Raw genomic sequence first — 144,179 nt, forward strand, 5'->3', positions numbered from 1 at the left:
ACATGGGACTCCTTCCCATGCACCTCAAAGCCCTTTGGTTGCTCAATGTAAACCTCCTCCTATATGAAGCCATTTAGAAATGCAGTCTTCACATCCATCTGGTGGATCTTCCAACCCATCTCTGCTGCTATCGATATAATGGAGCGGATCGAAGTATATCGAGCGACGGGAGCAAAGGTCTCCTCATAATCAACTCCCTCTACTTGGGAGAACCCTCTAGCCAAAAACCTCACTTTGAGATTCTCAATGCTACCATCTGCAGCATGCTTTACCTTGTAAAGCCATCTGGAAGTAACCACAGATTTGCCCTTAGGCCTCAACACCACCTCCCAAACATCACTCTTCATGATAGAAGAATACTCCTCGTGCATGGCCTCTCTCCAGACATGCTAGCTAGCTGCCTCCTCATAGCTAGAAGGCTCAGAGTAAAGGATGTTGGTAACCATTGCCATATAGCTACAAAACTTCTCAGGTGGTCTACTCTCTCTGACCGGCCTCTTAGGCTCAACAACATATGTGGCATCTCTCAAGGTGTCCTGAAGCCACTTGGGCTTCCTCTTCCCTGAGTGCACTTCTCCCATAGGAGAATGAAACTCCTCCTCCCCATCATCATCAGGAGCGTGAACTCCTGACTGTCGTCTGTTGCCCTCCTGCCTGCACCTGAACCTGTAGAAGCTGTGGTACCGTGTGAACTGTCCATCAGTGGGCTCCCTAGTGAGCTTCTCTGTGAACTGCTTTGCATGTTGCCAGGAGCATCGCCCCTCTGACTCGGTGAGCCACTGCTCACTGATGGAACTTACATCCTCATAGATGTACCTCCTGATCCCTACCCACTGGATCCCTGTGACTGACTCAACTGCTGCTGAGGGTCTGGCTGATCTAGATACTCTAATTCACGTGACCTCCTAAAGGCCCTATCCTCCTCAAACTTCACATCCCATCTGACAACAACTTTCCTCTGTGCAGGAATGTAAATCCGAAAGGCCTTTGAGGTCTCACTTTAGCCCACAAAGATACCCTTCTCTGGGGTGGGCTCTAGTTTGGTCCTCTTCTCGTTGGGTATGCAGGAGTATGTAATGCATCCAAAGATACGAAGATGACCAATATCAGGCTTCTTCCCAGAAAAAGCCTCCCGCGGAGTCATGTGCCCCAAGGCACGATGCAAACTCATGTTCTGCAAATAAAAAGTTGTGTTGCAGGCCTCTTCCCACAATAACAATGGCAACCCTTGATCATGTAAGATGGCTTTGGCAGCCCCTACGATGGATCTATTCTTCCTCTCTGCAACCCCATTCTGTTGGGGGTTGTAAGGAACAGTGAACTCCCTCCCAATCCCTGCCTCCACACAATAGTCAATAAACTCTCCAAGGGTGTACTCTCCCCCATTGTCTGACCTCAAGGACTTGATCTTCCGACCTGTCTGTGTCTCCACAAGAGCTCTAAACTCTTGAAACCGCTTGAAGACCTCACTCTTGGTCTTCAAGAAATAAATCCAAGTCCTCCTGGAGTGATCATCAATGAATAAAACATAATACTCATATCCAGTCAAGGAAACATGAGACATCCAACCGCTCACATCATAATGAATCAAATCAACTATCCCAGTTGCTCTGTTGTCACTGCTGGGAAAAGGGGATTTGGCAAAATTTCCCATCGCACATCCTCTGCAAGTATCAAAGTGATCAAAACTGAAATCTGGCACACCTGTAGTGATCTCCCGTAAGGTCCTCAAGGCTCCATGATACATATGCCCCATCCTCTGGCGCCAAATCTCACACAGCTCAGAACTGCTAGCTCTGTTGTCGGTACTACTGCTCAATGCCAAAAGGGACTAGAATGCAAACTTGTACACCTTTGCATGGCGTACACCTATCACTCTAGCTGAATCAGCTGGAGTGCCCCTGGGATACATCAACACCTGTCCTCCGCTGAACAGTACCTCATATCCTCTGTCCTCCAAAGCTGAGATGGATATGAGGTTCTTCCTCATCCCTGGCACATAAAGAACATTTGACACCTTCAAGGGAGGTTTGGACTCCCTCTGAAATGTCAGCGTCCCCACCACGACTACTCTAACAACTCTATCATCACCGAGTACTACCTCTATATCAGTGCCACTCTCTGAAAGCTCTGAGAAGTACTCATGGAATCCTGTCATGTAACGTGAAGCCCCATTGTCCACATACAAGATACCCAAAGATGCTCTGCTAATCGACGGAAAAGCATTCTCCCTCTAAACATGTGTGGTAGGTGATTCTACACTAGAGGACTCACACGCAGTGAACCCAAACTCCCGGTCAAAACAAACTGCAAAGTCCTCAACCTCTGCTGAAGCTGCCACGTTCTGGTTCTTCCCTTTCTTCTTCTTCTTCTCCGGACACACAACTACATAGTGTCCCATCTTTTGACAATCCCAACACTTCACCTTGGAATAGTCCTTCTTTGTGTCACCCTGTTTGCCTTTACCTTTGCCTTTGCCCCCACCATTGCTTGTGGAAGCCTGCTTCTTCCCTTTGCCTTTCTTGCCTCCTGCTGACAGTGCTACATCCTCATCCTGCTCAACTGGCTTGGCTACCCCAAGATGACCTTTCCTGATCTCTGTCTGAATGCAATCATCCCAAAACCTCTCCCATGTGGGAAGAGTCTCACGTGCACAAACCCCATCAGCAAAGTTCATCCATGAACGGGGGAGGCCATTCACTACAATCCGCACCAACTCAGTGGGTGGAATGTCCTCTCCAACGGCTGCCAACTCATCTCTCACATTAGTAATCTTTGTGAGATATCCAGCTGCACTATCATTTCCCATCTTAATGGTCTTCTGCTTCTCCTTCAAGACCATTTTTTGATTCTCATTGGTACTCTGGTAGAGATTGGACAATGTTGTCCACATCTCATGGGCATTTCTCGTTCCTCTCACATGAAGAATGCAATGGTCTTTGACTCCGTCTAGAATTAGTCTCTTACCCTTGTGTTATAGACATTTTTTTGCCTTACAGCTCTGAGCATGAAATGTCCATAAACCAAGGGATCCAAAGTCCCTAAAAGTGTTGTTCCTGCCCCTAAAGGAACAAGGTCAGCAAACTACAGCTTCTCCCAGAAGTTCTCCACCAGAAACTACTCAGAATCAGTCAAATCAGGATCATTTAAGTGGCTCCACTAGCTACCTGCGTTGCAAAGCACCCCAGTACACTAGCTAGGTGCATTGCAACGCACCTAAATGCACTACCAGGGTGCGCTGAGCGGTAAATGACAAGTGGCAGTATCATTTTGCGAGGTGGAGAAACAATGGAAGCTTCCAGAATCTTCTCCAATGACACTTGCCTCACTGAATTCGACCAAGGATGAGTAAGAGGCTCTCAGTCTCCAAGTGGAAGGCTCTCACTCTCCAAGTGGAAGCAAGAACTGACAGAGAGAAAGGACACTAGTCAGATGACAAGCTGACTCATCCTCTCTGCAAACATCTATATATGGATCCCTCATCCCAGAGATCCAAGAGGCTGGAATTTTGTACTTTGTAGAGAATTGTTGTTGGTTTGTGGATTGAGATTAGACTATTGGGTGATTTATGCTTTGTTGGAGGTGAAGAAGGGATTCCTTTGCTGGGAGGTTGATGCTGGATCAGGACTCATTTGGTTGTATCTCCTCCTGAACCTTTATTATTCTATCAATAAAACTATTTGAGTTTCTCCTACATACTTGTGTATCTTTGATGTATGTTGCATTAGTATGTTTAGCTTATAATCTGATCCTAATCTTTTTATGTATATGAAACTATGTCTTTGTGTAGTCTCTCTCTTCTTTGATCTTGCAGGTATTGTGCTGCTGGGAAAGTTTAGGAGCAAGGTTTTGGAAGCTATCAAAGAGAGGAGGAACTGGGCCAAAGGAACTAGCGGAAGACAACGGTTAGTTCATCCCTTCCTTCTTAGTTCATAGTTCATAAAGAAGAATACACAAATAGTTACTTTGTTTGTTGCTAAGGCATTGTCACACCTTAGGTGGATAGGGTCATCCTGAATAGGAACTTTTCCCCACAACAAAATTGCAACTCCACTGGGGAGCATGTCTAATTAGTTTATTTGTGTTTCTCTTGTTGTTTGTCTCATAAACTTGGAAGAAACAAATCGAACTGCATTTGCCATTATCAAATGCAAAGTAGACAGCTGCTACTTCAATCCAATCACTGGATTTTTTATGATTTGAAAAGTGGATTCACAAATGATCTGATTGCCCTTTGTGATAGCTCTTAGTCCTCCTTTAAATCATCCCTCTAATTGTACCTTACTGATTTCTTTTACTCGGCCAAAAAACATAGATTAAACTGCAAACCGTGACCTAGAACCCGGATAGAAGTCTCGTTTATGCCCAAGCGCAGGCTCTGTGAAGGGATTATGCATTTCAACGCAGGTCCCGAAGGGGCTACCTGCGCTGCAATTCAGTTTCTCTGTGCAACAGGTGCGCTGATCAGCCTTGCCCTGTGCAGCTGAGGTTCTTTGCTCCATTTTGTCCAGTTTTTATCTCTGATTTTTGCAGCCTGTGACCAGTGTGTGTACCTATCTGAAAACCCCTTTTCTCTGCCTTAATTCTGCCTCCTTTGTACAAAATAACTGTGAGTGTTTTTGTGTGTTTGTTGCATCATTTACAGTTTTCCATTGCAAAAGTGAAATAGTCATATTGTCGTCCTTTGATTCAGATCTGTCATGAGTATCGACTTTGGTCTTAGGAGAAAGTTTATTTGCTGTTGACAGTCGGTTATGCTTTTACTTTGCTTTTGGTTTGGATTTGTCACTTTCTAGTGTCGAAACAAGTGTTTATTTCGAAAATCGTAAAGTGTTGTAATCTTCTCTACATTTTGTTTTCGAAAAGAAGCTTGTTTGTCTTTTTCGCTTGAAAGCAAATTCAGATTTGTACATTAACTTTCTTTTTAGGCATCAATATTAAGAAAGTGAAAAACAAATACATGCACTTGTGCATTTTCATATTGATAGTTTGTATGGTTTGATTTAGGAAAAAGTGCATTTACAGTGTGCTCTTTGCTCTTTGAGAAAAGATGTTGTCTTTCTTTTCCCCTTGTAGCTAGGATTTTCATTGTCGAAAAGAGATAAAAGATTTGCTTATCATATTTAGATTGCATTTAGGAATTACATCTACATCTCGTGGTGAACCCAAAAGGCAAACTTCTACGAAAGATCAACTTAAAATACATTGAATGAATCTAACAATGCTTCGTAACTTAACGCACAACATAGAGGTCTAGGATAGAGACGTGTTTCGGCATCGTAAAGCCTGGTATCTTACCGTTGAGTGGTTGGGTGATTCCTCCACATGAAACGATAAGTATTAGTACGGATTGTGCTCCCACGTACCGTCGAGTATATATTGGAAGACACCTATAGGATTAAAACCTTTTATCCATAGGAAGCCGTGTCGGCCGCCCTACTGATCGCAATGCACCGAACACAACATTCAGGAAGATTGACTGCCGTACCGTAAAACGTATTCTGCAGTTTTGTGATTGGTTTGGTACACCCTCAACCTATATCTCCAGAGCAGTCCCTTTCGTTCCTTTTCAGACTCCTTAATGGAAAAGGTCCATCTGAGCACTTGTCACTTCATGCTCATTAAAAATCGAAGGAGACTAGAGTCATCTTTTGTTTTTTCTCGACTCTTAAAAACTGAAAAAACAAGTTGTGTCCAAAGCGTCTAAAAATTTATTTTAAACGGAATATTCATCACCCTTTTTCTATGTTGATCTTTCGGTTGAAATCCTAGTCCCTTCTCCTCTTGGGGAGATGTTGGTGCACCCCATATGGCCACATTGTCGCTTCCAGGACTGACAATTGGCTTGTCGGTCTGGCTCTTCTCAACCAATGTCGTTCAGAACACCACTATTCCTGAACAGTCGAATCGACAATTAGACGAATCTAGAGTTTCCCACCAACCTTCTACTTCCTCTAGTTGACTGGTAGAGGTCAACATCTTTTTTGGCGCCGTTGCCGGGGATAGAGTTTTTCTGTCCTTGGTGTTTCAACGACTTTTCATCATTCATCGCTCATCTTTTTATCATTCATTTGAGCCGACAACGCCAACATTTTTTGGCGCCGTTGCCGGGGACAGAGTTTTTCTGTTCCTGGAGTTTCATCGACATTCACCTTATCATCTTTCTCATCTCTCATTTTGAGCTGGCAAATTCAACCTTTTGGGTTATCATTTGGATCTTTTATTACTTTATTTTTCGCCATATCAGTAGCATCTCTTCGGCCTATTTTTTGTTTGGATGGCGACTCCACTTTCTCATTTTTTCCAGACAATAAGCTTTCCTCATATCAGCTTGTGGTTAATTTTTGGATCCTAGAATCAGATTCATTGTTCAAGTGGCGACTCCACTTCTCTCATCTCTTAATTTTCTTGAGCAGAAATCTCTTTCTATCATCCATTTGATCCTTCATTGTTCATCATGGATTATTCATTTAAACCATGTCATTTTACTGATAATCTCCATGATCTTCCGAAAGAGGCCGTTGGTAAATTATTTAAGTTCTCGGGTGGTGATTCGATCACTGTTGAACAGCATTTAAACAGGTTTACTTGTGTAATGATCTTATATTGTAGATTTCCTCAATATAATCATGAAGATTTCAAGATGCGTCTATTTGTCCATTCTTTAGAGGGTGATGCCTTGAATTGGTTTAATAATTTTCCTAATGATTTTTTCACTTCTTTACAAGACATTCTCAATGCTTTTAAAGATAGATATGGTTATCCAAACAGCTTGCCTTCTGCCTCTAAAATTGTGCAACAGAATGAAAGTAATTTGATAAGAGGTCCAGCTGAAAGATCCCAAGACGATTCATCATGTCAGAATGTGTCATCCACCGGAAATATTGCAGATCAAGTTCATGATAGTGAAAGATCAGGGACAAATGACAATGAAAGGGAAGAGCAAAAGCAAATTTTACGAGATCTAATGATGCTGGTGAGAAATATGGAAATCAATCAAACTAATTATGTCAATGATGTGAAAACTTTATGCACCCATCTGGAAAAACGTAACAGGGAGATTGAGGTCACGCAAAGTCACCATGCTAAAGAAATTGAGGCCATGAAAACTAAATATGAAACAGAAATTGGAAACATGCATAGCAGGTTGTCAGTCTTAGAGGAAAATATGGTGACCATGAAAGCTGATCATGATAGGGAAATTGACTCTATGCAAAACAAGTTATTCACTATGGATGAGGAAATGACTATCATGACATTCAATCATAACAATCAGTTGGCTGACATGCAAGCAAATCACAGAGAAGAAATAAATTCCATACAGCATTGCTTGATGAACATAAAGGAAGGAAATGTTAAAGTAATAAAAGACATGCACGAATACCATGCCAGACAAATCAGTGATATAAAGGTTGAACACTCTAGACAGATGGATGCCATTAGAATGCAGGTTCAAAGGTTTCAGCAATTGGAAAATGAGAGAAACCAGGGAACATCAACAGATCAGGAGCCTTCTCATTTGTTGCAACAAGATTCATCTTATTATTGGGAGGTTGTTGATTCGATTGAAAGATGGTTGATTGAGGGTGATCCAGACAGACTTAAGAATGATAAAGATCAGATGCAAGATAAAGAAAGACATAGCACACATATCTTACATACTTCATCTGATAGTTTTGAAACAGAAAGTACCAGGTCATCAGTAATTCAACCAGCCAGAAAGAAAAAGCGCAAGAGAAAGAAGATAAGACGAAGATTTGATACATCAGACGGCCGTGAGCAGCTTGATTTTCGGATAGGAAAGAGTCCTACCATATGCAAAATTGGACATGGCACGTCCGACAAGCAGCCCACAGATTTGCCTGAAAGCAGGCAAATGCTCAGTATGCACTATATTGAACACATCTGATGCCGTAGGGCATCCTTTGTATCGTATTTCTAACCCTACTCCTTCTTTTTCCGCATTTTCATTTCTTCTTTAGATAGTTAATAAATGAAGAGCTCATATCTTTCCTGTGCTTAATGTTATATGATGATTTTTGGACGGACGCTACTTATATTTTGCTTTGTGTTGTATGGATGCAGATTCTGGATTCTCACATTCCTACAAGCAGCAACGTGTCCCCAAGTAGAGCCAGATGTTGACCTCTACCAATCAACTACCCATGCAGTACACCCCCTTTTTCTTTGCAAGAAAAGGGCAGCACCTGATCAGCGTGTCCGTGCCATCCTGCAGTCATCAGCAGCTTGATCATTTTGATTGTAAACCCAGTCTGCATGTATGAATTATAAATAATCTTAGCAGACATGAGTCGTGTATGTGTATTGCCTAGGTGGACCTAACTTTCTAGTGGTAATCTACGTCCCGGAAGGTTTTTTGTCTCACCGATCCATGGATCGGCAGAGTTTTCCTTCAAACCTGACCCCAAAGCCGGGATGGATTTTGTCATTAGAACTTTAGGAGAATCCTAGTGTGTTGATCTGCTAGATTATAGTTGTGTCGCAAAACTGGGTGATTTATGAGGGTTTGTATTAGGTGGGTTTGTCCCCTTGAGATGTAAATTGTAAAAAGTCATCATGAAATGTGTCTTGAGGGTTGAAAATGTTTTAAATCCCCTCGTGAGTCCTAAGTCCTAGGTCCTAGGTGATGTTTCCAAAGGCTTAGTTCGATGATCCATTTAAAAAATGAAATAAAATAATAAAATAAATAAAAATTAAGAAATTTAAAAAAAGATTTAAAAAATAAAAAAATTTAAAAAATTTAAAAAAATAAAATAAATAATAAAAAATTTAAAAAATTTAAAAATTTAAAAAATAAAATAAAATAATAGATAATAAAAAATTTAAAAGTTTAATAAAAAATAATAAAAAATTTTAAAATTTTAAAAACGAAATAAATAAAAAATAATAATAAATTTAAAAATTTAATAAAAAATAATAAGAAATGAAATAAATGAAATAAATAAAAAATAATAAAAAATTTAAAAATTTAAGAATTTAAAAAATAATAATAAAATAATAAATAATAAGAAATTTTAAATTTAAAAAATAATAATAAAAAATTAATTGAATAAATCGACGGATGAGATCAAGAGATGTCTTGATCTTCATCAACGGTCGAGATCATTTCTACATGGATCAATCGAACTAGCCGTTGGAGCATTTCCTTTAAATAGGGTGCTAGGAGTCATTTTCAATTCATTCGATCTGTGAGTCAGATACTGAAGAAGCTCTCTTGTAAATCTGTTTCTGGTTAATAAAGGAAGACTTTGGGGTCCATATCTTGCTGGTGTTACTCTCTTGGAATGCTGTGAGATCATTTCATTTTTTGCATATGTTATTTTCAGCCATTAATAATAGCTTCTTATAGAGTATTGTGAGCACAAGTATCTTGTTCACTTGCTGGGGTTTGGGTGCTGTTAGGGTTTCTGAAGTAATGGCAGGTATCTCCATTACTGTTTGAGATCTAGCAGCATTTTTGCCCTCTTTGTTGACGGTTGTTTTGAGCTATGCAGAAAACATTTTCTGAAGGAATTTTGTGGGCGTTCGGGGAAGTTCTCGGCTGGACCAGCCAACTCCCGCAAGCATTTTTTGCTGAGCCCAGTTGGATTTGATCCTGGGTCTATCATTCGGTTTATTTATTTGATTTGCATGAGAAATTTTCTGAAGTTCTTCACAGTGACAAATATGAAATTTTCGTTTCGTTAAAATATTTCCGTTCTTATTGCTGAATCTGGTTGTTAATGGGCCAAATCTGTAAATTAATCAGTTGTCTTAGGGTTTCAATTTTCTCTGATCTAGGGTTTCAAATTTTTTGCTTTATGCAGTTTTTATCAGGGTTTAGGGTTTTTAGGTTTCATTTTATCACATAAAAAATTTTGGAAAATCATTTTTGCCAGTTTCAGTTGTTTTTCATGTTATATCTTAAGATCTGAATTTTTCAAGTCGAGATGCGAATATGATATCTAGTTAATGGTCTAGGATTCTCGTGGTGGTTTAAGGCATTTATCTCTTCGAAATTTTCAGTTGTTGAATATCGTTTTCATCATTCTAAGAGCATTGTGATTTAGCTGATGATAGATGGTTGCTGTCCATGGTCCATGTTCCTATATCATTTAACAAGTAATCGTTTCTACATTAATCTCCTAAGGCACTGGTCTGCTCAATTAATCAAATCATTTTAGTGCTTTTTATATCGTATCTCGTGTCTCCCAACCAACTGTTTGGCAGTTGGTCTTCATTATCTCACAGGGTCTACCCCCCTTAGCCACGGGAGACAGGCTTAAACAGAGGGATCGGGGATCAGAGTGACAGCCCCCGGTCTGAGCGTTGTCGTGCCAATCTGCGCGACAACACCTCTAATTCTTCTTCTCCTCCTTCCTCTTCGCTTGATGGGGCTGGCAAGGCAAAAAATCAAGTTCCTAAGGAGAATAAGGAAAAGAAAAAGAAAGAGAAGAAGAAGAAGGAGCCAAAGGCGCATGGGGGAAAACAAGTGTCGTCTAATGAAAATCCACACACTGCACTGACCAGGCCTAGATCGCCATGTGTCATTTGCAAGGGAGACCACTTTCACAGAGATTGTCCTTGCATCCCCTGGATACTAAGGGACCGGTCTCCCCATTTGCACAATTCGGTGTCGTCAACCTCTGGTGATCATGTTGAAAGCACACCGTCAACTAGCGAAAGTGAAGCCCCAGGACAAACAGGGAAAGCTAGATTTCCCTGCAAACTGTGCGAAGGTGATCACGCCATCCACCATTGTCCCTTCTTAGACGAAGCTAAAAGAGTTTTGGATGATCGTCCAGTTTCACCATTACGACCTCCTCCTGGATATAAAAAACTCTTGCCGAGTCCTTTATTAGTTGAGAATCCAGCTGGCCCGCTCAAGTGGTCAGCTGAAGCGCCTGTCATTGAAGATGAACCAACTGAGTCCATACCAGACGAAAGTCAAAAGGTCGAGGTGGCAGTTGACCCGGTATTGCCTTCAGAGGTTTTATCTTCGAATGATACAATCACTGAAGAAAACAAGGATGACACCATCCAAATTCTCTTCATCAACACAGACTCCGACGAAAAAGGGGGCAATTTACCCATTCCTTTACCGCAGGAAGGAAGTTCGTTAGAGCCATACCCGGCCGTCTATTCGGTCCCACCTCCAAGCAACCTAGTTGTCTCCTTCGACAGGAATCAACTAGGCAGACCCCGATTACCAGCAAGCATACCATTCTGAATTATCGTTCAAATATATAGAATGGTCATGGCTGGTACCATCATCGATGAGGGGGCTTCTGTGAGTATCCTTTCCTCTACGGCTTGGAAAGCGCTTGGTTCGCCATCGCTTTTGCCTGAAATGAGAAATCTGACAGGTTTTGATAAAGGAACCAGTCGACCTTTAGGGATTCTTCCGAATGTGCCCATAACATTGAGAAAGAAGACAGTTCAAATGAACGTCATGGTAGTTCAAGGACCCTTGGATTATAACCTACTCCTTGGACGAGACTATATTTATTTCATGGGAGCCATCGTCTCCACACTCTTTAGAGTAATGTGTTTTCCGCACGAAGGAAGACTGGTCAAGCTCGTGGAACAACTTTCATTTCCCGGATCACGCATAGCAAATAGTCATATACCATCCCTAAATGGTCTCTTCACGCAAGAAATGTCTCAACCCACGGTCCGTCCTCCCGATGAGCGCGAGTAATTCAGAGGGATATGACTGGAACCCAGGGGGCATGCGTCCTGGTCTGCTTCGGTAGGAAAAATTTAGGTATAGGGTAGGTTTCCGCGGGAGAATATGACTAGTCTGTACCCCGCCCATGCTGGAAGGGGGTTATTCTAGAAAAAGATTCTCTTGTCAAAGTTATGTGAGTTGGCGTGTCGGCACCGCTTACCTTTGTTTATCTCGGTAGACATCGCCAAAGAAGTGTTCTGTTTGCAACAGAACAATCTTTGGGTGACCTGAAAGAGGTAGGCCTTTCCTGATAGAACAAATGTTTTGTCTGCAAATTGAGGGGTAACCTTGAAATCATATTTTATACCTGGGGGCATGCAAACCTTTTGGAGTGAAAGCGAAGGGCGACTATCTATTTTTTAAAGTTTTAGGTCCTCCCTTTAAACCTGTAGGATAACCCTTTAAACTCGTAGGATTAGTCGTTTCCGAACTTGCATAAAGAAAGGATCCGGGGAAAAGCTTTGTAAGATGCAAGATCCATAAAAAATTGCATCTTACATGAGACATTCTTATCATATGACTGGATTATTTGGGCAGTTTTAGCACATAGTTCATGCTCGTTAAAAAATAAACATAAGAATCGAGAAGTTTTAGCACATAGTTCATGCTCGTTAAAAAATAAACATAAGAATTGAGCAGTTTTAGCACATAGTTCATGCTCGTTAAAAAATAAACATAAGAATCGAGCAGTTTTAGCACATAGTTCATGCTCGTTAAAAAATAAACATAAGATCGAGCAAGTGTTTCAATCCGCGTTTAAGATCGTTAAAAAATGAACTATCATCTGGTAAATAACCATCGTGAATGTAGCCTTATCAGCCATTAAAGCCTTGGTCGTGTTTGCACTGTCACCTCCACTTTTCCATTGGCCGATCATTCACCTCCATTTGATTGTTTACCCATTTTCAGGAACAGCTGCGAAGAGTGATTTCACTAGCCATCCTTGTGACACTGCCGTGATTGGAAAATTCCAAACCTTACCTGGAATCAGCTGCTACCCTGTTTATCACTCGTTCCTCAAAAGACGAGTCTTCTTTAAGCTATTATCATCTGACTCGTAAAATATGAAAAGATTGCCGAGTTTTGGCCTTCCAGCTCGTTAAAGCGATCGGAAGTGCTATCCCTCCTCTAGATTTTAATCTTTTTTGGACCTAAGGGATTATTGCACAAAAAGATCGAGCGCTTGTTTTGTTCGACTCGTTAAAACTATCAAAAATTCATCCCTTCTGCATTATTTTATACTTTTTCGGGCTTAAGGGATTAGATGATGAAAAAGGAGTTTCGGAGTTAACTTTACGTACCTTTTCAGACTCTCTAAAATTGAAAAGGACCGAGTTATCTTTGTCATTAGACTCGTTAAAAGCATTAATAGCGACAAACTTGTCTTTAGACGAGAACGAGTTTCACTATCGCTAGGCTCGTTAAAACATAGCGATGGGTTTACCCGAAGGGTAAATTATAGAACAAGCATATGTTATCCTCCTCAAGCTTGAAAAAAATAAAGAGGTACTGGTCAGCAATGACTGGGGAAAAATTGGGAACAACTCAAAGAATCTTTATTGGTAGCAAGTCGCTCTTGAACATGACACTTCTCCTCTGTACCAGAATCAGGTTGGGTTGTTTCATTCACCGGTCACATCACCATGGTCACGCCATACCATCCACATTTAGGGTAAATGCTACCAATCCATCACATAAGTGTCACTGATATGTTCAAGAGAAGTCATTCAGAAGGAGTCAACCGTGTCCCATCTACTACCATACATTATACTTCATTCTTTCCATGACCGCCATCCTGAACCATGTATCATCAGATTGTTTTCACCTCTATCAAAATCATTTGCTCCGTTCTGTGTCATTTATGTGGGATTCATGAAGGCCCTCCTTTGATGGATCACTTCTTGTCAACATCAGCTCATTATCCAAGAAGTTGATCTAGGAACACCCCCCTCAGTACTTTGAAGCTTGCATGCCTCAATGGCAAGTTTCTCACTTCTGGCGACAGGTATACATCAATGACCTTCGACCGAAAGATTGTGCGTGGTGTTCGACACCAAGTCCTTTATTCACACCACGTGAATTGTACTGCAGTACCTTGAGGGTCATCATCATTATCGGTGATGCCTCTCGTGCTTGTTAACAGTTTACATCATTGACTGGTAATCAAGCGATGTCTTTCCATGTTCGACTTCAACACATTTCTCACACGGATTGACTTGTACTTAGAGTGAAGATCGGACGAGATTGAAGACCCCGGATCTAGTTTCATCCATACGGGCTACGATATATATTCAGGAAAATAAAGACATTGAAATGTACAACATTACAACACAGATAATCATCCTACCAAAAGGATGATGGCTCTATCAGAATCATCAGTCTACCATCAGACGATTGTCTGTCCCATGTACATGTAAATGAATTTATAAAGCTGAGCATGGGAATGCCCGCTTCAGCTAGATCATGAAAAATAATATGAAGATAATGTATTGTATTGTATCTTATTACAGGTCTCCTCCCAGCATTGAAAGAACTTCAGATCCTCCTAATAAAGCATTTCACCCGATAAACGGCCTCATACTTTAGGGGGCAACTATTAAAGACATTTTTGTGCCTTACAGCTCTGAGCATGAAATGTCCATAAACCAAGGGATCCAAAGTCCCTAAAAGTGTTGTTCCTGCCACTAAAGGAACAAGGTCAGCAAACTACAGCTTCTCCCATAAGTTCTCCACCAGAAACTACTCAGAATCAGTCAAATCAGGATCATTTCAGTGGCTCCACTAGCTACCTGCGTTGCATAGCACCCCAGTACACTAGCTAGGTGCGTTGCAACGCACCTAAATGCACTACCAGGGTGCGCTGAGTGGGAAATGACAAGTGGCAGTATCAATTTGCGAGGTGGAGAAACAATGGAAGCTTCCAGAATCTTCTCCAATGACACTTGCCTCACTGAATTCGACCAAGGATGAGTAAGAGGCTCTCAGTCTCCAAGTGGAAGGCTCTCACTCTCCAAGCGGAAGCAAGAACTGACAGAGAGAAAGGACACTAGTTATATGACAAGCTGACTCATCCTCTCTGCAAACATATATATATGGATCCCTCATCCCAGAGATCCAAGAGGCTGGAATTTTGTACTTTGTAGAGAATTGTTGTTGGTTTGTGGATTGAGATTAGACTATTGGGTGATTTATGCTTTTTTGGAGGTGAAGAAGGGATTCCTTTGCTGGGAGGTTGATGCTGGATCGGGACTCATTTGGTTGTATCTCCTCCTGAACCTTTATTATTCTATCAATAAAACTATTTGAGTTTCTATCAATAAAACTATTTGAGTTTCAACTATTTGAGTTTCTCCTATTTGAGTAGGGATAGCCTTAATTTTTTTTTTTTAGGATGCATCATTGATTACAAAACTGTAGTGGCGATGGAGTGTACAGAAGCATTTGTAGAATCAGGTGGACTGTAGTAACACCTGAAGACAGGTCTCAGATTGTTGTGGGGAAAAATTCCTATGCAGGACGATCCTATCGACCTAAGGTGTGACAATGCCTTAGCAACAAAAGAGACAGCTATCCTAGTATTCTTCCTTTATGAATTGAGAAAGAAGAGAGATGGATGGACTTACTGGTGTCTTCCATTTGTCCCTCGATCCAGATCCTCTTCTCTTTGGGTGTTCACAACTACTTGCCTCCTCGCTCGCCCAAGAGAACAACTACTTGTCCTGCGAGATCACAAGAGAACAGCTACTTGCGACAAGAGAACAACTACTTGCGACAAGAGAAGAACACAACACAAAGACAGATATTCACATTCATAAATAGTTATGGATTAGCAATAAACTAAACATACTAATGCAATCATACATCAAGAATACATCAGCATATAGGAGAAACCAAGATAGCTTTATTGATAAATAACAAGGTTCAGGAAGAGATACAACCCAAAGGGCTCCAATCCAACACCTCCTTCCCAGCAAATGAAGTTCCTATCTTCACCCCCTTCAAAGCATTGAGCACCCAATGATTCAAATCTCAAACTAGCAGCAATTCTTTGCAATCACAACATTCCAGCCTCTAGATCTCATGGAGGAGAGATCCATATATAGATATTTGGAGAGAGGATGAGTAAGCTTGAGATATAACTAGTGTCCTCTCCCTTTGTCAGTTCTTGATTCCACTTGGAGGTTCTTGCTTCCACTTGGAGATTTGGAACCTCTTACTCATCACCAGTCGATTTCCCTGAGGCAAGTGTCATTTTGGAAGCTTCCTGGGTTTTGAAATCTTGAGGAATGAGCCTGCCACATGTCCACTCTCACTCAGCGCAGGTAGCCAGTGTTGCCTTTGACATTAAATGCAGGTAGCCAGTATTGCAGTTGACATTCAGCGCAGATGGTCAGTGGAGCCATTGACATGCTCCTGATTTGACTTGTTTTTGAGCAGTTTTTGGTGGAGAACTTCTATGAATTGCTGTAGTTTGTTAGCCTTGTTCCTCTAGGGGTAGGAACAACATGTTTAGGGAATTTGGATCCCTTATATTATGGACATTTCATGCTCAATGCTGTAAGGCACAAAAATGTCTATAACAGTTTCCCCCTAAAGTATGAGGCTGTTTATCAGGCGAAATGCTTTATCAGGGGGATCTGAAGTTCATTCATTGTTGGGAGGAGACCTGTAATACAATACAATACAATACATTATTTTGCATACTTCTTTCATGATCTAGCTGAGGTGGTCATTCCCATGCTCAGCTTTATAAATACATTTTTCTGTACATAGAACAGACAATCGTCTGATGGTAGACCGATGATTTTGATGAAATCATCATCCCTTTTTGTAGGATGATTATCTGCTGCAATGCTATACATGTCAATGTCTTTATTTCCTGAATATATATCACAGCCCGGATGGATGAAACTAGATCCGGGGTCTTCAATCTCGTTCGATCTTCACTCGATGTACAAGTCGATCCATGTGAGAATTTCCTGAAGTCGAACATGGAAAGGCATCGCTTGATTACCAGTCAATGATGTAAACTGTTAACAAGCACGAGAGGAATCACCGATAAGGATGATGACCCTCAAGGTACTGCAGTACAATTCACGTGGTGTGAATAAAGGACTTGGCATCGAACACCACGCAAAATATTTCGGTCGAAGGTCATTGATGTATACCTGTCGCCGGAAGTGAGAAACTTGCCATTGAGGCATGCAAGCTACAAAGTACTGAAGGGGTTGTTCCTAGATCGACTTCTTGGATAATGAGTTGATGTCGACAAGAAGCGATCCGTCAAAGGAGGGCCTTGATGTATCCCACATCATTGACACGGAATGGAGCTAATGATTTTAATGGAGGTGAAAACGATCTGTGACATATGATTCAGGGTGGCGGTCATGAAAGGATGAAGGATAATGTATGGCAGTGGATGGGACACGGTTGACTTTTCTGAACGACTTCTCTTGAACATATGGCGACACTGATGTGATGGATCAGTAGCATTACCCCAATATATGGATGGTATGGCGAGACCATGGTGATGTGACCGGTGAATGAAAGAACCCAACCCGATTGTGGTACGGAGGAAAAGTGTCATGTTCAAGAGCGACTTGCTACCATCAAAGTTTTCTTGTTTCTACCAATTTTTCCCCAGTCATTGCTGACCAGTACCTCTTTATTTTTGTCAAGCTTGAGGAGGATAACATATGCTTGTTCTATAACCTGCCCTTCGGGCAAGCCCATCGCTATGTTTTAACAAGCCTAGCGATAGGGAAACTCATTCTCGTCTAAAGACAAGTTTGTCGCTATTTAATGCTTTTAACTAGTCTAACGACAAAGATAACTCGGTCCTTTTCAATTTTAGAGAGTCTAAAAAGGTACATAAAGTTAACTCCAAATTTCCTTTTTCGTCATCTAATCCCTTAAGTCCGAAAAAGTATAAAACAATACAGAAGGGATGAATTTTCGATAGTTTTAACGAGCCAAACCAAACAAGCGCTCAATGTTTTTGTGCAATAATCCCTCAGGTCCAAAAAGATTAAAATCTAGAGGAGGGATAGCTCTTCCGGTCGTTTAATGAGCTGGTAGGCCAAAACTCGGCAATCTTTTCATATTTTACGAGTCAGTTGAAAAGAGATTAAAGAAGACTCGTCTTTTGAGGAACGAGTGACAAACAGGGCAACAGTAGATTCCAGGTACGGCTTGGAATATTCCAATCATGGCAGTGTCACAAGGATGGCTTAGTGAAATCACTCTTCGCAGCTGTTCCTCAAAATGGGTGAACAATCAAATGGAGGTGAATGATCGGCCAATGGAAAAGTGGAGGTGACGGTGCAAACACGACCAAGGCTTTAATGGCTGATGATTTTACTTTCGCAGTGGTTATTTACCGGGAAGTTCATTTTTTAACGAGCTTAAACACTGGTTGAAACACTTTCTCGATCTTATGTTTATTTTTTAACGAGCATGAACTATGTGCTAAAACTGCTCGGATCTTGCGTTTATTTTTTAACGAGCATGAACTGTGTGCTAAAACTGCTCGATTATACCAGTCATATGATAAGAATGTCTCCTGTAAGATTCCATTTTTTATGGAGCTTGCGCCTTACCAAAGCTATGCCCTGAATCCTTTCTTCATGCAAGTTTGGAAACGGCTAATCCTACGAGTTTAAAGGGTTAGACCTACAGGTTTAAAGGGAGGACCTAAAAATTTAAAAAATAAATAGTCGTCCCTTGCTTGTAATCCAAAAGGTTTGCATGCCCCCAGGTATAAAGTACGATTTCAAGGTTACCCCTCTACAAATAAAACAATTGTTTCATCAGGAAAGGCCACCTTTTTCTGGTTACCCAAAGATTGTCTCATTCGCGACAAACAAAACACTTCTTCGGCGATGTATACCGAAATAGACAAAGGTGAACAACATGGTCCTGCCAAACACATAACTTTTACAAAAGAATCTTATTCTAGAACAACCCCTCTTCCTAGACGGACGGGTTACGGACTAGTCATATTCTTCCGCGGAAACCTACTCTATACCCAAAGTTCTCTCTGCCCGAAGCAGACCAGGATGCATGCCCCCTGGGTTCCAGTTACATATTTCTGAATCACTCGCGCTCATTGGGAAGAAGAACTGGGGGTGGAGACATTTCTTGGGTGAACAGACCATTTAGGGTTGGTATTTGACTATTTGCGATGCGTGATCCCAGAAATGAAATTTGGTCTACGAGCTTGACCATTCTTCCTTCGTGTGGAAAACACATTACTCTAAAGAGTGAGGAGACGATGGCTCCCATGCAATACATATAGTCTCGTCCAAGGAGTAGGTTATAATCCAAGGGTCCTTGAATGACCATCACGTTCATTTGAACGGTCTTCCCTCTCAATGTAATAGGTACATTGGGGAGGATCCCTAAAGGTCGACTGGTTCCTTTATCGAAGCCTGATAGATTTCTCATCTCAGGCAAAAGCGCTGGCGAACCAAGCGCTTTCCAAGAAATAGAGGAAAGGATACTCACAGATGCCCCCTCATCAATGATGGTGCCAGCCATAAACATTCTGTATATTTGGACGATAATTTTGAATGGTATGCTTGCCGGCAACCGGGGTCTGCCTAGTTGGTTCCAGTCAAAGGACACAACCAGGTTGCTTGGTGGTGGGACCGAATAGACGGCCGGATATCGCTCTCACGAACTTCCTTCCTGTGATAAAGGAATGGGAGGGTTTCCCCCTTGTTCATCGAAGTCTGTGTTGGTGAAAAGAATCTAGATGGTGTCATCCTTCTTCTCTTCAGTGATGGAATCATTCGAAGATGAATCTTCTGAAGGAAATACCGGGTCAACTACCGTTTCAACCTTTTGACTTTCGTCAGGCATGGATTCAGTAGGTTCATTTTCAATGACCGACGCATCAGCTGACCACTTGAGCAGGCCAGCTGGATTTTCAACTAACGAAGGACTTGGCACGAGTTTTTTGTATCCAGAAGGAAGTCGTAACGGTGAAACCGAACGATCTTCCAAAACTCTTTTCGCCTCGTCTAAGAAGGGACAACAGTGGATGGCGTGATTGCCTTGACACAGTCTGTAGGGAGATCTAGCTCTCCCTCTTTGTCCTTCACTCTCGCTAGTTGACGGTAGACATTCAACATGGCTATCAGAGGTTGATGCTACCGGATTGTGTAATCGAGGGGACCAGTCCCTTAGTATCCGGGGAATACAGGGACAATCTCGATGGAAGTGGTCTCCTCTGCATATGACACATGGCGATTTAGGCCCGGTCAGTGCTGTGTGTGGATTTTTTCTAGATGACTCATGTTTGCCCCCAGTCGCTTTTGGCTCCTTCTTCTTCTTCTCTTTCTTCTTCTTCTCCTTCTTATCCTTAGGAACTTAGTTTTTAGCTTTACCAGTTCCCTCAAGCGAAGAGGAAGGGGGAGAGGAAGAGTTAGAGGAGGTAGAAGTCTGGTGGGTAACTTTAGACTCATCTAGCTGTCGATTCGACTGTTCAGGAATGGTGGTGTTCTGAACTACATTGGTTGAGAAGATCCAGACCGGCAGGCCAATTGTCAGTCCTGGAAGCAACAATGTGGCCATGTGGGGCGCACCAACATCTCCCCAAGACGAGAAGGGACTAGGATTTCCACCAAGGAGAACTCCTTGGTTGGTGTGCTACATTTTCTCAACCGAAAGATCAACGCAGGAATAGGAGGTGATTTTGTTCCGTTTAAAATAAATTTTTAACGACGCTTTAGACACAACTTGCTTTTTCAGTTTTAAAGAGTCGCGAAAAAGCTAAAGATGACTCTAGTCTCCTTCGATGTTTTAACGAGCCCGAAGTCACAAATGCTCAGATGGAATTTTTCTATTATAGAGTCTGAAAAAGGCCAAAAGGAATTGCTCTGGAGTTCTAGGTAGAGGGTGTGCCAAACTTTTCGCAAAACCGCAGAATACTTTTTAGGGTACGGGCGGTCAATCTTCTCGAATGCTGTGTTCAGTGCATTGCGAATTGTAGGGCGGCCGACACGGCTTCCTATGGATAAAGGCTTTATTCCTATAGGGGTCTCCTAATATATACACGACGGTACGTGGGAGCACAATCCGTACTGATACTTATCGCTTCACCATGGAGGAATCACCCAACCACTCAACGGTAAGATACCAGGTTTTACGACGCCGGAACACGTCTCTAGCCTAGACCTCTATGTTGTGCGTTATGTTACAAAGCGTTGTTAAGTTCATTCAGTTTATTTTAGGTTGATCTTATTTAGAAGTTTGCCTTTATGGATCACCACGAGATGTATGGTACAACTTCCTAAATGCAGTCTAAAGATGATAAGCAAGCTTTATATATCCTTTCAACATATGAAAATCCTAGCTACAAAGGGAAAAGAAAGACACCATCTTTTCTCAATGAGCAATCAGCACACTCTAATGCACTTTTCCTAAATCAAACATGCAAACTATCAAGATGCAATATGCACAATGAAGGTGTTTGTTTTCCGCTTTCTTAGTATTGATGCCTACAAAGGAAGCTTTTTGTACAACTTTGAATTTTCTTTTAAATGACAAATACAAACAAGTTCACTTTTTTGAAATGAGAGAGGGTAGAAGAGATTACAACACTTAATGATTTCTGAAATGAATACATGTTTTGACACTTAAAAGAGACAAACTCAAACCACAAACAAAAGCAAATGTATAATCAATCTGCAAACAACCAATGAACTCTCTCCTAAGATCACAATCAGATCTGAATCAAGGGATACAGGATGATTATCTCACTCTTGTAAAAGAAAACTATGAACGAAGCCACAAACACATAAAAACATTCATAGTCTTTTTGCACAAAAGCAGGTAGAATGCAAGCAGAGAAAAGGAGTTTTCAGATCAGTACCTATGCTGGTTAAAGGCTGCAAAAAACAGAGATCAAAACAGGGCAACAGAGAGCAGAGAACCCCAGCTGCACAAGGCCAAACTCGTTCAGCGCAACCTCAACACTGTTGTTTTCACAGTCAACGCAGGTATCCCTTTCGGGAACTGCGTTGAAATGCAGAATGCCTTCACAGCAGTTGTGCTGAAGGAGAAACTCTTGTTTCTCACTGGGTTCTGGGTCACAGATTGCTCAATAATCAACGGTTTCAGACCAAATCAGAAACACAAGCAAGGTACAATCAAATGGATGCTTTGAGGGGGGTACTAAGATCTATCACAAAGGATCATCAAATCACTTGTGAGTCTATTGTTCAGATCATAGACAAATCCAAAGACTGGATCAAGGCAGCAACTGTCTACTTTCCAATCTGAGAGAAACAGATGCAGTTTGATTGTTGTTGTTGAGTCTATGAAACAAACAATGATAGAGACACAAATAAAATGACTAAAACAAATCTCCCCAGCGGATTCGCCACTTTGTTATGGGGAAAAATGCCTATGCAGGACGATCCTATCCACCTAAGGTGTGACAGTGCCTTAGCAACAAAAGAGACAACTATCCTAGTATTCTTCCTTTATGAATTGAGAAAGAAGAGAGATGGATGGACTTACCGGTGTCTTTCGTTTGTCCCTCGATCCAAATCCTCTTCCCTTTGGGTGTTCACAGCTACTTGCCTCCTCGCTCACCCAAGAGAACAGCTACTTGTCCTGATAGATCACAAGAGAACAGCTACTTGCGACAAGAGAACATCTACTTGCGACAAGAGAAGAACACAACACAAAGATAGATATTCACATTCATAAATAGTTACGGATTAGCAATAAACTAAACATACTAATGCAATCATACATCAAGAATACATCAGCATATAGGAGAAACCAAGATAGCTTTATTGATAAATAACAAGGTTCAGGAAGAGATACAACCCAAAGGGCTCCAATCCAGCACCTCCTTCCCAGCAAATGAAATTCCTATCTTCACCCCCTTCAAAGCATTAAGCACCCAATGATTCAAATCTCAAACTAGCAGCAATTCTTTGCAATCACAACATTCCAGCCTCTAGATCTCATGGAGGAGAGATCCATATATAGATATTTGGAGAGAGGATGAGTCAGCTTGAGATCTGACTAGTGTCCTCTCCCTCTGTCAGTTCTTGATTCCACTTGGAGGTTCTTGCTTCCACTTGGAGATTTGGAACCTCTTACTCATCACCAGTCGAATTCCCTGAGGCAAGTGTCATTTTGGAAGCTTCCTGGGTTTTGACACCTTGAGGAATGAGCCTGCCACATGTCCACTCTCGCTCAGCGCAGGTAGCCAGTGTTGCCTTTGACATTCAACGCAGGTAGCCAGTGTTGCAGTTGACATTCAGCGCAGATGGTCAGTGGAGCCATTGACATGATCCTGATTTGACTTGTTTTTGAGTAGTTTTTGGTGGAGAACTTCTGTGAATTGTTGTAGTTTGTTAGCCTTGTTCCTCTAGGGGTAGGAAAAACATGTTTAGGGACTTTGGATCCCTTATATTATGGACATTTCATGCTTAATGTTGTAAAGCACAAAAATGTCTATAACACAGATGACTGATCATCTCTGAGCACAAAATAGGGTTGGCGTAGTTTCGTTGCGAACAGTCGCGCTATTTTTGAGCGGAAGAAAGGGTTCGCGCTGTTCATTAAGGAACAGTCGTGCCATTTGACGCTGTTTTGAGAGTGATAATTGTGCCAGCGCACCATAAATTTCCATTGGTGCAGAAAAGAAAGCCTTAATCGTGCCAATTTAGTGAGACACATCGATTTTGTTTTTGGCACGGGTATTTTGCCGTCGAGAAGTGCCAGCCTCTTTCTCTTTGGAAAATCTGCAATTTTTTTTGCAGATCGGCCTTGCCCAGTGGTGGCACTTTCAAATTCCTGATCTACTTGGTGGCAGCAGATCGGATTTGCCCGGTGGTGGCGCATTGGAGTTCCTGATCTACTCGGTGGCAGTAGATCAGACTTGCTCGGTGGTGGCGCTTTGAAAGTTCCTGATCTGTTTGGTGGTAGCAGATCGGATTTCCCCGGTGGTGGCGCATTGGAGTTCCTGATCTGTTCGGTCGTAGCAGATCGGATTTTCCCAGTGGTGGCACGTTGGAGTTCCTGATATGTTCAGTGGCAGTAGATCAGATTTTCTCGGTGGTGGCGCATTGTAGTTCCTGATCTGTTTGGTGGTAGCAGATCGGATTTCCCGGTGGTGGTGCATTGGAGTTCCTGATCTGTTCGGTGGCAGCAGATCGGACTTGCTCGGTGGTGGCTCACTGAAGACTTATTCATCAGAGGATCAGAAATTTTATCAGTCCAATATGAATAATAGTGATGAGTACTCTCTTAAGCCAGAAAAGACGTGGTCTATTATTAGGCCAATATATTATTTGCTCAGGGAGTAGCCGCTGCTATTTATTTTGATAGGAATCTCCATGGCATCGACTTTCTTTATCCTTCAGCCTGGTTTTTTTGCTTCTAATGTTAATGAAAATGGAAGGTTTGTGCCTGATGTTATAGACATTTTTGGTCACTGCATCCCCAAGCATAAAATGTCCATAAATCAAGGGCTCCTAAGTCCCTAAAAGTGTTGTTCTAACCCCTAAAGGAACAAGGTCAACTGATTACAACTTCTCCCAGAAGTTCTCCATGAAAAACCACTCAGAACTGGTCAAAACAGGATCATTTCACCTGCTCCATAGGCAAAGTGCATTGCATCTCACCTAAGTACACTCTATGGGTGCATTGCATTTCAAAAAGCCCTTCTATGGGGTGTGATGGGCGAGAAATGACAAATGGCAGTGTCGATCCGTGAGGTGGAGAGGCATGGAATCTTCCAGAAACTTCTCCTGTGACACTTGCCTCTCTGAATTAGACCAAGGATGAGTAAGAGATCATCAATCTCCAAGTGGAAGCAAGAACTATCAAAGGGAAGACACTAATCAAATCACAAGCTGACTCATCTCCCTTACAGATATCTATATATCGATCCCTCATCCCAGAGATCCAGAGGCTGGAATTTTGCATCTTGTAAGGAATTGTTGTTGGTTTCTTGAGACAACATCATAGTGTTGGGTGATCTAAGCTTTGTATGAGGTGAAGAAGGGCTTACTTGCTGAGAGGATGATGCAGGGTCAGAACAGCTAGCTGTAACTCCCTTGGCTCTTTCTTGATTATCAATAAAAGCTATTCAAGTTTTCCTCCATACTCTTGTGTCATTTATGTTTTATGCATTTGTATGGTCAATTTACATCTGATCCTAGAATGTTTATGATTATAGATCCATGTTCTTGTATAGTGTTATGCTACTATGATTCTACAGGTACTCTGTGAAGCTGGGCGTATAAGGAAACAAGTAGCAAAGGACTATCGGAAGAGAGAGGAATCGAACTAGGATCCAAGCGCAAGACAAAGGTTGGTCTCCTCTGTTCTTCTCTCATCTATCTTTCATAAAGGAAAAACAAAAGTAGCTTTACTTTGTTTGTTTCTAAGGTAGCTACCACACCTTAGTGGGATAAGTAGTTCTGCATAGACACTTTTCCCTGTAACAAAATGGCAACTCCGCTGGGGAGCGACTAGGTTGTTTGTTTATCTTCCTTGTTTATTTTTATAAACTTACAGATGGAGCCTGAAGTCGAGCCAGGTAGCTTTCGAACTGCATTTTCTATGCAAATGAAAAGTAGACAAATGTCGCTTTAGTCAAGCTCTGGGTTTTGTTTATGAATTAAAAAACTGATTTACAAACTCTTTGATTGCCCTTGTGGTAGCTCTAGTAATCTCCTTAGATCTACCCCTGATTGTTGATTTACTGATTACCATTTGCTCGACCAAAATCCCTGAACTAAACTGCAAACTGTGACCCGGAACCCAAGCAAAGTCTCGTCTCTGGCCCAACGCAAGCTCAGTTCTGTGAATCTGAAATTCAGCGCAATTCCCGAGTGTAGTAGGTGCATTGCATTTCAAGTTCACTTTGTTACAGGTGCGCTGATCAGACTAGGCATTGTTCCTCAGTTTTGGTTTCTGTGTTCATTCTTTTCAGTTCTGTTCATGAATTTTGTTGCCTGTAGTCAGTATATCTCTGTTTGAAACCCCTTTTCCTTGTTGTTATTCCGCCTCCATTGTGCAAAGAACTGTAAATGTTTTTGTGTATTTGTTGAGTCATTTTCAATTCTCCTTTGCAAAAAAGTGACGTAGTTGTACTGTCGTTTCTCGATTTGAAAGTGTCGTAAGTGTCGTTTTCAGTCGTAGAAGAGAGTCTGATTGCTCTTGATAGTCGATTACACTGTTACTATTGTATTTGATCTGAATTTGTAGTTCTTCTAGTGTCAAAAGAAAGTATTCATTTCCGAATCATAAAGTGTTGTGATTGTCTTCATTTTTATTTTAAAAAGAAACTTGTTAGTAATTGTCGCTTGAAAAGTAATTCAGATTTGCGCATTAGCTTTCTTTTTTATCATTCACATACTAAGAAAGCCGAAAACAAATACATGAAGGTGCATTTGCGTTTAGACTATTTGATTGATTTGATTTAGGACAGTACATATAGTGTGTGCTCTTTGCTCTTTGTGAAAGAATATTGTCTCTCTTTCCTTAGTAGCTAGGATTTTCATTGCACAAAGAAGATAAAAGATTGTTTATCATCTTAGATTGAATTTTAGGAATTGTACATCTACATCACGCAGTGAACCTGAAAGGAAAATTTCTTAAGCAAGATCAACTATAAAATAAATTTAATGAATCTAACAATGCTTTGGAACCTAATGCACAACATCTAGAAGTCTAGGCTAGAGACGTATTCCGGCGTCGTAAAGCCTAGTAACTGTTGTTCTCACTGATGGTTGGGTGATTCCTCCATTTTGAGACGATAAGTGCCAATACAGACTTGTGCTCCCACGTACCGTCAAGTATATTTTGGGAGACCACAATAGGCATAATCCTTTATCCATAGGAAGCCGTGTCTGCCGCCCTATCGATCGCAATGCACTAAACACAGCATTCGGGAAGATTGACTACTGTACCGTAAAAAATATTCTGCAGTTTTGCGATTGGTTTGGTAATCCCTCTACCTATATTTCCAGAGCAGTCCCTTTCGTTCCTTTTCAGACTCCTTAACAAAAAAGGTCCATCTAAGCACTTGTCACTTCAGGCCCATTAAAAATCGAAGGCAACTAGAGTCATCTTTTGTTTTTTATCGACTCTTAAAAATTGAAAAAACTGTAGGTTTTAACCCTGTACAGAAATTACCTGCATACGAATTCTTAAACAAAGAAAATAAACAATGCGAGAGCATAACCCATAAAACACATATGCACAGATATTTTTCCTCGGATCCCAAAACCGGGACTACCAGCTTGATTTTTCATTATGTTCCTTTCAATGTTACAATACATATTTATACATGCCGAAGCATCCAATACCATGGACCAAAAACCATCGCGTCCAATACCATGGACCGAAAACCATCGCGTCCAAAAAACATGTGCGAAAATCATGCAAAAAACCATAGGTGGGTCCGCCCAACCTAACATATGGTCCAAAACCAAAATTTTCCGGGGCGCTGCCCCGGACCACATAAAGTGGGGTTACAGGTGCCCTTCAAACCCCCTATTAACTACGTGGAAAGAACATAACACAACCCAACAATCTCCCACTTGTTGTTTTCTTTCCACAGGGGGCCACAGGAGAGCTTAGTCATTTTTTCAGCCCTGAGATTCCCATTGCTTCTCTACACCAAGAGAACTTCTCAGAGCTCACAGATTTTGTCAATGCATCTGCAATATTCTTCAAAGTGTCCACCTTTACCAGCAACACCTTTCTGTCTTCTATCATATCCCTCACAAAGTGATATTGAACATCAATGTGCTTTGTCTTTGAATGATAAGCAGGGTTCTTTGCCAAAAAAATTGCACTTTGGCTGTCACAGCCTATTCTTATAGCTCCCTGTACTAACCCCATACTTGAACACAATCTCTGCAACCAAACTTCTTCCTTGCTTGCATGAGTGGCTGCCATGTATTCTGCCTCTGTAGTTGATAGTGCCACTACAGATTGTTTCTTACTCATCCAACTGACTGCACCTCCAAATAGGTTAAACACATACCCACTTGTAGATCTTCTCTGATCCAGATCTCTAGCCCAGTTTGCATCAACAAAGCCATGAATATCCAACACTCTGTCCAATCCTGGTCTTCCTTGGTAGCACAAACCATAATCACTAGTGCCACGCAAATACCTGAAAAACCGCTTCACTGTTGTCTAGTGCTCCTTCCCAGGTTTTGACATAAACCTGCTCAATACTTCCACTGGATGTGCAATGTCTGGTCTAGTACAGACCATTGCATACATCAGGCTACCCACTGCACTTGCACATGGAACACGGGACATGTCCTCTTCCTCTTCTTGTGTCTTGGGACACTATTCTAGGAACCTTCACCGGTTTACTATCCTGCATATTAAACCTCCAGAGTATTGTCTCGACATACTTCCTCTGGTTTAACCAGAGCTTCCTCTTTGACCGATCTCTTTTAATTTCCATGCCCAAAATATAGTTTGCAGAACCAAGATCTTTCATGTCGAATTTGGAGGACAATTAGGTCTTCAAATCCTGGATAATTTCTTTGTCATTTACAACCAGCAACATATCATCCACATACAAGACCAGATAAATAATACGGTCACCAATTAATTTAAAATACACACAATGATCTACTTTGCTTCTCGTGAAGCCAAGTCGCCATATAAATGTATCAAATTTCTGATACCACATCCTTGGTGACTTTTTTAACCCATACAGAGACTTCTTTAACTTGCATACCAGTTCTTTCTTACCCTTCACCGCAAAGCCTTCAGGTTGCTTCATGTAGATTTCCTCTTCCAAATCCCCGTGAAGAAATGTTGTCTTCACATCCATCTGTTCTACCTCAAAATCAAAAGCAACAACAACAGATAAAAGTAATCTAATAGAAGTTACCTTGGCAACAGGAGATAAAATATCGCCAAAATCAATTCCCGACACCTGGGAATAACCTTTTGCTACCAACTGAGCTTTGTATTTCTCCACCTTTCCTTCCGCATTTGTCTTCTTCTTGAACACCCATTTGCTGCCAATGAGTTTCCTTCCAGCCGCAACTCCTCCAGATCCCAAGCCTCATTTTTGTGCAAAGATGCCATTTCATCGACCATGGCCTCTTTCCAGAGTTTTCCATCCTCTGAATCCACTGCTTCCTTCACTGTTATGGGATCATTATCAGTAATAGACAAAGAAAAATTTGAACTGAAAGAAGATGGACTATACCTTTCTGGCTACCTTCTTTCCTGAACTGATCTTCTCACAGCCGGAGTTTGTGGCTCTTCATCTTCTGATTTCTCCTCTGCTGCAGAGTCTGATTCTTCCTCCTTTGGCTCAAAATCTATCTTCTCAGGTTCCTTTGGTTGGACTTCACGTTGAATAACATCTTTTACCTCTCTGAACAACACATCTTGGCTGTACACAACCTTCCGTGTGACTAGGTTCCAAAGCTTATAACCCTTTAAACCATCCTTATACCCAATAAAGATGCACTTTTCAGATTTACTATCCAACTTAGTTCGTTTCTCCTTTGGAACATGTACATATGCATCACATCCAAATACCATCAGATGTGAAAGAGAGGGTTTCTTACCAATCCATACTTCTTGTGGAGTCTTATCCTCCAACGCTGATGAAGGTGACCTGTTGACCAGGTAACATGCAGTATCCACCACCTCTGCCCAGAATTCCTGTCCTAACCCAGCACCACTGAGCATGCTTCTTGCCCTTTCCATCAACGTCTTGTTCATTCTTTCTGTGACTCCATTTTGCTGAGGTGTATATGGAGTATTCTTCTGCCGTGCTATACCACACTTTTTATAGAATTCTTCAAATTCCTTGCTGCAAAATTCTCCACCATTATCTGTCCTCAACACCTTTATCTTCTTCTCTGTCTGATTTTCCACCAGAGCCTTAAATTATTTAAACCTGTCAAAGACTTCAGATTTCTTCTTAAGGAAATATATCCTTGTATTCCTTGAGAAGTCATCTATAAATGATACATAGTATACAGACTTACCCAGTGATGGAACCTTCACAGGTCCAAACACATCACTGTGCACAAGCTCTAATATATGTTTCGTCCTCTTACCACCAGAGGGGAAACTCACCCGATTTTGCTTCCCATACACACAATTTTCAAAGAAATCAAAATCCAAAGAGCTATCATTCATACCTTCTACCATACCTTTACCATGAAATATTCAAAGGCCCTTCTCTCCAATATGTCCAAGCCTTTGATGCCACAACATGGTGTTCTCTCCAGAGACCACTAGATTTTCTACTCCATTTTCAGGAACCATAGAACTATTGCACCCATCAACAACAGTGCTACCTTGCAGCTTGTACAGAGTTCCAATCCGAACTCCCCGCATCAATATCAGTGCTCCTCGAACCATCTTGCAGGTATCTTTCTCGAAAACCATCTTTACACCTGCGTCATCCAACTTGCTTACAGAAATCAGATTTCTGGCCAATGCAGGAATATGTAGAACACTCGGAAGTGTTCTAACCCTTCCACCTTTCAACTTCAACTTTACTTTTCCCCGACCAATGATTCTAGCCTTCCTATCATCTCCTAAGAAGACATGACCACCATCGTATTTCTCGTACTCGCAGAACCACTCTCTATGGGGATTGAAGTGAAAGGATGCACCTGAGTCAATAAACCATGCCTCATGATCTACATGTGTACTTGAAGAAGCCAAGTACACATCCCCACCTTCATCTGAGGTGGTTTTTGCCTCTACAGAAGGAGCATCATCAAATCCCTTTCCTTTATCAGGAGCTTTAGATTTACAATCCCTTCTGAAGTGCCCTTCCTTTCTGCATTTCCAGCACACCACCTTTGTAGGTTTTCCTGGAGATTTAGATCTCCCTATAGATTTAGATCTCCCACTCGATGACTTATTTTTGTTTCTATTCTGGGACGGTCCTCGTACAGACAAGGCATCACCATTTTGGTTGTCCATATTTTTCCATCTCATCTCCTCCATCAGCAAGGCTGAGACTATTTCATCAAACTGCAAAGCAGTTGCATTGCTACCTATTGCAATAACCAGACTATCCCACGAATCTGGTAGAGAACAAAACAGACTGATGCACTTATCTTCATCTAAAATTTTAATATCAATAGATAATAACTGACTTACCACAGTATTAAACGCATTTAGATGCTCTGTCACCGAGTCTCCATCTTTCATCCTCAGGTTATACAACTTTTTCCGCAGGAATAGTTTATTCACCAGAGACTTAGATTGGTACAAAGTCCCTAACTTGACTTACAAAGACTTTGCCATAGCTTCCCCTGATACATTCAACAATACTGAATCTGAGACACACAATCGTATTGTGCTCTTTTCCTTCTGATCCAACTTCTTCCATTCTTCATCGGTCACTCCCGATGGTTTAGTACGCGGATCTACCGTGATCCACTGATATTTATCCACCAACAGATCCTCCATCTTGAGTTTCCACAACTAAAAATTCTGACCATTGAACTTCTCAATCTCTATCTTTCCACTGCTCGCCATCTACTTTCACCACCAGACTCGATCTCCCAGATCTCCCACTGAACAAGGTCTACCACAGGCCTGAGCGAAACCCCTCAGCAACAAAGGCGTCCCCTTGAAGAAAAAACAGCTCTGATACCAAATGTAGGTTTTAACCCTGTACAGAAATTACCTGCATATGAATTCTTATACAAAGAAAATAAAGAATGCGAGAGCATAACCCATAAAACACATATGCACAGAGATTTTTCCCTGGATCCCAAAACCGGGACTACCAGCTTGACTTTTCGTTATGTTCCTTTCAATGTTACAATACATATTTATACATGTCGAAGCATCCAATACCATGGACCGAAAACCATCGCGTCCAATACGATGGACCGAAAACCATCGTGTCAAAAACAAATGTGCAAAAATCATGCACAAAACCATAGGTGGGTCCGCCCAACCTAACATATGGTCCAAAACCAAAATTTTCTGGGGCGCTACCCCGGACCCCATAAAGTGGGGTTACGTGTGCCCTTCAAACTCCCTATTAACTATGTGGAAATAATATAACACAACCCAACAAAAACAAGTTGTGTCAAAGCATCTAAAATTTATTTTAAACAGAATAATCATCACCCTTTCCTACGTTGATCTTAGGTTGAGAAAATGGAATCCACCAACCAAGGAATTACCCTTGGAGGAAATTCTAGTCCCTTCTCCTCTTGGGGGGATGTTGGTGCACCCCATATGGCCACATTGTCACTTCCAGGATTGAAAATTGGCTTGCCCGTATGGCTCTTCTCAACCTCTGTCGTTCAGAACACCGCAATTCCTGAACAATCGAGTCAGCAACTAGAGGAATCCAGAGTTACCCCCAACCCTCTACTTCCTCCAATTCTTCCTCTCCTCCTTCCTCTTTTCTTGATGGGGCAGGTAAAGCCAAAAATCAAGTATCTAAGAAGAAGAAGGAAAATAAGAAGAAAGAGAAGAAGAAGAAGGAGCCAAAAGCGAAAGGCAACAATCAAGCATCGTTTAGCGAAAATCCACACACTGCACCGACGAGGCCTAAATCGCCATGTTTCATTTGCAAAGGAGACCACTATCAAAGAGATTTTCCTTGCATCCCTCAGATCTTAACGGACTGGTCTCCTCGTTTGCACAACCCGGTGTCATCAACCTATGATGATCATGTTGAAAACACACCGTCGACTAGTGAAAGTGAAGCCCCAGGACAAAAAGGAAAATATAGATTTCCTTGTAAACTGTGCGAAGGTGATCATGCCGTCCACCATTGTCCCTTCTTAGACGAGGCTAAAAGAGTTTTGGACGATCATCCGGTTTCACCGTTACGACTTCCTCTTGGATATAAAAAACCCTTGCCGAGTCCGTCACTAGTTGAAAATCTGGCTGACCCGCCTAGGTGGTCAGCCGAAGCATCTATCATTGAAGACGAACCATCTGAACCCATACCAGACGAAATTTAAAAGGTCGAGGCAACAGTTGACCCGGTCTTGCCTTTAGAGGTTCCATCTTCAGATGATACATTCATCGAAGAGAACAAGGATGACACCGTCCAAATTATTTTTCTTAAGCACAGACTCCAATTAACATGGGGGAAATTTACCCATTCCTTTATTGTAGGAAATAAGTTCGTCAGAGTCGTACCCAACCATCCATTCGGTCCCACCTCCAAGCAACCTAGTTGTCTCCTTTGACTGGAATCAACTAGGCAGACCCCGTTTACCGGCTAGTGTACCATTCTGAATCATTGCTCAAGTATATAGAATGGTTATGGATGGTACCATCATAGATGAAGGGGCTTCTGTGAGTATCCTTTCCTCAACTTCTTGGAAAGTGCTTGGTTCACCATCGCTTTTGCCTGAGATGAGAAATCTAACAGGCTTTGACAAAGGAACCAGTCGACCATTATGGATCCTTCCCAATGTGCCCATAACATTGAGAGGGAAAATCGTTCATATGAACGTAATGGTATTCCAAGGACCCCTGGATTATAATCTACTCCTTGGATGAGACTATATTTATTGCATGGGAGCCATTGTCTGATCACTCTTTAGAGTAATGTGTTTTCCGCATGAAGGAAGAGTGGTCAAGCTCATAGACCAGCTTTCATTTCCTGGATCACACATAGCAAATACTCATATACCATTCCTAAATGGTCTTTTCACACAAGGAGTGTCTCATCAATCTCCAGTCCATCCGCCTGATGAGTGCGAGTGATTCGTGGGACATAACTGAAACCCAGGGGGCATGCACCCTGGTCTGCTTTGGTAGGAAAACTTCGGGTATAGGGTAGGTTTCCGCGAGAGATATATGACTGGTCTGTACTCCTGTCCGTGATTGGAAAAGGGGGTTAGACTGGAATAAGATTCCCTCGTCAAAGTTATGTGAGTGGATTGTCTCACCTTTGTCTATTTCGGTAGACATCACCGAAGAAGTGTTTTGTTTGCGGTATGAATAGAACAATATTTGGTAACCTAAAAGAGGTAGACCTTTCTTGATAAAACAAATTTTTTGTCGGTAGAATGAAAGGTGACTTTGAAGCTTTATTTTATACCTGGGGGCATGCAAACCTTTTGGCGTGCAAGCGAAGAGCGACTATTTATTTTTTAAATTTGTAGGTCCTCTAACCCTTTAAACTCGTAGGATTGGTCGTTTCCTAACTTGCATAAAGAAAGGATGTGGGGCAAAACTCAAAAGATTGTTGTTTTCATATATGAGACATCCTTATTTTACGACTGGATTAATCGAGCAGTTTTAACACATAGTTCAAGCTTGTTAAATAATAAACATAAGTCATGAGCAAATGTTTCTCCCCGCGTTTAAGCTCATTAAAAAATGAACTATTTCTCGATAAATAACCATCGTGAATGTAGTACTTCAGCCTTTAAAGCCTTGGTTGTGTTCTCATCATCACCTCCACTCTATATTGGTCGATCATTCACCTCCATTTGGTTGTTTACCCCTGTTTGAGGAACAGCTGCGAAGAGTGATCCCACTAGCCATCCTTGTAACACTATCGTGATTAGAAAATTCCAAACCTTACCTGGAAACAGCTGCTACCCAATTTTATCACCCGTTCCTCAAAAAATGAGTCTTCTTTAAGCTCTTTTCAACTGACTCGTAAAATATGAAAAGGTTGCTGAGCCATTGGCCTCTCCAGCTCGTTAAAGGGACTGAAAGTGTTGTCCCTCCTTTAGATTTTAATCTTTTTGGACTTGAGGGATTATTACACAAAAATATCGAGCACTTGTTTTGTTCGGCTCGTTAAAAGTATCGAAAATTCATCCCTTCTGTATTGTTTTATACTTTTTCGGACTTAAGGGATTAGATGAAGAAAAATGAATTTTTGAGTTTCCTTTACGTCCCTTTTCAGTCTCTCTAAAATTGAAAAGGACCGAGTTATCTTTGTCGTTAAACTCGTTAAAACCTAATAGCGACAAACTTGTCCATAGCAGACAAGAACGAGTTTCACTATCGCTAGGCTCGTTAAAACATAGCGATGGGTTTTCCCGAAGGGCAAATTATAGGACAAGCATATGTTATCCTCCTCAAGCTTGACAAAAATAAAGAGGTACTGGTCAGCAATGACTGGGGAAAAATTGGGAAGAAAACTTGAAGAAACTTTGTTGGTAGCAAGTCGCTCTTGAACATGACACTTTCACTCCGCATCCAAGTCGGGTTGGCTTGTTTCATTCACCGGTCATATCACCATGGTCCCATCACACCATCCACATTTGGGGTTAATGCTACCAATCCATCATGTCAGTGTCATCGATATGTTCAAGAGAAGTCATTCATATAATTCACCTGTGTCTCACCTGCTACAATACATTTACGCTCCATTCTTTCATGACCGCCACCCTGAACCTTATATCACTAGATCGTTTCACCTCCATTAAAATCATTTGCTCCGTTCCATGTCATTGATGTGGGATTCATTAAGGCCCTCCTATGATGGATCGCTTCTTGTCGACATCAGCTCATTATCCAAGAAGTCGATCTAGGAACACCCCATTCAGTACTTTGAAGCTTGCATGCCTCAATGGCAAGTTTCTCACTTTCGGCGACAAGTTTACATCAATGGCCTTCGACCGAAAGATTTTGCGTGGTGTTCGACGCCAAGTCCTTTATTCACACCACGTGAATTGTACTGCAATACCTTGAGGGTCATTATCATTATCGGTGATTCCTCTCGCGCCTGTTAACAGCTTACATCATTGGCTGGTAATCAGGCGATGTCTTTCCATGTTCGAATCCAGAACATCTCTCACATGGATAGACTTGTACTTCGAGTGAAGATCGAATGAGATTGAAGACCCCGAATATAGTTTCATCCATCCGGGCTGCGATATATATTCAAGGAAATAAAGACATCAAATGTACATTGTTGCTGCATAGATAATCATCTAATCAAAGGGATGATGTCTCTACTAGAATCATCAGTCTACACTCAGATGATTGTCTGTCCTATGTACATGAAAATGAATCTATAAAGCTGAGCATGGGAATGCTCGCCTTAGCTAGATCATGAAAAAATTATGAAGATAATGTATTGTATTGTATCTTATTACAGGTCTCCTCCCAGCTTGAAAGAACTTCGGATCCTCATAATAAAGCATTTCACCCGACATAAAAAAAGATTAACAACCTCATGCTTTAGGGGGCAACTGTTACAGACATTTTTTGGCACTGCAACCCCAAGCATAAAATTTCCATAAATCAAGGGCTCCTAAGTCCCTAAACGTGTTGTTCTAACCCCTAAAGGAACAAGGTCAACTGATTACAGCTTCTCCCAGAAGTTCTCCATGAAAAACCACTCAGAACTGGTCAAAACAGGATCATTTCACCTGCTCCATAGGCAAAGTGCATTGCATCTCACCTAAGTACACTCTGTGGGTGCGTTTCATTTCAAAAAGACCTTCTATGGGGTGTGATGGGTGAGAAATGACAAATGGAAGTGTCAATCCGCGAGGTGGAGAGGCATGGAATCTTCCAGAAACTTCTCCTGTGACACTTGCCTCTCTGAATTCGACCAAGGATGAGTAAGAGATCATTGATCTCCAAGTGGAAGCAAGAACTATCAGAGGGAAGACACTAATCAAATCACAAGCTGACTCATCTCCCTTACAGATATATATATATGGATCCCTCAACCCAGAGATCTAGAGGCTGGAATTTTGCATCTTGTAAGGAATTGTTGTTGGTTTCTTGAGACAACATCATAGTGTTGGGTGATCTAAGCTTTGTATGCGGTGAAGAAGGGCTTACTTGCTGAGAGGATGATGCTGGGTCAGAACAAGTTACAACTGGTTGTAACTCCCTTGGCTCTTTCTTGATTATCAATAAAAGCTATTCAATTTTTCCTCCATACTCTTGTGTCATTTATGTTTTATGCATTTGTATCGTCAATTTACATCTGATCCTAGATTGTTTATGATTATAGATCCATGTTCTTGTATAGTGTTATGCTAATCTGATTCTACAGGTACTCTGTGAAGTTGGGCGTATAAGGAAACAAGTAGCAAAGGACTATCGGAAGAGATAGGAATCGAACTAGGAGCCAAGCGCAAGATAAAGGTTGGTCTCCTCTATTCTTCTCTCATCTATCTTTCATAAAGGAAAAACGAAAGTAGATTTACTTTGTTTGTTTCTAAGGTAGCTACCACACCTTAGTGGGATAAGAAGTTTTGTATAGACACTTTTCCCTGTAACACCTGACAAACCTCATCGGGTTGTTTATGAGACACCTATTTCTCGTTTTTCTCAGTATCATTCGAGTTCGATGGTGAATTCGAGGGCTAAAGTGTCCCTAGGTTTGAAGAGAAAGTCGCTACGAGTTGTTGTGACAGGTGGATCTGGCTTTGTTGGCAGTCATCTACTTGACAGGCTCATGGCAAGAGGCGACAGTGTTATTGTTGTTGACAATTTCTTCACAGGAAGGAAGGAGAATGTTTTGCATCATTTTGGCAATCTGAGGTTTGAACGGATAAGGAATGAGGTTGTGGAACCCTTATTGTTGGAGGTTGATCAGATCTACCATTTGGCTTGCCCCGCTTCCCCTGTGCATTACAAACACAATCCTGTGAAGACTATCAAATCTAATGATGTGGGAATCTTAAACATATCCAGACTTTCCAAGCATGTTCGGGAAAATGTTGAGGTTCGGATTGCTCGAATTTTCAATACATACGGTCCGCAAATGTGTCGAGATGATGGTCGGGTTGCAAGTAATTTTGTTGCTCAGGTTTTGTGTAAGAATCCTTTGACAGTCTATGGAAATGGGAAACAGACACGGAGCTTCCAGTTCATTTCTGATCTAGTTGAAGGCCTTATGCGACTTATGGAGGGCGAACATGGGGAATTTACAATGTTAGAACTAGAACAGGTTGAAGAAGGAAAGGATGACTCTAACAGTGATTGGGACATTCCATTGCTAATGGAAGAAAACAGTAAGGAAGATGAAGAGCAGGAGTAGAAACAAGAAGAAGAAGTAACATGAAATGTAATAAATAATGCAAGCCCAGAAAAGGCTGAAATAAACAAATTTGAGGTAAGTCCCTACCAAGGCGATAAAGTAGGAATACTTGATTGCCTTCTAAATTGAAAGACTATGCATTAATGTCAAAGTTTTTAAACATTGTAGAACCTGCACATTATGAGGAAGCAAGTAAATCTGATGCATGGAGGGCTGCAATGTATGAGGAAATAGAATCAATAAAAAAAAACCATACTTGGGATTTGGTTGAATTCCCTAAAGGTAAAACCCCCATAGGATGCAAATGGCTGTATAAACCAAAAATAAATGTAGATGGGAGTATAGAGAAACTTAAATCTAGATTGGTAGCAAAGGGTTACTCACAGCAAGAGGGAATAGATTTCGATGACACCTTTGCTAATTTCCTTAGCAACAAAACACAAATGGTAGCTACACCAGCTAGATGTTAAGTCTACATTTCTAAATGGTGACTTGAAGGAAGAAATTTATTTAGTACAGCTTGAAGGTTTTGTGAAAAAGGGGCAGGAACATCTTGTGTGTAAATTGAAAAAGGTACTTTATGGTTTAAAACAGGCACCCAGGTTGTGGTATGAGAAAATTGACTTATTTTTTGTGCAGCATGGCTTTCATAGGAGCTTGAATGGTCCAAATCTGTATACCAAATTTAATAAATAGAGGCAAATTATTTTGATTTCTTTGTATGTAGATGATATGATCATAACAGGGAATGCTAACAATCTGATCAAAGAAATCAGATGTCACAAGTGTATGACATGGAAAAACTTTAGACAAACCTTTCTTACTCAAGGGAAGTATGCCAGAAGCTTGCTGGAAAGGCTCAGAATAGAGCAGTGTAGATCAGCAGCAACACCATTACAGCAGAACTTAAAGTTGAGTAGTGACGACGGTACTAAAGAGGTGGATGCAACCATGTACAGACAGCTAGTTGGTAGTTTGATATATCTGATTACAACTAGACCAGATTTGGCATATTCTGTTAATGTGTTGAGCCAGTTCATGTCAAAACCACTCGAAAGTCACTGGGTCGTAGCAAAAAGTGTGTTGAGGTATCTTAATGGTACTAGTAATTATGGCATTTTGTACACTGACACTTCTGATGTTATTCTAGCAGGTTTTTCAGATTCCGATTGGGCAGGTAACTTGGATGATCGAAGCTCTATCATAGGTTACACATTCAGCATTGGATCAGGGGTCATAACATGGAGCACCTAAAAGCAAAGCACTATAGCTCTGCTTCATCGAGAGAAACTAATGTCAAAAGAGATATGTGTTGAATATTGTAAAACTTGTGATAACATGGCTGATATTTTTACTAAGCCTCTTGGGCGTGTAAAGTTTGAATTGTTTAGAGGGATGCTAGGTGTTCAGGATAATCCTTTCTCCATTAAGGGGGGGAGTTGAAAATAACTAATATTATTTTGTATTAATGGAGAAATGGTTACACAAGTTGTAGCATATCTCCTTAGTTTAGGATTTGTTCCTAGACTTTAGGAGTTTGGTTGCAACTTCCTGATTTCTATAATGTACTTAATGATGTAATTGCTCATTTTGATGGAAGTAGAGTGTACAGAGACAGTTCTCTTTGTTTGAGTGCAGTCTCCAGGTGTAGTACTCACATGTGAGCTGTAACTCCTTCTTTTTCAATTCAAGTCTGATTTTTATCTCCATATCCATACATTCAACAACTGGAAAATAAATTTTGCTGAAAACACAAATTCTGGAAAAATTACAGAATGCTGGAAAATGCAGAAATATAAAAATCAGCACATATAAACAACCATTCAACACATTTAAACACAATGATTTTTGGTCAAGGTGACCCTAGAAAACCCCCCTACAACTCTTGGGGAAAACCAGTTCGAAATATTCTTTTATTTCTGGAAAATTCTTTTTACAGTAAGAGAAATATTCAACAAAAAATCAACAAGAAAACTTTTATAACTTATCTAAGCCTTGTTGAAACTCCGCCTTGCTGAAACTTTGTTGTACATGCTTGCTGAAACTCAACCTTGCTGAAACTCCGCCCTATTGAAACTCCACTATACAGACTTGCTAACACTCAGCCTTCCTGAAACTCCGTTGTACAGACTTGCTGAAACTCAGCCTTGGTGAAACTCCGCTGCTGAAACTCCGCTACTGAAACTCTGTTGTACGGACTTGCAGCCTCCTTCTCCTCACTGTCCAAAAATCTCCCTTGCTCTCTTGCTCTCCTTCTCTCAATCTGCTCATGAAAGAATGAATGACCTTTTCCTCCTTTTCCTCCCTTAATCTAACCCTTAGTGAATTTTGGGTAATCCCTAAATCCAATGGCTGAAATAGATTGAGATCTAGGGCTGAGATTAAATACTCATTTAAATCTCACTTTCTATTTTTTAATTCACCCCACTTTAATAAAGACCCACTTAGTCATTTATTTCTAAAGTCACTTCTCCTTTCTAATTTTACATTGACCTTATTAAAGTCACTTTAAAATTAGACTTTGGTAACTTTATCACTTAAAGTCACTTTTAAATTAGATTTGACTTTATAAAAATTATAAAGTCACTTTAGGAGAAAAATAAAATTCTTTTGGACACTTTTCCCTAGGCCAAAGATCAAAGCCTTAGGGAACCACCTGTCCTCCGGTACCAAATTTCAACATCTAGTAGAGGCAACCCCATTGCTTTCTCTGCTCATGCCAAAATGAGAAATAATGCAGTGTCTAAAGGTCATTTCCATGGAAAGCATGGATCTAAGGGTGTAAGGAAGTGCTGATAATTTGCTTACAATAAGTTTGGCCACTATGCGAGTGAGTGTCCAAATAGAAGAGACACATCACATGATGATGATCACAATCATTCCAAGGGAAACTTCAATAACAATGATTGAAGGAATGACATATACAATGGAAAAGGAAAAAGGAAAGAAAGACATCAAGGAAATGGCCGACCATCCAAGAAAGCAAGAAACTCCATGTATGAATAATCAAATGTTGTTTTTGATAAGAAAAAGGAGTATTATCTTATATTTACCCTCTCCACTACCTCTCCTCTGGAAACTTTGGAAAATTAGCATATTGATAGTGGTGCTTCAAGGCACTTCACTAGATACAAGGAAGATTTCTCTAATCTGATAGAGGAGGAAACAACCTTGGAGATTATTCTTGAAGATCATGCCACCTATCCCATAAAGGGTGTAGGGAATGTAACCCTTCAATTGAATCAAGGTAACACGATTCACTTAGAAGAAGTTCTATATGTTCCTGATCTCAAGAAGAACTTGGAGTCCATTTCGAAAATGGAACACAAAGGTTACAAGGTGGCATTCATCGAAGGAAAGTGATGTGTTTGGAAAATGGATTTTAAAGATTCTTTTACTCTTACGTTCAAGGTTGGCACTTTGTATCAAGTTGCAGGAATTCCATTGGGGACCATGTCATGTGACATATCTCTTTAATAGCACCAGAGGTCTGCCCATCTTCACTGTAAGGCCCTACCTGATGTGAGACAGATGGTGACATGGATGCCTGAGTTTAAAGAAGAGAATGCAGGTATATGTCCGAGATGTACCGAGGGAAAATCTATAAGTAATAGAAAGACCATAAATGTGGAAAAACCTGAGGGGTTTGAGGTTCATGACTAGGAATCTCATATTTGTAGGTTGAAGAAAGATCTCTATGGTTTAAAGCAAGCACCCTGGACTTGGTAAGAGAGGATTGATAGCTATCTGATGAAGCTGAGATTCAATAGGAGTGAAGCCAATCCAAACCTTTACTTTAACGTTGAAGATGATAAACCTTTCATACTATTACTTTATATGGATGACATCTTTCTGAAAGTTACATACCCTCTCATTTACAAGCGTAAGAGGAGTTGGATTCTGAATTTGAGCTGAATGACCTAGGACTAATGTACCACTTCCTAGGGTTGGAGGTCTCACAAAATCTAGAAGAATTTTTCCTATGTCAAGGAAAATATGCTGCAAAGATATTGGAAAGATTTGAGATGGTGGATTGAAAGCCTGTGACTACCTCAATGGGGCTTAACTTTAAGAAGTTATGAGGTAGTGATATCAGACTTGAATTGGGAAATGCTTCTGAGTATTGTCAACTCATAGGAGCACTGATTTTTCCGGTGAACTCTCGTTCGGATATATTTTTTGCAGTTAACACATTGAGCAAATAGATGGTTGAGCCTCATCACTCACATTAGATTGGTGCCAAGAAACTTCTGAGATATCTTCGGGGCACAATCACTCATTGATTGAGATATATTGTTGGATATGTGAGGTTGCATGGTTATTCTAGTGTTGATTGGGCTAGAAGTGTGGTGGATCCCAAGAGAACTTATGTGTGCTTTTTTTCTTTGGGTTCTACTTCGATATCCTCAATGAGCAAGAAGAAAAAATCACTTGCCTTGAGCACTGCTAAGGGAAAATATATAGCTACTAGTATGGCCTCCTGTGAAGCTATCTGATTGAGGAAGATCTTCAATGAGTTGTTTGGACATGTGTTGGATACCATCGTGATCTTCTGTGACAACCAAAGTGGGATCTGATTATTAGAGAATCTCGTGTTTCATGATCGCTCCAAGAATATAGATATCAGGTACCACTTTATCTGGGATATGGTACAATGAGGAGCAATAAGGCTCCATCACATTGGGACTGATGAGCAGGTTGCTGATATTTTGATGATGCCTTTGGGAAAGGTAAAATTCTTGACTTTCTGAGAATGACTAGGATTCGTGGAGAGACCCTTCTTGAGGGTCCTGTATGATATGGATATTGAGCTCTGGGAGCTCCAGGGGGCTTGGGGTACTTCTTGGAGTGTTGAACAACCGTAGGGTGAGTAGCTCAACCTTCCCCTAGCGGTTTTCTATGCAGGCAGGATGAGTGGTTCATCCTTATCCTATTGAGACACAATCATTGAGTGAGTGTTCCAGCATTCCCCTAATGATTTCTTGTGTACAAGGCAAGTGGTTCAACCTTCCCCTGGGATACCCCATGATGACATGTAGGCAATATGAGTGGTTCATCCTTCTCTTGCTAATACATACTACCCATGCAGTTTGGGACTCATGGAAAGTACCTCTCATTTGGCCAATGAGTAGGGAAATGAGGATAGGGACCATAGTACTTCCAATCAATGCATCGTGTAGTATCGCATTCTCTATGCTAGGATTACCGATATTGATCTGGGATCAATGGACTTGACTTTGGTCAGCAAGAGTGGTATGAGACACTCTCTTTATTTGGAACTAATTTCAGATTAGTAAGAGTTGTATGAGACACTCTCTTTATTTGGAACTGATTTCAGATCAGTAAGAGTGGTATGAGACACTCTCTTTCTCTGAAGCTCATTTCGAATCAGTAAGAGTGGTATGATACACTCTCTTTATTTGGAAATGATTTCGAATCAGTAAGAGTGGTATGAGAGACTCTCTTTATTTGGAACTAATTTCAGATCAATAAGGGTGGTATGAAACACGCTTTTCCATTAGGGACTGAATTTCGTTCAGTAGTGTTAAAATTGGCAAATAGGGCCAAACTTCATGTGGGTCATCTTATTTATGGTAGCTGATATTTTTCTTGGATCTCTCTCATTGAGAGGTGTAGGATTGATCTAACTACCATCCTATTTCAATAAGTATTCATTGAGATATGAATTTATTAGTGTTATGGGACAATTTGTCAAGGTTGGCCAACAACCAAATAAACCCCACTTGTGCTCAATGTTTTAGTATAAATAAAGGAGGACTTCAAGTCATTTAACACTCATCTCTTGTGATCTCACTCTCCAATTGTTTTGGGTTTTTTGTGGAAGAGGAGGTCTAGAGGAGATGCCTTCTACGCAGCCTAAAGAAGGGTAATCTAGGAGAGCCCTAGCTGCAGACTGTAAGAGATCTGGCCGCAGATCTAAGAGGCCCTAATCCATAGCTAAAGGGAGCCCTATTCTGTAGAAAAGGTAAGGCCCTAATTTGCAGCTAGAGGAAGCCCTATGGTGCCCTACCTAAGGCTGGTACAAAGACGCCCTAGCCGCAGCAAGATAGGATCAAGAAGAGGAGAGTTTGTGGGGTTGATTTGCGGACTATCTTAGGATTGTTTGAAGGCTATCAATACAAGTATAAGTTGTTGTTCAAGGGAAAAATTGCTGGGTAGTGAAGGCTGAAGAGCTAGAGGGACAAAAAATTGAAGAAGAAGGTGTGTTTGGGCATGCGTAGGTACTGTCTCATGACAGTGTAAGGCCGCAAGCCTTAGCACACACAAAGAGCTATGTAGAGCGTTGTTAAGGTGGACTAGACCCTCGGAAGGTAGCATGGACAAAGAGGAGGCTTCACTAGGAATGGTGCAAACCTTTGAGGGTTGGTTTGTGGACTGTCATAAGGGTTTAGGGCTGCAACATGTGCCCTAACTAGGGTTATCACAAATGCAGAAGAAGACATCAGTTCAACAGTGTTTTTTCGAGGTGTTAGATCCTAGTTTAGGAACAATACTACAATTGGTTGTTGTATTGAAAGGTCACCTAGATGTTGTCATTGTAGGTGACAGTAGGGCCATGTTTGGGTATGATGTGCTGGACATATTATGGGACAAAAGCAGTATGTACAACAACATGTATACGTACCACTGTTGCAATGGAAGGAGTGTGTACAACATCATGTATAGGTACAATTGTTGCAGTGGAAGCAACATGTACAACAGTATGTATAGGTACAACTGTTGTAGTGGAAGCATTATGTAAAACAATATGCATAGGTACAACTGTTGCATAGTGGAGGCAATATGTACAATAGCATGTATGGGTACAACTGTGAGTGGTGCAGCATAGTGCATCATGATGGGTACAACCATGACTAGTTACATTTTCATGACAGGAGCAACTTAGTGAATGGGTGCAGCATGATGACGAGATGCGTCACAATGGAGAATTAGTTGAAGCAGCTTGTCTTCAATTGATCTCATATATCATCTTCTTAGAGATGATCTATGCTCTTATCTAGATAAGTCAAAGTGTTGACTTCTATTGTAAATGTACTATCTCTCTCTCTCTCTCTCTCTCTCTCTCTCTCTCTCTCTCTCTCTCTTCTGAACCATTGAAGAACATATAAGAAGAATTGATCAAGGGTTTCCACACATTGGGGTTTGTCCCTGGCTAGCACCACATCTTGTGTCCTCTTGTCTTGGCTTGTCTTCTGTTATTTATGTGTATGTTCTATATGCAGTTTACTTTAATACTGATGTGATTGCTAATATGGAAAAGGTAGTGAGATAACTATGAAAATTGAAATAAATTTCTCTAAGCATAGAACATACCTAAAGTTAACATGGTATCAAAGTTGAGGTAAAGACAATGCCCAAGAAAGAGTGAAAGAGAAATCGCCGAAGACAGTTAGGAAAGGACAAAAGGATCAATGGGTTCCTCATCCCTCTTCAAATTCACCCAGGGTGAAATCGAAGCAGAGAATATTACCAAAATGGCACAACGGAATATGGCCTACCTAAAGATCTCTTCATTGGGAAGACTAGATCTCAGGGTGGAAGGAAAGGCAGATAACTAGTTTGGCCATTATGCAAAGGAGTGTCTAAATGGTAGGGACACATCACTTGATGATGATAACAATCATTCCAAGGACGTCTTCAATGGTCAGAGGAATGATAGGTAATGTAGGTCATCAAGGAAATGACTGACTCTTTAGAGAAAGCAAGGAACCCTAGGTATGAAGAATCAAATGTTATTTCTAATAAGATAAAGAAGCTCTATCTTGTATTGGACCTCTCCTTTAGATTCTTTGGGAATCTAGCTTATCGATTATAATGCTTCAAGGCACTTCATCAGATAGAAGGGTGCTCTCTCTAATTTGTTAGAGATGGAAACAATTGTGGCATTATACTTGGAGCCGATGCCACCTATCCTAGAAAGTGTGTAGGGAATTTTACCCCTTAACTAAATGAGGGTAACTCGATTCATTTATAGAAGATATTTTACGTACATGATCACAAGAAGAACTTGGTGTCCATTTTGACAATGGAATTCAAAGGTTACAGGGTGGCATTCATCGATGGAAAGGTGTGTGTTTGAAAATGAAATTTTCAAAGATGCTTTTACTCATGGGTTTAGGGTTGGAAATTTGTGTAAAGTTATTGGATGGTCCATTGGGAATCATGACATATCTCATCTATAACACTTGAGATCTACTTTATGAGGGCCTATCTGATGTGAGTCAGATGATGACTCGGATACTTGAATTCAAGAAGAGCATGAAGGTACATGTCTGAGATGTACCGAAGGAAAATATTACAAGGGGACCATTCCCGTAATGTAGCAGGTCCACAAGTTTGGAACAACCCGAGGGGTTTGAGATTCATGATTGGGAATCTCATGTATACAGGTGCAAGAAAGCCCTCTATGGCTTGAATTAGAACACCTCGAGCCTAATGTGAGAGGATTGATAGTTGTTTGATGAAGCTGAGATTCCCTAAAAGTGCAACCGATCCAAACCATTGTTTGAAGGTCGTGGATGATAGACCTCTCATACCGACACCTTTTGCGACATGACCTATTTTTGACAAGTGGAGATCCTCTCACTTGCAGAAGTAAGAGGGAGTTGGATTCTAGATATGGAATGGTAAACTACAAGCTTGTGACTACCTCGAGGATCTTAACTTTCAGAAGTTATATGGTGGTGATGCTAGACCAGATTTGGGAAATGACTCTAACTTTCATAAAATCATATGCATTGATGTTCTTGGTGAACTCCCGTCCATATATATGCTTTGTAGTTAGCATGGTGAGCTCATATTTGGTTGAGCCTCACTATATTGGTGCCAGGAATCTTCTGAGATATCTTCAGGGCACAATCTCTCAGATTGAGATACACTACCAGAAATATGAAGCTGCATGATTTTTCGAATGCTGACTAGGTAGGCAGTGTGGAGGATCACTAGAGAACTTCTCATTGTTGTTTCTCTCTGGATTCAGCTTCGATATCATGGATGAGCAGGAATCAGAAGTCAGTTGCTATAAGCACCTCCAAGACCGAATACATATCTACAAGTATGATCTCATGTGAAGATTCCTGGTTGTGGAAGCTCACTAGTGAGATGTTTGTACGCATGATGAACACCACTATGATTCTTTGTGACATCCAGGGGGGGATTTTATTATTGAGGAATCTCGTATTCGATGATTTCTCCAGTAGATAGACATCAGAAAATACCTTATCTGGGATATGGTAATTTGATGAGCGAGGAGGCTCCATTGCATGGAGACAGATGTACAGGTCACAGAAACTTTGCAAAAGCCCTGGGGAAAGGTCAAATATGTGATTTTCCCGAACAACTTGGATTTGTTGAGAGAGCTTTGAATAAGGGTCCTACATGTTGCATGCACTGAGCTCAGGGAGCTTTGGGGGGCTTGGGGTACTTCCTGGAGGGACATACGACCACAGGGCAACTCACCCTCCCCTGGTGGTGCGCTATGTACAAGGTGATAGGTTCAACCATTCCCTGTGATACCTCATGGTGACTATGGAACATGATGATTAGTTCTCCTATGGGTCAGGATGATTAGTTCTCCCATGGTAACTGTGGAACAGGATGATTAGTTTTCTTGTGGGTCGGGATGATTATTTCTCTCGTGGTGACTATGTTCCAGGATGATTAATTCTCCTGTGGGCCAGGATGATTAGGTATCTCGTGGCAACTATGGAATAGGATTATTAGTTCTCCTGTGGGCTGAGATGATTAGTTCTCCCATGGCAGTTGTGAGCCAAGATGATTAGTTATCCTGTGGTGACCAATGGATATGATGATTCATTCTCCTGTGGATAAGATGATTAGTTCTCCTATCAAGTTATCCTACTCATGAAGTATGGAACTCATGGGAAGTACCTCTCATCTGATCAGTGAGTAGGGAAATGGGGTTAGGGACCATAGTATTACTATCGATGGATGCATTATTGTATCTACCATACTCCCTATGCTAGGATGACCTCCATTGATCTGGGATCAACGAAACTCATTTGGGATCAGTATGAGTGGTTTGAGACACTCTCTTGTGGTATTGATATGGGATCAATAAAACTAACTTCAAGTTAGTAAGATGAAACTGACTCAAGGTCAGTAGAGAATGGTATGAGACGTTCTCGATCAATTCTTCTTCTTCATGGTTCAGCAGAGAAAATAAAAACTGAGAAGATCTTAGCATAGAAAAGCAGAGTAGAACTAAGCAGAGCAAAGTAGACATGAGTAGAGCTCAGTAGAGCAGAGCAGTGTAGGGCATTGATGGCAAAGATAGTACAGTAGGACATATGGATCAACGGATGGAGTTCTCCCTAGTTGAGAGGGAGTGTGAAAATTGGAACTAGGGCCAAACTCCATGTGGGTCATCTTATTTATGGAAACTGATATTTTTCTTGGATCTGTATCATCGAGAGGTGTAGGATTGATCTAAATATCATCCGATTCCGATAATTATTCATGGAGATATGAATTTATCAGTGTTATGGGACAATTCGTCAAGGTTGACCAACAACGAAATAAACCCCACTTGTGATTAATGTTTTAGTATAAGTAAATGAGGACTTCAAGTCATTTAACACTCATCCCTTATGATCTCACTCTCCAATTATTTTGGGTTTTTGTGGAAGAGGAGGTCTCGAGGAGATGCCTTCTACACAGCCCAAAGAATGCTCATTTAGGAGATCCTTAGTCGCAGACTTGTAGGAGACCTGATCGTAGATCTAAGAGGCCCTAATCTGCAGCTAAAGGGAGCCCTAATACGTAGAAAAGGGAAGGCTCTAATCTATAGCTAGATGAAGCCCTACACTACCCTACCTAAGGGTGGTATGAAGATGCCCTAGCTGCAGCAAGAGAGGATCAAGAAGAGGACAATTTGTTGGGTTGATTTTTGGACTGTCCTAGGACTGTTTGAGGGCTATCAATACAAGTCTGAGTTGCTATTCAAGGGTTGAGTTGCTAGGTAGTGAAGGTCGAAGAGCTAGAGGGACAAAAAACTGAAGAAGAAGGTGTGTTTGGGCATGCATAGGGACTGTATCATGAGAGTGCTAGGCCGCAAGCCTTAGCACACAGAAAGAGCTATGTAGAGGGTTGTTAAGTTGGACTAGCCCGTCAGAAGGCGGTGTGGACAAACAGGAGGCTTCACTATGAATGTTGCAAACTTTGAGGTTTGGTTTATGGGTTTTCATAAATATTTAGGGTTGCAGTATGTGCCCTAAGCAGGGTTGTCACAAATGCAGAAGAAAACATCAGTTGAACATTGTTTTGCAGGAGTGTTGGATCCTAGTTTAGGAACAATACTATAGTTTGTTGCTGTCCTGAAAGGTCACCTAGCTGTTGTTGTTGTAGGTGGCTGCAGGGCCATGTTTGGGTATGATATGCTAGACATATTATGAGACAAGAGAAGTATGTACAACAATATGTATAGGTACCACTGTTGCAGTGGAAGCAGTATGTACAACAACATGTATAGTTACAATTGTTGTAGCGGAAGCAGTATGTACAACAACATGTATAGGTACAACTGTTGCAGTGGAAGTAGTATGTACAAAAACATGTATAGGTACAAATGCTGCATAGAAGAGGCAATATGTACAGCCACATGTATGGGTACAACTGTGAGTGGTGCAGCATAGTGCATCATGACGGGTACAACCATGACTGGTTGCATTTCCGTGACAAGAGAAGCTCAGTGAAAGGGTGCAGCATGATGACGAGATGCAACACAATGGAGAATCAGTTGAAGCAGCTTGTCCTCAACTTATCTCAAGTATAATCTTCTTAGAGATTATTTATTCTCTTATCTAAATAAGTAAATGTACTCTCTCTCTCTCTCTCTCTCTCTCTCTCTCTCTCTCTGCTGAACTATTGAAGAACATATAAGAAGAATTGTTCAAGGGTTTCCCCACATTGGGGTTTTTCCCTAGCTAGCATCACATCTTGTGTCCTCTTATCTTGGCTTGTCTTCTGTGGTTTATGTTTATGTTCTATCTGTAGTTTACTTTAATGCTGATGTGATTTCTAATCTGGAAAATATATTAAGCTAACTATGAAAATTGAAATAAATTGCTTTAACCATAGAAAATACCTAAACTTAATAAGTACAGAATGGTATGATACATTCTCAATCACTTCTTCTTCTTCATAGTTTAGCAAAGAAGAGCAGAGCAATGCAAGGCACTGCATTGATGGCAGATATAGTATAGAATGGCAGATGGATTAGAAGATGGAGTTCTCCCTAGTTCAGAGGGAGTGTTATAATTGGAAACTAGGGCCAAAATCCTTGTGGTTCATCTTATTGATCGCAACTGATATTTTTCATGGATTCTTTTCTCCGAAAGGTGTAGTATTGATCTAAAGATCATCCAATTCCAACATGTATTGATGGATATATGAATTTATTTGTGTTATTAACAACTTGTCAAGGTCGACCAATAAAGAAATAACCCCCAACTCAACCTCAATGTTGCATTTAAATAGAGGAGACCTCAATTCATTTGAGACACTCATCTCTCTCATGATATCTCTCTCCACTCATTTGGGTTTGGTGGAAGGAGAGGTGAAGAGGGAATCATAGTCATAGGTAAATAGGAGCCTTAATCTACACTTAAAAAGCCTCTAATCCACTAAAAGAAGAACTCTAATCCAGAGTTAAGGTAGGCCCTAATCCATTGTTCAAAGAATCCCTAAATCCATAGTCATAAAGAAGCCTTATCCATTGTCACAAGAGATCCCTAGCCGCAGTCTAAAGAGAGCTATCCACATCAAATGAAGGCATTTAATCTGCATCAAGAAGGAGCCTAGATAGCTTGGAAATTGATAGCGTTGAATAAGATTGATCTAGTGCATGAGCCAAGGTCTATTTTAGCCTTAAAGAGAAGGTCAAAAAATTTATGTTTAGGCTAAGACTGAAAGTTGTGTTATTTTTCAAGGATCAAGATTGTAGGGTTGTGTGGGCAAGGAGTTAGCGTTGCCAAATTGGAGGTTTTTGTATTTGAAGACCCTAGGCCTAACTTGATGTTGGGATAGGTCGCAGGCCATAGCTAGTAGTAAAGACTATTCTAAGGGTTGAACAAGACTTGGAAAGTGTGGCAGTGGTAAAATCTCACCTTGGAGCACTGCAACCTTTGAAATCCTATACCATTGACTGTGTTGAGGGTAAGGGCGAAAGGTTGATGCCCTAACTCATGAAGGAGTGATAACTAGTGTAGCTACAACACAACAATGTTCTGGGAGGTATATTGGGTCAAGGTTTGACCATGTTTGGCTCAACTTAATGAGAATCATTTTGGTGCCATATGAATGATATTAAAAAGAAGATTTTGTTTTTCTTGACCAACATTGACTTCTCTGGTCAAGGCTTTATTGTTGTTGTCATAAAATCACAGATTTGTATATTTGTATTATCTCTATCTCTCTGCTGAATTATTGAAGAATATAAGAAGAATTGATCAAGGGCTTTACCACATTTGGATTTGTCCTTGGCTGGTGCCACATCTGGTGTCCTCTTGTATTGGCTTGTCTTCTATTATTTATGTTTATGTTCTATTTGGATTTTACTATCATGTTGATGTGATTGCTAAACTAGATATTAATATTGGGCTGATAAGAAAAATTAAAGTAAATTTCTCTCAATCATAGAACATACCTAAAATTAACAAGATGTGATAGCCTCCCGTGAGATACCTTGAGGTATGAACTTGATTATCTCATCTGTTTGGTTATCTAACATGATATTTTTACAATTTGTTTGAATGTTTGAATAATTGCATCATATTATTATGTGTCTATGAGATTTCTTGAACGCATGATCTTGTTTTAAGATGGTTGTAATAACACAATATGTGATGAGATAGTTGATATGTGTTGGGCACCAAATTGGCATATCTTTTCCTCCACTCCTCTTTTCATCCCTTTTGCATTCATTCGCATATATTTACTGTGTAAAACTATGAGTTAATTCCCCTTTATCGTCTCTTGGGATATTTAATTAATGAAGTAGAGTCATCAGGGTTTTACCTATGAGAACCACTAAAACATGTTATGATTGTAGATTATGGAGTGCAGGTATTGACCGCATGGCATATCACAGTAGTTCTGTGATTCACAGCAGTTGATCGACCATGACGAAACATCATAACTGATTTGTAGCTATTCTCAACCCGTTTTTGGATGATTCCTATTCTTTCTCTCTCGGTGCTAGTGTTGTGATGGAACTGATTTATATAATTGGGCATACAGTTGGCAGGTTTTGGGTAGAGATGTTATTCCCCTTTGTACTGTATAAAATATGGGTCATTCCTATATCAGGAGTTAGTCAGACCTTGCATTGTATTGTAACAACATTATTCAGATTAATAAGATACAAACCTTTTTGTTGATCTATGGTTCACTATGAGTAATGCAGCCCTAATCAGAGAGTTGGGCCTGCTCTTCTGATCAGGTGCTATGTGTTTCCTTGTTGTTAGTGTCAGTCTTTACAGCCTTCCTCCAGTGAGAAAACATGCTTTTACAAAGTGATTTTAAGGTGTCAAGGTCAAATTTTGTCATTTCAGTGAGTCTTCAAGAAAAATTTGGTCACTAGGCATTAGGTCTATGGTTTTCTTTTACTCCTGTCAAATTTGTCCAAATGTCAGTCCATGTAACCGTTCAGCTAAGTGTACATCATTCAGAGGATTTTCATCATCATGTCAAGTTCCACTGGGTCATCTTACACCTTGTTCATGCTTCAGTTGCACCTAGGCAAGGTTCATTTCCCTCTCCTAGGGTTTTGAAGGCAATTTCTCTTGGATGGTAAAATCATTATCAAAAATTGTATGCGGATGTTCATACACCTTCCCCTATCCTTATTGTACCTTATTAAACACTTCCCATCACTGAGATCCCCCAAATTCCTCATTTTCGCGCAAACCCTAGTTTCTTGCTACAAACCCTATTTTCTAGGCTAGGCCTGTGTTTTTCACTTTTGGATCCCTTCCCCTCACTCAATTTATGAGATTCCACTTTCCCCTACTTCCAAACATCCGTCCCTACTTCCCAAAATTCTCTTAAGAATTTAGAAGCCCCTTATCCCCTTCATTTCGCTTCATTTCGACAAATCCCTTATTCCACACATCAGGATAGGCTTTACTCAAATGATATTTCTGAGCAAGAAAAGATGAATTTGGGAAAATTGATAGATTGTTTTTTCCACAATAGGCCAAGGAAGAAAAATCTCCTTCACGTTTTACACAGGTGTCATGGTTTTAGAGAAATGTCAAAAATACCGTTGTCTCAGGAGAATTGATTGCACCTCTGAAGTGACCTTGGGAAAATCACGTTTTCTCCTATCTTGGTTGGCCAAATTACTTTTTTGATGAGTCAAATGATAACTACACACAAATATATTTCCAATGAGCTATCATGTGCTCAATTTGGAGTTGAGGAAGACCTTCAAACGTTGACTATAACAGCACTCTGACTTTAGGCAGCCTCATTTGGCACATTTTGACCAGTCTTGGGAGCTTTGATTTCTTACAGGGAAAATGAACTCCAAATTGAAAAATTCTAGTTGGGTTGAAAATTAGAATCAAATACATTTCCAACGAGCTATCCTACGACCAATTTGGACACCGGTAAGAACTCCAAAAGTCTCCCAAAAAAAGGCACTATGCATAGGGAAGGTGCGGCGCATTGGGCAGCAATATCCAGTGTAAATTTACATTGGCACGGCGCATAGGGAAGGTGCAGAGCATTGGGAAAAAAAGCCTAAAATTCACTCAAACAACTCTCCCAAATTGCAAACTTTGCTCAATATTCTTGTGTTCAAGTAAGTTAACGTTTCTCCCATGACCAATGAATGAGTTACCTTGGTGTTTATGGTGTTTTAGTGAGAAAATTTTCAAACCCTACCTCCTTGCAATTTTTCCTCAAAAAAAATTGCTTAGGGTTTGCAGTTTGAGATTTTTTTGTCAAGTCCACTTCATCCCTCCTTTATTTATTTTCCAATTTCATAAACCCATTCCCTAACCCCATACCCTAATTCTCATTAACCCTATATCCCTAATTCTCATTATCCCAAATCCTAGCTACATGTTCCTAAATCCTAATTGTTATCCCAAAATATAAAAAGTATCGCTAAAACCCTTCTATTCCCCAAATTCCAGTCAGAAACATTCCTAAAACCCCTTTTAACCTCTCCCTTCATAGTCCCACCTATCACTATTCCCCTTGGTTGCAAAGGTCAAGGCACACCATAAAATCACCTATTTTGCATCAAGACAGTTCAAGGAAGCTCCAAGACATTTCATCCACTAGTAGAGATGGCATATGATTTGTCATATGATCATGAGGAGGAGACCCACAGTGATTCACCAATTGAAGTACATGCACCCAGGAGGCCTCATAGAGGTGGAAAAAACATAAAGAAAAATTGCCAAGCTACCTAAAGAAGGAGGGTGGAGTTCACTTCGCTTGAGCAAGAAATCAACATTGATCGAGAGTCTTGGATCGAGAGAGTCAACATCCACTTGGAGAGACTGATATATAAGGCCGATAGATACAAGGCATTGTTGAGACACATGGCTTTTCACTATAGGGTGCGGAATATGGTTTACAAGGCACGAATAAGGAATCTAAAGGCAAAATCAAAGAAGGCAATAAGGAAGAAAAAGAGGCAAAAGGAGCTTGATCATCTTTAGATATTGGCCGAAGCCTCTTTAGCCTAGCATGACACTTAATGAAGAAGCGCCAGCCCAAATTTCAAGAAATTTGGGGCATTTTTGGCATTTTGACAAATTTTGGCACAAAAAACAGGGTTTTTCTCCCTATGTGCCGCGCCACGTGGCGCGTGCTTTTTCTAGGGAGCTCCAAATTCCAAAAAGTTTACATTTTTGGATTTTTCATGAAAAATCATGGTTTTTGGTGCATGGCCAAGAAATTTGGGCAAGTTTTGAGTCCCCACGAGGTCAAAAACACTCACAAAATGACCTTTCTTCGCCAATTTTGACACACAGGAAGCAGTCCTGGGAGATTGCAGTTTTGGAGGGGCAAATGACATCCAAATTGAACAATTCCCCTTGGGTTGGAAGTAGATAGGCAGGGATTTCCAACAAGCACACTTGGGCTCAATTTTGACTTCAGGAAGTGCCTAAAACTCAGCCTCAAAGTGGCACGACACATAGAGGATTTGGCGCGGCGCATAGAGGATTTTTTCTCAATTTTTCATCTTCCAGCTTAGAAATTTGGCCAGTTTGACTAGTTTTGATTTTTGATGTAATTGTTGATCTATATTGATGTAATTGGATAAACATGATGTAATTTTTGCACTTATTTACTTTTTCTAGAGGATTCATTCACTAAAAAGTGAAAATTTAATGAATGAATCAGTTTCCTACCTTATAGAGGCAAGTTGTTTTGATTGCCTAGATTTTAGTGCTTTGTTTAGAATTGGTTGAAACATCTCCTAGAATGATGAGATCGACCCCTAGAGGCAAGGGAATGGGTTGGGCTAGTCTATATCATGTAATTCCTAAGTCATTTTCAGGGTTGGACACTTGGGATTGCTAAGCACTTCATTGTACATTTCATTTCTGCAATTTTGGCAAAAGAAAGACCAGGGTTTTGAAACACTATTTGGGATCCATGTGGCTTTATGTTTTGATGGTGTTCTTCTTTGTGTAATTGTAAGTTCATTAGTGTTATGTGTATCATTTTCCTGTATCTTCTTCTGAATTTGAACAAATGAGTGATTAAGGTAGAATCCATTAACTGCTATGCTCTGCCTTTGAATTTGTTTAAATTTCCATGTTTTCATCTGTTTAAGGATAATTCTTGAAACTCTCTTGCTCTCCTTAGCTCCTCACCAGTCTGATCTATCCATTCATTCAATTTAAAGCATCAAAATTATTTCCTTCCTTGCCCCAATCAGAACTCTGCAGAAACTGTGCCTCATCCCCAAGCCCAATTTGCCTTTCCCTGTTTCCAACACAAAACCCTCAAAAACTCAAATCAAACCCTTGTACTTCATACCTAGCCTAAGATTAACTTTTATTTCAGTCATCTTGAGCCCCATTTCTTGTCTTTTTCTGAGATCAACCCGGAGAGAGCCCTCTCCCGTCTTCGTAGGGCTAGCTACAAGGCTGAGTGTGGTTTGATGTGGACCTAGAACCTTGCCTTTTCAACTTGAGGCAAATCTAGGCTATAACATAGTGGCAACTGAACTGGGGAAGAAAATGGTTTGCTTGTTGAAGTCATTTGTGTTATAAGCTACAGAAGGAGCCTAAAGTTATGCTAGGTAGCCTTCAAAATGCTTTTGCAATGCATCAACGAAAGTAGATAAATGCTACTTCAGTCAATCTCTGGTCTAGCTTGTGAACGTGACACTTGACTTGTGAATTACCCCCCAGTACATCAGATCATTCTAGACTTTGGGTGATGAGTCTAGAATTCGATAGGCTAAAATCATTCATCTGGCAACTTCATTCACTGAAAAATCCGGAAATCAATGCTTCATGGTGACTCCACTGTAGGAAGATCAGTAGCTTTAAGATTTTCAAGATGGAACGGGTTGCAAGAAGATACGCTCCCATGAGCCGTGATCACATTCTAGGTTTTCCAAATAAAATTCCCAAGGTATATTGGCAAAAGAATTTTCCTATGTTTAAAGATGATGATAGGAAGGATGCTGCCTTACATCTGGTTAGATTTCACATACATATTCTCAAGTTGAAGGTTGATTTTCCTAAAGATTACTTGATGAAGATATTCATGGCCACTCTGGAAGGTGAACCCGATCTTGGTATGAAAGTTTTCCGCCTGCTTGTATTTACTGTTTGAAGGATTTTCATGCTATGTTCTTTGAAAGGTATAAAGAATCTTATCCATCATTAAATCTAGATCAGAACTATTGCAAACATGCTTATAGTTTTATTGAAAGCCTTGAGAAATATTATGAAGATGATGACTTCATGGATGATGAGATCACGGAAGCCTTGTACGAGAATCCATTCCAGCAACATGAAGAGAACCTAGAGGATTCCCATCAAGATGCTCAGGAAGCTTTGCAGCAGGATCAAGATCTTGGTACAATGGAAAATGAGGGAAAAAAAGGTTTTGTTTCAGATCTTTCCATTGAGGAAGACGATATATAGGAAAGTCAAGTTTCGATTTCAGAATGTGATCAAGTCAAGTCGGCTAGTTCGGATCTAGATGCAGATCGTGATGATGAAGACAACCATGTTTTGAATCCCATGGAGAGCTCTGCTGTTGAGATCATTTGGAATGAAGAAGACAGAGATTTTGAACAAAGCCTTCATGAGGAGGTAATCTAGTCATTTGATGAAAAACAAGATGAAACCTTTGTTCAAGTAAGTGAAAAATCTTCTTTTGATAACACAGTGGTAAAGGATAATTTGGGTAATTTGATTGCCATGTCATATGAAGATGATCAACAATGTTTTCAAATTTCAAAAGGTCAGGGAATTGAGGACTGTCATTCAGGTTTCTCATGTTTTAAAATGCTATTTCAATAAGGTAGTAATCGCTTGAGCAAAACAAAACATAAAGTATTATCTCCTTTGTCTGAATATGAGATAGATCAACTCCTGAAAGGTCATGTTACATCCCAAGCTAACGCAGATCTGCAGTGTGAACATGTTCAAGAAGGTGATGGTGGAACTTCTTCCTCTTTTGAAAATGATGATAGTCTTGTAATTAGCATTATAGATCAGCAAACCGATAATATTTTCTTTCACAAAGATTATAAGGCTGTTATGTTTGATAATCTTGAAGATTATTTTCTGTTTAAGAATGACCTACACCATGATGTTGAGTTTGAGAGAGACAATATGCCAGAATTTCTCAGGGTTACTCAGATGGCAGAAAATTATATCTCTTTGTGCCTTCCTATCACTCAGCAACCAGTTATTATTTCATATCAAAATGGAGGGAGTACTTGTATTTTTGCAGTTGGATCTCAAGATAAGCCAGTGCTTCAGGATTTTCAAGATCCCTTCAGCATTCTTCTGCAAGCATTAGAAAAGATAAATATTGCTTGGTTCATTATCATAAGCTTTGGTTTTAGTGGTTATTTTTAGTTCCCTACAGGTTCATCGTTCTGCCTGCTCGAGAAAAGTGAGAGCCGAAATATGGTATGTAGCCATTTTCTGGATTGGTTACATTGGAAAGCTCATTACAGATGGTTGTACATATTTCATTAGTATGCAGGTGGTTGTCATCATGATTTGAAATCTTGATGGACTGCTGCCCTTCAATAAGCTTTGTAAGTTCTTGTTTTAGTTAAGTCAGTCATGAGTCATATTTCAGTCTTGTTGTTAAGTAAGTTTGTGTCAGTTTTTAGCCATGAATTTTAGCTTGAGTCTTCACTCTATTGCCCAATGGATGAAGGCACTGTCTACTCTCCCAAAGACCTTCCATTCTTGGCACCTCCAAGGAGCTACCATCCCCATTGGAGCCAATGTTAGTGTCAGTCTTTGCAGCCTTCCTCCAGTGATAAAACATGCTCTTACAAAGTGATTTTAAGCTGTCAAGGTCAAATTTTGTCATTTCAGTGAGTCTTCAAGCAAAATTTGGTCATTAGGCATTAGGTCTAGGGTTTTCTTTTACTCCTTCAAATTTGTCCAAATGTCGGTCCATGTCACCGTTCAGCTGAGTGTACCATCATTCAGATGATTTTCATCATCATGTCAAGTTCCACTAGGTCATTTTACACCTTGTTCATGCTTCAGTTGTACCTAGGCAAGGTTCATTTCCCTCTCCTAGGGTTTTGAAGGCAATTTCTCTTGGATGGTCAAATCATTAGCAAAAGATGTATCTAGATGTTCATACACCTTCCCCTATCCTTAGTGTACCTTATTAAACACTTCCCATCACTGAGATCCCCCAAATTCCTCATTTTCGCACAAACCCTAGTTTCTTGCTACAAACCCTATTTTCTAGGCTAGGCCTGTGTTTTGTCCTTTTGGACCCCTTCCCCTCACTCAATTTCTGAGATTCCACTTTCCCCTACTTCCTAACATCCCTCCCTACTTCCCAAAATTTTCTTAAGAATTTAGAAGCCCCTTATCCCCTTCATTTCACTTCATTTTGAGAAATCCCTTATTCCACACATCCAGATAGGTTTTACTCAAATGATATTTCTGAGGAAGAAAAGATGAATTTGGGAAACTTTAGAGAGGTTTTTGTACAAAATAGGCCAAGTAAGAAAAAACTCCTTCATGTTTTACACAGGTGTTATGGTTTTAGAGAAATGTCAAAAATATCGTTGCCTCAGGAGAACTGAATGCACCTCTGAAGTGACCTTGGGAAAATAAAGTAATCTCCTAGCTTGGTTGGCCAACTGACTCGCTTGATGAGTCAAATGTTAGATAGACACAAATAAATTTCCCATGAGCTCAATTTGGAGTTGAGGAAGGCCTTCAAAAGTTGACTGTAATAGCACTCTGCCTTTAGGCAGCCTCATTTGGCACATTTTGACCAGTCTTGGGAAATTTTATTTTTGATAGGGTAAATGAACTCCAAATTGAAAAATTATAGTTGGGTTCGAAAGTAGACTCAAAGAAATTTCCAACAAGCTATCATGTGCCCAATTTGGACACAAAGAAGGCCTCCAAAAGTCTCCTGCAAAAAGGCGCTATGCATAGGGAAGGCGTGGCGCATTGGGCAGCAATATCGAGTGTAAATTTAAATTGGCGTGGCACATAGGGAAGGTATGGTACATTGGGCTAAAAAGCCTGAAATTCACTCAAAAGTATCTCCCAAATTGCAAACTTTGCTCGATATTCTTGTGTTTAAGTAAGTTAACATTTCTCCCATGGCCAATGAATGAGTTACCTTGGTGTTTATGGTGTTTTAGTGAGAAACGTTTCAGGCCCTACCTCCTTGCAATTTTTCCTCAAAAACAATTGCTTAGGGTTTTCAATTTGAGCTTTTGTTTTCAAGTCCACTTCATCACTCCCTCCCTGATTTATTTTCCAATTTCATAAACACATTCCCTAACCCCATATCCCTAATTCTCATTAACCCTATATCCCTAATTCTCATTATCCCAAACCCTAGCTACATGTTCCTAAATCCTAATTGTTATCCCAAAATCTAAAAACTATACCTAAAACCCTTATATTCCCAAAATTCCAGTTGGAAACATTCCTAAAACCCCTCTTACCCTCTCCCTCCACATTCCCACCTATCACTATTCCCCTTGGTGGCAAAGGTCAAGGAACACCATAAAATCACCTATTTTGCATCAAGACAGTTCAAGGCAGCTCCAAGACATTTCATCCACTAGTAGAGATGGCATATGATCCGTCATATGATCATGAGGAGGAGACCCACAGTGATTCACCAACAGAAGTACATGCACCCAGGAGGCATAGAGGTGGCAAAAACATAAAGAAAAACCGCCAAGCTGCCTAAAGAAGGAGGGTGGAGTTCACTTCGCTTGAGCAAGAAATCAACGTTGATCGAGAGACTTGGATCGAGAGAGTCAACATCCACTTGGAGAGACTACTCGATAAGGCTGATAAAGACAAGGCATTACTAAGACACATGGCTTTTCACTATAGGGCGCAGAATATGGTTTGCAAGGCACGAATAAGGAATCTAAAGGAAAAATTAAAGAAGGCAATAAGGAAGCAAAAGAGGCAAAAGAGGCAAAAGGAGCTTGATCATCTTCAGATATTGGACGAAGCCTCTTTAGCCTAGCATGACACTTAATGAAGAAGCTCCAGCCCAAATTTCAAGAAATTTGGGGCATTTATGGCCTTTTGACAAATTTTGGCACAAAAACAAGGTTTTTCTCCCTATGCGCCATGCCATGTGGCATGCGCTTTTGCTAGGGAGCTCCAAATTGAAAAAAGTTTACAATTTTGGATTTTTCATGAAAAATCATGGTTTCTGGTGCATGGCCGAGAAATTTGGGAAAGTTTTCAGTCCCCAGGAGGTCAAAAGCACTCACAAAATGATCTTTCTGCCCCTATTTTGACACACAAGAAGAAGTCCTCGAACATTGCAGTTTTGGAGGGGAAAATGAAATCCAAATTGAAAAATTCTACTTGTGTTGTAAGGTAGACAGGAAGGGATTTCCAACAAGAACACTTGGGCTCAATTTGGACTTCAGAAAGTGCCTCAAAATCAGCCTCAAAATGGTGCGACACATAGAGGATTTGGCGTGGCGCATAGACGATTTTTGCTCAATTTTTCACCTTCCAGCTCACAAATTCGGCCAGTTTGACTAGTTTTTCTTTTTGATGTAATTGGATAAACATTATTTAATTTTTGCACTTATTTACTTGTTCTAGAGGATTCATTCACTAAAAAGTGAAAATTTAATGAATGAATCAGTTTTCTACCTTATAGAGGCAAGTTGTTTTGATTGCATAGATTTTAGTGCTTTTTTTATAATTGGTTGAAACAACTCCTAGAATGATGATCTCGACCCCTAGAGGCAAGGGAATGGGTTAGGCTAGTCTATATCATGTAATTCCTAAGTCATTTTTAGGGTTGGACACTTTGGATTGCTAAGCACTTCATTGTACATTTCATTTCTGTAATTTTGGCAAAGAAAAGACCAGGTTTTGCAGCACTGTTTGGGATCCATGTGGCTTTATGTGTTGATGGTGTTCTTCTCTACATAATTGTAAGTTCATTAGTGTTATGTGTATCATTCTCCTGTCTCTTCTTCTGAATTTGAACAAATGAGTGATTAAGGTAGAATCCATTAACTTCTATGCTCTGCCTTTGAATTTGTTTAAATTTCCATGTTTTCATCTGTTTAAGGAGAATTCTTGAAACTCTCTTGCTCTCCTTAGCTCCTCACCAATCTTATCTATCCATTCATTCACTTTAAAGCATCAAAATGATTTCCTTCCTTGCCCCAATCAGAACTCTGCAGAAACTGTGCCTCATCCCCGAGCCCAATTCGCCTTTCTCTGTTTCCAACACAAAACCCTCAAAAACTCAAATAAGACCCTTGTACTTCATACCTAGCTTAAGATTAGCTTTTATTTCAGTCATCTCGAGCTCCATCGCTTGTATTTTACTGAGATCGACCTGGAGAGAGCCCTTTCCTGTCCTCGTAGGGCTAGCTACAAGGCTGAGTGTGGTTTGATGTGGACCTAGAACCTTACCTTTTCAGCCTTGTTGTGGGGGAAAATGCCTATGCAGGACGATCCTATCCACCTAAGGTGTGACAGTGCCTTAGCAACAAACAGAGACAGCTATTCAAGTATTTCTTCCTTTATGAATTAAGAAAGAAGAGGGATCAATGGACTTACAGATGTCGTTTGTTTGTCCCTCGATCTAGATCCTCTTCTCTTTGGGTGTTCACAGCTACTTTCCTCCTCGCTTGCCCAGCTTCAAGAGAGAAACTACTTGAATCCTGCGAGATCACAAGAGAACAGCTACTTGCGACAAGAGAAGAACACAACACAAAGATAGATATTCATATTCATAAATGATTCAGGATTAGAAGTAAATCAAATACACTAATGCAATCATACATCAAGAAAACATCAGCATATAGGAGAAAAAAAGATAGCTTTATTGATGAATAACAAGGGTTTGAGAAGAGATACAACCCAAAGGGCTCCAATCCAGCACCTCCTTCCCAGCAAATGAAATTCCTATCTTCACCCCCTTTCAAAGCATTAAGCACCCAATGATTCAGATCTCAAACTAGCAGCAATTCTTTGCAATCACAACATTCCAGCCTTTAGATCTCATGGAGGAGAGATCCATATATAGATATTTGGAGAGAGGATGAGTCAGCTTGAGATCTAACTAGTGTCCTCTCCCTCTGTCAGTTCTTGATTCCACTTGGAGGTTCTTGCTTCCACTTGGAGATTTGGAACCTCTTACTCATCACCAGTCGAATTCCCTGAGGCAAGTGTCATTTTGGAAGCTTCCTGGGTTTTGACACCTTGAGGAATGAGCCTGCCACATGTCCAATCTCACTCAGCGCAGGTAGCTAGTGTTCCCTTTGACATTCAACATAGGTAGCCAGTGTAGCAGCTGAAATTCAGTGCAGATGCTCAGTGGAGCCATTGACATGATCCTGATTTGACTTGTTTTGAGTGGTTTTTGGTGGAGAACTTCTCTGAATTACTGTAGTTTGTTAGCCTTGTTCCTCTAGGGGTAGGAACAACATGTTTAGGGACTTTGGATCCCTTATATTATGGACATTTCATGCTCAATGTTGTAAGGCACAAAAATTTATATAACAGTTTCCCCCTAAAGTATGAGGCTATTTATCGGGCAAAATGCTTTATCAGGGGGATCCGAAGTTCATTCATTGCCGAGAGGAGACCTGTAAGACAATACAATACAATACATTATTTTTCATACTGCTTTCATGATCTAGCTGAGTCGGGCATTCCAATGCACAGCTTTATAAATACATTTTTCTGTACATAGAACAGACAATAGTCTGATGGTAGACTGATGACTTTGATGAAATCATCATCCCTTTTTGTAGGATGATTATCTGCTGCAATGTTGTACATGTCCATGTCTTTATTTCCTGAATATATATCGCAGCACGGATGGATGAAACTAGATCCGGGGTCTTCAATCTCGTCCGATCTTCACTCGATGTACAAGTCGATCCATGTGAGAATTTTCTGAAGTCAAACATGGAAAGACATCGCTTGATTACCAGTCAATGATGTAAACTGTTAAGAAGCGCGAGAGGAATCACCGATAAGGATGATGACCCTCAAGGTACTGCAGTACAATCCACGTGGTGTGAATAAAGGACTTGGCATCGAACACCATGCAAAATGTTTCGGTCGAAGGTCATTGATGTATACCTATCGCCGGAAGTGAGAAACTTGCCATTGAGGCATGCAAGCTTCAAAGTACTGAAGGGGTTGTTCCTAGATCAACTTCTTGGATAATGAGCTGATGTCGACAAGAAGCGATCCATCAAAGAAGGGCCTTAATGAATCCCACATCAATGACACGCAACGGAGCTAATGATTTTGATGAGGTGAAAACGATCTGTGACATATGATTCAGGGTGGCGGTCATGAAAGGATGAAGGATAATGTATGGTAGTGGATGGGACACGGTTGACTCTTTTGAATGACTTCTCTTGAACATATGGCGACACTGATGCGATGGATCGGTAGCATTACCCCAATATGTGGATGGTATGGCGAGACCATGGTGATGGGACCGGTGAATGAAACAACCCAACCCGATTGTGGTACGGAGGAAAAGTGTCATGTTCAAGAGCGACTTGCTACCATCAAAGTTTTCTTGTTTCTCCCAATTTTTCCCCAGTCATTGCTGACCAGTACCTCTTTATTTTTGTCAAGCTTGAGGAGGATAACATATGCTTGTTCTATAACCTGCCCTTCGGGCAAGCCCATCGCTATGTTTTAACGAGCCTAGCGATAGGGAAACTCGTTCTCGTCTAAAGAAAAGTTTGTCGCTATTTGATGTATTTAACGAGCCTAACGACAAGGATAACTCGTCCCTTTTCATTTTTATAGAGTCTAAAAAGGTACATAAAGTTAACTCCGAAACTCATTTTTCGTAATCTAATCCCTTAAGTCCAAAAAAAGTATAAAACAATACAGAAGGGATAAATTTTTTATAGTTTTAACGAGCCGAACTAAACAAGCGCTCGATCTTTTTGTGCAATAACCCCTCAGGTCCAAAAAGATTAAAATCTAGAGGAGGGATAGCTCTTCCGGTCGTTTAACGAGCTGGTAGGCCAAAACTCGGCAATCTTTTCATATTTTACGAGTCAGTTGAAAAGAGCTTAAAGAAGACTCGTCTTTTGAGGAACGAGTGATGAACAGGGCAGCAGCAGATTCCAGGTACGGTTTGGAATATTCCAATCATGGCAGTGTCACAAGGATGGCTTAGAGAAATCACTCTTCGCAGCTGTTCCTCAAAGTGGGTAAACAATCAAATGGAGGTGAATGATCGGCCAATGGAAAAGTGGACGTGACAGTGCAAACACGACCAAGGCTTTAATGGCTGATAATTTTACTTTCGCAGTGGTTATTTACTGGGAAATAGTTCATTTTTTAACTAGCTTAAACGCGGGTGGAAACATTTGCTCGGTCTTATGTTTATTTTTTAACGAGCATGAACTATGTGCTAAAACTGCTCGGATCTTTGCGTTTATTTTTTAACGAGCATGAACTGTGTGCTAAAACTTCTCGAATCTTTGCATTTATTTTTTAACGAGCATGAACTGTGTGCTAAAACTGCTCGATAATACCAGTCATATGATAAGAAATGCCTCATGTGAGATGCTATTTTTTTATGGAGCTTTATCTCACGAAGCTATGCCCCGCATCCTTTCTTTATGCAAGTTCGGAAATGGCTAATGCTACGAGTTTAAAGGGTTAGACCTATAGGTTTAAAGGGAGGACCTAAAAATTTAAAAAATAAATAGTCGTCCCTTGCTTGCACTCCAAAAGGTTGCATGCCCCCAGGTATAAAGTACAATTTCAAGGTTACCCCTTTGCAAATAAAAAATTTGTTTTATCAGGAAAAGCCACCTCTTTCAGGTTACCCAAAGATTGTTCTGTTAATCTTTCAAACTGAACACTTCCTCGGCGATGTCTAACGAAATAGACACAGGTGAGTGACTTAGTTCAATCACGTTAACTTTGACAAAAGAATCTTATTCTAGAAAAACCCCTCTTCCTAGACGGACGGGGTACGGACTAGTCATATTCTCCCACGGAAATCTACTCTATACCCAAGGTTTTCTCTGCCTGAAGCAGACGAGGATGCATGCCCCCTGGGTTCCAGCTACATCTTTCTGAATTACTCGCGCTCAACGGGAAGAAGAATTGGGGGTGGAGGCATTTCTTGCGTGAACAGACCATTTAGGGTTGGTATTTGACTATTTGCGTTGCGTGATCCCGGAAATGAAAGTTGGTCTACGAGCTTGACCACTCTTCCTTCGTGTGGAAAACACATTACTCTAAAGAGTGAGGAGACGATGGCTCCCATGCAATATATATAGTCCCATCCAAGGATTAGGTTATAATCCAAGGGTCCTTGAATGACCATCACGTTCATTTGAATGGTCTTCCCTCTCAATGTAATAGGTACATTGGGGAGGATCCCTAAAGGTCGACTGGTTCCTTTATCAAAGCCTGATAGATTTCTCATCTCAGGCAAAAGCGCTGGCGAACCAAGTGCTTTCCAAGCAATAGAGGAAATGATACTCACAGATGCCCCCTCATCAATGATAGTGCTAGCCATTACCATTCTGTATATTTGGACTATAATTCAAAATGGTATGCTTGTTGGCAACCAGGGTCTGCCTAGTTGCTTCCAGTCAAAGGACACAACCAGGTTGCTTGGTTGTGGGACCGAATAGACGGCCTTATATCGCTCTGACGAACTTCCTTCCTGCGATAAAGGAATGGGAGGGGTGCCCCCTTGCTCGTTGGAGTCTGTGTTGATGAAAAGAATCTGGATGGTGTCATCCTTCTTCTCTTCAGTGATGGAGTCATTCAAAGATGAATCTTCTGAAGGAAATATCGGGTCAACTTCCGTTTCAACCTTTTGACTTTCGTCAGGTACAGATTCAGTAGGTTCATTTTCAATGATTGACGCTTCAGCTGACCACTTGAGCAGGCCAGCTAGATTTTCAACTAACGAGGGACTTGGCACGAGTTTTTGTATCCAGGAGGAAGTCGTAACTGTGAAACGGGACAATCTTCCAAAACTCTCTTCGCCTCGTCTAAGAAGGGACAATGGTGGATGGCGTGATCGCCTTCACACAGTCTGCAGGGAGATCTAGCTCTCCCTCTTTGTCCTTCACTCTCACTAGTTGACGGTAGACATTCAACATGGATATAAGAGGTTGATGCTACCATATTGTGTAATCTAGGGGACCAGTCCCTTAGTATCCAGGGAATACATGGACAATCTCGATGGAAGTGGTCTCCCTTGCATATGACAGATGGCGATTTAGGCCCGGTCAGTGTTGTGTGTGGATTTTTTCTAGATGACTCATGTTTGCCCCCAGTTGCCTTTGGCTCCTTCTTCTTCTTCTCCTTCTTCTCCTTAGGAACTTGGTTTCTAGCTTTACCAGTTCCCTCAAGCGAAGAGGAAGGGGGAGAGGAAGAGTTAGAAGAGGTAGAAGGCTCGTGGTTAACTTTAGACTCATCTAGCTGTCGATTCGACTGTTCAGGAATGGTGGTGTTCTGAACTACATTGGTTGAAAAAAGCCAGACAGGTAGGCCAATTGTCAGTCCTGGAAGCGACAATGTGGCCATGTGGGGCACACCAACATCTCCCCAAGAGGAGAAGGGACTAGGATTTCCACCAAGGGGAACTCCTTGGTTGGTGTGCTCCATTTTTTCAACCGAAAGATCAACGCGGGAATAAGAGGTGATTTTGTTCTGTTTAAAATAAATTTTTTAACGACGCTTTAGACACAACTTGCTTTTTCAGTTTTAAAGAGTCGAGAAAAAGCTAAAGATGACTCTATTCTCCTTCGATGTTTTAACGAGCCCGAAGTGACAAATGCTCGGATGGATTTTTTCCGTTATAGAGTCTGAAAAAGCCAAAAGGAACTGCTCTGGAGTTCTAGGTAGAGGGTGTGCCAAACTTTTCGCAAAACCGCAGAATACTTTTTAGGGTACGGGCGGTCAATCTTCCCGAATGTTGTGTTCAGTGCATTGCGAATCATAGGGCGGCCGACACGGCTTCCTAAGGATAAAGGCTTTATTCCTATAGGGGTCTCCCAATATATACGCGACGGTACGTGGGAGCACAATCCGTAGTGATACTTATCGCTTCACCGTAGAGGAATCACCCAACCACTCAACGGTAAGATACCAGGTTTTATGACGCCGAAACACGTCTCTAGCCTAGACCTCTATGTTGTGCGTTATGTTACAAAGCGTTGTTAAGTTCATTTAGTTTATTTTAGGTTGATCTTGTTTAGCAGTTTGCCTTTATGGATCACCACGAGATGTATGGTACAACTTCCTAAATGCAGTCTAAAGATGATAAGCAAGCTTTATATATCTTTTCAACAGATGAAAATCCTAACTACAAAGGGAAAAGAAAGACATCATCTTTTCTCAATGAGCAATGAGCACACTCTAATGCACTTTTCCTAAATCGAACATGCAAACTATCAAAATGCAATATGCACAATGCAGGTGTTTGTTTTCCGCTTTCTTAGTATTGATGCCTACAAAGAAAGCTTTTTGTACAACTTTGAATTTGCTTTTAAATGACAAATACAAACAAGTTCACTTTTCTGAAATCAGAGAGGGTAGAAGAGATTACAACACTTAACGATTTCTGAAATGAATACTTGTTTTGACAATTTAAAAGAGACAAACTCAAACCATAAACAAAAGAAAATGTATAATCAATCTACAAACAACCAATGAACTCTCTCCTAAGATCACAATCAGATCTGAATCAAGGGCTACAGGATGATTATCTCACTCTTGTAAAGGAAAACTATGAACGAAGTCACAAACACATAAAAACATTCATAATAATTTTGCACAAAATGAGGCGGAATGAAAGCAAAGAAAAGGAGTTTTCAGATCAGTACCTATGCTGGTTAAAGGCTGCAAAAACAGAGATCAAAACAGGGCAACAGACAGCAGAGAACCCCAGCTGCACAAGGCCAAACTGGTTCAGCGCAACCTCAACACTGTGGGTTTGACATTCAGCGCAGGTAGCCCTTTCGGGAACTGCGTTGAAATGCAGACTGCCTTCACAGCAGTTGCGCTGAAGGAGAAACTCTCGTTTCTCACTTGTTCTGGGTCACAGATTGCTAAAAAATCAACAGTTTCAGGCCAAATCGGAAACACAAGCAAGGTATAAACAAAGGGATGCTTTGAGGGGGGTACTAAGATCTATCACAAGGATCATAAAATCATTTGTGAGTCTATTGTTCAGATCATAGACACATCCAAAGACTGGATCAAGGCAACACTATCTACTTTGCAATCTGAGAGAAACAGATGCAGTTCGATTTTTTGCTGTTGAGTCTATGAAACAAACTATGATAGAGACACAAATAAAATGACTAAAACAAATTTCCCCAGCGGAGTCGCCAATTTGTTGTGGGGAAAAATGCCTATGAAGGACGATCCTATCCACCTAAGGTGTGACAGTGCCTTACCAACAAACAGAGACAGCTATTCAAGTATTTCTTCCTTTATGAATTAAGAAAGAAGAGGGATAAATGGACTTACCGATGTCTTCCGTTTGTCCCTCGATCTAGATCCTCTTCTCTTTGGGTGTTCATAGCTACTTTCCTCCTCGCTTGCCCAGCTTCAAGAGAACACCTACTTGAATCCTGCGAGATCACAAGAGAACAACTACTTGCGAAAAGATAAGAACACAACACAAAGATAGATATTCATATTCATAAATGATTCAGGATTAGAAGTAAATCAAATACACTAATGCAATCATACATCAAGAAAACATCAGCATATAAGAGAAAACAAGATAGCTTTATTGATGAATAACAAGGGTTTGAGAAGAGATACAACCCAAAGGGCTCCAATCCAGCACCTCCTTCCCAGCAAATGAAATTCCTATTTTCACCCCCTTTCAAAGAATTAAGCACTCAATGATTTAGATCTCAAACTAGCAGCAATTATTTGCAATCACAACATTCCAGCCTTTAGATCTCATGGAGGAGAGATCCATATATTGATATTATGAGAGAGGATGAGTCAGCTTGAGATCTGACTAGTGTCCTCTCCCTCTGTCAGTTCTTGATTCCACTTGGAGGTTCTTGCTTCCACTTGGAGATTTGTAACCTCTTACTCATCACCAGTCGAATTCCCTGAGGCAAGTGTCATTTTGGAAGCTTCCTGGGTTTTGACACCTTGAGGAATGAGCCTGCCACATGTCCAATCTCGCCCAGCGTAGGTAGCCAGTGTTCCCTTTGACATTCAACGCAGGTAGCCAGTGTAGCAGTTGACATTCAGTGCAGATGCTCAGTGGAGCCATTGACATGATCCTGATTTGACTTGTTTTGAGTGGTTTTTGGTGGAGAACTTCTGTGAATTGCTGTAGTTTGTTAGCCTTGTTCCTCTAGGGGTAGGAACAACATGTTTAGGGACTTTGGATCCAGGGAAAATTTTAGGGGCTAATGTTCGCCCAGTGGACTAATTTTCCATGATTTTTCCACAAAAAAGATTCGCCAATTTCCAATTTTATAAAAGACGATTCGCCCAAATTTTAGAATATAAAATTATTTTACCTTAAAAATCGCCAACATTATATAGAGACTATATATAAAATAATTATAAATTTTATTAATTTTACAAATATATCAATAAACATTTACAATTTGCATATTAGGGATTAGTGAGATTCGCCAATGTTTTAAACTTCAAGAAAATTTTCCATCCTTAAAATTTTCCTTGTTTGGATCCCTTATATTATGGACATTTCATGCTCAATGTTGTAAGGCACAAAAATGTCTATAACAAGCCTGAGGCAAATCTAGGCTCTAACACTTGTTTTGTGTGTATTTTTTTTTGCTTTGTTTATTTATTGATTGCTATTGTAGATTCTTTAGATAACTATGAATACCTTTTTAAGTTTTGCAGTTGAGTTTGTATTTCTGTTTCAGCAATGATTTGATTGGCAATCACGAACCTGTTATAGACATTTTTGTGCCTCGCGACATGGAGCATGAAATGTCAATAATTACAGGGATCCTCAGTCCCTAAACATGTTGTTCTTATCCCTAAAAGAACAAGGTCATCAAACCACAACACTTCCAATCAGTTCTCCACCTGAAAACACTCAAAAACAGGCCATTTTTGGATCATGTCAGCTGCTCCACTGAGCATCTGCGCTGGAATGCAACTGCTCCTCCTTGTACCTGCGCTGAGAGTCAAATCTAATGAAGGCTACCTGCGTTGGGCGAGATTGGCCAAGTGGCACAGTCATTCTGCAAGGTGTCAATTGCCCAGGAAGCTTCCAAACTGACACTTGGTTCATGAGATTCGCCCTGTGATGAGTAAGAGGTACTTGATCACCATGTGTAAGCAAGGATCTCCAAGTGGACTCAAGAACTGAAGTTTAACTGAAGAGGGAGAGGACACAAGGCAGCTTCATGTCAGTCTCAAGCTGACTCATCCTCTCTTCTTCTCTCCTATATATAGAGCTCTTCTATGAGGTCTAAGGAGGCTGGAATTTTGTGTAAAGCAAGGAAGTGTTGGTGGTTTACAGTCAGAGCTATTGGGTGATTGCTTATATAGAGGTGAAGAGGAGACTTCTTGCTGCTGGGGAGGTGCTGCTGGATTGGAGCCATTGATGGTTGTAACCTTCTCAGAACCCTGTTACTTTTATCAATAAAGCTTTGAATGTTCTCCTATATACTTGTATTGCATTGATGTATTGTATTTACTTGTATATTTGATTCACTCTAATCCATGCATCAGTTATGAGTACATGTATCTTGTAGTTTTCTTCTCTCTTTTGTGCAGGATCTGTGTGTAGCTGGACCGGCAAAGGGAGCAAGGAGCTGGGAACAAGAGACAAAGAGAGAGGATAAGGATCGACAAAAGCGAAAGACACCGGTTGGTTAATCTTTTCTTCCTTCTCTCTGTACTTTCATAAAGGAAAATATCAAAGCTTTACTTTCAGTTGTTGCTAAAGACTGTCACCTTTAGAGTAGGGATAGGGTCATCCGAGTCGGATACTTTTCCCCACAACAAACTGGTGACTCCACTGGGGAGCCTAGTATCTTGTTGGTGTTTGTAGTATCTTTGCTATTCATTTCTTGAAGAAAAGAGTACCAAATCGAAAAGCTTTTGACTATATCAAAAGCGAAGTAGAGGGACTGCTACTCTTGCTCATTTACTGAGCAGATTCAAGATTTGAAGAGCTGATCTACAAAAGACTCTTGTACTCTTTGTGATAGATTTTCATCCTCTTGATCATCCCCTAGCCTGTACTTGACCTATAGCTTTTTATTTCAGCAAAAACAGTGCATTTTTGAGCTTTTTATGACCCGGAATTCCTTGTAAACGCAACTCTCGTGTCCCAGAGCAGGCTGTCCACAGGCAGTCTGCATTACAGCGCAGGTGCTCCTTTCAGGAACTGCGCTGAAAGTCATTTTGACAGACCAGAGCCTGCGCTGGTCCAGTTAGCCAGTGTCTTGCTGAGGTTTTCCTTTGTGTCTTAGCCCTGTTTGCACTGATTTTTTTTGCTGATTGCTTGCTGGTCATTGTACTTGTTGTAAACCACTTTCCTTGACATTATTCCGCCTCAGTTGTGTGATGAAACTGTGAATGTTCTTTCAGTATTTCTTGTTTCAGTTACAGTTTCCCATTGTGAAAAGCGAACCAGTATAGCTGTGGCCTCTTAGATCCTGAACTGTAAAAGTGTTTGTGTGATCTTAAGAGCTAGTTTTATTACTGTTCATGGCTGTTTGAGTTTGTTTGCTTTTCATTTTATGGTTTGAATCTATACATTTCCAGTGTCTAAACAAGTCGATCATAAGGTGTCTTTTTGATTTTTGGACAAGCTTGTTTATTTCTGCTTGAAATTAGATTCAAAATTATACAACAGTTTCCTTTCTGTCTTACATCAACATTAAGGATAACGAAAAGAAATACATGCATTGTGCAATTTGCATTTATTGTGTGTTCTATGATCTGTGAGAAAAGTTGTGTCTTTCTTTTCCCTCAGTAGATTAAGGTTTTCAAAGTTGAAAGATTGAAAAGTTTTGCTTCTCATCTTAGATTGCATTTAGGAAGTTGTATATATACATCTCGTGGCGATCCTTAAAGGCAAACTGTTAAGCAAGATCAACATTAAAATAAACTCAATTTACATAACAACGCTTTGTAACATAAAGCAAACATCTAGAGGTTTAGGTAGAGACGTGTTCCGGCGTCGTTAAACATAGTGACTGTCGATCTCTACGAAGGTGGGTGATTCCTCCTGAGAGTCGGTGGCACTAATACGGACTTGTGCTCCCGCGTACCGTCGCGTATATTGGGAGACCCCTATAGGCAATTATCCTTTATCCTTAGGAAGCCGTGTCGGCCGCCCTACTGATCGCGATGCAGTGAACACAACATTCACGAAGATCGACCACCCGTACCGTAAAACGTATTCTGTGGTTTCGCGAAAGGTTTGGCACACCCTCTGCCTAGATCTCCAGAGAAGTTTCTTTTGGCCTTTTTCAAACTCTATAACTGAAAAAGTCCAACCGAGCATTTGTCACTTCGGGCTCGTTAATACATCGAAGGCGACTAGAGTCATCTTTAGCTTTTTCTCGACTCTTAAAACATGAAAAAGCAAGTTTGTGTCTAAAAGCGTCGTTAATAAAATTTATTTTAAGCGGAACATAATCACCTTTTATTCCCACGTTGATCTTTCAGTTGAAAAGTATGGAGCCCACCAACCAAGGAAGTAACCTTGGCGGAAGTCCAAATCCCTTCTCCTCTTGGGGAGATGTTGGTGCGCCTCATATGGCAACATTGTCACTTCCAGGATTGACAATCGGCCTTCCTGTATGGCTCTTTTCAACTAATGTAGTCCAGATCGCCACTAATCCTGAGCAGTCGAATCAACAGTCAGAACAATCTAGAACTACCCACCAGCCTTCCACTTCTTACGATACTTCCTCTGATCCTTCGTCTTCGCGAGGTAGAGCTGGCAAAAGTCAGCCTCCCAAGGAGAAGAAGGAAAAGAAGAAGAAAGAAAAGAAGCAGAAGGAGCCTCTGGCGAAGGCGACTGGGGGCAAGCAAGAGAAAACTGACAAAAACCCACACACTGAACCGACCGGGCCTAAATCGCCATGTGTCATTTGCAAAGGGAACCACTTCCATCGTGATTGTCCTTGTATTCCCCAGATACTAAAGGACTGGTCCCCAAGGTTGCACAATCCGGTAGCATCAACCTCTGATAGTCATGTTGATTGCAGTCCGTCAACTAACGAGAGTGAAGGACGAAGAAGGGGACCAAGATCACCCTGTCTATTGTGTGAAGGCAAGCATGCCATCCACAAATGTCCATTCTTAGATGAGGCAAAGAGAGTTTTGGAAGATCGTCCGGTTTCACCGTTACGACTTCCTCCTGGATACCAAAAACTCGCGCCTAATCCCTCGATAGTTGAAAATCCAGTTGACCCGCTCAAGTGGTCAGCTGAAGTGTCAGTCATTGAGAATGAACCTACTGAACCCAGACCAGACGAAAGTCTAAAGGTCGAAACGGCAGTTGACCCGATTCTGCCTTCAAAGGTTTCATCGTCCAATGACTCCGTCATTGAAGGCCCATCTTCAAATGACACCGTCGCCGAAGAGTCATCTTCATGCGACACCCTCACTGAAGAGAATAAGGATGACACCATCCAGGTTCTTTTCATTAACACCGACTCTGATGAGCGTCAGGGCAATGCGCCCATTCCTTTATCGCAGGAAGGAACATCATCAGGGTCATACCCGGCCGTATATTCGGTCCCACCACCAAGCAACCTGGTTGTATCCTTTGATTGGAATCAACTAGGCAGACCCCGGTTACCAGCCAGTATACCATTCAGAATCATTGTCCAGATCTATAGAATGATTATGGCTGGTACTATCATTGATGAAGGGGCGTCTGTGAGTATCCTTTCCTCTGTTGCTTGGAAAGCACTGGGTTCCCCGACGCTTTTACCTGAGTTAAGAAATCTCTCAGGTTTTGATAAAGGAACCAGTCGACCATTAGGAATCCTCCCCAATGTACCTGTTACATTGAAAGGGAAGACCGTTAATATGAATGTGTTGGTCGTCCAAGGACCCTTGGATTATAACCTACTCCTCGGACGCGACTATATTTATTGCATGGGAGCGATAGTCTCCTCACTCTTTAGAGTAATGTGTTTTCCACACGAAGGAAGGATGGTCAAGCTCGTAGACCAACTTTCATTTCCGGGATCTCGCATCGCAAATAGTCAAATACCAATCCTAAATGGTCTGTTCACTCAAGATACGCCTCCACCCCCAGTCCTCCTTCCCGATGAGTGCGAGTGATTCGGAAAGAAAGACTAGGACCCAGGGGGCATGCACCCTGGTTTGCTTCGGGCAGAAGAAACCCTGGGTATAAGGAAGAATTTCCGCAGAAAAATATGACTAGTCCGTACCCCGTCCGTGGAAGGAAGAGGGGTTGTTCTGGAATAATATTCTTTTGTCAAAGTTATGTGAGTGAGATAATTGGCTTCTCGCTCCCCTTGTCTAGGTAATAGGGATACCGAAGATGAAGACCGTTTGCGGTAACAAGTAGTAACCGTCTTTGAATTCAAGCCTCGCCCATTAAAACAAATGTTTTGAAGGATAAGCAGGGGCAGCCTTCAAAGAGATTCTATTGCTACAACAGGTGGTCACCATCTTTAGTAACCCAACGTTAGACATCGCCGAAGAAAGAGATTGATTTGCGGCAGCAAATAGAACCCTCTTCGGATAATAAGAAAGAGGCAAGCCTCCCTCAATAATACCAATGTTTTGTCTTTGAGTAGTGTTCTTCCATTGTCACAAATAGCTGTTTGTTAAAAGTGGGCCGACGGGAAGCCTGAGTACTGCGTAAGACCCCTTAAAATAACGAGAAGACAAGTATCGTTAGCATTAGATTGGCAAGATGACAAGTAACTGTGAACACCCAAAGAAAAACAGAGGTAGGGGAGAGGAGGGGCAGCCTCGAAATTCTATCCTATACCTGGGGGCATGCAAACTTTTGGAGTGCAAGCAAGGGACGACTATTTATTTTTTAAATTTTTAGGTCCTCCCTTTAAACCTGTAGGTCTAACCCTTTAAACTCGTAGGATTAGCCGTTTCCGACCTTGCATGAAGAAAGCCTGTGGGGCAAAGGTAAAACTTGCCAAAATTGGAGCATAGCTTTGTGAGATAAAGCTCCTTAAAAAATAGTTATCTCACAGGAGGCGTTCTTATTATGACTGGTATATCGAGCAGTTTTAGCATATAGTTCATGCTCGTTAAAAAATAAACGCAAGTTCGAGCAGTTTTACCACTGAATTTATGCTCGTTAAAAAATAGAAAAGTGTGAGCAAAAGTTTCCACCAGAGTTCAAGCTCATGGAAAAAATGAACCTATCCCGGTAAATAACCTTTTGAGATCGTAAATTCATCAGCCATAAGAACCTTGATCGTGTTTTCATCCATCACCTCCACTGTTCATTTGGCCGATCATTCACCTCCATTTGTGTGTTTACCTCTTTTGAGAAACAGCTGCGAAGAGTGATTTCACCTAGCCATCCTTGTGACACTGCCGTGATTGGAAAATTCCAACCTGTACCTGGAATCTGTTGCTATCCCTGTTTATCACTCGTTCCTCAAAAGACGAGTCTTCTTTGAGCTCTTTTCACTGACTCGTAAAATATGAAAAGTTTGCCGAGTTTTGGCCTTCCAGCTCGTTAAAAGACCGGAACGCTATCCCTCCTCTAGATTTTAATCTTTTTGGACCTGAGGGATTATTGCACAAAAAGATCGAGCACTTGTCTTGTTCGGCTCGTAAAAGTACCGAACAGCCATCCCTTCTGTATTGTTTTATACTTTTTCGGACTTAAGGGATTAGCTGACGAAAAAGGAATTATGGAGTTGACTTTCTGTACCTTTTCAGACTCTCTAAAAATGAAAAGGACCGAGTTTTCCTTGTCGTTAGACTCGTTAAAATGATTAAATAGCGACAAACTTGTCTTTAGACGAGAACGAGTTTCCCTATCGCTAAGCTCGTTAAATCATAGCGATGGGCTTGCCCGAAGGGCAGGTTATAGAACAAGCATATGTTATCCTCCTCAAGCTTGACAAAAATAAAGAGGTACTGGTCAGAAATGACTGGGGAAAAATTGGGAGAACATCAAAGTTTAATGGTAGCAAGTCACTCTTGAACATGACACTTTTCTTCCGTACCACATCGGGTTGGGTTGTTTCATTCACCGGTCTCATCACCATGGTCCTCGCCAAACCATCCACATTTGGGGTAATGCTACCGATCCATCGCATCAGTGTCGTTATATGTTCAAGAGGGGTCATTCTGAAAGTGTCAACCGTGTCCCATCCACTGCCATACATTATCCTTCATCCATTCATGATCGCCACCCTGAATCATATGTCACAGTTTGTTTTCACCTCCACTAAAATCATTAGCTCCGTTCCGTGTCAATGATGTGGGATTCATTAAGGCCCTCCTTTGACGGATCGCTTCTTGTCGACTTCAGCTCATTATCCAAGAAGTTGATCTAGGAACACCCCCATCAGTACTTTGAAGCTTGCATGCCTCAATGGCAAGTTTCTCACTTCCGACGACAGGTATACATCAATGACCTTCGACCAGAAGATTTTGCATGGCGTTCGACGCCAAGTCCTTTATTCACGCCACGTGAATTGTACTGCAGTACCTTGAGGGTCATTATCATTATCGGTGATTCCTCTCGCGCTTGTTAACGGTTTTCATTATTGGCCGGTAATCAAGCGATGTCTTTCCATGTTCGACTTCAGCGCAATTCTCACATGGATCGACTTGTACTTAGAGTGAAGATCGAACGAGTTTGAAGACCCCGGATCTAGTTTCATCCATCCGGGCTGCGATATATATTCGGGAAATATAAAAGCATTTGTCATGTACATCATTGCAGCAGATGATCATCCTATTCAAAGGATGATAATTTCAGCAGAAAATTATCAGTGTCCATCAGACGATCGTCTGCCATATGTACCAAAATGTATTTATAAAGCTGAGCATGGGAATGCCCGCCTCAGCTAGATCATGAAAACAGAATGAAAAAAAAAATGTATTGTATTGTATTGTATTACAGGGTGCCTCCTCAGCACTGGAATGAACTTCGGACCCTCTAGATAAAGCATTTCACCCGATAAACGGCCTCATACTTTAGGGGGCAACTGTTATAGACATTTTTGTGCCTCGCGACATGGAGCATGAAATGTCAATAATTACAGGGATCCTCAGTCCCTAAACATGTTGTTCTTACCCCTAAAAGAACAAGGTCATCAAACCACAGCACTTCCAATCAGTTCTCCACCTGAAAACACTCAAAAACAGGCCATTTTTGGATCATGTCAGCTGCTCCACTGAGCATCTGCGCTGGAATGCAACTGCTCCTCCTTGTACCTGCGCTGAGAGTCAAATCTAATGAAGGCTACCTGCGCTGGGCGAGATTGGCCAAGTGGCACAGTCATTCTGCAAGGTGTCAATTGCCCAGGAAGCTTCCAAACTGACACTTGGTTCATGAGATTCGCCCTGTGATGAGTAAGAGGTACTTGATCACCATGTGTAAGCAAGGATCTCCAAGTGGACTCAAGAAATGAAGTTTAACTGAAGAGGGAGAGGACACAAGGCAGCTTCATGTCAGTCTCAAGCTGACTCATCCTCTCTTCTTCTCTCCTATATATAGAGCTCTTCTATGAGGTCTAAGGAGGCTGGAATTTTGTGTAAAGCAAGGAAGTGCTGGTGGTTTACAGTCAGAGCTATTGGGTGATTGCTTATATAGAGGTGAAGAGGAGACTTCTTGCTGCTGGGGAGGTGCTGCTGGATTGGAGCCATTGATGGTTGTAACCTTCTCAGAACCCTGTTACTTTTATCAATAAAGCTTTGAATGTTCTCCTATATACTTGTATTGCATTGATGTATTGTATTTACTTGTATATTTGATTCACTCTAATCCATGTATCTTGTAGTTTTCTTCTCTCTTTTGTGCAGGATCTGTGTGTAGCTGGACCGGCAAAGGGAGCAAGGAGCTGGGAACAAGAGACAAAGAGAGAGGATAAGGATCGACAAAAGCGAAAGACACCGGTTGGTTAATCTTTTCTTCCTTCTCTCTGTACTTTCATAAAGGAAAATATCAAAGCTTTACTTTCAGTTGTTGCTAAAGACTGTCACCTTTAGAGTAGGGATAGGGTCATCCGAGTCGGATACTTTTCCCCACAACAGAACCCTTGGTCGATGATGGATTGTAACCTTGCCCCTGCATATACCTTGCATGTTGTCTTGTGTTGACCACTACGTGTCAACTACCCATAGCAAGTACACAGCCTTTTTTTCGCAAAAGGGATAGTGCTTGATCAATGTGTCCAGGCCATTCGACTTCCATCATCAACCTGATAGTGTTATGTTGTAAACCCAGTCTGCATGTGTAAATTGTAAATAATCTTAGCAGATATGGGTCATGTATGTAAATTGCTTAGGTGGACCTAATTTTCTAGTGATAAGCTACGTTCAGGAAGGTTTTTTGTCTCACCAATCCATGATCGACAACATTTTCCTTCAGCCTAACCCAAAAGCTGGAATGAATTTTTTTATTAGAATCTTAGGGGAATCCTGGTGTGTTGGTATGCTAGATTATGTTTGGTCATAGAACTTGGTGGTCTATGAGGGTCTATGTCAAATGGGTTTTCCCCCTTGAGATGTAAAATTCTAAAATTCATGATGTAAAGTGTCTTGAGGGTTAGAAAATGTCTTAATCCCCTCATAAGTCCTAAGTCCTAGGTCTTAGGTAATTTTTCCAAAGTCTAAGTTTGAGGATCCAAAAAATAAAAATTAAAGAAATTAAAGAAATTAAAAAATTAAAAAAATAGATAAAAACAAAAAATAAAATTTAGAAATAAATAAATAAATAAAAATTTAAAAAAATAATAGTAAAATAATAATAAGTCAAATTTTTGAGTAAATAAATGCAGAATTTTAATTTTTTAATATGTTAAAATTCATTTAAAAATTCGATGGATGAGATTAAAAGAAATCTTGATCCTCATCGATGGTCGAAGTTAGTTTGACATGGATCACTCAAACTAACCATTGGGAATTTTTTCTTTAAATAGGGTGCTATGGGTCATTTGAGATCATTCGATCTGTGAGTCTTGTGCTGAAGAAGCTCTCTTGTAAACTTTTTCTTGTGCAATAAATAAAGACTTTGGGGTTGAAATCTTGCTGGTGTTACTCTCCTGAAGTGTTGTAAGCTGCTTTATTTTCTGCATAATTTTATTTTCAGCCATTAGTAATAGCTTGGTGAAGAGTGATGTTGAACACAGGTATCTTGTTTACTCACTAGGTTTTATAGACGTATTTGGGCATTGCAACCCCAATCACATATGTCCATAAACCAAGGGCTTCTAAACCCCTAAAAGTGTTGTTTCATACCCCAAAGGAACAAGGTCAGCGGATTACATCATCTCCCAAAAGTTCTCCCTGAAAAACTACTCAGATCTGGTCAAAACTGGACCATAAAAATTGCTCCATGCATAGGGTGCGATGCATCTCACCTATTACACACGAGGAGTGTGATGCATACTGGAAAGCCCTTCTTTAGGGTGCGATGAGAAATAGCAAAGAAATGGCAGAAGTAGTTTGCTAGGTGGAAACTCAAAGAATCTTCTAGAAACTCTCATTTGACACTTGCCTCTCTGAATTCGCCCAGGGATGAGTATGAGATCATGAAATCTCCATGTTGAACCAAGAACTATCAGTGAAATGACACTAATCAAAATCCCAGAAGCTGACTCACTCTCCTACAAACATCTATAAATGGATCCCTCATCCTAGAGATCCAGAGAATGGAATTTTGTAATTTGCAAGGAAGTGTTGTTGGTTTCTCTTTGAAGACATTGTTGGGTGATCTTGCTTTGTATGAGGTGAAGAGGGCTTTCATGCTGGGAGGATGATGCTGGATTGGATAGCTTGGTTGTAATCCTCTCTTCAACTACTATCAATAAAGCTATTTGAGTTTTCCTCCATATGCTTGTATATCTCTGAATCTTGTATTTGTATATGCATTTATATGGTTAATGTGTATTTGATCCTACATTGTTTATGGTTACAGATTTATATGCTTTGATGGTATTTTTCTACCTTGACTCTACAGGTGTTCTTTGAAGTGGGACAAGTGAGAAGGGAGTGGCAAAAGCTCTATCAAGGGAGAGAGGAAACGAGCAAGGAGACTAGCGAAATCTATCTCTCATAAAGGAAAAGACAAGTAACTTTAGTTTTTTGTTTCTAAGATAGCTATCCATATTAGTGGGACTAGCAGCTCTGGATGGACACTAGTTTTCCTGATAAAAAAATGGTGACTCCACTGGGGAGCGAATAGTTTTTCTGTTTTGTTACTATTGTTTTCTTTATAAACCACAGACGCAACCTAAAGTTAAGCTAGCTAGCCTTCGAACTGATTTTGCTATGTAGCCGCAAAGTAGATCAACACTACTTCAGTCAATCTCTGGGTTGTTTTATGAACTGAAAAGATAGCTTGCAAACATCCTAAGTGCATTGGTGGTAGCTCAAATAACCTCATTAGATCAGCCCCTATACTTTGTGTTTATTGACAATCATTAGCTCAGCCTAAATCCCTGAACTTAGCTGCAAAATATGGGTGAAAACCAAGCTCAGTATCGTCCCTGGACCATCGCACTATCTCTCATTGGTAATCTAGATGCATTGCACCTCCTGTGTGTTGCAGGTGAGATGCATCCCTATTTCCCTATGTTACAGGTGCGATGATTGACTAAGACTGTTTCTGCCTCCAGATTTTGGTTTTTCTTCATTGTCTTCAACTTGATTCAGTAGTTTTGTTGTCTATGATCAGTACATCACTGTTGAAACCATCTTCCTTTGCATTATTCAACCTCCATCAGAAGGAATTGTGAATGTTTTTTTATGTATTTTTCATCATCTACAGTTCTCCTTTGCAAATAGTAGCTTAATCGAACTGTCATCTTTTGATTTGAAAGTGTCACAAGTGTCGTTTTCAGTCAAGAAAAAGATTTTTGCAAAGCATTCCTTTTTTAGATAGTCGATTACACTTTTGCCATTGTATTTGATTTGAATCATTAGTATTTCAAGTGTTGAAAGCAGTTTTAAATTCAAAATCGCAAAGTATCGTTTTAGCCTTCCTTTCGTTTTTTGAAGAGAAAATTGTTAATATTGTCGCTTTGAAAGAAAATAATTCAGATCTGTACTTAGTTTTCTTTTTGTCATCCCCACATTAAGGAAACTGAAAAAAAAATACATGCATGTGCATTTTCATTTAGATTGCATGCTGGAATTGATTTAGGAAAAGTGCATCTAGTGTGTTCTCTCTGCTCTATGTTGAAATAATTTCATTTCTCTTTCCTTAGTAGCTAGGATTTTCATTGCAAAAAGAAAGTAAACTACTGTTTATCATCTTAGATTGCATATTTAGGAATTGTATATCTAGATCACGTGGTGAACCTTAAAGGAAAACTTCTTAAGAAAGATCAACTGTAAAATAAACCTCAATGAACATAAAAACACTTTGGAACCTAACACACAACATTTAGAAGTCTAGGCTAGAGACGTATTCTGGCGTCGTAAAGCCTGGTAACTATCACTTTCATTGTAGGTTGGGTGATTCCTCCTCTTTGAGATGACAAGTGCTAGTATGAACTTGTGCTCCCATCTACCGTCGAGTATATATTGGGAGACCATAATAGGCTACATCCTTTATCCTTAGGAAGTCGTGTCTGCTGCCCTATCGATCGCAATGCACTGAACACGACATTCAGGAAGATTGACTACCTTATCATAAAAAGTATTCTACAGTTTTGCGATTGGTTTGGTAATCCCTCTGTCTAGATTTCCAAAGTAGTCACTTTCATTCCTTTTCAAACTCAAAGAAAAGGTCCATCTAAGCACTTGTCACTTCAAGCTCATTAAAAATCGAAGGCGACTAGAGTCATCTTTAGCTTTTTCTCGACTCTTAAAAATTGAAAAAGCGAGTTGTGTCAAAGCGTCATAAAATTTATTTTAATCGGAATAATGTCATTATTCCCTTGTTGGTCTTAGGTTGAGAAATGGAGTCTACCAATCAAGGATTTCCCCTTGGAGGAAATCCTAGTCCATTCTCCTCTTGGGGAGATGTTGGTGCTCCACACATGGCTACATTGTCCCTTCTAGGACTCATAATTTGCCTGCCAGTATGGCCTTTCTTCAACCTCTGTCGTTCATAACACCGCAATTCCTCAACAATCAAATCAACAACCAGATGATCCTGAAGTCGCTCCCCCACCTTCTACTTCGTTTGTTTCTCCCTCTCCTTCTTCGTCCTCGCTTGGTGAAGCTAGCAACACTAAAAACCAAGTAATTGAGAAGAAGAAGAAGAAGAATCCAACGGCAAAAGGGGGCAACCCTGCATCGTCTGGTTAAAATCCACACACTGTACCTTCTAAACCTAAATCCCCATTTGTAATTTGCAAGGGAGACCTCTGTCATCGAGATTTTCCCTGCATCCCATGGATCCTAAGAGACTAGTCTCCCCGCTTGCACAATCCAGTGTCTTCAACTCTAACGATCATGTTGAAAACACACCATCAACTAGTGAAAATGAAGCTAATGGACAAAAAGGAAGATCTAAATTTCCTTGTAGACCGTGTGAAGGCGATCATTCCCTCCACCATTTTCCTTTCCTACACGAAGCTAAAAGATTCTTGGATAACCATCCTGCTTCACCGCAGCGACTTCCTCCTGGATACAAGAAACTCTTGCTGAGTCCATCGCTAGTTGAAAATCCAATTGACACACTGTTATTGTCAGTCGAAGCACCTATCATTGAAGATAGACCTTCTGAGTCCACACTGGACCAAAGTCAACAAGTCGAGACGGTAGTCGACCTAGTCTTATCTTTAGAAGGTCCACCTTTAGATGATACTGTCAGCAAAGAGAATGAGAATGACACAATTCAAATTCTTTTCATTAACACAGAATCCGATGAACATGGGGGCAATCTACCCGTTCCTTTACCGCAAGAAGGAAGTTCGTCAGAGATTTACCCGGCCATTTATTCAGTCCCTCCTCCAAGCAGCCTAGTCCTTTCCTTCGATTCATGGAATCTACTAGGCAAGCCCCGCCTACCATCTAATGTACCATTCCAAATCATAGTACAAGCTTACAGAATGATCATGGTTGGTACTATCATAGATGAAGGGGCTTTTGTGAGTGTCCTTTCCTCAACTGCTTAGAAAGCGCTTGGTTCGCCATCACTTCTACCTAAGATTCGAAATCTGACAGGCTTCAACAAAGGAAGCAATCGACCGTTGGGGATCCTTCCAAATTTACCTATAACTTTGAGAAGGAAAACCATTCATCTAAAAGTGATGGTACTCCAAGGGCCTCTAGATTACAATCTACTCCTTGGGTGTGACTACATTTATAGCATGGGAGCTATCGTTTCTTCACTCTTTTGAGTGATGTGTTTTCCGCATGAAGGCAAAATGGTCAAGCTCGTAGACCAGCTTTCATTCCTCGGTTCAAACACAGATACTAGTCAAATGCCATCCCTAACTAGTCTTTTTGCACAAGGAATGTCTCATCAATCTCCAGTGCACCCACCTGATGAGTGCGAGTGATTCCGTGATTGTGACTGAAACCTAGGAGGCAAGCACCCTGGTCTGCTTCAGCAGGAAAACCCCAGATATAAGGTAGGTTTCCGCATAGGAATATGACTAGTTTGACAATCCTGTCCATTTAGGAAAATGGATCAGACTAGAAAAGGATTCCCTCATCAAAGGTTATGTGATTGGCATTGACAACAGTCACCTTTGTCCATTTTGATGGACACTGCCAAGGAATTGTTTTGTCTGCTACACAGATGGGACAATCTTGCTAATGCAAGAACTTTCATATGGTGACCTAGAAACTCGACTTTATGCCTGGGGGCATGCAAACCTTTTTGCATGCGAGTGAAAAGCGACCTTTTATTTTCTTATTTTGTAGGATCTTAACCCTTTAAACTCGTAGGTTGGTCATTCCTAGCTTGCATAATGAAAGGCTCTGGAGAAAAGTTTCGAATGGGGCAAGCTCCCTGAAAATGAACCTAGCGATGAGACATCCTTATCATACGACTGGCATGAGCAGTTTTACACGAAGTTCAAGCTCGTTAAAAAATAAACCTAGCAATGAGCAAATGTTTCCCCAAAGTTCAAGATCATTAAAAAATGAACCCACCTTCGGTAAATAATATTTGCGATCACATAATTATTAGATTTTAAGCCTTGGTCGTGTTCTTACCATCACCTCCACTCCTTTTTTTAGGTGATCATATGCCTCCATTTGATTGTTTACCCCTTTTGAGGAACATCTACGACGAGTGATACTATTAGCCACCTTCTTTACACTGTCGTGATTGAAAAGTTCCAAATCTTACCTGGAACTAGTTGCTATCCAAAAACATCACTCGTTCCTTAAAAAACGAGTCTCCTTTAAGCTCTTTTCATCTGACTCGTAGAATATGAAAAGATTGATGAGCAATTGGCCTCTCCAGCTCGTTAAAATGATCGGAAGTACCATCCATCCTCTAGATTTAAATCTTTTTGGACCTGAGGGATCATTACACAAAAATATCGAGTGCTTGTCTTGTTCGGCTCGTTAAAAGTATCGAAAAGTCATCCCTTTCATTTTATTTTACACTTTTTCAGACTCAATGGATTACATTACGAAAAAGGACCACTGGAGTTGCCTTTACGTCTCTTTTTAGATTCTCTAAAATTGAAAAGGACCGAGTTATCTTTGTCATTAAACTCGTTAAAACAATAGTGGCAAACTTGTCCATGCAGACAAGAGTGAGTTTCACTATTGCTAGGCTCGTTAAAACATAGAACAAGCATATGTTTTCCCGAAGGGAAAATTATAGAACAAGCATATGTTATCCTTCTTAAGCTTGACAAAAATAAAGAGGTACTGGTCAGCAATGACTGCGGAAAAAGGGAAGAAAACTTGAATAACTTCATTGGTAGCAGGTCGCTCTTGAACATGACACTTCCACTCCATCACCTGCATTGAGTCGGGTTGGGTTATTCGATTCATGGGTCATATCACCATTGGTCCATCGTACCATCCATTTTTGGGTTAATGCTACCAATCCATTTCAGTGTCGCCGATATGTTCAAGAGAAGTCACTCAGAGAATTCACCAACCTAGCGAATGCCTCATCCGCTATAATACCTTCACTCTCCATTTTTCATGACTACCACCCTGAACCTTGTATCATCAGATCGTTTTCACCTCCATAAAATCATTTTCTTCGTTCCATGTCGTAGATGTGGGATTCATTAAGGCCCTCCTATGATGGGTCACTTCTTGTCGACATCAGCTCATTATCCAAGAAGTTGACTTAGGAACAACCCTTTTAGTACTTTGAAGCTTGCATGCCTCAATGGCAAGTTTCTCACATCCGGCGACAGGTTTACATCAATGGCCTTCGACCGAAAGATTTTGCGTGGTGTTCAACATCAACTCATGCATTCAAACCACGTGAATTGTACTACAATACCTTGAGGGTCATCATCATTATCAATGATTCCTCTCGTGCCTGTTAACATCTTACATCATTTGCTAGTAATCTGGCAGTGCCTTTCCATGTTCGACATCAGAACATCTTTTCACATGGATCGACTTGTACTTCGGGCGAAGATTGAACGAGTTTGAAGACCCCAGATCTAGTTTCTTCCATTCGGGCTGCGATATATTCAGGATAATAAAGATATCAAATGTACATCATTAGTGCATAGATAATCATCCAAGCTAAGGGATGATGGCTCTACCAGAATCATCAATCTGCCACACAAACGATTGTTTGTCTTATGTACATGAAAATGAGTTTATAAAGCTGAGCATGGGAATGCCCGCCTCAGCTAGATCATGAATTTATTATGAAGATAATGTATTGTATTGTATCTTAATATAGGTCACCTTCCAGTTTGAAAAACCTCGGATCCTCATTATAACGCATTTCACCCGACATCAAAAGATTTATGACCTCATGCTTTAGGGGGCAATTTTTATAGACATATTTGGGCACCACAACCCCAATCACATATGTCCATAAACCAAGGGCTTCTAAATCCCTAGAAGTGTTGTTTCATACCCCAAACAAACAAGTTCAGCTGATTACATCATCTCCTAGAAGTTCTCCCTGAAAAACTACTCAGAACTGGTCAAAACTGGACCATACAGACTACTCCATGCATAGGGTCTGATGCATCTCACCTATTACACATGGGGTGTGAGATGCATACTGGAAATCCCTTCTGTAGGTGTGATGAGCAAGTGCAGACAAATGGCAAAAGCAGTTTGCTAGGTGGAAACTCAAAGAATCTTCTAGAAACTACTCATTTGACACTTGCCTCTCTGAATTCGCCCTAGGATGAGTAAGAGATCATGAAATATCCCAGTGGAACCAAGAACTAACAGTGAAATGACACTAATAAAAATCCCAAAAGCTGACTCACTCTCCTGCAAACATCTATATATGGATCCCTCATCCTAGAGATCCAGAGGATGGAATTTTGTAATTTGCAAGGAAGTGTTGCTGGTTTCTCTTTGAAGACATTGTTGGGTGATCTTTCTTTGTATGAGGTGAAGAGGGCTTTCATGCTGGGAGGATGATGCTAGATCAGACAGCTTGGTTGTAATCCTCTCTTCTACTACTTCTATCAATAAATCTATTTGAGTTTTCCTCAATATGCTTGTATATCTCTGAATCTTGTATTTGTATATGCATTTATATGGTTAATGTATATCTGATCTTGAATTTTTTATGGTTATAGATCTCTATGCTTTGATGGTATTATTCCGCCTTGACTCTACAGGTGTTCTTTGAAGCAGGACAAGTGAGGAAGGAGTGGTGAAAGCTCTATCAAGGGAGAGAGGAAACGAGCAAGGAGACTAGCGAAAGACTGAGGTTGGTACTCTTTGCTTCTCTCTCATCTATCTCTCATAAAGGAAAAGACAAGTAACTTTAGTTTGTTTGTTTCTAAGATAGCTACCCATCTTAGTGGGACTCGCAGCTCTGGATGGACACTAGTTTTCCCGATAACGCTAGGGTTTTAATAGTAGTAGAATTTCAAGAAAGAATGGCAGGTATCTCCATTGGATTTGGAATTCAGTACTAATTTTTCCCTCTTTATTGATAGCTGAAGTGAGCTGTGCAGGAAATCCAGGCTGAGAAGATCAACGGGCATTAGGGGAATTTTTAGGCTGAACCAACCAACTCTTGAAAAGCATTCTCTTGTAGAGCGTAGCCAATTTCGATTCTGGGTCTATCATTTAAGTTTATATTTGAATTGCATGATAGATTTCTGAAGTATCTCATAGTAAAATTCTGAAAATATTATTGAGGATTACTAACAAATCTGGATGTTGTAGAGCCATACATCTGTGAATATTGTAATTTCTTGACTGGTTTGTAGGGTTTTAGTTTTAATCCTTGCATATATCTTCTCTGAGTATTTGTTTTGCCATTTCAGATTGCAAGTCTGAGAAGAAAATTTTGTTTGAAGCTAGATCTAGGCCTTGGAGGGCAAGATTTGGCCCTAGGATCAGTTCTTGCAGGGTTTATCTAAAGATATTTCATTTCTTTTCAGGTTGTTTACTGTTGCCCAGGGTTTCAATTTTGCAGGAAAGTTTTTCGATTTTTTTTTTTAAAGGTGTACACTGCCCTGGGCCTGCAACAAGCTCTCCCTCAATTCCTCACGCAATTCTATCAATTTCACACTGTAGGTCTACCCTTACTGCGCCCATCTCTCCATGTGATCAACCTTTCTGGAGCCATATTTCTCCATCGATTCACCATTCAAGCCTCTACAACGAATCTCAGACCTGCGCAATTCACTAGTCTCTTCATTGGAGCTCCACGCAGCCTTCATCCTTCGCATCAGAATTGCCTCTCCGCAGTACCTTCATCTCCTCGATGTTGCCATAAATAAAACCCTCAAACGTAGCCCCATTAACCCTTGCTGCTTCCCTACTTGCGGATTTCCTCCCTTTCAAACCCGCTGTCAAGCAAACCTCCTACGTCTTCTCCTCCTTGCGGGCAAACAATTTTTTGGAATTTTTTGAATACAGGCTAGGAATGTGCTTATATTTATTTTTGTTGGTTTAGCTTTAGGATCGATCACATAATTTTTGTGATGGTTAAGTTAGCATAGTTAGATTTTATGTGATTTTTTAAGGTAGCGTATTTCCTTTTTTTTCTTCTTTTTTTAGTTTTAGTTAAAAATTGAAATCTTTAATTTTGGTATTCGACTTACATTAGCCTAGTTCAAGTTTTAAATTTATTAAAATTTAGGTTTTTGTTTAGCATTAGATTTCTTTATATATATTCAATTTTGTTTAAAGTTAGATTTAAATAATAAAAGATCTTAAAAAAAATTGAAGATAAAAAAAAAAAATTGAGTTTCATTTTTTTTGTTTATCTGTTAGTCTTAAATTATAAAAATTAAAAAAATAAAAAACTTTCAAGAAAGAATAAAAAATAATCTTTAGGCTTTTCTTTTTTTTTTTAATATTTTTTTAGATTTAAGTTTCATTTATTTAGCCTTTAGCTTTTTGCTTAGCCTAGTTTTGTTTTATTTGAAAATATAAAAATACAAAATAAATTTGGAAATATTTTGCCAGATTCAGTCTTGGCTCAGGGATTTGTCATGTTTGCGATATATCTTTTCTGCTGAGGCTAAAGTTTTGATGTGGGATTAATATTTATCATTTTTCATGTGGTTAAACATGCTTAAATGCTCATTTGAATATTAGCTATATGAAAGTGATAACTGGTTAGCATTTAAAATTACGTGGTTACTTAAAGCATTTAATCTTTCCAATTTTAATTGCTGAAATATTATTAAGCCATTGAGCATTTATTGAGTATCTCGCATTTGGTAAAAGTAATCTTTGTTTGGGTTATTTGATGGTAAATTATGGTTAATGAGTTCATATTTCTACAGTATTTGATAAGCAATTATTCAGTCATTAACTCCATAAGGCACTGACACATTAACTTATAAAATCAATTAAGTGCTTGTTTCCCCTTATGTCTCCCAACCCAACTGGTCCACAGTTGGTCATCCATTTCCCATAGGGTCTAACCCCCTTAGCCATGGGAGATGGCTAAAACAGAGAGATCGAGGATCAGGGTGACAGCCCTGGTCTGAGTGTTGTCGTGACAATCTGTGCGACAACATTTTTTGGCGCCGTTGTCGGGGATAGAGTTTTTTCTGTCCTTGGTTCCTTCAACATTCATCTCGTTTCTTTACTCTCGTTATTAGATCTTTCCTTTCGACCCCTTCCGTGTTTTACTTCCTGTCCAGGTTGCGACTCCACTTCATATATCATCTACAAGAGTGTATACTAGAAAAAATCCAAGTAGTCTGTGCAATCCTGCTCCTGATCCTCAAAGGGCTCTCAGGGTACAATTACACAAACTCTCTTCTCCTACACTTCTTGTTAACCTTGGACAAGAAGCCCTCTTTGATATCCATTTTCTTTTTACTAGTCAATTTGGGCACAACATCATGGATATATATGCCCCTTGCGATTTTTCTAACATTCCAAGGTATCCCAATGATCTTCCATCACTTGGGATAGATAAGTTGCCTAGCTTTCAGGGGGACAACGCGGTTAGTGCTAATTTTCATCTGAGAGATTTTAGTATATGGATGGCTAAGTACGCAAGATCTGTTGATTTCGATCATGAGGATGTTAGAATGACTCTTTTTATTTTAACCTTGGGGGGCAATGCTCGTGATTGGTTTTCCAAAAAGCCTCGGAGTTCATTTAATTCCTTACAATCGATCATTGATGCCTTTAAAGAAAAGTATGGAGATAAGAGAGAAGGAAGACACCTCGTGAAAGTTATTAGCATAATAAAAAAGGAGAGAATGAAATTGTTGAAGAATTGAACAAAAGGTTTAATGATATTATTAGAGAATTACCTCAAGACTATAAACCTATCGACAAATCTCTTTGAGATTTTTACATTGATGCCTTTAGTCCTGAGCCATCTTATGAATTGAGGCGTGCTAGACTTAATGATTATAGGGATTTCCAAGCCTTAGCTATAGAGCTTGAAAAGGACAAGGCAGCATCTGGGAAGTCTGAGATCCCAGGTTTCGATAGGGCTACTACGAAACTAAAAGAGCCTAAAGGAAAAGTAGCTCAAGAGTCTGAAAGTGAACTTGTTCTAAAATTGCTCCAAAATATTGAAAGCATGGAAATTAATCATAATACGGAGATAGCTACTTTGTAGAATAGGATGGTCCAAATGGAAAGAGCACAAATGCAAAATTTCCAACCTCGAAATAATAATAACATAAGTAAAAATTGGCAAAAGAAGGGTCAATCTAGTGAGCAGAGACCTCCTAATCTGTTTACTAATTTGGTCGATAATACTCCTCCTTACTGCCAAGTTTGTGATGCTCTTCATGAAGAGGCCACTTGTCCCATCGTTAGAATAATTTTAGATAATGGAATGTTTGGGGCAGGTGATCAAATAAATGTAGTAGGTAACAAGTTTCCTTTGTCTATGGATGATTGGATAAAGGTCAAGGAAAATAGTTGTGATGTTATGAATCCTTCATCAGCTTTTAGTATAAATAACCTTGAAAATGAAGATGACATTTTGGCTAGGTTATATGGTGAAAAACCCTCTCTAGAGCAAATCATGGAAATTGCTAGAGATAAAGATTTAACCTATCAGAGAAGGGATAAAGATCAGAGCAAGAATCAAATTCCCCCTTGAACTTTTAACCCCTGTTTAAACTCTGGATTAGATGTTGATTTGAGAAGTTAGTTTAACAATGCGAAAATCTGGGTTCCTATCTCCGAGACTGCTAAAATCCCTTCCCAAAGAGATAAGTTATTAAAAGCTATTCACGGTCCTCCAGTAAATATTTCTCAATAGAAGACTTGAGAAGTTGACTATCACGATGCTCCCATATATTTGCAAAGCTTAGATGTGGATAACAAAGATCACCGGCCTTTCTTTATCACCTTGTTAGTTAATGGATATAAATTGAATAATTGCACATTGGATTCTGGTGCATCAGCTTGTGTCATGACTAAAAGGGTTATGGAACAGCTTAAATTAAGAGTTTCTAGACCCTACTATAATAAATGTGCCATGGATTCTAAAAATATTGAAGTGCATGGTTTGATCAAAGATTTACAAGTTTATCTATCAGTGTACCTAGACATCATGATTGTTATGGATGTTGTTGTTGTTGATGTGCCTGATGCTGGTGTATGATTTTATCCAAAAAGTGGGCCTCTGATCTAGGAGGAAGCATTCAAATGAATTGGTCATATGCTATGATTCCTTCTCCTAGAGGTGATGGTTTTGTAAGACTTAATAGAGAGTCCAAAAGAAAATTCCATGTTGAAGATCCTAAGAGACCTCAAACGAGATAATTAAAGAACAATCTGACATTGGGAATTACGCTATCATGTCTAATTTCATAATTCCTCCTCATGATAAGATTAAGGATCTCAATGAAAGATTTTGGTACATGTATTTTGATGGTACATCGTATAGGCATGGTAAAGGTGCTGGAATAGTGCTTAAGTCTCCCCTTGATCACATTTTCAAGTTTTCCTATCGATTAGAATTTGAAGGAACCAACAATGTCACTGAATATGAGGCTTTATTGTTGGGTCTTGAATTGGCAAAGTCTTTGAAAATTAAGTTGCTTAGCATTAAGGGGGATTCTGATTTAATTATCATGCAGCTTAAAAATAAATTCATATGCAAAAATCAAAGATTAAGGAGTTATCAAAATGTTGTGTGGGATACTATGGAGCACTTTGATGCCCTTGACCTCGAAGCTATCCCAAGAGAGAAAAATAGTTTGGTAGATGAACTTGCCATAGCTGCTAATACCTTCCAGTTATCTGATGAGCTAATTAAGGATAAGATCAAAATGGAAGTAATAATTATACCATATATTCTAGATAACTCAGAGCATTAGCAAGTCTTTAATGATGAAAAGCAAGTCATTCGTTTTCTTAATAGTTGGGATGAGTTTGAGGATTTCCAGATAGATTCTGAGGAGGATGGCTCTTTAAATCATGAGCATATAATAAATCCTACTCCTAGGAATGTGGTTGCCTTAGAGCAACACTTTGATCATCATGATGCCACGAAGTTGAGAGAGGAAAATAAAATGGACCTAGGTGAATATCTTGAGATAAACATTGGTACTCCTGAGAACGCAAATATTTTTAAAATTGGTAAAGGTATTAGTGTGTAGGAAAAAAAAAAGTTAACTAATTTACTTCGTGAATATCAAGATGTTTTAGCTTTTTCTTATGATGAATTAAAGGGCTATAGGGAAGATGTCATGGAACATAATATCCCCTTAAAAGATGAAAATGTTAAACCCTTTTGCCAGAAGCTTAGGCATATTAATCCTAAGATAGACCCTTTGGTTCAAAAAGAGTTTACGAAAATTCTTGCGGCTAGAATTATCGCTCAAACAATGTTAGACTCTCTCATAAAACAATAATAAATCCAAAAATTAATTAATTAATTTAATATTCCAAGTTAGGAATTTGTGCCTAACTCTTGGGTTGTTCCTCTAAGATAGGAGTTAGTTTAGGTAACTCCTATATTGGTGTGTCTGGTGAGAAATTATCTCAACCAAAGGAGAAATTATCTCAACCAAAGATGTCCAAGATAGCACGCACTATCTTGAGACCAATATCTCTCATCTATTTATTTGTAACACTATTTCAATTATTTTAAGAAAAGAATGTGAGAGAGAATACATGAGGCTTCAGCCTTTTTCCGTCAATATTGTGTCTCTGGTTTTTATTTCTGCGTTTCTGTAATTTGTCTGAGTTAATCTGATTTTTCATCATGTGGTATCTACTGATTCCTAGGAAAAAGAATGGTATGATAAGGCTTTGTGTCGATTTTCGAAATCTTAATCTAGCATGAAAAAAAGATAATTACCCTTTTCCAAACATGGAGACTTTGTTGGAAAGAGTACCTGGTTCTGGAATGATGTCCTTGCTAGATGGCTTTTATAGGTACAATCAGGTATGGGTTAAAAGGGAAGATCGTCATAAAACCACATTCACCACACCATGGGGTACTTTTGAATACATTAGAATGATGTTTGGATTAACCAACATTGGGGCTACATTTCAAAGGGCTATGGATTATGCCTTCAAGGGGTTAATCGAGAAATTTATTAAGATTTACCAAGATGATCTTACTGTATTTTCTAAAGATGGTATCAGTCATATAAATCATATTAGGAAGGTTTTCGATAGATGTAGAGAATACAGGATTTCTTTGAATCCAGCTAAGTCTGTTTTAAAGTAACCAAAGGGAAATTACTTGGCCATATCATTTCTAAGGATGGAATCAAGATTGATCCTGAAAGAATTGAAGAAATCCAAAGGATTCCTCTTCCTCATAATCTTAAATCCCTTCAGTCTTTCCTTGGAAAGACAAATTTTCTTAGAAGGTTTATTCCAAATTACGCAGAAAAGCTAAACCTATTCAAAGTCTTCTAAAGAAAGATGTAAAATTTGTTTGGAAAGAAGACGGCAAAAGGGCTTTTCAAGAAATCAAATGCCCTATTGCAAGAGCACTTGTCTTAGTTAGTCTCAATTATTCCAAGGATTTCATGATTTTTTCTTTCACTTTTGAATATACCATTGCTGGTGTCCTATTACAAAAGAATAAACATGGTCACGAACAACCTATTTCTTTCATGAGTAGAGCGCTTCAAAATTCTGAATTGAGGTACAATACCATGGAAAAGTAAGCTTATGTCGTGGTCAACTTTCGTAAGCACTTCAAAACTTATGTGGGTTATTCTAAAATTATTGCTTTCATCCCACATTCTAATGTTAAAGATATATTAACTCAAACTGATTTCTTAGGGACTCACACAAGGTGGGTTACTAAAATACAAGAATATGATTTAGAGATCAGACCCACCAAGCTAGTCAAAGGCCAAGGTTTGGCTCAAATGTTGACTAAAGGTAATGAAAAGACTCTTGGTTTGTTTTGTCTTAGCGATCTATCTTCACTTGAGTTGAAAATATTAGGAGAGCATGAGTGGTACAAGGAAATCATTTATTACTTGAGGAATCTTACATGTCCTAACCATTTAGCTACTCATAAGAGAAGGGATCTTAGACTAAAAGCCACTAAGTATTGCCTTATGAAGGATGGCCTTGGATAGAGAAATCTTGAGGGCATAGTACTTAGGTGTGTCAATGAAATTGAGTCCAAGAAATTAATCTCTGAGTTTCATTTAGGATTTTTGTGGTGGTCATTATGTTGCTAGAACTACCACCCACAAAATTCTAAGAGCTGGTTATTATTGGCCTTCAATTTTTTATGATGTGCATAAGTTTGTTAGGACTTGTCAAGCATGTCAACTGTTCACTGGGAAACAGAAGCTTGCTGCCCTGCCCCTACAACCTGCCATTATAGAGGCACCTTTTCAGCATTTGGGTCTGGACTTCATCAGGAAGTTCCATGAAAATTCTAGCAATTGCTACTCATGGATTTTGACTGCTACAGATTATTTCACTAAATGGGTTGAAGCCATTCCTGCTAAGAATGCCACTGAAAAGGTTATTATAGATTTCATTGAAAATAATATCGTTACTAGATTTGGTGTCCCTGCTAAGATCACTACTGATAATGCCAAGGCTTTTAGTTATTCAGAGTTTTCATCTTTTTGTTTCAAATATGGCATTATCTTATCTCATTCATCAAATTACTATCCTCAGGGTAATGGTCTGGCTGAATCAAGTAACAAGAATCTCATAACCATTATCAAGAAGATAGTAGGAGATAATAAGAGATCATGGGATAGCAAGATCAAGTATGCTTTATGGGGAGATAGGATCACTAAGAAGAAAGCTACTGGTAAATCTCCCTTTGAATTAGTTTATGGTTTGGATGTAACCTTACCTATGCATCTGAAATTGCCATCTTATCAGCTCCTTCAGCATTTTTCTACTAATAAAGATGTTGTTCAGAATAGAATAGATTAGATTGTGGAGTTAGATGAGGCTTGTAGGGAAGCTTTTGATGCTATATGTAAAAATCAATCTAATATTATGAAAAGCTTTGATAAATTCTCTCGATCTAGATCTTTGCAGGTGGGAGATATGGTACATTTTTGGGATCGCAAGAATTAAAAACTAGGAAAACATAAGAAGTTCAATAGTTTATGGCTGGGACCGTACATCATTCGAGATATAGTTGGACCAAACTCATTCCACTTGAGCAGATTGGATGGTGAACCACTTGATCTACCTGCAAATGGCCAAATGCTCAAGTTGTTCTTCAAAGATGATATCTGATACCATGGGGCATCCTTTGAATTGTATTTCTAAACCTACTCCTTTTCATTTCGTCAATTTATTTATGTTTTAGGATTAGATTTACTTTCCTTGTTACTAGATAGTTAATAAATGAAGAGATTATATCTTTCATCTGCTTAATGTTATATGATGATTTTGGGATGGACACTACTTATGTTTTGTTGTGTGTTGCATGGATGTAGATTTTGGATTCTCACATTCCTACAGTGGAGCAACATGTCCCCAAGTAGAGCCAGATGTTGACCACTACGTGTCAACTACCCATAGCAAGTACACCCCCTTTTTTTCACAAAAGGGATAACACTTGATCGATGTGTCCATGCCATTTGACTTCCATCATCAATCTGATCGTGTTATGTTGTAAACCTAGTCTACATGTGTAAATTGTAAATAATCTTAGCAGATATGAGTCATGTATGTAAATTGCGTAGGTGGACCTAATTTTCTAGTGATAATCTACGTTCCGGAAGGTTTTTTGTCTCACCGATCCATGATCGGCAGAGTTTTCCTTCAGCCTAACGCCAAATCTGGAATGAATTTTGTTATTAGAATCTTAGGGGAATCCTAGTGTCTTGGTTTGCTAGATTATGTTTGGTCACAGAATTGGGTGGTCTATGAGGGTCTATGTCAAATGGGTTTCCCCCCTTGAGATGTAAAATTGTAAAAGACATGATGTAAAGTGTCTTGAGGGTTAGAAAATGTTTTAATTCCCTCAGAAGTCCTAAGTCCTAGGTCCTAGGTAATTTTTCCAAAGGCTAAGTTTGAGGATCCAAAAACTAAAAATTAAAAAATAGATAAAAATTAAAAATTAAATTAAAAATAAATAAATAAATAAAAATTTAAAAAAATAATAGTAAAATAATAATAAGTCAAATTTTTGAGTAAATAAATGCAGAATTTTAATTTTTTAATATATTAAAATGCATTTAAAAATTCGACGAATGAGACTAAAAGAAATCTTAATCGTCATCGATGGTCGAGATTAGTTTGACATGGATCACTCGAACTAACCGTTGGAAATTTTTCCTTTAAATAGGGTGCTAGGGGTCATTTGAGATCATTCGATTTGTGAGTTTTGTGCTGAAGAAAGCTCTCTTGTAAACTTTTTCTTGTGCAATAAAGAAAGACTTTGGGGTTGAAATCTTGCTGGTGTTACTCTCCTGAAGTGTTGTAAGCTACTTTATTTTCTGCATAATTTTGTTTTCAACCATTAGTAATAGCTTGGTGAAGAGTGATGTTGAACATAGGTATCTTGTTTACTCACTAGGGTTTTAGTAGTAGTAGAATTTATGGAGAGAATGGCAGGTATCTCCATTGGATTTGGAATTCAGTACTGTTTTTTTCCCTCTTTATTGATAGCTGAAGTGAGCTGCGTAGGAAATCCAGATTGAGAATATCAACGGGCATTAGGGGAAGTTATAGGCTGAAACAGCCAAATCCCGAAACGAATTCTCTTGTAGAGCCCAGCCAGTTTCGATTCTGGGTCTATCATTTAAGTTTATTTTTGAATTGCATGATATATTTCTCAAGTATCTCATAGTAAAATTCTAAAAATTGAGGATTACTGACAAATCTAGCTGTTGTAGATCCATAATATGTGAATATTGTAGTTTCTTGACTGGTTTGTAGGGTTTTAGTTTTAATCCTTTCATATATCATCTCTGGGTGTTTGTTTTGCCATTGCAAGTTGCAGGTCTGAGAAGAAAATTTTGTTTGAAGCCAGATCTAGGCCCTGAAGGGCAAGATCTAGCCTTCGGATCAGTTCTTGTACGGTTTATCTAAAGAGATTTCAGTTCTTTTTAGGTTGTTTACTGTTTCCCAGGGTTTCAATTTTGTAGGAAAGTTTTTTGAAATTTTTTCTTTTAAAGGTGTACACTACCCTAGGCCTACAACAAGCTCTCCCTTAATTCCTCACACAATTATTTCAATTTCACACTGCCGGTCTACCCTTACTGCGCCCATCTCTCCATGTGATCAACCTTTCTATAGCCATATTTCTCCATCGATTCACCATTCAAGCCTCTGCAACGAATGTCAGACCTGCGCAATTCACTGGTCTCTTCATTGGAGCTCCACATAGCCTTCATCCTCCGCATTAGAATGCCTTCTCCATAGTGCCTTCATCTCCTCGATGCTGCCATAAAAACCCCTCAAACGCAGCCCCATTAACCCTTGCTGCTTCCCTACCTGCAGATTTCCTCCATTTCAAACCCGTCGTCAAGCAAACCTCCCGCGTCTTCTCCTCCCCGCTGGCAAACAAATTTTCGGAATTTTTTGAATACGGGCTGGGATTGTGCTTATATTTATTTTCATTGGTTTAGCTTTAGGATAGATCACATAATTTTTGTGATGGTTCAGTTAGCATAGTTAGATTTTATGTGACTTTTTAAGGTATCGTCTTTCCTTTTTTCTATTTTAGTTTCAATTAAAAATTGAAATCTGTAATTTCGGTATTAGACTTATGTTAGCCTAGTTCAAGTTTTAAATTTATTAAATTTTAGGTTTTTGTTTAGCATTATATTTCTTTAAATAGATTCAATTTTGTTTAAAGTTAGAGTTAAATAATAAAAAATCATAAATTATAAAAATCATAAAAAAAAAATTGAAAAAAAAAAAAATTGAGTTTCATTTTTTCGTTTAGTTGTTAGTCTGTCTTTATAAAAATAAAAATAAAAAAATATTCTCAAGAAAGAATAAAAAATAATATTTAGGCTTTTATTTTTTTTAAGAATTTCTTAGATTTAAGTTTCATTTATTTAGCCTTTAGCTTTTTTCTTAGCCTAATTTTGTTTTATTTGAAATTACAAAAATACAAAAAAAATTTGGAAATATTTTGCTAGATTCAGTCTTGGCTCAGGGATTTGTCATGTTTGCGATATATCTTTTCTGCTGAGGCTAAAATTTTGATGTGGGTTTAATATTTATCATTTTTCTTGTGGTTAAACATGCTTAAATTCTCATTTGAAGATTAGCTATATGAAAGTGATAACTGGTTAGCATTTAAAATTACATGGTTACTTAAAGCATTTAATCTTTCGAATTTTAATTGCTGAAATTGCCCTTGTGTCTCCCAACCCAACTGGTCCACAGTTGGTCATCCATTGTCCCATAGGGTCTACTCCCCTTAGCCATGGGAGATGTCTTAAACGGAGAGATCTGGGATCAGGGTGACAGCCCCCGGTCTGAGCGTTGTCGTGACAATCTGTGCGACAACACCATGAAAATAATATGCACCATGATTGATACATTAATGTAGGAAAAGGGGTGGATAAATTATTCATACCTGGAGACCAACATTTTGGTGCCGTTGGTGGGAGGTTAACGAGGTGAAAGACACGATCTGTATTAACCAAAGGGTCAATCTCTTGTCTTGGGGAGAGAACGAGCTTTCTCACTCTGCTCCATGTCCTAAGCATAGGTATTTTGTTTATTTTGCGCTTTTATTGTTTTCCTGTTTTATTAGGGTTGATCTCTTTGCCTGGGGAGGGAGGAGTCCTTTGATGCCATGCTCCAGGCCCTGAGCTTATATTTCCTTAAAATTTATGTTGTTTCAATTTTGAGAAACCCAATCTCTCGCCCTGGGAAGGGACGGGTCCTCTGACACCCTACTTCAGGTCTTGAAGTGTTAGGTTTTCTCGTGTGTGTGTTATTTTCTTGGTTGGGTTCTTGTCCCAGGGAGGGAGGAGTCTTTTGACGCCCTGCTCCAGGCCCTGAACCCTAGGTTCCTATTTTCTTTTCCTTTTTTCTGTTAACTACCCTCTTTTCAACGTGATCTCTCATCCTGGGGTGGGAATGGTCTTTTGACACCTTAGTCTAGGACTTGAGCATTTTGGTTTGATCGCAAAATCTGTCGTCACACCAACTTGTATGAACGGAGAGCCAACTGAAAGGGGTAGAGGGAGAGCCCCAAAGAAGGGAGGACAGGATTTGGGAAGGAACACTTATATCCAACAAATCATTGCAAAAGTTGAGTTAGAGGCATCTTCCCATGCAGCCGTGAGGCTAGGTGTGTGGACAAAATCTAAGGGACAATATGTAGATCAAGCAGTGTTTTCCACAACACCCCCTACTGATTCGATACAACAGACCCTTCTAGTAGCTAGAGAGATAAGAAATAGTATGCTTGTTAAAGGGATCTCATTGCTTGTAATAGAAGAAGGATAAGTTGCAAGTAAAGCATCTAAAGGAACGATCTATCCCAGTAGGGAAGAAGGAGTTGCAGAGAGGATATCCAAAGGGTCCAACCACTGTGATGGGGAGGAAGAGATTGTAGCGACATTTCTATCACTAAAGGATAGAAGGAGAATTGATAAGGCAACTTGAACCCCTGTGATAAAAACCCTTCCTGCGGAGCCTGCTAAAATCCCTAGTGAGTATTGGAGGATATTCATGGCACCTATAACCTCTACTATTGACTTCCCAATTGGAGAATTAGGGATTGGCGCACCAACAAAGCCCATTCCTTTAACAGAGTTACCTAGTTTCTGTGGGCTTACTTCAGAATACCCTGACACGTTTTTGTTTGAATTTGACATTGTGTGTCGAGGGTATGATTACATAACGGATGCTCAGAAATTGAAAATCTTCCCTGCTACGCTAAAAGGGATAACCCTGCGGTGGTTTATGGGTCTTGGGGCAAGGTCTATCACCACATGGGAGGAGATGAGGATTGCTTTCTTGGAGAAGTACCAGGACTACTGTATATCAAAAGATATTAAAGAAGAGATTTTTAAATTTACACAAAAAGAGGATGAAAATATGGAATACTGTGTGGAACGTTTTAAATACACATTGCAGAGATTAGGTCACTCTAACCTAGATAAAGACATTTTGAAAATTATCCTTCTTCGGGCCTTCTGAGAAGACTCTTTGGAATTATTGAATATTGTCGGAAAGGGAGATATATCAAAGGAGAAATTTGATATGATTTGTGAGTTGTGTATCCAGTGCTCAAGAGGAGTTCCAATGAGTAAACAAGGGATCCAATCAACAAAGGTATCTGGTGGAGGTGTTACAAAAGCAAAAATTGGGAATCTGTTGGACAACCTGAGGACTGATATCCTGAGTACCTTGTCTGAACAGATAGACACGTTGCAAGTAAAATAGAAACAATGAGAATTGGAAAGAAATATGGCTGTATTCTTCCCAACATGCAGGAAGAAACACCCATAGAGGGAATGTCCATTAAACTCTGTAGAGGAGTGTGAATTATGTGAGCTGAATCATATGACAAGTTCATGCCCATCCTTGACAGGACTAAAAGTGGTTTTTCAAGGGACAGACGAAGAGATGGAGTAGTTGTACTTTATGGGACTTAGAAAGCCATGGCAACCTCGGCCGTCAACGGGAAATCAAGGTATGTTTCCGGATCCATCTCAATATTTTAGAAATTTTAATATGGGTCCTCAAACCATGCCTTATCTGCCCATGTGGCCCCAATACTAGTTTCCACCTTGGTAGTAGTGGGATCCTCAAGCTAGTTCAAGTCCCTAGTGGGCTCTGAACTAGCAGGGACCTTCTCCTCTTGGTCAGTTTCCCTAGTTGTTATAGACATTTTTGTGCCTTACAGCTCTAAGCATGAAATGTCCATAAACCGAGGGATCCTAAGTCCCTAAAAGTGTTGTTCCGACCCCTAAAGGAACAAGGTCAACAAATTACAGCTTCTCCGAGAAGTTCTCCACCAAAAACTGCTCAGAATTAGTCAAATCAGGATCATTTCAGCTGCTCCACTGGCTAGCTGCGTTGCATAGCACCCAAATACACTAGCTAGGTGCGTTGCAATGCACTTGAATGCACTACCAGGGTGCGTTGAGCGGGAAATGACAAATGGCAGTGCCATTCCGCGAGGTGGAAAGACAATGGAAGCTTCCAGAATCTTCTCCAATGACACTTGCCTCAATGAGTTCGACCAAGGATGAGTAAGAGGCTCTCAGTCTCCAAGTGGAAGCAAGAACTGACAGAGAGAAGCCACTAGTCAAATCATAAGATGACTCATCTTCCTTGCATACATCTCTATATGGATCCCTCATCCCAGAGATCCGGAGGCTGGAATTTTGTACATTGCAGAGAATTGTTGTTTCTCTTGAGATTGATATCAGAGTATTGGGTGATTTATGCTTTGTTGGAGGTGGAGAGGGCATTCCTATGCTGGGAGGTTGATGCTGGATCAGGAATCATTGGTTGTAACTCCTCCTGGACCTTCTCGTTATATCAATAAAACTATTTGAGTTTCTCCTACATGCTTGTGTATCATTGATGTTTGTTACATTTGTATATTTAGCTTAAATATGATCCTAAGCTATTTATGAATATAAATCCATGTCTTTGTGTAGTTTTCTTCTTCTGTGATCTTACAGAAACTTGGTGAAGCTGGGAAAGTAAGGGAGCAGGTAGCTGGAAGTTGTCGAAGAGGAGAGAGATTGGATCAAAGAACTAGCGCAAGACACAGGTTGGTTCATCTTATTGGTCCAAGCAACCTAGTTGTCTCCTTCAACTGGAATCAACTAGGCAGACCCCGTTTACCAGCAAGCATACCATTCAGAATTATCATTCAAATATCTAGAATGGTCATGGATGGTACCATCATAGATGATGGGGCTTCTTTGAGTATCCTTTCCTCGACTGCTTGGAAAGCGCTTGGTTCGCCATCGCTTTTGCCTGAGATGAGAAATCTGACAGGCTTTGACAGAGGAACCAGTCGACCTTTAGCGATCCTTCCCGATGTGCCCATAACATTGAGAGGGAAGATAGTTCACCTGAACATAATGGTAGTTCAAGGACCCTTGGATTATAACCTACTCCTTGGACGAGACTATATTTATTGCATGGGAGCCATCATCTACTCACTCTTTAGAGTAATGTGTTTTCCGCACGAAGGAAGAGTGGTCGAGCTCGTGGACCAGCTTTCATTTCCCGGATCACGCATAGAAAATAGTGATATACCATCGCTAAATGGTCTTTTCACGCATAGAAAATAGTGATATACCGTCCCTAAATGGTGATATACCATCCCAGTCCGTCCTTCCGATGAACGCGAGTAATTCGGAGGGATACGACTGAAACCCAGGGGGCATGCGTCCTGGTCTGCTTCGGCAGGAAAACTTCGGATATAGAGTAGGTTTCCGTGGGAGAATATGACTAGTCTGTACCCCACCCATGCTGGAAGAGGGTTATTCTAGAATAATATTCTCTTGTCAAAGTTATGCGAGTTAGCGTGCCGGAGCCGCTTACCTTTGTTTATCTTGGTAAACATCGCCGAAGAAGTGTTTTGTTTGCACCGCGAATAAAAAAAACTTTGGGTAACCTGTAAGAGGTAGGCCTTTCCTGATAGAACAAATGTTTTGTTTGCAAATTAAGGGGTAACCTTGAAACCATATTTCATACCTGGGGGCATGCAAACCTTTTGGAGTGCAAGCGAAGGGCGACTATTTATTTTTTAAATTTTTAGGTCCTCCCTTTAAACCCGTAGGCTAACCCTTTAAACTCGTAGGATTAGTCGTCACATAACTTGAATAAAGAAAGGATGTGGGGCAAAAATCTAAAATTTGCCAATATTATATGAGACTTTCTTATCATATGACTGGATTAATCGAGCAGTTTTAGCACATAGTTCAAGCTCGTTAAAAAATAAACATAAGACCGAGCAAATGTTTCCGCCCGCGTTTAAGCTCGTTAAAAAATGAACTATTCCCCGGTAAATAACCACCGTGAATGAAACATTTCAGCCATTAAAGCCTTGGTTGTGTTTGCACCGTCACCTCCACTTTTTCATTGGCCGATCATTCACCTCCATTTGATTGTTTAACCATTTTGAGGAACAGTTGCGAAGAGTGATTTCACTAGCCATCCTTGTGACACTACCGTGATTGGAAAATTCCAAACCTTACCTGGAATCAGCTGCTACCCTGTTTATCACTCGTTCCTCAAAAGACGAGTCTTCTTTAAGCTCTTTTCAACTGACTCATAAAAAATGAAAAGATTTCCGAGTTTTGGCCTTCCAGCTCGTGAAAGCGACAGGAAGACCTATCCCTCCTCTAGATTTTAATCTTTTTGGACCTGAGGGATTATTGCACAAAAAGATCGAGCGCTTGTTTTGTTCGGCTCGTTAAAACTATCGAAAATTCATCCCTTCTGTATTGTTTTATACTTTTTCGGACTTAACGGATTAGATGACGAAAAAGGAATTTCGGAGTTACCTTTATGTACCTTTTCAGACTCTCTAAAAATGAAAAGGACCGAGTTATCTTTGTCGTTAAACTCGTTAAAAATATTAATAGTGACAAACTTGTCTTTAGACGAGAACGAGTTTCACTATCGCTAGGCTCGTTAAAACATAGCGATGGGTTTGCCCGAAGGGAAAATTATAGAACAAGCATATGTTATCCTCCTCAAGCTTGACAAAAATAAAGAGGTATTGGTCAGCAATGACTGGGGAAAAATTGGGAAGAAAACTCAAAGAACCTTTGTTGGTAGCAAGTCGCTCTTGAACATGACACTTCCACTCCGTGTCCGAGTCGGGTTCGGTTGTTTCATTCACCGGTCACATCACCATGGTCACACCATACCATCCACATTTGGGGTAAATGCTACCAATCCATCACATAAGTGTCGCCGACATGTTCAAGAGAAGTCATCCAGAGAAGTCACCCGTGTCCCATCCACTAACATACATTATACTTCATTCTTTCATGATCGCCATCCTGAACCCTATATCATCAGATCGTTTTCACCTCCATCAAAATCATTTGCTCCGTTCCGCGTCATCGATGTGGGATTCATTAAGGCCCTCCTTTGACAGATCACTTCTTGTTGACATCAGCTCATTATCCAAGAAGTTGATCTAGGAACACCCCCTTCAATACTTTGAAACTTGCATGCCTCAATGGCAAGTTTCTCACTTCGGGCGACAGGTATACATCAATGACCTTCGACCGAAAGATTTTGCGTGGTGTTTGATGCCAAATCCTTTATTCACACCACGTGAATTGTACTGCAGTACCTTGAGTGTCATCATCATTATCGGTGATTCCTCTCGCGCTTGTTAACAATTTACATCACTGACTGGTAATCAAGTGATGTCTTTCCATGTTCGACTTCAAAACATTTCTCACATGGATCGACTTGTACTTTGAGTGAAGATCAGACAAGATTGAAGACCCCGGATCTAGTTTCATCCATCCGGGCTGCGATATATATTCAGGAAAATAAAGACATTGAAATGTACAGCATTGCAGCACAGATAATCATCCTACCAAAAGGATGATGGCTCTATCAGAATCATCAGTCTACCATCAGACGATTGTCTGTCCTATGTACATGAAAATGAATTTATAAAGTTGAGCATGGGAATGCCCGCCTTAGCTAGATCATGAAAACAGTATGAAGATAATGTATTGTATTGTATCTTATTACAGGTCTCCTCCCAGCATTGAAAGAACTTCAGATCCTCCTAATAAAGCATTTCACCCGATAAAAGGCCTCATACTTTAGGGGGCAACTGTTATAGACATTTTTGTGCCTTACAGATCTACGCATGAAATATCCATAAACCGAGGGATCCTAAGTCCCTAAAAGTGTTGTTCCGACCCCTAAAGGAACAAGGTCAACAAATTACAGCTTCTCCCAGAAGTTCTCCACCAGAAACTGCTCAGAATCAGTCAAATCAAGATCATTTCAGCTGCTCCATTGGCTAGCTGCGTTGCATAGCACCCAAATAAACTAGCTAGGTGCATTGCAACGCACTTGAATGCACTACTAGGGTGCGTTAAGCGGGAAATGACAAATGGTAGTGCCATTCCGTGAGGTGGAAAGACAATGGAAGCTTCCAGAATCTTCTCCAATGACACTTGCCTCATTGAGTTCGACCAAGGATGAGTAAGAGGCTCTCAGTCTCCAAGTGGAAGCAAGAACTTATAGAGAGAAGCCACTAGTCAAATCATAAGCTGACTCATCTTCCTGGCATACATCTATATATGGATCCCTCATCCCAAAGATCCAGAGGCTGGAATTTTGTACATTGCAGAGAATTGTTGTTGGTTTTGAGATTGATATCAGAGTATTGGGTGATTTATGCTTTGTTGGAGGTGAAGAGGGGATTCCTATGCTGGGAGGTTGATGCTGGATTAGGAATCATTGGTTGTAACTCCTCCTGGACCTTCTTGTTATATCAATAAAACTATTTGAGTTTCTCCTACATGCTTGTGTATCATTGATGTTTGTTACATTTTTATGTTTAGCTTAAATCTGATCCTAAGCTATTTATGAATATAAATCCATGTCTTTGTATAGTTTTCTTCTTCGGTGATCTTACAGGAACTTGGTGAAGCTGGGAAAGTAAGGGAGGAGGTAGCTGGAAGTTGTCGAAGAGGAGAGAGATTGGATCAAAGAACTAGCACAAGACACAGGTTGGTTCATCCTATTCCTCTTCGTTTATAGTTCATAAAGAAGGATACGAAAGTAGTTTTCTCTGTTTGTTTCTAAGGTCACTGTCACACCTTAGTGGGATAGGGTCGTTCTGAATAGACACTTTTCCCGATAACACTAGTTAATGCCACAACAACAACTTTAGTTGCCCTCTAATGTGCCTTCTGGTAATTAGCCTATTTGTCCCCAACTCCCTATCCAACCCAATCGAAATCCTAACAATAAAGGGGTTTAGCAAGCAGACACCCTCAACCTACCTTCATACAACATCTCTACCATAGAATTATATGAGATGAATTTACTATCTGGGTAGACAGTAGATGCTCAACCCTCACCAATTATCATTGAACATATTGATAGTGAGAAAAAGGAACCAAAAATATTTTAAGAGGAACCAAACCGAGTCAACAAAAGCATACACCTCCTCAACTGTTAGTTACTCAAAAACACCAAGTTGAATCGCCCTATCCAGAAAGGTTGCTATGAGTAAACCAACCCCTCAAGCTGAGTTTGACCTATTAGGGGAGTTACAAAATTTATTTGTCAAGAATCCCCTGTTGCAAGCTATGAGTGATGTACCTATATATGCAAAAATGCTTAGGGAATATTGTGCTAAGAATCCTAAAAAGAAATCAAGAGACCCGCTCACCATTCACGTAATGGGGAAGCTATCAGATTTCATGATGGGAAGGTCCATGCCTGTAAAGAATGGGGATCCCAGGAACCCAATTCTAACAACGCAAATTAATGGGGTAGAAATTCCAAATGTACTGGTAGATTTGGGTGCTGTCATAAATGTCATCACTACTGAAACCATGTGTGCATTAGTTCTTCGTAACTTGAAACACACACCTACATTGTTATAACTAGAAGATTGATCTACAGTGAAACCAGTAGGGAAGTTAGAAGATATCACAATTTTGGTTAATTCATGGAACTACCCTGTGGACTTCCTAGTACTCCAAATGTAATCTACAGCTGGAGGCCATCCCCTGAATCTAGTAATATTATGGTTGGAAACCACACACGCTTCTATTGGGTGTCAGTCTGGACATATGATCATTTTGAATGGGAAAAACACTAAGAATCTAGTGGTATATCCTCCCGCATAACCTAACCCATCAGCAAAATCAGTAGGCCGCAAGAAATCTTTATACAAGAAAGAGTACGAATCAGAAAATGAGTTAAGACTAATCCTTACTATTGGACATACTCTCTAGTTGAAAGTAGAAATGGAAGATGATGCAATTACTACCTTTATCAGTGATCCTTGTTCTGTTTTAGATTTGAATCAACAAATCCTGGAGTCTGTGTTGAGTTGTGAGACTTAGGAAAGTATTGGAATAACAGATGGATTTGATGAGCTACCTACAGTTGTGCCCCATGATAGTATTTCTATTGAAATAGAACCAAGAAAATCCCTGAATATCAATCCAGATCTGTCAGATTCCCAGAAAAAACAACTCTTGGATGTTCTTCGAAAACACAAAGAAGCCTTCATCTGGGACTACTCAGATATAAAGGGAATTCTTGCTAATATATGCACCCATCACATATACATTAAGGAGAACTTTCATCCTGTGAGGCAACCCTAGAGAAGAATGAACCCTGCTCTGAAAAACATTGTTAAGGAAGAGCTCCAAAAGCTACTGGACATGGGATTTATCTAACACATTTCAGATAGTCAATGGGTTTCTCCATTGGTACTGGTTCCTAAGAAAAATCGTAAATGGTGAATATGCGTGGACTATAGAGAATTAAATAAGGCAACTCAGAAAGACCATTTTCCGTTACCTTTCATTGACCAAGTCTTGGATACATTAGCTAGGAAGAAGTTCTTCTCCTTATTGGACGGATTTAGTGGGTACAACCAAATCCAGATAGCTCCTGAACATCAAGATAAGACCATATTTACATGCCCTTGGGGAACGTTCGCATATAGAGTCCTCCCATTTTCTCTTTGTAATGAAACTACAACATTCCAAATGGAAATTTTAAGGATTTTCTCTGATCTGATGGATGATAGTGTTGAGATTTATATGGAAAGTTTCACAGCATATGGCGATTCATTCAAAGAAGCATTGGGGAAGCTAGAAAAAGTTCTTGAAAGATGCAAGCAGGCGCATGTTTCTTTAAGTACAGAGAAATTCCATATAATGATGAAAAAAAGAATAGTCCAGGGACACTTGCTTTTGGCTGCTGGAATTCAGATGGACCGAGCCAAGATAAAGCTAATACAGTGTTTTCAAAATCCATAACACCCACTCAGGTACATAATTATCGGTTGTGCTGGTTATTATAGGCACTTTATAGAAAATTTTGCTAGGACAACACATTTGATTTTTCAATTACTGACAAAAGATGCAGACTTTGTGTGGATAGAGGACTATGATGCAACCTTCGTGGCGATCAAGTAATTGGTCTGTAGTGATCTAATCCTTAGAGGACCAGATTGGGCATTACCATTCCATATTCATGTTGATGCTTCCCAGATAGCAGTTGGGGCAATTTTGGGGCAACAAGTGGAGAAGGTACCATATGCAGTTTACTATGTTAGTAAGAACTTGGCTCCTGCTGAGTTAAACTACACAATGACTGAAAAATAATTCCTTGTTTCCATCTACGCCATCAACAAGTTCTAGCACTATATCATTGGTACCCCCACCTTTGTACACATGGATCATGCAGCCATCAGGTACCTGATGAATAAACCCGTTACTCCTTTTCGTATTACAAGATGGTTTTTTCTACTTCAAGAATTTGATATTACCATAGTAGATAAACCAAGGAAGGACAACATGGTTGTTGATTTTCTGTCTAGATTAGAAAATAATGCTGAAGGTAAACCTATCAAAGATAGCTTTCTAGATGAATATCTCTTTGCAATTTTTGCTAACACTCCACGGTATGCAGATATTTCTAACTATCTTGCTACAAGGAAGGTACCTCATCATTTGTCATATAAGGACCAACGGAAGATTATTCATCACAGTACCCAATATTCATGGATGGTAGGATACCGCTTTCATAGAGGGGTTGACAACAGCTTTGGCATTGTGTATTAGAGGATGATATCTATGAGATATTGAAGGTCGCCCATAGTGGACCTTGTGGAGGACATTTTGCAGATAAAAGAACAAGCCACAAGGTGGTGCAAAAGAGATACTGCTGGCCTTCTATATTTCGTGATGCTAGATATTATGTCCAAAGATGTGACAACTGTCAACGGATGGGACAACCTTGGAAATCAGATGAAATTCCATTATAGCCCCAGATAGTCCTTAAACCTTTTGAGAAGTGAGCCACTAATTTTGTTGGACCCATCAACCCACCTTCTCATCAAAAGGTTCACATCTTAGTCTGTACTAATTATGTGACTAAGTGGGTGGAAGCCAGAGTAGTTGCGAAAGAAACAAAACAAGTGGTGGTAGATTTTCTTTTTGAAGAGATTTTTGCCCAATATGGTACCCCGAGAGAAATTGTTTCATATGGAGGAGCATAATTCACATCCCATATGATAGAGAGGCTTATGCAGAAATATGGGGTTAAACACAGAGGGACAACTCCTTACCATCCCCAAGTGAATGGATAGGTAGAAAGAAAAAACAAGGTATTGGAAAATATCTTGACAAAAAATGTAGCAAGTCATCGCCGGGATTGGTCATAGAAAATTCCAAAAGATTTTTGGGCATATAGGATGACATGGCAGAATGCAACCTGGTTTTCACCATTTGGGCTAGTCTACGGGAAATCCCCCTTATTTCCCGTAGAATTCGAGATCAGTATGCTCAGAACAGCTTTGGAAGTGGGATTACACTTATCAGAGGCCCAGAAACACCGGTTGGAACAACTCAATGAGTTAGACGAGATTCATTCAGTAGTTGTCGAGAGAACCATTGCTATCCAACAGTAGAGAATGAAATGGCACAATAAATTTATCAAGAATAAGGTGTTTCATATAGGAGACTAGGCATTGTTATATGACTACCACTTCAAATATTTTAAAGGAAAACTTTGCACTCGTTGGATGTGACGTTATGAAGTGGATGATGTATTTGACAATGGCACAGTTAGATTGGTTACAGTAGATGAAAATCATACTTCCTTCCTAGTGACAGACACCATCTAAAGTTATACCACCATCCAAATTCTAAAGATGCCTTCATCAAACATCTTTTTGATACATCTAGTTTGATGGTTGTTGGTGTAGAGAATGATCCCTCTGCCTTCTATTAATATATATATATATATATATATATATATATATATATATATATATATATATATATATATATATATATATATATATATATATATATATATATATATATATAATAAATATATGTTGTTACTACTTGTTTTTCTTTTTGCAGGAATAAGAACTAAATTATGACAAGGAGAAACTGAGAAATTTTTCAAGTAACAGTCGTTGTTGTCACTGCGTTGGTGCTGCTACTCCATCAGTGTTGTTACTTCGTCAGTGTTGTTACTCCGCCATTGTTGTTACCCTGACGATTGATGTTACTCCACCATTGTTGTTACTCCATCAGTGTTGTTACTCTGCCGTTGTCGTTACTTCGCTGGTGTTGTTACCCCATTTTTTCTATTACTCCATCAGTGTTACTTCGTCAGTGTTGTTACTCTGCCGATTGCTGTTACTCCATTGGTGTTGTTACTCCGCCGGTGCTGTTACTCCATCATTATTGTTACTCCATTGGTGCTATTACTCTGTAGTTGTTGTTACTCCGCCACTGTTGTTACTCTACCGTGTTGTTACTCTACCTGTGCTATTACTCTCTCAGCACTGTTACTCCACCATTGTCGTTACTCCACCAATTATTTTTGCTATTACTCCACCGCCAGGTAGGTCACCAAGTACGCCTTCATTGAATCTTATGGATTTAATTAAAATATTCCAAAGAAGAGACTAGTACGTGCCGCGGACGACCACATTTAAGTTGGGGGGGTCCCGTCATAAAGAAATGACGGCGTACCTAAAATTGTAATCATATCACATCATTACCAAATCCAATGAGAACGGAAACCAAAAATTGTGCGATTTTGTAATCATGATTCCTACGCATTGGAATTTGAAATCGTATGCCAAGAAATTTACCAGTCATTTCCCCAGTACATTGTATTCAATCACCATAATCATTCACCTGTACTACCATACCCTGCCATTATTTGTTGTGTTTTTCGAGGTGTACCAGCCATTATTATCATTATTTTACCCTGCGGCCACCATGCTAACAATATTTTCATTGTCAATTGGGTTGCTATTACTCTCCCCCTACCAGTCGACTATATCCATCGTGTTGATCCAGTTCCTACGGCGATGGGTGGGTTGGTTGTGCACCATGAGCCGAAGGGCATGACAATGGTCTGAAACAATCAAGAAGTATGGCCGGTTTTTTAAAATACAAGGTGGAATTTCTATTTTGACAGATTGCAAGGATTTAATGAGGCGGTTGCGATTAAATTTACACTCAGTTTAGAGGAAGGGATCTCTTAGGTCCGGGGGATAGAAATCCCTGTTACAGACAAAACCATTGCAGAGGTCAGTGGGCTACCCCAGAAGGGGTAGAAATGGCTTTCACAAAGAACCGCCCTCCTGGAGTTCCCTGAATCATTATTGCAAGCCAGAGAAAATGTTGTTCAGAAAGGCTAGGGGTACGTCCGGAATTCATTACCACACCCATGGGGTGAGGTAGCAGGTTTTGTAATGAGATACATAACTTGTGAGGGGAGGTATACCACCATGTTTAAATATCATTTCAGAATATTGGCTCACCTTCGGTTCCCACAAGCGAAAGCCTTCTCATTGAATATGTCTTTCTTCCTATTAACGAGTCTCTAGCTGATGGCGCACTCTTCTCAGTGTTCACGACAAGTGGCGGTAGTCATTACCAAACATGGTTTGGTCTAGCTATTAGTCATGCATGCAATCAGTCGACTTCAAATCCTATGTGAAACATTTCGAGATTCTACAAAGGAAGAGATAGCAGCTACTAGAGCCACTAGAGAAGAAGAGCCAGAAGCGATGGAGGAAGGAATCAAAGTAGAGGATGAATACATAGATCAAGAGGAACCTGAAGAAATGGTGATGGAACCCCAGGGGCTGGAATAGAATCAGGAGCGTGAACCAGAGAGGATAGTCGAGGCTGCTCCATAATAACCAGCCTTGACCACGGAACCGATGGAAGAAGAAGTGTTGTGGCAAGGGGCCAATATAGAAAGGGCCACCAACACCACGACCATGGATCCAGTGGAGAAAATCAGCAGCACTATAATAAGCAAAAAGGGACCACATCAGGCTGAGGTGGAGGAATTTGTTAATATTGTGGCCAGAGGTTTCCCACAAGAACCACCCTTAACTGTAGAACCAATGGAGGAAGATGAACCAGGACGAGAGGGACCTGAAGTGGAAAGAACCGTAGGGCAAACAGAAGAAGAGGCTATGGGTATAATGGATGGAATTGATGTGATGATGCAAGAATCCATTTGTATCAATGTTGTGATGGAAGAAACAGTGCCATCATCATCTATTCAAGAACTGTTGGATACGGAAGGTGGTGTTACACAAGAACGACCATTAACCTGTCCGACCCTGGAGACTACAGAGGAATTAGGTGTTGGGATTGACGTTGTTCCATAAGAACTAGCATCAACCTCAAAACAGGGGACTGCACAGGCAGGGGATTTAACCCAGAGCAGAGACATTGTAGATAGAGGGAAAGAGCCGGAGGCCACAACTGGGGCTGAGATAGATTAGGTAGGAAAATTCTTTCAATTTTCCTCTTACTTCTCCATTCCAAAAGGGGCAAGGGTGTCTTTCTCTTCCCGACACACAGAGGAGGATGTGGTTGTTCCGCCGATTTTGAAGTATGATGGGTTGAATAAGGAACTAGCTACCATAGGTATGTTGGCCGCAGATCTCCACAAAGACCTTTCCTAGGAACCCAAAATAGAGGAAGAGGCAGATGTTTTTGAAATGAGGGAACTTAAAAGGGAAAGTTTGGCTGAACCACCATTGGACATCGATCGAGTGAGCTCGCCACCTATTTAGATAGCTTCACAGAAGGACGAGGTAGGAGACATTAAGGAAGTGGTTGCTCCCCATGAAGAGAGACCAAGCAAAGAAGCCCCATCGATTAACCCTGTGGATACTCCCTTGAGTAATCCACAACCTGTCGAATTGACTATAGTACCAGATGAGATGGTGGTCAAGCAAGAATGGGTAGAATTGTGTGAACAACGAAGGCCACTTATGAAGTAGAAATATCAGCTGCAATTCAAAGAAATGATGCAGATCAAAACAGAGGTTAAGAGGCTGAGAAAATAGATGCACTAGTTGAAGAAACAGGTGAAGAAATACAGGCGGCTAGCTAAGAAGCCCAAAACAACGATGGCTGAAGTAGGGACATAGGTAGATGGAGTGGAAACAACTTCTATTTCCACTCAGACAAACCCGATAGAATATTTGTTTGGAGGTCGTGAGTTTTATTTGATGGTGAGGTACAAACCTGGAAATCCACCACGGCATGATATCGAAATGAAGCGAAGAAATCCAAAGAATGAGAATCCACGACTATCTTTGAATATGTGGAGCGCATTGATATAATGTAATTGAGGCATGCAAAGTAGCAACTCAAGGTGGAGCAGCTGGAAAGGCAAGTAGCAGAGTTGAAAACCGATAAAGAGCAGATGATCCATTTAGCATAGGAAGTGATGGCATGTCGCCCTCCCACTTCGAGTTACTCTTTATTTTTGCGAACTCTTTCTTTTCTTTTTTTTTGGAAAGCATCCAGAAAGAAATTAGTCATGAGATTGAGGACGGTGTACAGTTCCTCCAAATATTGATAGCCCATGATGTGCCAACTCAGCATTTGATGTGTGAGCTTTACACGCATGGGTATCTCTTGTGTGTTGAGATAGAATTTAATCTGATTCCAAATGTTGGGTAAATTCATTTAAGGGCCCTCACCTGTTACACTTTTAATCAAATAAGCTGGTAGAAGGCTTCTGACGCGTTTGAGACAAATTAGGCCACAAAACCTTTTATGGTAAGAGGAGAACCCGAGAGATCAGTGACTACGTATAATAAGCACACTACATGTTTGGAAATTATGGGAAATATGGAACGGATCATGAGGACACAAAAGTGGTGCATCGATCTCTGTGTCAAACAATTGGTCACGTTTCATGCTGAGGCCCTGGATAGTTGTCAGAAAAGGTGGATGATGTCACCCACATCTGTCTGGAACAGAGAACCGTTTGGAGCACCAAATTTTGCACGAGCACTCAGCAGGGTTCAAATATATGTGGCATGGATCCAAACATGTGGGGTCACATGGATGGGAATTCGATTTCAATACCCTGTCCTATTGTTGCCAGCAGAGCAATACACCCTAGCCTATGATGTACCAAATCATTGGTGGAAGGAATTTCTTCTCTCGAAGGGTTTTAGGGTCTGAGGAACAGAAATGGCAGATGAATACGATCTCACCTAGCTTCAAGAAGCACACAACCTATCCAACCTAGACCCGTGGAGACGACGAGCTGCATGACGATGTGCAAAAGGATAGTTGGGGGGAGACGCTGGGCACCAAATTGGCCTATCTTTTCCCTGCATTTCCACTCCTCTTTTCATACCTTTTGTATTCATTCGCATTTATTTACTGTGTAAAACTATGAGGTAATTCCCCTTTATCGTCTCTTGGGATATTTATTTAATGAAGAGTCATGAGGGTTTTACCTATGCAAACTACTAAAACATGTTATGACTGCAGATTATGGAGCACAGGTGTTGACCGCATGGCATATCACAACAGTTCTGTGATTCACATTAGCTGATCAACCATGACGAAACAACATAACTGATTTGTAGTTGTTCTCAACCTGTTTTTGGATCATTCCTATTCTTTCTCTCTCGGCGCTAGTGCTATGATGGAACTGATGTATATATTTGGGCATATAGTTGCCAGGTTTTGGGGAGAGATGTTATTCCCCTTTGTACTATATAAAAGATGGGTCATTCCTGTATCAAGAGTTAGTCAGACCCTACATTGTATTGTAACAACATTATTCAGATTAATAAGATACAAACCTTTTTGCTGATCTATCATTCGCTGTGAGTAATGTAGCCCTGATCAGAGAGCTGGGCCCGCTCTTCTGATCAGGTGCTGCGTGTTTCCTTGTTTTGTGTGTATTGTTTATTGCTATGTTTATTTCTTGATTGCTATTGCAGATTCTTTAGATAACTGTGAATACCTTTTTAAGTTCTTCAGTTGAGTTTCTATTTCTATTTCAGCAATTCTTTGATTGGTAATCACGAACCCTTGGTCGATGACAGATTGTAGCCTTGCCCTTGCATATACCTTGTGTGTTGCCTTGAAAAGAATACGCACCCAGATTGATGCATTAATGTAGGAAAAAGGGTGGCTAAATTGTTCATACCTAGACACCAACAATATGTACTTGAGTGTGAGTAGGTGATAGTTGTAGCATTATGTCTAATGACTATGAGTTGACTATTCATTATGACATTGCAATTAGTCTCGATAAATTATGATTTCAAATTAATAGATATGATGTCTTGATCTTTGGAACATGTGACCAACATGTGTGAGAAGTTGTAGGAGAAGGTAATCATTGATTTTTCTATATAACTAACAATTGGGTTATGTGATAGCATATAAAAAGACTCAATTGCATATAAAGTTAAAAGAAAGTAATTCGGTGAGAATCCCTTCGGCTATGTTTGGAAACCACAATACCAAATGAATGAGTGCTTTGCATAAATGCAGGAAGTCTTATAAACCTAGATTTTGTCTAACATTATGTGGATATATGTTATATTCCTAAACATTTATTTGACAGGTATAACAACTAGATTTCAATTATGGTTGGATTCTTCAAGGGAATGGAGTCCCTTGAGATATGATATATGTACGAGTTCAGTTATAGATCAATGCATTGGGTACAACAAGGTAAGGTAACTGATATATTGTTATGTTTATTTATGCACTGATAGTTGTGTATTTATGGCAGTATGATGTAGGCATTTGCATGGAAGAAGAGACTTCCAAGAAATATTGAATAAGGCTTTGATTGATCTTTCCCATGGAAGAATTAGGAACCCATGGGGAATTGAGTCATGGTGTCTGTTGATAGTTTTTTTCTTTCAGTATTTTCTAATTCTTTTTTCTTGATTTATAAATTTTTTTATGTCTAGAGTATGGCCATACCACTTTGTTTGTGGTGTCGTACTGTTATTTGTTTTCATGGTTTTCTTCTTTTTTCTTTCTTTTTCTTTCCTTTTGTGTTTTCAGGGTCTTGGGAATTGATTGGGAATGAGGAATTTAATGGAGCTCGCGGAGAGCTAAATGAAACCCAACATGTAATGTAAGACCCAGATGAAGCTCAGTGCATGTATAAGGGAAGTTGAAGCAAAGGGTATGAAAACTAGTTGGATTGGTTGGGTCCATTGAGATAAATGGAAAGTGGTAGGAAAATCATGAGAAAGGTCATCAGGAAAGGTAAATTAAATGGATTTGAGGCGTCAGATGTCTTGTCTAAGTTGGGAATTGTTGTTCTCAATGTTGCGCATTTTGTGCATGGATAAAGGGGGTTCCCTTAACCTTGACCTTATGATATCTAGTAATTATGTTGCGATCATGATTATGTTGATGTCTCTATATGTATACATGTATGTATGTATGTCATTGTGTGACAAGGTTGATAGAGATCATGATAATTTTATGCTAACATTTATATGTACGTATGTATGTCATTGTTTGACAGGGTTGTCAGGGATCATGCTTGTGAAGGAATGATTTCTTATGTAGGTGAATGGCATGAAGAGGTTCCTAGCCTTATGAGGAACCAGGTGGGAAGAGTAGCCCTAAAAAATCTATGAGGTGATTATCATGTGGATATGAATTGATATTATATGATTATACTATGTTTATGTTATGGAATCTAATATTGAGGGGTACATCAGTAGATTGAAAGCAATGTGATTTGCAGCATGTTGGGGAAAGCATGGATGGTGGAAAGTCACTAGAAGCAAGGTTTCCTAGTAGGGACAGTGTAATATTGTATAAGTTGTAGATATTGTACATGGTGTTCCTGCAATGTTGTATACATGTGGTGTTGTGTATATATGGTGTTGTGTACATGTCGTTTATGTAGTGATGTGTACAGATGGTGTTGTGTGCAGGTTGGATATGTGATGTTGTGTACAGATGGTGTTGTGCGCATGTTGGATATGCGGTGTTGTGTACATATGGTGCTTTGTGCATGTCTCATATTCAATGTTGTGTACATATGGTGTTGCGTTCATGTTGTATATGTGGTGCTATGTACATGTGGTGTTGTGTGTATGATTGTACATGCAGTGTTGTGTACATGTTGTACATGGGGTGTTGTGTGCAGGTGATGTCGCATACATGTCATGCATATGGTGCTTTGTACATTTGGTATAGTGAACACATCGTGCATGTGGTGTTGTGTACAAGTGTTGTTGTGTACACATTGTGCAGGTGGTGTTGTGTACAAGTTGTGTAGGTGGCACTATGTACATGTGGTATTGTGTACACGTCATACATTTTATGTTGTGCACATGTGGTACTATGTTATTATGTTATGGGGATTGTGTAGCCGATGTATTGTGACATTTGTATGTGTTGTGTTGTACTTTATGTACGCATATATATTGTGTTGCACACTAGATGTAGGTCTATGTATTGCATTGTGTTGTACACTGGGTGTAGGTGTATGTATGGTGTGTTTTTGTATTTTTTGTGTGGGTGTATGTGTGTGATGTACATTGTATTTATGTGTACGTGATTAAAGAGAAGAGAAGGTACTAAATTCTTTCCAGGTTTGGAAACCAATTCAGTGTGTGTATAGAAAGGACAAGAATAAAGGTAGAAGTAAAGAACCGATTGAAGGATAAGTATCAACACTTATTTCAATTTTTATTATGCATGTGGTCTATGATTCTCATTCATGATTAATACATGTAATATATGATTTTCGTTTATGATGGTTACATTTTGAGCTAACCGAATGTGATATGTTTACACATGATGCTTTGATCAAAGAGTTAGTTTAACTTTTTGTGACATGAAGTAAATAGAGTTATAGGTGTACCTTATCGACAAACTGACAATAAGGTATGATTTGAATTTATTTTGAATCTAATGGAAATTATGTGCTTGGTACAGGAAAGCAAGAAAATGCCTAGTTTCATGGTTGAAACCAACTACAAGAATTAGGAGTATTAGTGAAAGGAATTTGAATAGGCAATAGTATGTTGGTAAAGTAATCTAGGAGTAGTGACACTGGAACATTGGTACCATTATGGGACACTGGTACCCAATCATGTCCATTGATTTCCATGAGCATGTTATGACTGGTATGATGGTTTAGAGGAAGGGATATACCTTGGTTTTTGGACCTTTTGATGTGAGGAAACCTTGCCAAGAGACGAGTTGCTCAAGGGATCCTGTAATAGAGAAGGGGATGCCTGTGAAACTTGGAAGGTGTGTGACCACATGGAAGGGGGTGATCGGACACCCCGATGGACTATGTAGCAGAGAAGGGAATATAGGGGATGGATTTGTTTTGGTCATTAGAATTTTTAGATGGAATCATATGCACATTAGGAGTGTGCCTTGGAACAATGAGTGGGTAACTATTCACAGGGAGGACAAGTGGCACAAGATTATAGCACTAGACATTGGATGCAACTTTGACATTGGTAGTGGATTTTGGATTTTGGAAGGAGGTGAATCCTAGTGGAGGTGTGAACCTCTGAATTCCCTTGTTGTTGATATGGGCATTGTATCCTTTATTTGTTGGTTGAAAAATGTGTATATGTGTATATTATTGTAAATATTGTACCGAGTGGGATTTATAAAGCTCCATAGACAATATGATAATTTGTTGGTTGAAGAAAATGAGTATGAGTATATATATGTGATTGTTATTGTAAATACCATAATGAGCCATGTTATAAATATCTAGTAAATTGTATTTGTCATGTTTCAGTAGTGGTCATTGTAAATGCTGCAACGAGCTGTGTTCTAAAGCTCCATAGGCATTATGTTTTGGTTCTCAGTAGCCTTGCTGGTTATAGGTGTCATATAACATAAAGGATGGTGTTCCCCTAAGAGAGAGGGTTCTGTAATATCCCTGGTTAATTTCCATGTAAAACAGTACAATACCAAGGTCATGGGACAGGTATTCCAAGATGAATCATGGGAAAAACATCCTAGTGGGTGTTCATTTCAGTTTATTATGGCTAAGGAAATTGGAAAAGGCATTGGCGAAGGAAAAGAAGAATTAATTGGAATTTTGTTTACAAAAATAAAGGAAAATAGGAGAAAAGGAAGGTCAAAGGTCACAGATTTGAATGAGAAGGAAATTGAAGGAAAAATAATGGAATTTGAAGAAAAGAGAGGCCTCAATGATAAAAAGGCTTCTAAGGATCATTTAATGGATTTTTGAAATATTTTGGTTGGAGCTCTCATTATGTTCTCTCTCTCATACTCTTATACACTTAGAGCATTCTTAGAGCATGTTTAGAGTACTCTAGTATTCACTCAGAATTAGAGAAAGAAGGCAAAGAAAAATGGGAAAGCGCAAGGGAAAAATTCGATGAGTGGCTAAAACTAGATTGATTTTCATGTATCGAGTTGCATGTATGGTTTCCTTACTAGTTTCATGATACGTGGTACATGCATGCGATTTCTAGGTTATGAAATGTCATTGGCATGGAGGATTTCTTGGATTGATAGTCATTTTTCCTAGCATTGCCATTTCCTGGATACCATGGTGTTGGGGGATTTCCTTTTTGTTTTCTAATTGGTTCTTATGTTCCTTATGGTTGTGGGTTGAGTTATTAGTTCCTTGACCCTTGGTTGGACAAATGTTCTAGAAGCCCTGTAACAACAAGGGTTGAGTTACCAGTCGTGGAAGCCTTGGTTGTACAAATTCTTTAGATCTCTTGGTGGGTTGAGTTACTAGCCCTAGAAGCCCTGGTTGGACAAACACTCTATAGTCTGGCAGTAGTTGTGGGTTGAGTGACTAGTCCTGGAAGCCTTTGTTGTATAAAATTCTCTGAGCACTAGACAACTTCGGTAGAGACCGATCTGGTGATGGTTAGTGATGTTTGACCGCAGGGTGGAATCATTGGTTGAGGGTTGAGGTGGTTTTACCTTTGGAAGCCTAGTTTGGTTTTGTTCATTTATCTCATGGCATCCCACATTCATGCTTGGAATATGGCATGGGGGTGATTGGCTAAAATAAATATGTGGTTCATCCCAGTCTATGGTCGAGTGGTACGTGGAAGTCACTGAATTGGTTGGAATTTTCAAATATTAATAAGAGGTGTTTTCTATTGTGATATATGAGCATATGTATTTATTATGATGGTGAAATTATGGCTAAGTTTCCATGGTTTAAATGTTGGTTATGGCTAGTTATTAGCTGGTTATATGTTAGTTATATGATGTATGTTGTTTATGGATCTTGACATGTTTGATGAATATGTGAATGGTTATCGAAAGCGTGACCTAATAGATAACAATGAAGCTATTTGGACAAGATACCAATCCTCCTTGACAATTATCAGATAAGTATGATATCCCTATGTTCATATCTATCGTTATGACCTATAGATTTCATGTTCATCATGTGTTTGACGGAAGGTTTGTCATGGTTAGGCTTGGTTACGTCAAGTACTCGATCAAATTTTTTGTTAGAGGTTTTGTCTTGGTGTCATTTATTGTCTTGGAAAGTTTCATAAACTTCTAGGTATTGACCTGGAGTCTAGCCTTAAAAAAGTGGCACATATTTTGTCATCTCAGGCAAAGAAATGGTTCAAATAGACTGCAGTTGCACCCTTGCAGTGGTTATGCATGCAACTAAAGGCCTGCAATCACATGGATGTAGGTTTTTCCATACATCTGGGAGTCCATATCAATGAAAAGGCAAGCTAACTCGGGGTTTGGACACCTGGAAGGGTGGTTAAGCCCTTAAGGGTCCTATAGTACATAGGGAAGGCCACTAAGGTTTCTTTTTGCCAATTCCACTTCCTTAACGTGATCTAGTAGGTTGAATCATATCATAATAACTTATCATCACATATTTACCCTGGTGGACTAGTAAACTTGGTTAAGTGTGGGAGGAGGGTGCTACACTTGAATTCACTCTTATCACATGCATGAATAGAACAATGATGAGGGGTGTTTTCTTCTTGGACTCGGGTGCATCGTTCCACATGACAGAGTGTAGAGAGATTTTCAATGACTTGGAGGAGAAATATCTTGAGATACATATTGACCTGGGGATCAGTGGAAGGTATAGTGCGACTGTGATTGGTACAGTCACCTTTCATAGGGAACTGGGATCCCTACTTTGACCCAAGGATGTCATGCACGCTGCAGGCCTAAATAAAAATCTCATCTCTGTAGTAGTTTTGGAAGACCATGGTTATGATGTGGTATTCAACAAAGGGAGAGCATTCTTGAGACACATACCCACTGGACAAGTGAAGAAGATCAAGGTTTGTGTGAAGAACCTATACAAGTTCGATGTGGAAGATTGTGCTACATTAAGTAGTAAGGTAGAGAAAGTGTAGAGTCGTGATTTCAGTGAAATTTGGCACAATTTTTTTTTCCATTTGCATCATGGCACCTTGAATATTATGAAACAAATAACCGCTGGCCTCCCTAAATGATCAATTGAGGAACATGATGTTTGCAAAGGATGTACTTTGGGAAAGTATGTAAAATCCACATCCCATGATCGGGACAAAAAAACACATGCAGTCTTGGAAAGAGTCCACTCTGATGTCTATGGACATTTCTTAATAGCCTCCACTACCAGACATAAATATTTTGTTATTTTTATTGATGATTTCTCAAGAAAGTGTTGGATCTTCTTCATGTGGAAGAAGGATTAGACATTCTCCAAGTTTGTAGAATTCAAAGCACTAGTTGAGAAAGAGAACGACAAGAAGGTGAAGGATCTCAAGAGTGACAATGGAGGTGAGCATTTTTTTAATGAATTCAAGAATTTCTATGCAAAAGAAGGCATTCAAAGGGAGATGACAACACCCCACAACACACATCAGAATGGGGTAGCCAAGGAAAAGAACTGAAGCATTGAGAGCTTCAAGAGCTATGTTACATGACCAAGGCCTATCACTTCATTTATGGGTGGAGACATGTAACACAACATTCTACTTGCAAAAATGGAGTCCTCATTAGATTATTGGTATGATTACACTGGAGGAGGCATTTCTCGCGGAGGAAGTCAAATGTATCTCACTTCATGATTTTTGGAGCCTTTGTTTACCACCATGCCTCCAAATATTTGAGGAAGAAGCTTGAAACAACAATAGAGTTGGGAGTCCTTACGGGTTACACTGAAACTATAGACAATTACCATGTGTACTTACCTTCTCTCAGATTGGCAGTTGTGTGAAGGGATTGTTGTAGGGAAAAGTATCCGACTCGGATGACCCTAACCCACTCTAAGGGTGACAGTTCCTTAGCAACAACTGTAAAGCAAACTACTGAAGGTTTTCTTCTTTATGAAAGCAAAAGAGAGTGGAGAAAGTACTAACCGTTGCCTTGCGCTTAGTGTCGAATCCAAACTCTTCTCTTTGGCCACTTGCTCCTAGCTCTTTGTCCTTCTGCTCGCCCAGCTACAGAGAGATCCTGCAAAATAACAAAGAAGGAGACTACAAGAGGCATGCAATCATAACTGGTTCATGGATTAGTGTAAACCAAATATGCAATCATCACAATATATAAATGAAACAAGAGCACATAGAAGAACCTCAATAGCTTTTATTAATATAGAAGAAAAGGTTCTGAGAGGATTACAACCATAGCAGGCTCCAACCCAGCAACACCTCCCAGCAGAAAGAGTTGCTATTCTTCACCTCTCTCAAACAATCACCCAATAACTCAAGAATGAAACCAACAGCATATCATTACTTTGCACAAGATTCCAGCCTCCTGAGCTCATAGGAGAGAGCTCAATATATAGATGAATTGAGAAAGGATGAGTCAGCTTGCAACTGATGTGTAGCTGCCTTGTGTCCTCTCTCTCTTCAGTTAATCTTCAGTTGATCTTCAGTTCATGAGTCCACTTGGTGAACCTTGCTTCCACTTGGAGAAACAAAGCCCTTGACTCATCACAAGGCGAAATACCTGATCCAAGTGTCATTTTTGGAGTTTCCAAGGCAATGACTCACTGTGCCACATGTCCAAACTCGCCCAATGCAGGTGGGCTTTGTCCTGCCTGCTTTGCAACGCAGGTACACCATGGAGCACTTGTGTTTCAGCGCAGAAGCCTAGTGGAGCACCTGCATTGATTTCAGGATTGCTTTTTTTTGAGTGTTTTCAAGTGGAGAACTGATCTTAGAGCTGTTGGCTTGCTGACCTTGTTCCTCTAGGGGTTGGAACATCATGTTTAGGGAACTTTGGATCCCTTGGATTATTGAGAATTCATGCTTATTGCTGTAAGGCACAAAATTGTCTATAACAGATGCCCCCTAAAGTATGAGGTCGTTTATCGGGTGAAATGCTTTATTGAGAGGATCTGAAGTTCGCTCAATCTGCTGAGAAGTGTCCTGTAATAAGATACAATACAATACATTATTTTTCATACATTTTTCATGATCTGGCTGAGGCGGGCATTCCCATGCTCAGCTTTATAAATACATTTTGGTACATAGAATAGACGATCGTCTGATATAGATGGATAATTCTCATCTAGACTGATAATTCCCTGCCGAATTTATCATCCTTCGAAAAGGGTGATCATCTGCTGCAATGATGTACATATCAAATGTCTTTATGTCCTGAATATATATCGCAGCCCGGATGGATGAAACTAGATCCGGGGTCTTCAATCTCTTCCGATCTTCACTCGATGTACAAGTCGATCCATGTGAGAATTTCTTGAAGTCGAACATGGAAAGACATCGCTTGATTACCGGTCAATTTTGTAAACAGTTAACAAGCGCGAGAGGAATCACCGATAAGGATGATGACCCTCAAGGTACGGTAGTACAATCTACATGGTGGGAATAAAAGATTTGGCGTCGACCACCATGCAAAATCTTCTGGTCGAAGGTCATTGATGTATACCTGTCGCCGGAAGTGAGAAACTTGCCATTGAGGCATGCAAGCTTCAAATTACTGAGGGGGGTGTTCCTAGATCAACTCCTTGGATAATGAGCTGATGTCGACAAGGAGCGATCCGTCAAAGGAGGGCCTTAATGAATCCCACATCAGTGACACAGAACGGAGCTAGTGATTGTGATGAGGTGAAAACCAACTGTGATGTATGATTCAGGGTGGCGGTCATGAAATGGATGAAGGATAATGTATGGTAGTGGGTGGAACACGGTTGACTCTATACAGAACCACATCTCTTGAACATATAACGACACTGATGTGATGGATTGGTAGCATTACCCCAACTGTGGATGGTGTGGCGAGGACCATGATTCTGTGATTGGTGAATGAAACAACCCAACCCGAAGTGATACGGAGTACAAAGTGTCATGTTCAAGAGCGACTTGCTACCATTAATGCTGTGAGGTTCTCCCAATTTTTCCCCAGTCATTGCTGACCAGTACCTCTTTATTTTTGTCAAGCTTGAGGAGGATAACATATGCTTGTTCTATAACCTGCCCTTCGGGCAAGCCCATCGCTATGTTTTAACGAGCCTAGCGATAGGGAAACTCGTTCTCGTCTAAAGACAAGTTTGTCGCTACTTAATCATTTTAACGAGTCTAACGACAAAGAAAACTCGGTCCTTTTCACTTTTAGAGAGTCTGAAAAGATACGAAAAGTAAACTCCATAATTCCTTTTTCGTCTGCTAATCCCTTAAGTCCGAAAAAGTATAAAACAATACAGAAGGGATGAGTTTTCGATTTACTTTAACGAGCCGAACAAAACAAGCGCTCGATCTTTTTGTGAAATAATCCCTCAGGTCCAAAAAGATTAAAATCTAGAGGAGGGATGGCTCTTCTTGTCCTTTAACGAGCTGGAAGGCCAAAACTCGGCAAACTTTTCATATTTTACGAGTCAGTGAAAAGAGCTCAAAGAAGACTTGTCTTTTGAGGAACGAGTATGAATAGGGATAGCAACAGATTCCAGGTACAGGTTGGAATTCTCCAATCACGGCAGTGTCACAAGGATGGCTAAGTGAAATCACTCTTCGCAGCTGTTCCTCAAAATGGGTAAACACACATATGGAGGTGAACGATTGGCCAAATGAACGGATGGAGGTGATGGCATATAAACACGACCAAGGGCTTTTAATATGGCTTTCAAAGGTTACATTTCTCCGGTTATTTACCGGTTCATTTTTCTGAATGAGCTTGAACTACTAGGGAAAGATTGCTCACAATCTACGTTTATTTTTTAACGAGCATGAACTTCTGCACAAAAACTGCTCGAAAACTACGTTTATTTTTTAACGAGCATGAACTTCTGCACAAAAACTGCTCGATTTATACCAGTCTTAATACAAGGAATGCTTTAGGTGAGGTAATTTTATAACCTCACTAATTACTTCAATTTGGCAGGTTTTAACTTTTGCCCTTCAACCTTTCTTTATGCAAGCTGGAAACGGCTAATCCTACGAGTTTAACGGGTTAGACCTACAGGTTTAAGAGGGAGGACCTAAAAATTTAAAAAATAAATAGTCACCCCGTGCTTGCACTCCAAAAGGTTTGCATGCCCCCAGGTATAAAGTATAATTTCATAGAGACTGCCCTCTTACTTATTATCCGAAAAATGGTTTTTGTTTGTTGCCACAAACTAACTCTCTTTTCGGCGATGTCTATCATTGGGTTGTTAAGGATGGTGACCACTTGTTACAGCAATTTCCTCTCTTTCTTTGAAGGCTGCCCCTACTTATCCTTTAAAACCCTGCCGTTTTAATGGGTGAGGCTTGAACTTCAAAGATGGAGCCTTCTTGCTGTCACAAATAGACCTCCTCCTTAGCAGAGCCCACCTTTTTAGACAAAGGGAGCGACCGCTTCGCTCACATAACTTTGACAAAAGAATTTTATCCTAGAACAACCCTCCTTTCCACTGCCGGACGGGGTATGGACTAGTCGATTCTTCTGCGGATATTAACTTTATACCCAAGGTTTTCTCTGCCCGAGGCAGGCCAGGGTGCATGCCCCCTGGGTCCCCATTCTTATCTTCTCGAATTACTCGCATTCATCGAGAAGTAGAATCGGGGGAGGTGGCATTCCTTGAGTGAATAAACCGTTAAGGGATGGTATTTGACTATTTGCAATGCGTGATCCTGGAAATGAAAGTTGGTCTACGAGCCTAGCGATAGGGAAACTCGTTCTCGTCTAAAGACAAGTTTGTCGCTACTTGGTCTACGAGCTTGACCATTCTTCCTTCGTGCGGAAAACACATGACTCTAAAGAGAGAGGACACTATAGCCTCCATGCAATATATATAGTCTCGTCCAAGGAGTAAGTTATATGCCAAGGGTTCCTGGACGACCATGATGTTCATGCGAACTCTTTTCCCTTTCAATGTAACTGGAACATTGGGGAGAATCCCTAACGGGTGACTGGTTCCTTTATCAAAACCTGATAGATTTCTCATCTCAGGTAAAAGCGCTGGGCAACCCAGTGCTTTCCAAGCAACAGAGGAAAGGATACTCACAGATGCCCCTTCATCAATAATAGTTCCAGCCATCACCATTCTGTAGATTTGGACTATGATTCTGAATGGGATACTGGCTGGTAACCGGGGTCTGCCTAGTTGATTCCAATCAAAGGATACAACTAGGTTTCTTGGTGGTGGGAACGAATATACGGCCGGATACGACTCTGATGATGTTCCTTCCTGCGATAAAGGCGTGGGCACATTGCCCTGATGCTCATCATAGTCAGTGTTGATGAAAAGAATATGGACGGTGTAATCCTTATCCTCTTCAGTGAGGGTGTCATTTGAAGATGGGTCTTCAATGACGGAGTCATTGGACGATGATACCTCTGAAGGAAGAACCGGATCAACTGCTGTTTCGACCTTTATACTTTCGTCTGGTCTGGATTCAGTAGGTTCGTTCTCAATGACCGACACTTCAGTTGAGCACTTGAGCGGGTCAACTGGATTTTCAACTATCGAGGGATTAGGCGCGAGTTTTTGGTATCCAGGAGGAAGTCGCAACGGTGAAACTGGGCGATCTTCCAAAACTCTCTTTGCCTCATCTAAGAATGGACATCGGTGGATGGCATGCTCGCCTTCACACAACATACAGGGTGATCTTGGTCTCCCTCTTCGTCCTTCACTCTCGCTAGTTGACGGACTGCAATCAACATGACTACCAGAGGTTGATGCTACCGGATTGTGCAACCTTGGGGACTAGTCCCTTAGTATCCGGGGAATACAAGGACAATCACGATGGAGGTGGGTCCCTTTGCAAATGACACATGGCGATTTAGGCCCGGTCGGTGCAGTGTGTGGGTTTTTGTCAGCTGTCTTTTGTTTGCCCTCAGTCGCCTTCGCCATAGGCTCCTTCTGCTTCTTTTCTTTCTTCTTCTTTTCTTTCTTCTCCATGGGAGGCTGACTTTTGCCGGCTCTACCTCGTGAAGATGAAGGATGACAGGAAGAATTGTAAGAAGTGGAAGGCTGGTGGGTAACCCTAGATTGGTCTGACTGTTGATTCGACTGCTCAGGATCAGTGGCGATCTGGACTACATTAGTTGAAAAGAGCCATACAGATAGGCCAATTGTCAATCCTGGAAGTGACAATGTTGCCATATGAGGCACACCAATATCTCCCCAAGAGGAGAAGGGGTTTGGACTTCCTCCAAGGTTGCTTCCTTGGTTGGTGGGCTCCATACTTTTCAACTGGAAGATCAACGTGGGAATAATAGGTGATTATGTTCCGCTTAAAATAAATTTTATTAACGACGCTTTTAGACACAAACTTGCTTTTTCATGTTTTAAGAGTCGAGAAAAAGCTAAAGATGACTCTAGTCGCCTTCGATGTATTAACGAGCCCGAAGTGACAAATGCTCGGTTGGACCTTTTCAGTTATAGAGTTTGAAAAGGGCCAAAAGAAACTGCTCTGGAGATCTAGGCAGAGGGTGTGCCAAACCTTTCGCGAAACCACAGAATACGTTTTACGGTACGGGTGGTCGATCTTCGTGAATGTTGTGTTCACTGCATCGCGATCAGTAGGGCGGCCGACACGGCTTCCTACGGATAAAGGATAATTGCCTATAGGGGTCTCCCAATATATACGCGACGGTACGTGGGAGCACAAGTCCGTATTAGTGCCACCGACTCTCAGGAGGAATCACCCACCTTCGTAGAGATCGACAGTCACTATGTTTAACGACGCCGGAACACGTCTCTACCTAGACCTCTAGATGTTTGCGTTATATTACAAAGCATTGTTATGTAAATTGGGTTTATTTTAATGTTGATCTTACTTAACAGTTTTCCTTTAAGGATCACCACGAGATGTATATAACAAATTCCTGAATGCAATCTAAGATGAGAAGCAAACTTTTCAATCTTTCAACTTTGAAAACCTTAACTACTGAGGGAAAAGAAAGGCAAATCTTTTCGCACAGATCATAGAGCACACACTAAAATGCAAATTTTTCCTAAATCGTCAAGCACACAGTCAAATGCAAAATGCACAATGCATGTATTTTCTTTTCCTTTCTTAATGTGGATGGATACAAAAAGAAAGTGGTTATATAACTTTGATTTCGATTTAAAGCGAAAGTAAACAAGTCGTCCAACAATCAAAAGACACCCTAAGATCTACTTGTTTAATCACTGGAAATACATGAAATCAAACCATACTAACGAAAGCAAAATGACTAATCAGCTATGGACAGCAAGCAAGCTAACTCTTTAGACCAGCAAAACACCTAACACAGGTTCAGATCTAAGAGGCCAAAAACATGACTAGTTTACTCTTCGTTATGGGAAATTGTACATGAATAAGAAATACAAAGAACAAGTACAATTTCGTTATATAACAGAGGCGGAATGATGGCAAGTAATACTGGGTTCAAAACAAGTACAAGACTGACACTTAGCAGCAAAACTAAGTGAAAACAGGCAAGAGAAAAGAGGAAACCCCAAATGCACTAGGCAAATTTGGGCCAACGCAGGCTCTGCACAGCCAAACTGGCTCTCAGCACAGGTAGCCCCTTCGGGACCTGCGTTGCAAAGCAGGTAGCCTGTGTACTACCTGCTCTGGAAAACGAGAGTTGCGTTTTCACAGTTTCCGGGTCATAATTTTCTCAAAAATGCACGGTTTTTGCTCAAATAAGAGACATTCAGTCAAGTATACTTAAAGGGATGATTTAGAAGGTGCAAAGCTATCACTAAGAGCTTACAAGGATCTTTGTAGATCAGCTCTTCAAATCATGAACTTGCTCAGAAATGAGCCAGAGTAGCTGCCCCTCTACTTCGCTTTTGATATAGTCAAAAGCTTTTCGATTCGGTACTCTTTGGTTCAGGAAATGAATAGCAAAGATACTACAAACACAATCAAATGGATACGCTCCCCAGCAGAGTCGCCAGTTTGTTTTAGGGAAAAGTATCCGACTCGGATGACCCTAACCCACTCTAAGGGTGACAGTTCCTTAGCAACAACTGTAAAGCAAACTACTGAAGGTTTTCTTCTTTATGAAAGCAAAAGAGAGTGGAGAAAGTACTAACCGTTGCCTTGCGCTTAGTGTCGAATCCAAACTCTTCTCTTTGGCCACTTGCTCCTAGCTCTTTGTCCTTATGCTCGCCCAGCTACAGAGAGATCCTGCAAAATAACAAAGAAGGAGACTACAAGAGGCATGCAATCATAACTGGTTCATGGATTAGTGTAAACCAAATATGCAATCATCACAATATATAAATGAAACAAGAGCACATAGAAGAACCTCAATAGATTTTATTAATATAGAAGAAAAGGTTCTGAGAGGATTACAACCATAGCAGGCTCCAACCCAGCAACACCTCCCAGCAGAAAGAGTTGCTCTTCTTCACCTCTCTCAAACAATCACCCAATAACTCAAGAATGAAACCAACAGCATATCATTACTTTGCACAAGATTCCAGCCTCCTGAGCTCATAGGAGAGAGCTCAATATATAGATGAATTGAGAAAGGATGAGTCAGCTTGCAACTGATGTGTAGCTGCCTTGTGTCCTCTCTCTCTTCAGTTAATCTTCAGTTGATCTTCAGTTCATGATTCCACTTGGTGAACCTTGCTTCCACTTGGAGAAACAAAGCCCTTGACTCATCACAAGGCGAAATACCTGATCCAAGTGTCATTTTTGGAGTTTCCAAGGCAATGACTCACTGTGCCACATGTCCAAACTCGCCCAACGCAGGTGGGCTTTGTCCTGCCTGCTTTGCAACGCAAGTACACCATGGAGCACTTGTGTTTCAGCGCAGAAGCCTAGTGGAGCACCTGCTTTGATTTCAGGATTGCTTGTTTTTGAGTGTTTTCAAGTGGAGAACTGATCTGAGAGCTGTTGGCTTGCTGACCTTGTTCCTCTAGGGGTTGGAACATCATGTTTAGGGAACTTTGGATCCCTTGGATTATTGACAATTCATGCTTATTGCTGTAAGGCACAAAATTGTCTATAACAGGGATGTAAAGTTTGTTTAGGAGAAAGTGACGCAATTCTTTTGTGAGAAGGAGCTTCAGATCCCATTATAAGAGGAGATTCTAGCTCCAAAGGAGAAGCCTTAGGTAGTTATGGAGCAGCCACAAATTTAGGGTGATAGAGGAGGAAGGTGGAGACATCCACTCAAGAAAATCCATCCAGAGTGTTAGTGTCGGTCATGATGCCCTCCATCAGTGATCAAAAAACTCTTTGCATATGCATAAGTAGGTGTCTCATCGATGTTAGTTTTGCATTCCATTAGGCATGCCATAAAATTGATGGAGGAGCTGGTCCTTGTTCCCTTCTTGGCTTTGCTGGATCAGGTCATATCAGTTAATGAACTTGTGTCACGCTTGTTTTGTTTTGTCTTGAAGTCCAAAGTCTTAGGTCTAGGGTTTCGGTCAAATGTCATTGCAAGATCATGAGTCAGAGGTCTATGGGTCCCCAGCAAGCTGGAAGGAGGTATGTAAATATGTTTCATGGATATTTTCATCAGGTACAACTCATTTATACCTTGGATTTAAAAACCATGTTTTTAAAGCCAAGGTCATGTCAATTTTGCAAAAAATAAGGAAATTTTCAAAATTCTTCAAAATGCCGGCAATAACCCTGGTCTCCTCACTAGAGTACATCAGATGGTCAACCTGCAAAAAGAACGGAGTCAAAGCTCCCAAAAACTCAAATTCAGGACAAAGCAAACTCAAAATAGTGTTAAAGAGAATGTCAAAACAAAACATTAGAAAGTGGGTTTGGTAAGTAAATTTTTTCAAATTGGGCTTATAAAGAGTCAAATTCCCTCTAAAACACCCTCATTGTGCATCTAAGAGCTTGCAAAGAAGAGTGAGAGGGCGAAGAAGGCGAAAGGAGGCAAATTGCAGAGAATTTGCGTCATTTTCAGGTGCGCGACCACTCAAGAGCTGTGCGCGACCAGTTGGGCAGTGCGCGACCAGTCAGCAGCTCCTCCACAGTGTTAATTCCTAACGGGCGCAACCAGTCAGGCTGTGCGCGACCAGTCAAAGCCCGTGCGCGACCAGTCAAACTGTCTTCCACAAAACCACTTCAAATTTGCTCAATTGCCCTCTTGCTTGCTAAATTGATCGAGGTAGGGTCTTCTAACATGCTGGATGCTTGAAATCAAGGATGTCGGGCTTGTGCTTATATATATTTGCTACCAAGAATGTAAAGAGGAATGGATTTTAGTTATTGCTTGTTCATGTAGGCATTATGCTAGGGTTGGTGTTCTTTTTCAAGGTTTTAAACTCCCATTTATTCCCTCCATTGTTTCCCATTAAATTCACAATTGTTATGATATGTCTCTATCTTATGTCATTTGCAAAGAATGTTAAATTTCACATCCCCAATACCTAAACCCTATCCATCCCTCACATGCATTCCCTAAACCCTAATGCCCTCCATCTAATCTACCCAAAACCCTAACGTCCTTCACACAGCAAGGATAACAAATAAACACAGCAAGAATAAAATGATGTGCAAAAAGAAAAAGGCAATATGATGGCAAAATGACAAAAACTAAAAGAAAGGAAAAATGACTGTGCATAGTCATTACAAAACAGAGAACATATTTGTTGTGTATATTCAAAGAAAAAACAAAGACAATGCAGCTATGTATATTTATCAAAAAGACATATTGCTTTGAGTATTCATTACAAAAATAATGTTGCTGTGTCTCCCAAAACCAAACCCTGTTTTTCCTTTTCCCTTCTATCCCCTAAATATCCTTGTTTCAATACAACTCTTTTCGCTTTTGAAGTTGTCAATGAAATCCCTTTTCCCCTTTTGACAAAAATGTAAATAAACCCCTCCTTCCCCTGTGACAAATGTAAAAGAATCCCTTGTTTCCCTTAGCATCAAATGTACATGAATCCCTTGAAAAACAGAGTATGCCTTATAATGTACAGCCAAAAGACAAAAATCAAAGAGCAAATTGTTGATGCTAGTGATCTATGCTGCCCCATACCCCTGTTATACATGTTGTCCCTTACCCCCTTGTTGTAGGGAAAAGTATCCGACTCGGATGACCCTAACCCACTCTAAGGGTGACAGTTCCTTAGCAACAACTGTAAGACAAACTACTGAAGGTTTACTTCTTTATGAAAGCAAAAGAGAGTGGAGAAAGCACTAACCGTTGCCTTGCGCTTAATGTCGAATCCAAACTCTTCTCTTTGGCCGCTTGCTCCTAGCTCTTTGTCCTTCTGCTCGCCCAGCTACAAGGAGATCCTGCAAAACAACAAAGAAGGAAACTACAAGAGGCATGCAATCATAACTGGTTCATGGATTAATGTAAACCAAACATGCAATCATCACAATATATAATTGAAACAAGAGCACATAGAAGAACCTCAATAGCTTTTATTAATGTAGAAGAAAAGGTTCTGAGAGGATTACAACCATTGCAGGCTCCAACCCAGCAACACCTCCCAGTAGAAAGAGTTGCTCTTCTTCACCTCTCTCAAACAATCACCCAATAACTCAAGAATGAAACCAACAACATATCATTACTTTGCACAAAATTCCAGCCTCCTGAGCTCATAGGAGAGAGCTCAATATATAGATGAATTGAGAAAGGATGAGTCATCTTGCAACTGATGTGTAGCTGCCTTGTGTCCTCTCTCTCTTCAGTTAATCTTTAGTTGATCTTCAGTTCTTGAGTCCACTTGGTGAACCTTGCTTCCACTTGGAGAAACAAAGCCTCTGACTCATCACAAGGCGAAATACCTGATCCAAGTGTCATTTTTGGAAGATTCCAAAGCAATGACTCACAGTGCCACATGTCCAAACTCGCCCAATGCATGTTGGCTTTGTTCTGCCTACTTTGCAACGCAGGTACACCATGGAGCAGTTGTGTTTCAGCGCAGAAGCCTAGTGGAGCACCTGCTTTGATTTCAGGATTGCTTGTTTTTGAGTGTTTTCAGGTGGAGAACTGATCTGAGAGCTGTTGGTTTGCTGACCTTTTTCCTCTAGGGGTAGGAACATCATGTTTAGGGAACTTTGGATCCCTTGGATTATTGACAATTCATGCTTGTTGCTGTAAGGCACAAAATTGTCTATAACAGATGCCCCCTAAAGTATGAGGTCGTTTATCGGGTGAAATGCTTTATTGAGAGGATCCGAAGTTCACTCAATCTGCTGAGAAGTGTCCTGTAATAAGATACAATACAATACATTATTTTTCATACATTTTTCATGATCTAGCTGAGGCATGCTCAGCTTTATAAATACATTTTGGTACATAGAACAGACGATCGTCTGATTGTAGACTAATAATTCTCTGCCGAATTTATCATCTTTCGAAAAGGGTGATCATCTGCTGCAATGATGTACATATCAAATGTCTTTATGCCCTGAATATATATCGCAGTCCGGATGGATGAAACTAGATCCGGGGTCTTCAATCTCTTCCGATCTTCACTCGATGTACAAGTCGATCCATGTGAGAATTTCTTGAAGTCGAACATGGAAAGACATCGCTTGATTACCGGTCAATGATGTAAACCGTTAACAAGCGCGAGAGGAATCACCGATAAGGATGATGACCCTCAAGGTACGGCAGTACAATTTACATGGTGGGAATAAAGGACTTGGCGTCGAACACCATGCAAAGTCTTCTGGTCGAAGGTCATTGATGTATACCTGTCGCCGGAAGTGAGAAACTTGCCATTGAGGCATGCAAGCTTCAAAGTACTGAGGGGGGTGTTCCTAGATCAACTCCTTGGATAATGAGTTGATGTCGACAAGGGGCGATCTGTCAAAGGAGGGCCTTAATGAATCCCACATCAGTGACACGGAACGGAGCCAGTGATTGTGATGAGGTGAAAACAAACTGTGATGTATGATTCAGGGTGGCGGTCATGAAGTGGATGAAGGATAATGTATGGCAGTGGGTGGAACACGGTTGACTCTTTACAGAACCACATCTCTTGAACATATAACGACACTGATGTGATGGATTGGTAGCATTACCCCAATTGTGGATGGTGTGGCGAGGACCATGATTCTGCGACCGGTGAATGAAACAACCCAACCCGATGCGGTACGGAGGACAAAGTGTCATGTTCAAGAGCGACTTGCTACCATTAATGCTGTGAGGTTCTCCCAATTTTTCCCCAGTCATTGCTGACCAGTACCTCTTTATTTTTGTCAAGCTTGAGGAGGATAACATATGCTTGTTCTATAACCTGCCCTTCGGGCAAGCCCATCGCTATGTTTTAACGAGCCTAGCGATAGGGAAACTCGTTCTCGTCTAAAGACAAGTTTGTCGCTATTTAAGCATTTTAACGAGTCTGACGACAAAGAAAACTCGGTTCTTTTCATTTTTAGGGAGTCTGAAAAGATACGAAAAGTGAACTCCACAATTCCTTTTTCGTCTTCTAATCCGTTAAGTCCGAAAAACGTATAAAACAATACAGAAGGGATGAGTTTTCGATTTGCTTTAACGAGCCGAACAAAACAAGCGCTCGATCTTTTTGTGCAATAATCCCTCAGGTCCAAAAAGATTAAAATCTATAGGAGGGATAGCTTTCTGGTCGCTTTAACGAGCTGGAAGGCCAAAACTCGGCAAACTTTTCATATTTTACGAGTCAGTGAAAAGAGCTCAAAGAAGACTCGTCTTTTGAGGAACGAGTGATGAACAGGGATAGCAGCAGATTCCAGGTACTGGTTGGAATTCTCCAATCACGGCAGTGTCACAAGGATGGCTAAGTGAAATCACTCTTCACAGCTGTTCCTCAAAATGGGTAAACACACATATGGAGGTGAATGATTGGCCAACTGAACGGATGGAGGTGATGGCATATAAACACGACCAAAGGTTTTTAACATGGCTTTCAAAGGTTACATTTCTCAAGGTTGTTTACCGGTTCATTTTTTCTGGGTGAGCTTGAACTGTTAGGGAAAGATTGCTCACAATTTATGTTTATTTTTTAACGAGCATGAACTCCGCACAAAAACTGCTCGATTCTCGCGTTTATTTTTTAACGAGCATGAACATTGCTAAAACTGCTCGATATATGGTTTACTTTTGATCTTTACCATAATTAGCTTCTCTTTTTCATTGATAGCACTGCATTTTCCATTCGCTGCAACAAACTAGTTAGAAATGGGTAATATTTACTTGAAAATGAGATTAACTTACAATATTTACCTTGAATTACATAAGAAAGTAAAATAAAAAAGGGTTTTACCTCTCATTTTACCATTTCATTTGCATTTTGCTTGTTGGAGCTTTGGAGGAGCCTCTTTCCCCTCGATTTTCACCAGCTGATTCCGGAGGATTCTGCGGACGATTTTCGACGCCGTTCAGACCAGGTAGGAGCTAAACCTTAGCTCTTCATTTTCATGGTTTCATTTTCCTGTTTTATGCCTGTTTTTCTGCTCTATTGAGCCTCTGGGGTTTTGCCAGGGTGCCCCCTGATCAACGCAGGTACCCCATTCGAAACCTGCGTTGGGATCCAAGCTGCTTGAAGGCAGCTTGTCCTCCAACGCAGGTAGTACACTGGGCACCTGCTTTGGGGCATAAAAGCAACAATTTTTCACAGATTTTGATGAAATTTTCGCCAGTTTTTCATCAATTTCAGGAGCTGACTCATCCTCTTGTTTGCTTTGCAGGGATTCTTGAGCAAGATGGCCCTAACATGGCGAGAACGAGAACACGAAGAAGAAGATATGATTTCCCTTCATGATCCTGTTACGGTGGGCGCGTTGCGAGACTGTGGTTTACTGAAGTTTTTCCGTATCTCTAGCATGAGAGCACAGATTTCACTACTGCAGTATTTACTTGATGCTTGGGATCCTGTTAACCAAGTATTCCAGATCAGGAACAAACCCATTCCATTGACTGTGACAGATATTTACTTCTTTACTGGCCTGTCAAGGCGGGGTGCCCCCATTTCTTTATCAGGTACAGTTCGGGGGAATGATTCCGTGAGAGATTATGTTCGCCAGTATTGCAGGGAGGGGTCCCAGCTGAGCAGAGACGGCAAGGTGGTTATCCGTGATGTTACTAGCAGGCCTCTCAGGTCCATTCTGTATACTGTTGGTAGGATGGCCGGTAGCGCATCTTTACATGTTGCCAACAGGTCTCATATGCAGCACGCCTTGGAATGCCTCCAACCGAAAATCTTCAACTGGAGTGATGCAGTGCTTAGTCAGATGAAAAATCAATTGAACAAGGTGAAGGACGGGAAGCTGAAGAACTTTGGTTTTGGTTCAATCCTGACTGCCTTCGCCTTGGAGAAGATCCCTCTGATGCAACCTCAGTACATCGATCTCGGAGTGCCTTCTCCTACCGAGCCACGTATGCAGCGATGGGTCGATCATATGTCCAGGCATGCCGGTCAATCCCAGATTTCTTTTAATGCTGCTTTCTTTAGGTGGTTCGATCGCCAAGAGATGGCTTTTTCCGAGTACCCATATGTTGGTATGGATTTCCGGGGCGATCCGGATATGGTACTGCCAGACGGTGCTCAGTGGGATGCTACTGGTAAGAACTTCAACCATACTACCGTTCATTGTTTTCATTCATAATGTTCTTGTGCTTTATTCTTTCAAGACTTTAATTGAACTCATGTGCGCTTGCAGATGTTGGTCCTGTTCGTCCGACATTTCGTCCAAGGCCACCTGTTACTGTTCCGGCAGAGGAACCTGCTCGGAGAGTTATTATCCGTGATCTTAGCGACACAGAGACCCTTACAGCTGTGCAGGGGCAGGTTGAGAACCTTACCCGTGGTCTTCCGGGTGTACAGGTTGACGAGTTACCTTTACCGATGCAGCAGCATACTATCGGTGTACCTAGACGATGGACCCGTCTTCTAGGTATGATCGCACATACTGTGGCTTACTATTAGGAGCATCACTAGGCTAGGGTGCCCCCTAGAATTTTGAGTTTTTAGGTCATATGACCAATTTTGTCTTGGTTGCAGAACATCCTGTATGAACTTTATGAACAACTTATATATATATTTTGATTTTCGAGTCTTATTCTGGTTGCTTTGGATGATTCATATGTACACTTTTTATGATGTGTCCTTTATAGATGTTGCAAATGTCTGTCTAACACATAGTTTGCCAATGAGTCTGTTAATGTGTTTAGATTTCTTGAAATATGTTGATATTGAATTGAATCAAATCGTCTTTCCAAGATCTTTACTCTTAGGAACATGCGATAAATAGCTGGATTACGAACAGAATATATACCATTGAGTTGTAGTACTAAGAGCTGTGAGTCTAGCCTGACAATTAGTCAGCGTATGCCTCATGCGATGGCATCAGAGAGTAGTTCTATCAACGCGCTATATTCAGTGATATTATTCGTTGATTGCCCAATACATACACCTCTGAAACTTACTAACTCACCACTTGGATTAAAAATGGCCCACGCTGCGGAGGATAGGTTCCGCAAACTACGACTTGCTCCGTCGGCATATCCAACACATGTCTCCATGAGGTTTGACATCTGCAATGAATGCAAAAAGGGAATCACTCAACCAGAGTAAGAACTTTGGCGAAAAAAAAATATAACAAAAGCACGCGGGTTACTATTTAAGCATAGTAACGCTTGAGGTACAGCCCGTTCCGGGGCTGTGCCAGTGGAATTCCGTCGTAATCTATTAACTTGTAGGCTCCTTTTGCCAATACTCTTTTGAAAATATAGGGGCCCACCCATAAGGAATTGAATTTACATGCTCCTAATTTATCGGATTCTTGGTCATAAAGCAAGACCAAATCACCTTCTGAGAAGACACGGGGTTTGACATTCTTGTCGAACTGAGCCTTGACTCGTTTCTTATGGGCTTCGTTAGCCAAAGCGGCATCACGACGGGTTTCATCCAATTGGATTAGTTCCATGAAATGAGCCTCTTCTTCCAAAGTTCCGGGGAGGAGATCAATTGCGAGTTTAAGCGACGAAATTTCGCACTGGATCGGTAACACTGCTTCTAGACCGTACACCAATTGAAAAGGTGTGAAACCGGTCGCGTTTCTTACCGAGGTTTGGTAGGACCACAAGGCTGCATACAAGATTAGGTGCCATCTTCTTTTATGAACTCCGATCATCCTCTGCAACATACGCTTCAGGACCTTGTTGATTGCTTCAACTTGTCCGATGGTTTGTGGATAATACGGAGTAGAGCTGTCGTGAGATAGCCCTAGTTTGGCAGCTAATTCGGCCATCATGTGATTGCGGAAGTGCGATCCATGATCTGTAACTATAGCCTGGGGTACACCGAACCTAGCGACTACATGATTGAAAAAGAATAGGGTAGCTGTTTCACCAGTATTGTCCAATGTAGGCATCGCCTCGGCCCATTTGGTAAAATAGTCAACTGCGACTATAATATACCCATGCCCCCCGGTCGGGGTGGGGTTACATTGCATGAAATCGATGCCCCATTTAGCGAAAGGCCCAACCGCAACTATTGGTTGCAGCGGTGCAGGTGGTCTTCTAGTTTTGCTATCAAAGATTTGGCAGGAATGACAACTTCGGACTGCGATTATGCAATCTTTGAACATTGTTGGCCAAAAATATCCTGCTCTTAATATCTTTTGTGCTGTAGCGAAACCTGATTGATGCCCCCCACACGCACCTGAATGACACTCATTCAGGGCTTTTTCGGCTTCTTCATGGGTGAGACACCTCCTCAGAACGGTATCGATACCTCGACGGTAAAGAGTATCACCGACGATCATGTAGTCTTTTGCTTGGTATCGTATACGTTTCTGTTCGGAGTGAGAGGTGTCAGGCCGAAACTTTTGGGTTTGGAGATAGATAATTATATCTCCATACCATTCATCGCTTGCAGATATCAGAAATAAAGTCTCGTCCACTATTGACTACTTGGAAGTTTCGTCGTTGGACGATGATGGGAGATCGCATAATAATTCTGCGAATACTAGAGCTTTCTTTGACTTGGATTTCACAAATTCCAGATCAAATTCTTGAAGGATTGCTATCCATTTGGAATATTTGCCCCCCAGCAACTGTCGCGATAGTATATAAGTCATGGGGTTGCAATCTGACAGAATGGTAGTTTTCCTGAAGAGGATATAATGCCGAAATCTCTGTACCACTTGAACAGCAGCGAGCGCTAGCTTTTCAACGTAAGAATATTTACTTTCTGTATCATTTAAGTTTTTACTTAAATAATATACAGGATGTTCAACTCCATCGACTTCTTGTACTAAAACCATCGCAATGGTTGTATCTGCTGCAGCTAGATACAGGTTAAAATCCCTAAGATAATCCGGGGCGTACATTAATGATGCTTTTACTAGGGACTCTTTCAAAGCGTCAAAGGAAGCTTGCGCAACCTGGTCCCAATCGAAGGGTACATCTTTTTTCAAAAGACGTGTATAACCTTTAGCAAGTTCTGCGTAATTTGGAATGAACCTCCTCAGAAAGTTTGCTTTCCCTTGGAGTTTCTGAATCTGAAGCAAATTCGAAGGTGGAGGCAAATTAATGATTGCCTGAACCTTATAGGGGTCGAGACGAATCCCATCTTTAGAGATTACAAAGCCAAGTAAACGACCAGAACCGATGCAAAACACACATTTGTGAGGATTGAGTCTTATCTTGTAGTGTCGGCAACGTAAAAATATCGCTCTTAAATGCTGCGGATGATCAGTCCGCTTTCGCGAATGAGTCGGAAGATCGTCGAGATATGGTTGAACAATGCTCTTGATGTCATGGAAGGCGTAATTCATAGCCCTCTGAAAAGTTGCCCCTGTGTTTTTCAAGCCAAAGGGTAATTTTCGGTAAGCGAACGTGCCCCACGGACATATAAATGCAGTCTTCGACTGGTCCTGTGGGCGGATATTTATTTGATTATACCCCGAAAATGCATCCATAAAGGAAAAGATTTCACATCCGGCGCATTCATCAATTATCTGGTCGATGAAGGGTGTAGGGTAGTTGTCCTTTGGACAAGCTTGGTTTACATCCCTATAATCGACGCACACTCTTATCGTCCCTTGTTTCTTCATAACAGGGACAATATTCGATACCCAATCGGTTAGAGGAACCTGGTAGATGAATCTAGCATGGAGAAGTTTCTCAACTTCTGCTTTAATGGCAGCGGCTTTCTTAGGGTGCACCTGTCGAAGCCATTGTCTTACTGGTTTGACATCAGGATACATTTTAATTTCATGTTCAACGATACTCGAGTCGATGCCTGGCATCTCATCATATGACCAAGCAAAGACATCTCTAAATTCACGAAAGAGAGCGTTATATATTTTCAGTTCTGAAGGGGAACAACCTTTGCCAACATGAATATTCTCTACAACATCAGGTTTTGTTGAGATATTTATGGCTATAGTCTCTTCGATATTTGATAAGTTTCGTTCGGAATCCACCGTGTTTACAGTATTTGTTAGGAATTCAAAGACTGAAGGGTGGTAAAGATCTTTCTGAGTATCTTCCTCGTATTCTGGAAGAAGGGAACGATGGTGGTGATCATTCCATGGTGCCCCCTCAATCATCATTGATTGTAAGATTCCTTCGTCAGTCCCATGTACTTTTAACCAAGGATCTAACGGGGTACCATATTCCCTAGATCTATCTACCCAAACGCTCGACGAGCGTTGATTTGGGTTTGCCTCCCATGCATGAAACATTGATTGCTATAATATTTCAATGGGGCTTGGTGGCAAAACCATTGCATGATCCATAGCGACTCTGCCTTCTGTGACTTTCAAGGTGGATACCATATTGCATGTTGCTACAAATGGTACATTTCCTATGCAAATAGGAGATGGTAGTGCGAAAGTTCCCATCATAGTGGGGTCTTTCAACAGACCTACTCCAATGTCTTGAATCGACCGGTCGCTGCCATGGATCATGGGAACGCTTCCTGTAACTTGTGAACCATTAGGGAGGAAGTTTTGTTGATCGACGGCCGTAATCCCTCCTTCAAAGGGGAATGCGATCTTCCTAAAATAAGTCGACACAACAGCTTGCATGGCATAAATCCATGGCCTTCCCAGTAGGATGTTATAGTCAAGATTGCCATCGATGACTTCAACATCTATTTCTACTGTTTTGCCCCCTAGTTCAACCTTCAGGTTACTAAGGATACCGTAAGGGGTATATATCCTCCCGTCGAATGCTTTTAATGTTGTCGATGATCGCGAAAAGGTTGGAGATCCTAAAGTTTTCCAGCAACTCATCGACATAATACACGTCGATGCTCCCTCATCAATAATCGTTCTATGAACTATTTTGTTGAGGGCTTTCACTTGGACGAGGAAAGCTAATTGAGCCGGCAACTGAGGATCATACCCTTTGTGATCAAAGGATACCAGATTGGAATCTTTAGGATCCACCCCACCAATTGCTGATAACAATGCCTGCCTTTGGGATGGACAATGCTGTAATACCTCAAGAGTCGACATAGCAGATGGCGATTGCGCCAAATCTTCTACTATGTTGTAATGTTGTGCCGCTCTGGCACGAGGATTGAATGTCGACTTGTGTACTACTCCCTTTGGTGGTTTTATTGTTAATTCATGTGTGATGGGGGGTACAACTTCTGCCGAAGTTGTCGTCGAACTGCTAGGTTGATCTGTGCCTTTATCGCTCGACACCTGTGGATTCCCATAATCTTTGCTCCTTGTCGAAACCAAAGCATCATTTTGCTGTTTCGAAATCGACAACATAAGTACTTGGGACGGGGAAGCGTTTCCACTATCAACCAGATTTTGACTTGGGTCAGGAAATTGATCACTTGACACAGTTGAGGCATGAGGACTTTTAAAGAACCTCTTTAGCTCAGCTTTGAATGGGCAATCCTTAGCGTTGTGATCTTTGTCATCGCATATTTGACACGGAAACCGTTTCCTATTCCCAGGAGGGTTTGAAGAATTTTTCTTAGGGGATGACCCACCTTGTTTATTCTTCCTCCTTTTGTTTTGATTCTTCTTGCTTCCTGGTTGATTGGTTTCTTTGCCCTTATCTGTCGATACGACATTTACTTCCGAAGCAAGAACTTCTTCATGCGCATTTTGATTCGAATCCTTACGGGCCTTCTTTTGATTGGTCCTTTTCGGATTCGTGTTTGCTGTGCCAATCACACCATCGCCAGCATGAGAGTCACTGTTCGATTTAGGAGGAGGAGGGATTGAAAATTCCGGTCTAGGGGCGTCTGGTATTTTGTCATAGAGCGTGCCGGACTGAGTATATACTAAATCCAAGTATTGTGCACGAGCGATAACTTGCTCTTCTGTTACGACTCCTCCCTTTGCTACATCTTCCGTTATAGCCGGAAGTAATGACTTTATAAACCACTAAGCTAAAAGCTGATCAGGAACGTATGTTTTAACCATTCTTCGTCGATGTCGCCACTCATGTATATGATCTGATATATGAGTTGCGGTTGTCCGTTTGAAGTTAGTCAATATTTCTGTTCCCGTTTCGTACCTTATTGGTAATTGAAAGTGGGTCAAGAATGTTGTGGCAAGGGAGCCAAAATTGTCGAACGAAGCTCTAGGTAATTCTATATACCATTTTGCCACCGGACCTGTCAATGTCCTCTGAAAGAGGCGAAGCCTTATCGAATCGTCATTCAAAGTGTTCGACGAACACCATAGATGAAATGTCATCACATGATTCGACGGGTCTTCGCCTGGATTTCCATTGAATTTAGGAATGTCGGATGGAAGTTTGTGCGGAATCATTGGCCACCAAGGGGCGTAAGCAATTGGATCGTTTGTTAACCGATGTAAATCAGGCAACTCTAAAGTTTCCACGAATGGTAACTGCTGGTTCAAGTTAGGTGAAGCGTAACCAGGATACGATGGAATCGCCTGAACAGTCGGTCTTTGCATACCAGCATAATGGAGTTGATGTTGGTATGATGAATACGGTTGATGGACTTGACCACTATAAAGTGGTTGATTTTGACCATTTTGAATATATGGTTGTCCAGTATTCGCAAATATTTGTTGTTCAGAACCTTGGTACACTCGTTGGAATTGTGGCTGTTGGTATTGCATTATCCACGGTTGCGACACCATGGGTTGTTGCGCTACACTAACCATTGGACCAAGATGTGCGGTAGTTGTACCCAATTGTACTTGTGTTGTCCCACCAGTAGGTGATTGTGGTTGGGTTGCAGGGTCAAGTGGTTGTTGCATGAGAACCTGAGCAATCTGAGGTTG

The 144,179-nt window shown here is 40.4% G+C and overlaps 1 pseudogene; it reads left to right on the top strand.

Annotated features, from left to right (window-relative positions):
* Nucleotides 1-37,028: 37,028 nt before the first annotated feature.
* Nucleotides 37,029-108,912, top strand: LOC149148245 (UDP-glucuronic acid decarboxylase 2 pseudogene; annotated as a pseudogene).
* The last annotated feature ends 35,267 nt before the right edge of the window (nt 108,913-144,179 follow it).

Source organism: Pinus tabuliformis, chromosome 9 (assembly GCF_031772625.1).
Source record: "Pinus tabuliformis cultivar Carrire ecotype Pingquan chromosome 9, CPIR1, whole genome shotgun sequence".
Classification (NCBI taxonomy): Eukaryota; Viridiplantae; Streptophyta; class Pinopsida; order Pinales; family Pinaceae; genus Pinus; species Pinus tabuliformis.